Source organism: Sphaeramia orbicularis, chromosome 5, assembly GCF_902148855.1.
Source record: "Sphaeramia orbicularis chromosome 5, fSphaOr1.1, whole genome shotgun sequence".
In the NCBI taxonomy this organism is placed as follows: domain Eukaryota; kingdom Metazoa; phylum Chordata; class Actinopteri; order Kurtiformes; family Apogonidae; genus Sphaeramia; species Sphaeramia orbicularis.
In genome coordinates this window covers 36855604-36982941 of record NC_043961.1, presented here as the reverse complement: position 1 = coordinate 36982941, position 127338 = coordinate 36855604, and the positions used below count along the sequence as shown (strand labels likewise).

General features: G+C 38.4%; 6 protein-coding genes across 14 annotated transcripts; 4 read left to right on the top strand and 2 right to left on the bottom strand.

Moving 5' to 3' along the window:
• Nucleotides 1-3904: 3904 nt before the first annotated feature.
• LOC115419666 (proline-rich protein 13-like) lies at nucleotides 3905-7040 on the top strand. Of its 2 annotated transcripts, none has more exons than XM_030134585.1 (4): nucleotides 3905-4076; nucleotides 5062-5132; nucleotides 5238-5689; nucleotides 6924-7040. In XM_030134585.1, exons 2-4 carry the CDS (start codon nucleotides 5117-5119, stop codon nucleotides 6969-6971), a joined length of 516 nt encoding a protein of 171 aa, XP_029990445.1. In that variant the 5' UTR covers nucleotides 3905-4076; nucleotides 5062-5116; the 3' UTR covers nucleotides 6972-7040. The 2 variants fall into 2 exon arrangements, with proteins under 2 accessions (XP_029990445.1, XP_029990444.1); XM_030134584.1 differs by having other exon boundaries at nucleotides 3907-4076; nucleotides 5095-5132.
• Nucleotides 7041-7851: 811 nt separating this feature from the next.
• On the top strand, nucleotides 7852-19938 carry LOC115419663 (poly(rC)-binding protein 2). 4 transcript variants are annotated; one of them, XM_030134578.1, is made up of 13 exons: nucleotides 7852-8019; nucleotides 9854-9981; nucleotides 10871-10894; nucleotides 10995-11027; nucleotides 11174-11290; nucleotides 11404-11535; nucleotides 11678-11806; nucleotides 12229-12303; nucleotides 13015-13056; nucleotides 14188-14260; nucleotides 14939-14991; nucleotides 15087-15256; nucleotides 18063-19938. In XM_030134578.1, the coding sequence occupies exons 2-13, from the start codon at nucleotides 9913-9915 to the stop codon at nucleotides 18097-18099; spliced, it is 954 nt and encodes a 317-aa protein (XP_029990438.1). In that variant the 5' UTR covers nucleotides 7852-8019; nucleotides 9854-9912; the 3' UTR covers nucleotides 18100-19938. The 4 variants fall into 4 exon arrangements, with proteins under 4 accessions (XP_029990438.1, XP_029990436.1, XP_029990437.1 ...); XM_030134576.1 differs by having other exon boundaries at nucleotides 14161-14260; XM_030134577.1 differs by having other exon boundaries at nucleotides 9848-9981; nucleotides 14161-14260.
• Nucleotides 19939-20002: 64 nt separating this feature from the next.
• Nucleotides 20003-47086, bottom strand: LOC115419661 (mitogen-activated protein kinase kinase kinase 12-like). Of its 2 annotated transcripts, none has more exons than XM_030134572.1 (14): nucleotides 46964-47086; nucleotides 37227-37759; nucleotides 34956-35139; nucleotides 34338-34529; nucleotides 33288-33446; nucleotides 31197-31355; nucleotides 30872-30980; nucleotides 28473-28582; nucleotides 28020-28136; nucleotides 27544-27681; nucleotides 25522-26230; nucleotides 25245-25312; nucleotides 22918-23218; nucleotides 20003-21999 (listed from the first exon to the last, which is right to left on the bottom strand). In XM_030134572.1, the coding sequence occupies exons 2-14, from the start codon at nucleotides 37717-37719 to the stop codon at nucleotides 21913-21915; spliced, it is 2826 nt and encodes a 941-aa protein (XP_029990432.1). In that variant the 5' UTR covers nucleotides 37720-37759; nucleotides 46964-47086; the 3' UTR covers nucleotides 20003-21912. The 2 variants fall into 2 exon arrangements, with proteins under 2 accessions (XP_029990432.1, XP_029990431.1); XM_030134571.1 differs by lacking the exon at nucleotides 46964-47086 and adding an exon at nucleotides 40003-40117.
• myg1 (myg1 exonuclease) lies at nucleotides 40338-67164 on the top strand. 3 transcript variants are annotated; one of them, XM_030134573.1, is made up of 8 exons: nucleotides 40338-40511; nucleotides 49102-49259; nucleotides 50076-50188; nucleotides 55889-56048; nucleotides 56794-56943; nucleotides 60265-60387; nucleotides 60783-60964; nucleotides 66594-67164. In XM_030134573.1, the coding sequence occupies exons 1-8, from the start codon at nucleotides 40370-40372 to the stop codon at nucleotides 66781-66783; spliced, it is 1218 nt and encodes a 405-aa protein (XP_029990433.1). In that variant the 5' UTR covers nucleotides 40338-40369; the 3' UTR covers nucleotides 66784-67164. The 3 variants fall into 3 exon arrangements, with proteins under 3 accessions (XP_029990433.1, XP_029990434.1, XP_029990435.1); XM_030134574.1 differs by lacking the exon at nucleotides 40338-40511 and adding an exon at nucleotides 46710-46825; XM_030134575.1 differs by lacking the exon at nucleotides 40338-40511 and adding an exon at nucleotides 48884-48966.
• A 4414-nt stretch (nucleotides 67165-71578) lies between these two features.
• On the top strand, nucleotides 71579-74955 carry LOC115419230 (leucine-rich repeat-containing protein 3-like). Its single transcript, XM_030133882.1, has 2 exons — nucleotides 71579-71807; nucleotides 73676-74955. Exon 2 carries the CDS (start codon nucleotides 73741-73743, stop codon nucleotides 74602-74604), a length of 864 nt encoding a protein of 287 aa, XP_029989742.1. The 5' UTR covers nucleotides 71579-71807; nucleotides 73676-73740; the 3' UTR covers nucleotides 74605-74955.
• A 2267-nt stretch (nucleotides 74956-77222) lies between these two features.
• On the bottom strand, nucleotides 77223-126787 carry col2a1b (collagen, type II, alpha 1b). 2 transcript variants are annotated; one of them, XM_030133879.1, is made up of 54 exons: nucleotides 126459-126787; nucleotides 123129-123338; nucleotides 121521-121537; nucleotides 121143-121175; nucleotides 120341-120373; nucleotides 120004-120057; nucleotides 118761-118862; nucleotides 116711-116788; nucleotides 114664-114708; nucleotides 113745-113798; nucleotides 111948-112001; nucleotides 110180-110233; nucleotides 109927-109980; nucleotides 109752-109805; nucleotides 109515-109559; nucleotides 109344-109397; nucleotides 109032-109076; nucleotides 106976-107029; nucleotides 104145-104243; nucleotides 103902-103946; nucleotides 103419-103517; nucleotides 103149-103202; nucleotides 102793-102900; nucleotides 102383-102436; nucleotides 100427-100525; nucleotides 100004-100057; nucleotides 98754-98852; nucleotides 98433-98486; nucleotides 97990-98043; nucleotides 97532-97585; nucleotides 97202-97255; nucleotides 96747-96791; nucleotides 96566-96664; nucleotides 94050-94157; nucleotides 93876-93929; nucleotides 93713-93766; nucleotides 93497-93550; nucleotides 93213-93266; nucleotides 91514-91621; nucleotides 91270-91323; nucleotides 91085-91138; nucleotides 89014-89175; nucleotides 86012-86119; nucleotides 83831-83938; nucleotides 83526-83579; nucleotides 83207-83314; nucleotides 82616-82669; nucleotides 82224-82331; nucleotides 82031-82084; nucleotides 81775-81882; nucleotides 80715-81003; nucleotides 80235-80422; nucleotides 79868-80110; nucleotides 77223-79221 (listed from the first exon to the last, which is right to left on the bottom strand). In XM_030133879.1, exons 1-54 carry the CDS (start codon nucleotides 126544-126546, stop codon nucleotides 79075-79077), a joined length of 4470 nt encoding a protein of 1489 aa, XP_029989739.1. In that variant the 5' UTR covers nucleotides 126547-126787; the 3' UTR covers nucleotides 77223-79074. The 2 variants fall into 2 exon arrangements, with proteins under 2 accessions (XP_029989739.1, XP_029989740.1); XM_030133880.1 differs by lacking the exon at nucleotides 123129-123338 and having other exon boundaries at nucleotides 126459-126786.
• Nucleotides 126788-127338: the final 551 nt, after the last annotated feature.

The following is a 127338-nucleotide window of genomic DNA, read 5'->3' as shown; positions in this document are numbered from 1 at the left end:
AAAAAAAAAGATTTTACACTACTAATAGATGTTATTATGAGACACCACCTGACCACAGCATGAGTTAAAATACTCCAGACAGTGTAATGGACTGAAATGACTTACTTAAAGAGGATTTGATCACAACCCCATTAGAAACCACCAAATATACCAGGACTCAGTAACATGCAATGCACATAAAGGTAAATCTGACAAATATTGAGAGTGACCATCACCTTCAGACTTACTTCATATGCTGTATGTGTGTAGCAAGTAGGCTACTCTTGCAACTCATCCGAAAAGAAAAAAAAAAGACAAATGCAAATAATTATATAGTGCTGATAGTGTTCAGACTCACAGAGGCTGTGCAAAACCTAAGAATGAGTGACTGCATGAATAAAGGTTAAAAGTTAAGATAACGGATAACGTTTGCATGCAGTCTGAGAGCAAAGTTTGGCTTGTGTGTGAGATTAAAGGGATTCAAGTGGAGAGTTTAGATTTGACATGCGAGGTTGAGGTTTGAAGAGATAAGTTTGCTGTCACGCATGTGTGTTCAGAGTTTTGGAAATGCTGCATATCTTCAAGAATTGTATCCTAGCAATCATGAAAAAACTGTAAGCCCTATGCTCTGCCTCTGCAATATGGTACTAATTTAAGTCGTATTAATGTCTCCATCTATGGGTGGAGCACCTTTCACTGAATCTGAGCTTGTCAGAGTATTTCCATTGTATTAAAATGCACAGAGAACTAGAGGCAGATATGGGGTGGGGGTGAGAAAGGGCAGCTGCCTGCCTTGCCACCACTTTGTACCCCCTAGCTTTTATGTTCTTAAAACTGTACTTGTAAGAACAAACTATGAACACCTAAAGAGTTTTATTCATCTACTCCATCTCTACATATTTGAGGAAATTATTGAAATTTCTTTTACAGTTACTAATTGAAGTATTTTCATTTTGTTACCTCCACCAAGGAGGTTATGTTTTTGCCAGTGTTGGTTTGTCTGTCTGTTTGTCTGTCTGTCCGTGTGCAAGATAACTCAAAAAGTTATGGATGGATTTGGATGAAAATTTCAGGAAATGTTGATACTGGCACAAGGAACAAATGATTAAATTTTGGTGGTAATTTTTTTTGTAATTTTACTTTTTTTCACTCTAAAACAATTACAAAATTTTGGAGTTGTCACTATTTATAGCTTGTTATGTAAATATTTTACTGGCCTGGTCCACCTGACATCAAATTGGGCTGTGTGAACTAAAATGAGTTTGACACCCCTGACTATTATCTTAGCCTCTTTCCTTTAATGTATTTTTGTAATATAACAACGCTGTGCATTAAAATGTATCAGTGTAGAAGTATGCAATTGATTTAGGAAATATAGTGAAGTAAAAATGAAAGTAAACCGAATAAAAAATACTCAGTAAAGTGCAAATTCTCCCAAAACATACTTGAGTACAGTAATTATTTAGTATTATTACTTCATTACTATACAATACTAAAACAGCCTGGACCTCAAATGTATACTGAATACACTCAAAAGAAATTCAGGCAGATTTTGCAGTCAGCAACTCGAAACAATGGAGCCTCTTTTGAATTAATTTTCAGGAACTTTGAGGTGTGGTGGTACAAAAGCTGAGAACGGCCGCGGATTTATTATATGGTCGTTATCTCGTAATAACATTAATTAATTAATTATCTCAAGATAACAAAGTTTGTTTTCTCAAGATAACGAATTAATTAATTTGTTTTCTTGAGATAACAATGATACTTTTCTCGTAGTAACTGTAACCTACTGATAAGTTAGGTAGATAGATGTACTTTATTTATCCCAAACTGAGAAATTACAGGAGTTGTTGAATGTGTGTTCGGCTCTGTACAGCACATGTCAGCGGTGTTGTGCCAAATTCTGCTCCCTGCCGAAAACTGCATCCCCAGCCCAGGGTGATGTAGTTTTCGTCAGTATCTGTTTTTATTGTTATATATGTTGTGTGTTTTCTATTTAAGATTTAACGTTTTAAAGTTTTATATACCTTACAGTTTGCACATTCTTTAATATTGAACAGATTAAAAAAAAAAACATAACTGTAGTATCTTACAATATTATTAATTAATTGCTACACAGCTACGATGGTGTTCAGAGAATGAATAATTCACAATTAATTTCATACCCTACAGTCAAAAAAAAAAAGAGAAAACATTTACTGTGAAAATTAACTGAAGTGAATTCAGTGCACATTGTCCTCTTCATGACTGACTTAGGAAGAGGGAGCAGTTTTCGGCAGGGAGTAGAATGGGCTCTATGCGCAACTTCATTACTTCCTGAACTTCAAGTGGCTCCTTTATTTCCTGTCTTTCATTATTGGACACACTGATTAATCCAGGTGTGTCTGACCACAGTAGTCATAACAAGAAGTAGCAGACACACCTGGATTAATCAGTGTGTCCAATAATGAAAGACAGGAAATAAAGGGACTGCCTTAAGTTCAGGAGGTAGTGGGGCTGTGCATAGAGCCCATTCGGCACAAGAGGCAGCTGTCGAAAGCTGCGATGTTGAGGATGTGGTATCTGCTTGCATCCGAGTTCTGTATATGGTTCTCTATTACGAAATAATGAAATAAATATGTTCTTTATCACAAGAAAATGATCTTTATTCTCATGATAACAAATTAGTGAATTCGTTATCATGAGATACGGGCCATAAAATATTATGTAAATCCACGGCTGTTCTTGGCTTCAGTACTGTGGAAATGCAAACCATGCAGATTACAATACCAGGATTTTTTTGTTCTTGAGTAAAACAATTCCTGTTAATAAAAGTTCCTGGGAATCTGGTGGAAAAGCGGCTCTTCTTCACATGCAGCAAATTCACCCCATATCCCTTGGCGTTCCGGTTTTGGCCCGCAGGCCGCATGTTTGACACTACACATGGAAGTTTTTTTATTTTATTTTATTTTTTATTTGAACAATGAACATTGAACAGTATATATACATAATGGTATACAACAAACAAAGATAGAAAATTACATACATCACAGAATATTTTACATTTCAAATATATAGAAACATATGTAATTAAAAAATAAATAAATTGCTCGAGGCAATAAATAGAAATTATTCAAATTAAGTAAGATTATACACTCGACATATTTTTTTTTTGTTTTATTTGCTTTAGAATTTATGATGTTCCTCAAATTGTCTCCATAATTGGAAAAAAGGGCTTTAAAAACAGTAAAGTTTGGACGTTGGTGTGCAAATTTGGAACAATGAATGTGAAATTTGGTGAAAATAATCAAAAGGTTGATAATATATCATTTTTCTGGAGTTATTTTATCACTTTGTGATAGGCCAAATAAAATGTGTTGAAAGTTCAATTTACATGAAGGATCAATTTTCGTGTTTATAAAATTATTTAAATCAATCCAAAATATATGTGTGTAGGCACAATCCCAAAATAAATGACATATTGTTTCCTCTGTGTTGGTGCAAAAAGAACAAAGAGTATCAATATTTTTCTTATAGTTTACCAGATAGGTCTTCACCGCATAACATCTGTGGACAATTTAAAAGTAACTTCTCGTACCTTATAAGTAATAATACATTTCTTTGACAGGATCCAAGTGTTTTTCCAGTCTGTGACATTATAAAAATTATTCCAATAAAAAACAGCTGCAGGTTTGGAAACAATATCTCTTTGAATAATTTCTCTAATACATTGATTAGTGGCTTTATCACTTAATAAAGGACAGATGTTACCACTATGGAAGTAAATCAGTCTCATCCAACTTACCCTGTGATGTAACATGAGTTTCAGTGGGACATGAGTCAGTTCAGTCATGTGTCATATGTGTCACAGGTAACCTCCACTGGCTCCTCCCTCCACATTTATTAATAGTTGTGAACATACATCATAGAAACTATTGCCTCTCTTACACAAAGGGTTAAAGTTTCTCCACATCTGCTGGACTTTTGCCATTCCATAAACAATGTGCGTGTCCTTTAACAACGGGCGTGGCTTTGTGGTGCAGCTTAATGCGGAAGACAAACATCCAGAAACACTGAAGTCCTGAGGAACTCACCCAGAACTGAAGCAAGTGTTTGAGGTGAGTCCATGAAATAGAAACATAGTTAAAGAGCATTATTAACCAGTGCGATCGGCACGAAGTGTGTGGAAAATACAACTGTCTGCTGGTTTATATTGTATCTGCGTGGGTTTACGTCCTATCACACCCATAATGTCGCGTTAGATGATCCAGAGAAAGTTCCGAAATAAAAACAGCTGAAACTGTTCAGGCATTAAACCACTGAAATCCCATAATACCACATCATGGCGTCCGTGTCAGTCTGTACTCTGACGAAGCAGAATGTATGTTGGTGGATTAAATACTGAAAATTAAAGAGTGTCTCTGAGTTATTCAGTCTAATTTAGTTGAACAGCCCCTCACTTCTACTTTAAGTGTTTTCAGTGAACTGTGGGTTAACCATAACCAAAATCTATGAACATTTGGTTAATGCAAAGATCTACAAGAAGTAAACACATTTCACTATTATCTTATCTTATCTTATCTGCTGCTGTTTTGTTCCATTATGTACGTTTGATTTCTCTCCATTTATATTTTATTATAGATAATAGTTTATACCACTTTCTTTATTCATATTCTATTGTATTATTATTATTATTATTTTTTTTTTTTTTTACCTTTTTAATTACATGGTTTTTAATAATAAGGTACAACTTAATTCTCTGTCCTCTGCATCTAGTAAATTGGCAATTAAAAAAAAATAAAAAAATCTTTAAATCTAAAATGGGGGTGTATGGAAATTTATCAACCAAATGGTTGGTTGTAGGTCTATATTATCAGCTGTTGAGTTTCTCAAAACCAAAATCACAGTTGACTGTAACAAAAGGAAGATTAATTTATTAGGTCAAAATGCTGTCAGAAGAATGTGTTTTTAGGTTATAGCCTAAAAAGTAATCTATACAATAAAGTGTGATATTTTTTGTTTCAGTATAGTAAAGGTAGGCTATAGTGCCTTAGATAATAAACAATACACACACAACCTATTTTTTATATGTATATTTATCAGGTGTCTTTTTTTATTTTCCTTTGGCTAATCCAGGATTTTGAGAGGGACTAAAGCCATGTGGCCAAATCAAGGTAGGAGGTCAAACATAATAAAACTATAATTTTTTTCATTTTCTGTCTTGTCTTACTTGTTTTATAGAGTGCCATATTTATGTTTTGTCCTTTTTTGTATATCAGGTCCACCTCCTCCAGCAGGACCACCAAATCCTGCCTACCCTCCTGGCTACAACCCTGCTTTCCCTCCCGCTGCTCCTGCTGGAGCCTTCCCCCAGCCTCCACACCCAGCATACCCAGCTGGTCAATACCCAGCTGGTCAATACCCAGCCGGCCAATTTCCAGCCATGGTTCCTAATCCACCTCCAGGTACTCATCCTTATCCCATGGCTCCAGGTGGATATCCCGCTGTCCCTCCTGGAGGTGTTCACCCAGGTCCATATCCACACTCTCCAAAAGGAGGTCACCATAAAGGGCACAAAGGTCACCATGGTGGGGTGAATCCCATGTTAGCTGGAGGAGTGGCAGGAATGGGAATGGGGATGATGGGACATAAAGCCCATAAAAAGATGAAGAAGATGAAGAAGAAGGGACACAAAGCACACAAGCATGGACATCACAAACACGGTGGCAAGGTGAGTGTCTGTAAAGGTTTTATTTAAATACTGAACACTGTAGGTGTCATATTTATGACAAGCTGCATCAAAAGATAAAACTCACAGGATCTGCTAATGCTCCTCAGCTTCAGTAACTCCAACATTCTCCAGTCAACTTGATTGAGGCGCTCTGCACATGCAATTACAAACAATAGATCTACTAGAACTGTGACTCAGCAGGTGCATAGTTCAGGATAGTTAATGAGATATAGTAGTAGTTCAGATGATAACGAGAGGAAACTCCTCACGTTATCAGTAAAATATTGCACTGCTACAAATTAAGCTGCTACTTAAATAAACACCACTGAAACGTGATGGGAATGTCACCACTGAAACGTGATGGGAATGTCGCTTTCTCAGTCTGTATATATGAAAGTCTTACTTAAATCTCAGATGTAGTTTTAGTTCAATTCAATTAAGGCTGGTACTTCAAGAGACTAACACGTTTTCTGTAAAGTTGTCTAGTTTCCAGTGGCAGGAGACAGGGTGTTTAATGAAGATCTGCTTGTTTAACATAGCTGAAATTATTAAATTAAAAATAATGTGAACTGAAACGAAGGCCTGATTAAAAATGAGCAACACAACTTCAACAAATTCTTCAACAAATTCAAATTCAACAAATTCTTGATGTACACAGACAATACAGTATTATTGTCTACTCTGTTAATTTTATGACATCGCTGTAGCATAAGTTTAATACTAATGTAATTATGTATATATATTTTTTTATTTCTGTTTGTCATTTGTGTATAAGAAGTGAACATGGCAGACAGGACATTGCTAAAATATAGGACAAATCCCGTTACTTAAGGATTCAACCAAGGTAGAAGTGAACCATGTATGATTTAAAAAATAATAATATTAAAAAAAAATAAATAAAAAAAAAAAATCACAAATTTTCAGTACAAAACCAAGTAAACTGCATTGAGATTATAGCAGAAAGAAAAATTAGGCACAAAATGATGTCATTAAAACAGTGCCAGTCAAACACTGGAAGATTCTGTGAAAATGAAGTCAAATGTCAAATAATCCATTCATTGCAAAATACTGATTGTGTAATGATTATGACAGACCCTACTTGTGTACTTTATAAGAACTGGGCAGTTATTCCCAGCTGCTAATCTACTCATCTATTACAACAATTAGAGTGTTAAACAGAACAGTTTATATTTAACACTGTAGTTTGTCCACTTTTTGTTTTGTGTCTTCACAGTCTTCCAGCAGCAGTAGCAGCAGTAGCAGCAGCAGTGATTCGGACTAAGGCCACCATTCCAAATGACAGCTTTGAAGGAACTCATCAAAAGAGCAACCTGATTATTAACAATTAACACAAAAAGTCATTATATCCGTGTTATGACGGTTTCTTCAAATACAAAGTATTTTATCATGCCCCAGATGGGCTATGTGTAACACTATTAGTGCAGGGCTTTAAAGGCAAAATGTTATCTTTTGAGAACATCTAACACTGTGATTAAAGGAAATATGTAAAAAAAAAAGTATATCATGTTATCAGTATCAGTTTTCCTCTGGGTAATGGCCAACTTTATGATGATGATCTGGTCTTTATTCTCACCTGTTTTTCTGTCCACCACTACATATAGCCATATTCATGAAAAATTATACATAAAAAATCATATTCATATTCATGAAAAATTTTATAGCATTTAATGAATTCTGTCTATATTCATTGTAAGTGTATGTAAAAGGATTGCAGATTCTGATCAATAAATGTTTTGGAAGAAAAATCATAACTGAGGTGCAATACATTCACGCCCACTAGAGGTCCCACATATGAGTGTTGAGTTGAACTTTGTAAATACAGACTTATATCAACACATTGCAAAAACATCCTTAAAATCTGTAGTGGTTCATCTTTACTGAAAATAAAACACGTTACGGTTAAACATCCGCTTTTACGTGACGATATATCTGACGCAATAATGTTTCTATTGTGTACCGCTACAACAACAATAACGTAATTTTTTTTAATTAATATGCTTTATTTCTTCAGTCTACATTGTAGTGTAATGGCCCTAAACGTGTTTCAGGAAGTTTTAATAAAAACAGGATTTCGGGGGATCTTCCAGTGCGGCTCAGGATTGGGGCTCGCGCTGGGTGAGAGGGCAGAGTTCAGAGGTTATAATTTTGTTGTCTTTGTGTAAAGGAGTGGAGCTCGATCTCACATCACTCTTCCCTCTTCCCCGAGTCCTTTCTAAACTCTCCCCCGGGTCTCTACCCTCCCGAACCTCTCCCCTTCTACCCTTACAACCCCAACCCTCCCCCCGATCACTTACCAGCGCACGACTCAGGTGAGTTTTATGTGGGTGTTTGGTGTTTTTGTAAATGTTGTTATGATCTAAAGTAGCGGAAAGAAAACGCGCCCAGCAGCTAGCGGCTGAGTGTCCAGCGTGCTAACAGGCCGCATGATGATGAGCACGCAGTCTCCGTACACAACTGTTTAGCTTAGCTAGCCATAGAGAAGTTTGATTTTTAACCTCATTTTAAACTATTACTACCAACTGGTTACGCATGTGCTTGGGAAAATGGGACCCAACTATCTTGGTGTGTAGGTTTACCACCATTTGCGCAGCAATTACTAACGTTAACAAATTAGGCTAATAGCTAGCTAAGCTAAGTAGCTCACGCATGCTCCATTCATTTTCCCAACACGGGAACTACTATGCTAAATGGCTAACGCACTTAAAACAAGCGTTAACAGTTCATTTGATGTGCATTAAACTGAAAAAGTTGACCAAATTATCCAAATTTTAGTTGTTTCATTTCACATACTTCTACACTTATCACCCATAATCCAGTCTACTAGTAGGAATAAGGGAGAAATCACATTTGCACATTTGTTGACAAACTTGATTCATAGCTAATGACGAAGGCACCGTTAGCCAACCAGCTAAACAAGCTGTGTATGTGATGTATAATATCAATGTGATGGAGCGAACACTTGGTAAACGCTAACTACTTGTTTGGAATTGGGTAACTTGGGGCTTAGAAGTGTTAAATTAACTATAAATACGGCCAACTGGCAGCATGAAGTAGCTTAAAGTAAGCTCAATCAGTTTTTTGTTCACATTCATCGTAGTACGCATCAGTTTTCAACATTAGCCTTTTGCTAGATGATTCGCAGCCGTTCAGTGTAGACTAATACATTTGTGTGTAGATGAAGATTTTGCACCACTGAGGTGGGCAAAATTTACTTGTAATATCATTTTTAATGTCGGATAATCCAGGTTCGATTTAACTCCACTTTAGGCTCTCGTGTAATTATTACATTGAAGTCAAAGAACCACGTCGAAAATGACCGGAAAACAGTGAATGACCTAGAAAGCTTCCAGCAGTACGACTGACAGTCATGAAGGTATTTCAGGAACCCCTATAAACTCTAACGATCTGAATAAAAAATATTCCAATGTCAAGCTTGGGTCGAAAAAAAGCTCATTAATTTTTAATTAGAAATTTGTGTTGAATAAAACTAGCAAGATGATATAATATTCCGTGGCCATCGCAGAGAAAACTAAGAAAATGGTGTAGAATCTTGCTTGTCGTGCACCACATGGGGTTATTTTTTAATCCCGCCTGTTTTAAAACCTTTGTAAGGTGTCTGAAATGCCTTCTGCGCCCAAGTGTTCTTACTCGTCCTCTTGGACTTACAGTAGGTCGTCTTTGACTTGGCTGTGTGACTTAATGTGAAGTAGTAAATGGGCCTAAAACTGAGAATAAGGATAGACTGAGATGTGTATTTTTGTTTATTGCTGGATTAGTCATTATTGCTGTGAACTTGGTAAGTGGGATTGATATTGTGCAGCATCATCAAATTTATAAAATCCCCCAGAGGTCAAAAATATACCCTTGCTGAATGTTAAAGTGTGGAAAATTAAGTGTTGTAAAGTCATCGGTATTGCTGTAATGTTTACACTTACAGAGGGATTTTCAAAGATGACTAATATAGGCCCACTTCATACAAATCAGTGTTTACAGTTCAGGTTTAGTACAGACACAGCACAGTATTTACTTTGATAAGCATCTCTGTTATGTAACCGTTTGCATTTTACAGAGTCACTATTCAGGCTTGACACATAATATCATTAACTATACAGTTTTGTTTGTTTGTTCTGTGTATACCTTTAGATCCATCTTGGTGACCAAAGACCCAACTGAGTACGGACAGCTACATTACAGTTGCAGTTATGGACTCCGGTGTGATTGAAGGAGGGCTCAATGTCACCCTTACCATTAGGCTTCTCATGCACGGAAAGGTAAAGTCACTCATCAGCAGCTTGCGTCATCTGTATTATATTGTATGACATAATATTTCTGGTACCATAGTCTGATGAATTTATTAAAAACAGGGTCTTTGATGTAAGGCTAATAGGCTCACTGATCTGTTTCTGTATCTCAAAGTGAGTGATGTTTGGACATCTGAGTTTTAACTATAGACCATGTTTACTTTGTTTTCTTTCCAAACCAGTAACCATTTCTACACCACATAGTTTGTAAAATATACAAGATACATGAGACTGCATTTGTCCCCATAGCTAAACAGTCTGGCATTCACAGTATCAATATGGTCACACACTTGTTGCAGTTCGGGTCCCGCTGTTGTGGTATAGAAAGGTGAGATTTCATGAGGAAAGAAGAAGCGTCTGTCAGTCTGATTCTGACAAGTCATAATACACACTATAAAATGAGTCTTCAACAGCCTAAGCTAGCATGTATGCCACATGCTTATCCTTTTCAAGACCTTATCGTTAACCATACATTTGCAACATTCTCATATTCAGTGCTGAAATGTGTTACTGTTGTCAACAGTGCTACCTTTTTAAAACTGTCAAGAGTACTAATTTAATAATTTTAATGAACATTGCTCTATTTTATCAGAACCTGCTCAAATTGAGCATTCTTAATTATTATAATGGATTAAATCAACGAACCATGACCACTGAAGAATTTCCAAATGAGCTGTGCTGTGCACTTGTACTGACAGCTTGTCATCCTGTCCAAGTAATGGGAAAGCATATAACCTGATTTACTGAATGTCTGATAAGCAAGGTGAACTGTAGGTGTTGGTTTGATTGTTAATTCTGAGGTGTTAAATCATGGAGTGTAATTTAATCAAGAGAATCTAACTCTCTCGTCTTATTTCAGGAAGTCGGAAGTATAATCGGAAAGGTAAGTTGCCATTCACCAAAAATGAATGCAATCGTTACCATTGTAAGATCTGTGCTCAAATTATGAAAAGTATAACTTTGCTGTGTTTCTCTACTACTAGAAAGGTGAATCTGTGAAGAAGATGAGGGAAGAGGTGAGGTCTATTTTCCTGTGTTTTTTTCCCCCCTTATAGTTGTAAGAAAAGTGCAAATGTCATTACAGTTCCTAAGATTTTGATTTTGCGCTTGGATTTTTTTCCAAGTAGTGTCTTCAGTTTCTTTGCTTTCTTATTGTCTCTAGAGTGGAGCTCGCATCAACATCTCTGAGGGCAACTGTCCTGAGAGGATCATTACTTTGGCAGGTCCAACCACCGCCATCTTTAAAGCATTCTCCATGATCATTGAAAAGCTGGAAGAGGTGAGTGAGAGGTTATAATAATGATATCAAATCAATGCAATGAATTGCTTTCAAAAATTAATAAGCAGAATTTAGGTGTGAAGGTAATGTTTGTATTTTCTTATTCTTTTCAGGATATAAGCAGCTCAATGACAAATAGTACAGCCACCAGTAAGCCCCCAGTGACCCTACGCATTGTGGTGCCTGCCAGCCAATGTGGTTCCCTCATTGGGAAAGGTGGCTGCAAAATTAAGGAAATTCGAGAGGTATGCAAATAGAAAAAACTGTTATAAAAAAAAAAAAACAAAAACGCACAGCTTTCACCTTTTTACCTGTGAAATGATCAAACTGATGATTCACAGTAGGTTTTGCACTCATATGACACTGCACCTCATTTTTGTGTTTCAGTCAACCGGTGCTCAGGTACAAGTGGCGGGAGACATGCTCCCCAACTCCACAGAGCGTGCCATCACCATTGCTGGCACTCCTCAGTCTATAATCGAGTGTGTAAAGCAGATCTGTGTGGTCATGCTTGAGGTAAGTGGACTCATGAAAGCAGTGAAGCAAACTGAAGTGGCAGATGTTGACTTGTAAGTTAATGGTGTGAAAAACGGTGACATCTGTGCTGTGAACGTTTTTGTGTAAGCATGTCTTAAGTCTGGAGCCACCTCTGTTCGGTCTCAAAGATACTGTTGAAACACAGTGTGGCACAATACGTTATATGACAATGTAAGATTATTAACCAGTAAATATCAGTTTTCTATTTCTTTCTAATCATTCTATGCTGAAAATAATGGAGCTGTAACACACTGCAAAATATAAATATAATTTACACTGGACTGACTGATTCAAAAACTCTGTGGAAAATAACCAGTGTCTCACATGAGTAATATTTTTCAACAATTGCCCTTTGTCCTCCATGTGGATAGTAATATAATCACACTTTGTTTTCTGTACAGTCTCCCCCTAAGGGGGTCACAATCCCCTACCGACCCAAGCCTTCAGGATCCCCGGTCATCTTTGCAGGTGGACAGGTACATACAACTGCTCAGGGGGAATGAGGTTCTGCTTGATTGTTGATGTTATTTGTTGCTTTTGTTGTGTACCATTTGACCTCTAATATTGTTAGGATGCATATTTTTGGGGAAATATTTCTGCTCATGTGATGGAAGGTCCCACATATATCTTAGACTCAGTCAAACATAGTTGTATATGGATTGGAGGTAATGGTTAAGGAACAGATGGAAAATATATTCTAGCTTAGATAGCTGGATAGAAATGGCTATTTCTAAAGGTCAATGGCTTCAACTAGTCTGAAAATAAAGACATTTTCCCAAGAGGCACTTACAGGGCCTTCTCTTTGTGTTATTGCCCAGATTTTGAGTTGGTGTTTTGAGCATTAAGTTCCTGAAGTGACGTGGCCTAATTCCCACTATTGTTACTCTGAACAAAACACTGTCTGATGCTTGTTGGCCTAACAAGGACCTTTTATGCTTACTAAATATCCTTTATTCTTTAAAATAAATCTATCCTTCTGTTTTTTCCTAATTCCACTGCAGTGTCTCTGAAGGTTTGTCTTTTCTTAGATATGTGGAGACTTTGGACAGATCATGCATGTTTCTATACATAATATGCACCATTAAATTCAGTAACAGCTTTAGCTGTTGAGTCTTCAGAGATAGATACATCCAGAGGGATGAAGCTTAATGAGGGGCGTATGAAAGCTTTGTTTTCATTTGTTTCAGGCATATGCCGTACAAGGACAGCACGCGATTCCACAACCAGATGTAAGTGCAGTAGCCATTTTTACATGACCCCCCCCACCCCCCCCATAATTACAATGTCCCCTTCCAAAATGTGCGGCTGCCCATCCTCCCTCCCACCCACACCACGCTGAACCGTTCTAATTTTATTTTATTTTGCCTACCTTCAGCCTAATATTATCAGAGTTTGTAACCAGTTGAGAGTGCAACACTGCATGAATGTATAGTTGCTCATTTGACTGGCAGTCAGTTTTTAATCAGACTGACACTGTTGTTTGTGTTTGTCCAGAATCTCCACTGTTCCATGAATAATAATAATAATCTGTTCCTGCTGCTCATTCTTTCTGTTTTTTCTTTTTTGTTTCATCTCGTTTCAAATCGTGTGTCCTAGATAAGCAAGGATTTCCATCTTCATTAACTCTTTGTTGGTACTCTGTGCTTTGCCACTTGTCTTTTGACTTGAATAATCTTTCCTTCTCTTTTTTAATGAGTTATAGATGTTCTGTCAGGAGCATCGGATAGATTTTATTAATAGTTTTCTCAATCACATTAACTGCACAATGACACCAGAAGGGGGAAGGACCACAAAAATGTAATATATGAAACTGTGCTAGTTTAGATTTAAGTTTTAAGTAAATTTGGTTGTTTGAATGAATTGAATTTTCAGCTATTAAAGCCAAAATCTGTTCAAAAGAATGCCACAGAAATATGTCATCTCTTTATTCAATGTTATCCATCTACTAGCATAGTAAGATTTGGCGTATTAGGCAGTCGTGTAATGCCACGCCATTTCAGTTTTATTGGTGTTGGTCAGGCTATACCCTGCATATTAAGAGTTTTCCCTGATCCTGAAGAGTGTGAGAAAACTTTACCAAGGGATGCAGCCTGCACTTGGGAGGAATACCTGCTGGGTACCTGTATAAAGACAAGTCCAACACTAATGATCCATAAAAAGCTTTCTAAAAGGATAAAAGATTTGCTCATAATAGAATTGATGATTCAACAGTCTGTCTGTTGATTTGGAGGCTCTGTGTAGTTGTCTGTACTGACCGTGTTATCTGTTTTTTCCCTCTTCCTGTGTTTCCATTTCCTCCATTTCTCTCCCTGCCTCCTCTCTCACTCTCACAGTCTTCCTCTGCTGCTATCTCTCCACAGCTCACCAAGCTTCACCAGCTGGCTATGCAGCAGAGTCCCTTCCCCATTGCACCAAGCAACCAGGGATTTACTGGTATGCATGGCTTTGAAGTGCACTAATTTGTTAAATTCACAGACATTTAGACCCTGCCCATGTTTTGATTCCTTATTTATTTGAATGAAACAGATTTTACCTCAAACATAAAGGGTTGGGGTCGGTCAACAATTTACCAAAATATTATTGATAATGGCAATATGGTCCAGGGTGATACCCAAATCTTAGGAGGTGTAAATTTTTTTGAGAGACATAAAATGTGGTTTAACATTTTTAGATTCCCTAAAAATCATATTCTCTACACGCATAAGGGATTAGTTTTGTGTAATATATTCTCTTTTTTTTTTTTTGAGTAGATTTATGCATTAATAATTTTTTTTATATACTGAGTGATAGGATTGGTTGATTGATCCCTGATATCTTCCTGTATATACAAAATAGAAGGGATGGAGCCCCCTGTTGTTTATTAAAACTGTGTTTCGACATGAATGCCATCTATCATGCATCATGGAAAGATGCACTACATTTTGCATATATTTCCTTTTTTTGTGAATTTTCAGAAGTTTGCTTCAGTTCGCTTGACATTTTATGGAAAGATTGCTAGTTTGTGGATACAGGCAAACAAAAGCATTTTTCAGCGCGAAATGTTTTATGAATGTCTAATGACCCATTGTTGGTTATGATTTCTTGTTATTATTATTATTTCTTGTCTGTCAGGAATAGATGCTTCTGCTCAAACCAGTTCCCATGAGATGACCATTCCAAATGACGTAAGCTGGTTTCTGTTACAAATGTGAAAGCATGAATCCAAGTTACAGCAAGAGCAGCATTAGAAGCATTTCTTTCATGTTCATCTTTTCTTTAGCTCATTGGATGCATCATCGGCCGCCAGGGGGCCAAGATCAATGAGATCAGGCAAATGTCAGGTGCCCAGATCAAGATTGCGAATCCAGTCGATGGATCAACTGACCGTCAGGTCACCATCACAGGCTCTCCTGCAAGCATCAGTCTGGCAGAGTACCTCATCAATGCCAGGTGAGATAATTTCTTCAACTACATTACCCCCACAGCTGAATCATTCCGCTTCAGCTTTAGAAAATGACAAAGCCAGTATTCCACTGGTATCAGCTGTAGTCTCATTTCATTTATAGTGCAGTTGTTTGTGTGATAAAATAACCCTAACCCTAACCACTTTTGTAGTGGTTTCTTGTAAAATATTCTCCCACTACAAATGACTCCCGCTACAGCTAATCGTCAGTTTTGTGTTTGCTGTCTGTCTGCACTTGTGTCTTTAACTTTACCTCACTCTGCTGCACTTTGATCCATCACTGGAAGACTAATTTTGTTTTAATTTTCATTTTTTAAATTGGCACATTAATTTCTAATGAAGCTTTGTGTCCTGTGTTTTGATCACATCCCTGAGTGACCTCCGTCCCCTTGACCCCACCCTGACCCCCGTACCCGTTCCCTCTCATTGCTCACCAGCCTGCCCTGTGACCCATCCCGACTGTGTTGTCCCTCTCTCCTTGTCTCTCTTTCTACAGTGTAGAGTCCTCTAAACCTCCTCCCTCCTCCTCCTCCTTGAACCCTGAACAGACCAGCCTGTGCCCTCCCTCCACCTCTACTACTACTACTACCACTACTACTACTACTAGTACCACCACCTCCTCTGCTGCTACCTCCTCCTTCTCTTCCTCCTCCTCCTCCTCTTCCTCCTGTGTGGTGCCCCCCTCAGCCTCCATCCCTCTATCCTTGTTGGCTCCAGTTCCGCCTCCTCCCTCCTCTTCCTCCTCCTCCTCTTCCTCCACTGACTCCCTGCTTCCCAGCTCTCCTGCCTGTGTGTCAAGTCTCCTCAGTCTCAAGCCCCTCCCTCTCCTGGCCCTCCATGTTGTCAGCGGGGCCAGTAACCCCACACACCCAATCCCCTCTGAGCCCAAAATCGCCTCTGAGCTGGGCTCCAAGTCTAAAAGGCGAAGGCTCTCCCCTTACTAATGATGGAAACATAAGTCATCTACTACTAAAGCACTGACGATGCTCTTTGTTGTCTGTACCTGCACTTGCTTTTGTATCTGGCTGTGCCATGCCACGCTTACTACAGAAAACAAATGCACACAAACAAGTGTTATACAGCCACAAAGATGGTTGCTGCCATATTTATAAAATAGATATATGTAGCTTGATTCGGCCTGTCTGACATGTTGAGTGCATTATATTTTTAAAAGACTTTGAACTTAGCATGGACAGAGAATTATTTCACTGATATACTGAAGCATTTCTTTGTGTAAGCTCTGCTCAGGTAGCGGCTCTCTTTAAGATGTCACATTGTATTTATGGGAATAGTTTTCTTGTAGTGAATTTTAAGTGACTGTTGTTAGGTGTTATTGATTAGAATATGTATCTTTTTTTCCTTTTATTTGGGTTTGTTATTGGCCTATTTAAAGGAGCAACATGGAGCATTTATTCATGGTTGTGTGCTTATGTGGAGTTAGTTTGTGGGAGCTGGTCATTTGTTGATGTTGGCTAGCTCCATTTCAAAGTTACCAACCTACTGGTTAGGCTTTTGCTGGTGTTAAAGTTTTAAAATCAGTTTGATATGAAGCCAAACCTGTTAACTAGTATATAAGATTATACCATGAGATGTTTCACTCGGCAGAAGAGAAATTAAACTACCAAGGTCCATTACTGAGAGTGTAGTTACTCCAGTCCACCTGGTGGCAGTAATGCACCTCTAAGCTGGTTTAACAATCTCCAATAAAAACTAAATAACAGAAAGAAGTGAACAGCACAGTTTTCAAAATGAGGCTGGCTGGCAGAGTCTAAAGTTGTACCATAATCAGGTTTGCCACGACACCTGCAGTGTTTACATGTTGCATTGTCGTAATTTTTTCCAACTTGTGTCTTTTGTCAGCTTCAAATTGGTCAAGTTGCCATATTAGTGCAATTGTTGTCTCTTGTCACCCCAAAAGCTCATGAACTTTGTAGGAGACAGTGTTCAGTGTACATCTCCACCCTTGGGAGGAAATGACGTATTGTGTGTCAAATGCCAGCAGCCTATTAATTTGTTTATAACAATATGATATGTAACAGTATAATAATTTTCATCACATTGTCATGTAGCTTATCATGTTGCTGATGCACAATAGGTTGGATTTAGCAACATGATGCCATTGACACTGGTTGGTGATATTTGACGCGACCTGTTTTATTGACAAATATCAGTTCAGCTTGATTTATTCGTACCAGTTTTTTAGCTTCTACCTCGGATCAGACCAACAAAGCAGGAAATCAACTCGGCTCTAGTCTCAGTTGCTTACGTGATGTTAAAAACCTATGCATTTCTTTTTTTTTCCTTTTCTTACTTCTAAGCTTCTGTTAGCTTAGAAATGTAGTGGGGTAATATCATCGAACGATCAGCTCCCAGCATTAAGCAGAGCCCAACTGTGTAAGCACATGGGCACGAATAATGTGTACATATTAAACCTTTAAGAAACAATTGTAATTGAAGTCCCCTCAGGTACCAGGGATACTGAATACTGAAAAATGGAAAGGCATCGAACGAGTTTAGTTTCGATTGAATGCATTTCCATTGTCAGATACTCTTAAGAGTTTAAGACCTGACTCTATTGGTTAACTGAAGTTGACATGGTTAACAATAGGCCATCTGGTAACCCTTTTTCTGTATTGGAGAACATATTCACAGGCCACATGACTTTTAAAAACAGTATTTTGTTATTATAATGTACAGTTTATGAGTTTGACATTGATCTCGTATGTCTGATTGCATGCCTTATTCTCTCTCCCACCCTGGTGTTCTGGTGTGTCTCTATCTCTGTGTCTCCAGGCTTTCCTCCGAGGCCACAGGACTGGCAGCCAACTGATAAGACACTGCATCTGCACTAAATCTCACTTTTATACTATTGGTTATTGTAAAGCAGTCAATGCAACTATCCAACTTAAGAGTTTATATATTATAACGCCTCTTCTCATTTGAAATCATGTCAACCACCACTGATTTAATCCGCTGAGTTTTATATTTATTTTGTTTTTGGTTTTTAGGGTTAAAGACTCATAAAATTAGATTTTTAATTCCCCTTTTAAGTCAAGTTGGAGGTTTTAATGTTCTATTGTTAGATTTTTTTTTTTTTCTTTTGGATCCCTCACTCTCTTACCTTTTTCTTTCTTCACCATCACAGAGGAGTAGAGTTGGAAAACTCTGAATAGGTATATAGATTTAGTTCTGTACAGTCAGTTTTTTTTTTCTTTAAAAAGAAAGACAAAAAAGGAAACAAAAACCGAATAGAGTGACTGTTTTACTCTGTGTTTATATACCCCATTATCCTCACACAGTTCCAGTCAGTCTTTCCATTTCATGTGTCCATGCTCAGATGATTTAGATATACACAGCATTTTTCTCCCTTGTCATGTTTTCAATATAAGTGCTTGTATCATGGATTACACTCGTGTCACTAAGGAGAATACGTAGCTGTACATGCACTGTCACTGGTTATATTTAGTTTCAATGACAAAATGTTCTAACTCACAATTGAATTTATCCAGATGATTTAAAATGTTTATTACGACGCATGTCACTTTTTCTCCCTCTACACGTCATTCCTGTCCCCCCCCCTCCTGGTCCTGAGATCATGTGTTGATATTTTGCTGGGATGGGAGGTTTTTGGGGTTGGGCTTGGCTCTAGGGATCAGAAGCAGAGGGTTCCCCTCGCTTTTTTTTGTAAAGACTGATATATACTAAAAATGTTGGAATATTTGTTTTAAACGGAGGAAATATTTTTTTTTAACTACCAAAGGGGATAACTCCTGGACACTGACTGATCTGTCTGTTAAATGTGATGAGGCTGAGGACTGAATCATTTAAGCTCTGGAAATAGACAAAGAAAGGGTTGTGAGTTAACACTAGTTCCTGTTTTTTTTTTTTTTTTTCTTTGCTCAAGTCAGGATTTATTTTATTTTTTATTTGCAGGAAAGAAAACTTTTGTGCACATTTTTGAGACTGTAGACCACCACAACAAGAGTGCCACAACATTGTTTAAAAAGGGCATAGCCACCAAATCTCCATTTAGTTGCTGAAAAAATGGAAATGCATTGAACAAGTTCAGTTTCAATTTAATGCATCTCCATTATTAGATAGTCTTGTGAATTTGACACCTGACTGTTGGTTAACTGAAGTTGACATGTTTGACAATAGGCCGTTTGTTAACCCTTTTTCTACATCGGAGAACATATTCACAGCCCAAATGATTTTTAAAAACAGCATTTTGTTCTGATGATGCACAGTAAATGAGTTTGACATTGATCTTGTATGTCTGATTGCATGCCTCATTCTCTCTCCCACCATGGTCTACTGGTGCGTCTCTATCTCCATGTCTCCAGGCTTTCCTCCGAGGCCACAGGACTGGCAGCCAACGGCCAGTTTAAATATTTTATTTTAATTACCAAAGGGGATAAACCCTGTACACTGACTGATCTGTCTGTTAAAAGTGAGGAGGCTGAGGACTGTATCATTTAAGTTCTGGAACTAGACAAAGGGTTATGAGTTGACATGAGTTTCCTGGTCTTTGCTTTGCTCAAGTCAGAATTTATTTTATTTTTTATTTTGCGGGAAAGAAAACTTTTGTGCACGTTTTTGAGACTGTAGACTTGGGTGCCACAACATTGTTTAAAGAATACAGAAATAAAGATGTGAAATGCTCAAACCACAAATTGTCTTGATGTGTTTTTGTTTTTTTTTAAAGGTAGTGAACACACAAATTCGACTCTTGAAGGTTTGATTATTTTTTATTTTAAACTGTTTCTTAAATATATTTATTGTACAATTACAGTAATGCAGTATAAAAAGCAAATATTTCAGTTCATACGGAGTTGTTTCAATCAGCATCATGGGAAATGAGTACCTCTGTGATCGAGACACTAGAGGGCAGTAGTTTTGCTTTTTGGCAACATCTCATCCTTCAGGAGGATTTCTAGCATTAAATCCTGGGGTGACATTCAGTTTAAAACATTTGAAAGCTTTTAACAAACATCAAATAACAGAAAACAAAGAAAAGTTAAACTGAAGCTGCCATTTGTAGCTTATAAAGTGGGACCTGATCAGTAAATGAAAGAACAGATGTGATGTGCTGTTGTAGTCACACTGAACCACATGCACAGATGAAGGCTAGTCAAGGGACAAAAACATCAACACCGGGGTTGTATTTATCGTACTGCCTACCACAAATGAGCCCTTACAGACTTGTCAAACTGTCCAGCTGAGAAAGCTTATAACAATAATGCTGTAGTATAGTATAATAGTGTCCTGTCTTGTTTTGTTCCGTCTTTGAATGTTTCTGCCACAGTTAAAGCTTATGACTTGTTAGTGGTTTATTCATAAAACCATCATAAATGAGTCTACTGTAATTATTCTACACAGTAAATACACTGTCAGTTTCAACAAAAAAGTGAGGGCACATAACACATACTATAATTTGCATTTTTTCTGACATCCTTTGAATGTTTTATGTCCCTGTCATCCATAGGCCTTCAGTCATTTAATTGTTAATAGGTTTTCCATACTTTCATGCTTTTTGATGCTATATAGACCCCTCAATGCTCAAAAGGATTTGTTCTACTGGTATTGCATTTTAAAACAGTAAACACTGCAATACTTTAAACATCTGCCCAGCATGAATCAGCGCCCTTTCCTTTGACCTGTGATGGGGCCAGAGCAGACATATTGCTTCTTCTTTGTTCACATGTTTTTCCTTTTTTTTCTGTGTTCTGATGCTCAGCAGGTACAAAGGTACATTCTATGACCATGAGCTTCTAGAGGTTAAAAAAAAAGGAGCGCCACTTAATTAAAAACATCAGCACCTTTAAATTATACAATCTCACATTTTAAAAATTTGTTCATTTTACAACATCACATACAGTATTTATATTGATATTAAAACATACAAGTAGAAAATGGCAACATACCAGTGATGCATGACAGTAATAAATAAAAAATGTAAACAACTCAAACTGATAATGTAAACATTGTTTTACAATGATCAACAAATTCCCTGTAAAGTAACAATAAATTAGTCAGTGCATGTTGTTTTGAGGGGAAATGACACACTGATTACATGGAAATCAGAACTTAACATGAATTAAGTGCAACAGCAATATCAGTGGTTCCTGCACTTAATATGGACACTTAAAGACGCCCTGAAAGGATTTTATGTTTTGTTCACAACAGAAAGATTTTGCAGAAATATGACACAATGTAAAATGACATGACACACATTTTCCTGACAGAATAAAAATACTAACTGACATGAAACATTAGTTGGTGGTTGGTGATGGTCTCATCTGAATGAGGTGTCTGTTACTGAGGTGTTTTTTTGATGTTTTGCTGCAAAGCTGATCTCAAGCCTGTTACTTTGTCGTTGAGGGTAGTACCCTTATTCAGTTTCACATCCCTATGATCCATTTATGTCAACAGAAATGGGATTTTCCTGTTCTGTCTGGGATATCAGGTACATGAAATCAGCACACACTGGTTCTCTAGTTTCTTTTTTCCTCCTGTGTCATGAGGAGACGGGTGAGTATTTTCTGCCCCTTTGTGAGGCCCCTGATTAGAATGCTGTCTTTTCTGTTTCCAGGCGGGATAGTTTTGGTTTGTGGATGTCTGAATGGAGTAAGGTGATGAGTTTTCACCAGTTGTTTGAAGGTTGGCTTGCCTCCGCACTGCAAGAGTGGTCCAGCTCAGCACTGTCACAGTCCGAGTCATCATACAGACCCTGGTTTAGGGAAAACATTTTCAACATTAAACTCTAGTTTTTTTTTCAGTTAATGACAATGAGTCCTTTCTCTACGTATCCAGTTATAACGTGTAGTGTGCAGGAGTTCTGCAGGTATCAGCAAATCTAATTTAATGCTTTTTAATGCGCTTTTTAATACCACTTTAAACAAATTCAATGTCCAAGTCCAACTGCAGATATACAGGGTGTCCCATAAGTCTCCATACATAGGAAAAATAAACGTTTCTTGACATAAACCATTTTTATTTATATAATATGCTCTATATGACTGCCATTTTGTCGGGAACACATTTCAATGCGTGTCCTCCACTGCTGAAGAACTATAAAGAAGAAATATAAAGAAATACATGTTAGAACCATATGCATTATGTCTCCTATGTATGGAGACTTATGGGACACCCTGTAGTTTTATATATAGTTTTATGACAGTTTACCATCGACAAGCTTTAACCAGGTTCTGAATAGTTCCTCCTCCAATCACTACCGCTGAAACTTGCATTTTCCCATTTTTCCAACATTTGCTAATATTCTCTCCACTCTTTCACCACAGCATGAGCACGCTCACAGCACATTGCATTCCAAGCATCCACTGTTGATGACTTTGTGCATTGGCAATAGCCAATTAAAGAGTTCTGCCTGTCAATTATCACACTATACTTCCGATCAAAATTCTTAAATGTTTATATAATAAAATAAATCGTGAATAACAATGCTTTTTTTTCCATCAAGTGTATTTAATTTTTTAATGCCTCTGGATATCGAATTTAATGCTTTTTAATGCCATTTAAGGCCTTAATTTTCACAAAATCTATTTAATGACTTTTAAATCTTTTTAATGACCTGCAGAAACCCTGGTGTGGTGTGTCCCCATTCACTCACACACTGACTGTATCTTACCTCATAATTGTGGTCATTTGTAGCCAGCTGGGTCTTAACTTGTCTAAGAGCAGCTTCTTTCTCAGATAACCCATCAGAGCCCAGCTGGGTCGGGTCAGACGGGTCAGCGGGGATCTCAGAGCCTTGAGACAACAGGTCATCGCTCTTGTCGTCCAGACGTTCATCAGTGTTGGTGCTGACCACATCAGGTGTGCCACTGTGAGAGTGGTCCGTGGTGTTTCCCTCCTCACCATCTGAGACCGACAGATTCTCAGAACTGAAGGTGGACAGGGACTGACACTTGGTCATACTCACAGGACGCCTGGAGTTGGACACGACAGGACAAAATGGATACATACATTCAGTAAGAGGTTACGTATATAATTAGATATTCACTTTACTTCATTAAATGTAATTAAAAAACACAAACCACCAGGCATCACCAAGCTCATGATGATACATTTTAATCAACCATGTAAGTAGATATTTACACAATGTGATAATAGTATGACAATATTATGATAGTGATTGAGGGTGGGACAAAATATTGATACAGGGATATACTGTATATTGCTTCCTCTTGATATGTATTGATACACTGGTGTCAAATATCAATAACTGTATTAAAACAAACAGTACAGGTACAAACTAGCAGTAAAATCAACAGAGACACTTCTATTGAATATCGTCAGCCTCATAGCATAATGGCCTAAGTAACATTTTTGGCCATATTGTGATCTCTATGTAACTTTACTCTCCTAACACTGCTGATTCATTTTTCACCACTGGCTATGACTTGAAAAAACATGACTGGCAATTATGTTGTGAGGCTAATGATATGGGAGTTGTAGTCTGTGTGTGAGTTAAAGCTGAGCTGAAACTGAGACTCATTTCATCTCAGTTGTCTAATTCTAATTGAAACTAACCAGAGGTGTCAAGTAAGTTACCTTCTTAAATAGAAATTTTGGTTATCTATACTTTACTGGAGTAATTATTTTTCAGCCGACTTTTTACTTCTACACCATACATTTTCACGCAATTACCTGTACTTTCTACTCCTTACATTATAAAAATGGCCTCATTACTCCTGTTTCATTCCTGCTTGTCGTCGTTCAAATAAAAAAAAAAAAACTATCCAGATAAATCGCACCATCCAGATAGAGTGAATTTGATTATGGTTGGATGAGAAGTATAAACATATACCATTCCAACACCCTACTGGTTTGTACGCGACCCTTCGCACCTGACTTTTTGCACCATTCCAATACTTATATTCAACTAGTCATCATATCTTCAGCTCCATGAAACACGATAATGCTCAGTAGTACACATATATGGTTCTTTAATACGTTTGCATTGTACTAAAATGCATTCATTTTCAGTGGGTTTATACGAGGGCCGTTCAATAAGTTCATGGCCTCACCCAGAACGTAACAACACAGACTGGTAGTTTATATTTTATTTTTCAACATAATCTCCATTTACAGCAATGCACTTGGTCCATCGATGTTCAAGCATCACTATCCCATCACGAAAGAATGTAACATCCTGTATTATAACAACCAGTATTTCTGGGTGAGGCCATGAACTTAATTAACAGCCCTCGTATGCGGCTGAAACAGGTAGACTAGTGCATCCCAAATGCTTCAACATTAACATTTTAATATAACATTATAGTCATTATGGCCTTTAGAAAAATGTTTTTTGGGGAGGTGGCACCACCTAAGCTTTTGTCCTAATGGCATTTTTTTCCCCTTACATTTACTTAAATACTTTACGTAGTTTTGAAACCAGTACTTTTACACTTTTACTTGAGTAAAAAGCTTGAGTTGATACTTCAACTTCTACAGAAGTCTTTTTAAACCCTTGTCTCTATACTTCAACCTGAGTATGTGAACACTTTTGGCACCTAAGAAACAAACACCACAGTGCAGTGCACAAACTACTTTTTGAGTATTGCATGACATTTTTTCTTCTTCAGTTACACTGTAATCTTGTCTTGCAATTTACAGTCAGTCAGTCTTTCATGATTCGGATTCGCATCAGAATTTTGATCAGAGTGCTAAGGTTTGCGATTTCTACTCTTCATAATGATGCTATGATGAATTAAAGGCCCTCTAAGTTTATGTAGAAAGATAAGGATAGAACTTTAACATAACAAACCACAACAGATGCCAAAAAGGAGATGCAGTGAAATGAGACCTATTCACAAAAGCAGGTAAAACAGCTGCATGAGTGTACTAAGGGAGTGGGGGTTCACAATATGAACATGTTGTTGTCTTGTACGGATTCACAGATGTAAATGTCAAAAGGGAGATGATATAATGGATGGGTTTAACATTGCTTACCGTCTTCGTGGTAACTCCACTTCACTGTCCACTTCTCCTTCTTCTTCCTCAGATGACACTCCACGTCTCTGTTGAGAAAATAAACATGTTGGACTTCAGTGGATGCTGTAGGATAACTGATGAGATATGACCATGATTAGGCACTGGGCGCATACATTTTTTTCACCTAAAACTCCTGGGTCTGGGTCTTTGGGTTTTATTGGGTGAATACTTCCTCTTTGAACTGAATGTCCTATCCTACATATATGTATTTATCAGTCATATTTATCAGTCTCACCTGACTCCGTGTGACTGCTGCCCTGTAGAGCAGTGCTGAAGGTGTAAGACGTTGACTCCTGGGTGAGCGCGTGATCACCGTCCCGTCATCCTTCTCCTCGCCATCATGAGGAACACGGGTGCTCCCGATCACAGAGGCCCTCCCTGCAGCCGCTCCCCGGCCACAGGGTGAGTCTGGACTGCTGGAGAACGGAATAGACGCTGCATCTTCACTGGGCGTGTCACTGCGTGGAGGAGTTTCTGCTAGGTCATCAGTCCCAACACCCACATCTGCCCCCTCCTCCACCCCTCCAGTCCTGCTCTCCTCCAACCCAGCTGAGGCGCTCTGACTACCTGCTCTGTCAAGCCCCGGCTTCATCTGTCCCTTCCTCCGGCCTTCAGCCTCCAAGGTGGTTGAAATGAGATCAGGGCTGGAGGAGGACATTTTCTTCAGCAGCAGGTCGTGCTGCAGACCCCTGAGGGCTGCACTGGGGTCTAAATGCTGCTTGCTGCTGGGAACAGAAGACGTGGTGCTGACCATTGCTAAAGAGGACGACAGTGTTGCCTTCAGCTGAGCCAAGTCCCCGCTGCTGCCTTTGCCGGCCTTCCTGTAGCGTGGTTTCCCTCTGCGTGATCGGCCAGGGGATGTAGAGCCCTTGTTCGGGATTGTGACCTGGGTCATGGATGAATCCAGTTTGGGGAGGATGACTTCTGACTTAAGGAGGTCTGGCCTGATTGGAAATTATAAGACATTTATTACCTTATAATGCAAAATAGCTTGCCAACTCATTTCCTGCATGATTTACACAGAAAGAAAGACTAAACTCTATATTTTTGTTATTTTACAGGTATCTGATCAGGTTTGTGGCTCTTGGTCCAACTACTGCTAATGATGCAAATTCTTACAAATGTCAGAAATACAGGGTGGGGAAGCAAACTTTACAATATTTTGAGGCAGGGATTGAAAGACAGTGTATGACCAATTAGTTTATTGAAAGTCATGAGAATTTATTTGCCACAAGAAAATTTACATAATAGAAAATGTTTTTATTCTATGTGTCCTCCTTCTTTCTCAATAACTGCCTTCACACGCTTCCTGAAACTTGCGCAAGTGTTCCTCAAATATTCGGGTGACAACTTCTCCCATTCTTCTTTAATAGTATCTTCCAGACTTTCTCGTAATAGTTTTGCTCATAGTCATTCTCTTCTTTACATTATAAACAGTCTTTATGGACACTCCAACTATTTTTGAAATCTCCTTTGGTGTGACGAGTGCATTCAGCAAATCACACACTCTTTGACGTTTGCTTTCTTGATTACTCATATGGGCAAAAGTTTCTGAAAAGGTATGGATAATAGCGTTAGGCATGATTATGACATCAATATATGTTTGGTTTCAAAACAATTAACGTAGTGCCTGCTGAGAAAAAACAACTAAATGTTCATTGTAAATTTTGCTTCCCCACCCTGTACACAAACCCAAACTTTTAGAGATGACAAAATTGGTAAAACAGCAGGGTGGTGGACTATTTAGCATACAGCACATTACTCAAACAAGTGACAATACTGTATGAGACAGATTCTCTGATGTGGATTAGGCCTAATCTGGGACTAGGACAAACATTCACAATGAAGACCTCCATCTAGTTGGTTTTAAGCATTGAACAAGATTTAATCCATGTCTGCCAAATTGAACCTATTGTTAGAAACTGTTTAAAGCCATAGTTTTGGTACATTAATGAGTATTTTGGGCATCAGGATGATGCTTGTTGGCTTTCTGAAAAATAACATATAGTGTCTGTTTCAGGTTGTGGCTCAATACAGGTTGTTAAAAATTAGTTGTGAAAAACATCTCAGGACTAATATATTTGTACAATAAATATATTACTCTGGTCTATTCATTAAATTTTCTGATTTTTGAGTACAAGTGCATTACTAATACATTACTAAACCCATGCTCTGACATACACAATTTCTAGTCCAAATGCAACATGACCAAAATGCCTTCATACCCAGCAGGTTGTGAATGTTGATACTGTCTCACCTCTTGCTGTGTGAGGGCAGTTTCTGAGGTACATTGCGTTTTTTCATGAGTTTCTCCATTGAGTTGGAGGAGGCCGACTGTCTGGAACTGTGATGCTTGAAGCAACCCGGGTACTTCCTGTCCAGCGACTGCTCCCTCCTGACAGTTAAACACAAAGTCAATACTTGTTTGATGGATGTTGGTGGATACTTAACGTGGCATAAAAGAGTACAGTTACATGCAATGGCTTTATGTGACTGGATCTAATGACCAAGTGCTTCACTTAGAAGAGGGAACACTTGTGCTTTACACATACTGTACACTGTTCAGCTACTGTGGTTGGATAATAAGCAATAAGTGAAGCAACTGTTTTCCTGAGGTTACAGTGGGACTAATTTCTCTTTAATTCCCACTCTCTGCCTCTGGTTTTATTGATTTGTAATCATTTTTTAATAAATCAGTATGAATAGAAGGTAAGCATTTATCTGTTATCATACCTTAGCAGCTCTTTCTCTTTGATTTCCAGCTGTAGCATGATAGCGTTGAGCTCCATGTAGAGGTTGTTGGCCCGCTCCAGTTTCCTCTCATAATGCTCTCGGATGTCTAGTGCATGTCTGAGTGAGTAGAGGGGGGGGATCAATTAGTAGAGACACTTTTATCCTTCTCTTCATTGTTTCTACACTTATTAGGGCTGAAATGGCCACTTATTTTCATTATCAAAGAATCTGCAAATACTTTTCTCAGGGAATTAATGAATAAAATGTCAAAAATAGTGAAAAAGCCTCTTGTAATTTTTAAACCTTAAGTGGTGTCTTCAGAATGTTTATTTTGATAATTAATCACTGAAAAACCAAAGATTATTCCCCTTCTCTTTGTATTAATAGTGACAAAGAAAAGGGAATTATTTGGCATTTTTTAAAACCACCTAAATACTTAATGGGTTTTCTAACCTCAGTTCTTCCCTGCGTCGTTTGATCAGCTCCTCATCTAGTCTGTGAAGGCACGTCCCCTCAGATTTGATCTTCTCAAAGTGGTGCCTGACCTCGTCTCTCCACTCCGCCTACCAGGAAGCAAACAACACATCCATCACAGCAGGTATTAATGACTTCATCAATCACAGGAGCATTTTACTATTACACAATCTTTCAGCCAACAACCTCATGGGTGTCCATGATAAAATTGTCCATGATAAAACTTGCACTTTTTCTTCATTATTCATTTTTTTAATAGATGCTGCAATTACATCTGTCCTTGCAGTATTGTATTAGTACACTGGTCTGCATGCAAAATGTTTCCAGAGTAAAAGTAGTGTGACTTTGCTAAATTTGGGTCACTAATGAAGAAAAATGGAGTCAAGAGTGCTTGTAGGCTGTAGTTATCAAGACACAGTACTGGGTCAAAATGTGAAAATTTTTTTTATTCAAATTTTTATTCAAAACAGTCTCACAACATATTACACAGGACATCATTTTTTTTAAAAGAAAAAAGGGGTATCAGTATTGGAAATGTGAAATTCTGTTCATTAATGAGAGAACCGACATTAATCAAATAATTTGTGTTCTGCTTCAAAACACTGTCTACACGTTAAAATGCATTCACTTTTCACGTTCTGCCTAGTGTTAGATTTATAAATCTATTATATAAATATGAATAAACTTATATGTATACTGTATATAATGACACTTTGCCATATTTCTTGTATATATTAACCAAACACTTGTCAGTTGTTTTATTTCAAAAAAATAGACCAGTATTCTTGATGTACTGCCACCATTCCTCAATGTGAAATGTTAGACAACAAAACTAGACCTCATTTTGAGTTATTATACAAATGGATAAATATATTGCAGAGAATCAAGTTAATTGTACCTCAGTGTGGCATAAAAAAGCCCTTAATTTGCAGAGAGACTGTGTATCAGTGAAATGAAACCCATTAAGCTGTCAGATAATAATCAATACACAGAGAGCAAAACCGAACATGAACTGACATGACATGAACACACATACACAAAAAATGCAGTGTGGGCATTTTGGTGCACACAGTGGAGCGTGGCCGCTGTTATCTGATACCTGTCATATCAAAAGACAAAGGAAGTCCAATATGCACACAATTTGTGTGTGTGTGTGTATTTGTGCAGTCTGTGCACGAGTGATGCTCTTATTAAACTAATGGACTCTGTGCGCACTCTTCCATGTCTCCAGTCCCTTCTTTTTCCCTCTCTTTGCTCTCTGCCTACCATTAGGGCAATCAATACACTCTACTAGCAAATACCTCTTTCAAACGTCACAAGAAAAATCCATTATGAGACAGAGAGGGAAGAAACTGGGGAGGGCTGCAACAGGCAGAAATACGGGATCAAGAATAAGTGGAGAGTGCAATGGAGGTTTTGTGTTTTGCATCATATGATATAATCAGATGAAGAGGTGATGGGTTACTGCACAGAGGAAGTTAAATCATATTCAGTTTGTGTGTTTTTGTGTACAAGTGTGTCGTATTAATTTACGGGCTTGAGTTCTAAACAGATCTGTGGTTTTGCATGGCTGAGTAAAGACATATTTTCTACACATCAATATTTCTCAAGCCCTGTCCTTGGGTTTGTGGTGGCCTTGTGCTCTTTCTTTGTTCCCAACCCCCATCCCATTAAAGAGAGACACACACCCTCCTTCTCCATCACACAGACCTTCCCAATCATCCGCTGATATAATGGAGGTCGAAATGGTTCTCCGTTTGACCAGAAATCACCACTCACACCACTATGACAGGCTGGTAAGGCCGAGGAACCAGTAATAATATGTTGTGATTGAAGGGACAGGTATTATTAGTGAGATCCCAGGAGGTCTGGGGTCCCAGTGCAGCTGCATGCTCTGCGCTGCCCTTAGTTACTGCAGCAGACTGGAAACAAATGGCTCGACAGCAAAATGACTATTAGAGATACTGGATGTTGCTGACAAGAGTTGTCTTTAGTGGAGAGACATATAGAGCCAATTTGCTGGCTTTGTCAGATGTCTATCTGAGTTATAGTCAGACAGTTACAACCAGGGGTTAATCCAACTTGTTGTCAGTTGTATTTTCTCATAATTATTTATCTATTTATTTAACATTTTTTAACCATGAAAGCTGATAGCATCCTGCATTTGCTGTTTTATTCTCTAAATGTTAAAATAAAGACAACACAACATGACTGTGACATGAATGTGAGTTATAACACAAATTCAAAATAAATAAATAAATAACTTAAATTGAATTTAAGAATGTGAATTGCATCACACATAGTTCTTGCTGAACTGACACTGACTGTGACTAAAACCAGTAGAAACCAGTCATGTAAAAAGTAAAGAAGGAGTTTACCTGTGACTGAAAATACGTTTCTTGTGGTGTGGATAAGATGTCTGCAGATGCAATGTCGAGATGCAAGAGAATCTGACGGAATGAAGGTCTGTTCCTTGGCTTGCAGTTCCTGTGAACGATTAAAGTACATATTCATTAATAGTGAATCTTATTAATATTATAACATTTGAAATCAACACTTTAGTCTCCAGGTTTGTGTTTTTCTCGGTGCATAACTTGACAATATTTTTATTCTAAATAACATAAACTCAAAATCCTCCTAACACCCTAACTTCTTTTTGTGTATCATTCTCCTTCTCCTTGCCCTCCTCTTTCCCTTACTCACCAGCATTGCCTCAAAAGCAGTTTGAAGCTGTCAGGACAGCTATCGGGTACAGGCAGCTGTAGGCTGTTGTTGCCCACTCCCCAGATGATAGCGGAGGAGTCCACATCCTTATAGGGCACCTCTCCTGTCAACATCTCCCACAGAACGACACCAAATGACCTGTGGGGACATAAGGCACATTTACTTTTGGGCAGTTGGATAAAGATGTGAAGTGAGCAGACGACAGGTGGAATGAATGAAATGTTACACTTTTAACTTTTGGGGACACAAACAGTTGTTATATCAGATGGGTACTTTAGGATTTTTCATGTAAAAGTATTTGTCAAACTAGTATTATCAAGCTTTCAAAAGTTTGGAAGGATGTGGTAGTATATTTGACTCTGTATTTTACATTACGTATACCTCCAAATAAACCACAGTATCTGAACATAAATGGTGAAATTGTCTTTTTGTCAAAATTTTAACTTTTCTTTTATAAATATAGGAATTTCATTGATGAGTCCATGCTCTATCTATGTTTTTGCACAGAGTCCAGAGTCAGTCATGAACCTGCCCATGGGAAGTTAACTAAGGAAAATGCTGCTGATGAGTCTGTGGTTGCCATAGCTACCATGTACAGTATCCAAGGTGCTAGCAGCATCACAAAGAGCGCTGTGGGGGTGTGCCAAGTTATGTTTACATGTTTTTTTTTAGAATTGCTCCATCCCCATGTTTAAGTGTATATGTTATATTCATCTTTTAGCAGTCTTCAATGCATTATAAGCAATGCAGAGGAGTACAACTGAACTGAATCATTTACTTGTCAGATAAGATGTTCATACCCTTCACAAAATTCATCACTTATTATATAAAGGAATTTTGCTATATAATGCGTTTCAGGAACTGCAAATATTTTGGAGTTTGAGAATCTGTATTTCTTCATTAATGTGCAGAATATAGTGCTTAAACATGTAGCCTTTAGGGTAATTATTAATTCACAGTTTTATTCTATTTTCTTTCATTTATGTCATCTGCTAATGTCTATGACCAACTGCTAATGGCAGTTGTGTTGGCAGAGATAAAATAGTAAATACAATTGTTAATATAATTGTTACGAACAATTATATTTTGCTTAGTATTTTGAGACAGTATGGTTATGTCCGCCTAAGTTACTGCATTCCTTATGAAAATGTGTCATATAGTCATTTAACCTGTATATGTGTATTATATGATATTGAAAAACAAACCAGACCACGGTCTTTCTTTCTGACTGTCTTTATATGGAAAGGACTACTATAAAATGGTTTACATAAATGTATTCAAAACTGTATGGTATACATCTAGGTTTTGGTTTCTTTTTACATCAAAGCTTTTTAATTCTATTTTCACTTCTCTGCTAATGCACTGTTGGCTCTCGGCCAAACCGTCTACAGGCTTGGAAGGTTATTCCAGCCTCTCCTGAGCACTGCAGCATCTGGCAAATCAATTATTAAATTAGCCAGCGTTCCTTTCAGGACGGAGTGGAAGAGTGATGATGAGGGACATAGGGTAAGAAAGAGAAGGAGAGAGAATGTAGTGGGAGAGATTGGGGTGTAACACAGGGCATCCCATCAGATATGGCAGAGGACCTATAGAATTTCATGTAATGAGATATTGTACATAATACTGTATAGATTTTCTGGAAATAGGATCCTGCACTCTATACTGTAGTAGGAGGCTGTGACTAATGAGATTTTATGTTGATTCAATGACAGATGATAAATGTTTAGGGAAAATTACATAAGTGTACAAACGCAGATATATTTAATGACATTACATTATATAAGATGTGAATGGAATTAATGAATTCCATGCTTGTGTTAATGTCTGAACTGAATTAATAACATTAAATATGCAGATTACTAAATTACAAGCAAACATGAAAATTAAACATACATTTTATACTTAATAAATATATGAGAGAAATGTTAGTTTGCTGAAAATGTATGTCTTTCGGGAATGGTTTCACAGAATTGCAGTTTACACTAATTGTTTTGACATGTAATGATAATGATAATCAAAACAGAGGTTCACAAAATCAAAAAGACAGTGTTAAAGCATCATGACACCTACCAAATGTCAACCTTTTCAGAGACAGGCTCATTGCGAATAACCTCCGGCGCCATCCAGGCGACTGTCCCTGCAAAGGACATCTTGGTGCTCTTGTCACTGAGCTCTTTGGATGTGCCAAAATCTGAAATCTTCACTGCATCATCATAGGTGATTAGCATGCTGGAATGAAATGTTGTCAAAATGTTAAAAGTGTTTTAGTTCACCTGTTCCCAAAGTTCAAGAAATGCTGAATTCACTGAACACGCTGCCATCATTTATCATAATAAACCTATTCATTGAGCCAGTCAGCAGTAAGACACCGTCATTCTACCTCCTGAGCAATGGTTTTACAGTTAGGGTGATAGGTAATTAGCCTTGTAGGTAATTTATCTAAAAATGAAAGCATGCCAGAAAGATTGATCTGTACAATGTAATGCAGACTAAAAAACTTGTACAACAAAGATTTAGATTGTCCTCTACATCTCATTTTGACAAATCAGACAAGCAGCTGCAGTGGGCGTCTAACCTCATTAAGATGCAGGACTGAGTGGTAAAGAATATCAGTCATAAACACTGACATCAGAGTCTACTACACTTTAGTATAATGATTCATTCTTTCTTTCTTTTCTTTTATTGACCTGATTAAGAAACTGCATTTCCCCCTGGAGATCAATAAAGCTCATCTGTATCTGAAACATTTATTGTTCCAGTTTTCATACCAGTCATACTGAAAATATCTCATATATTTGTCTTTGTCATATAAAACACAAGTAAACTCTCACCTTATATTAACATTTAGTAGGACAACAGGCAACATCAGAATATACTGTGCACTGATGTCAAACTACAGAGTCGCAGCTGCTATAAGTATTAATTTTCATGTTCATTGAGATTGTCATTGGCATATAATCAACAGCATTCTATATATATATATATATATATATATATATATATATATATATATATGAGACATATGCACTGGTTTTGTAGTGGTAAACCAGCCACTAAGTCAGTCATGTACTCTGACTTGCTGTATTGGATCTAAACTTAGTTGCTATAAAGAAAACTCACTTGGGTGACTTAAGGTCTCTGTGGATGATCTTGTGAAGATGAAGATAGTTCATGCCCCCAGCGATGCCCATGGCCCAGTCCATGAGCAGCGATGGGGTGATCTTCCTGCCTGCTCTCAGCACCTCATACAGCTGTCCTTGGGCACAGTATTCCATAATGATGCAGTAACATGGAGCCTGAGTACAGATACCCCTGAGGATGTGGAGAAGTATGCACAGTATGTTACAACATACATGAGTGATGACAAGACTAGTTATGCAACTTGGAAAAACTAATCACAACAGTAATCACATTGTCCTCCTTGGGTTGAAAATATGTAATAACTAATAAGCAGGAAGTTTAACAACCCATTTGTTTATCCCAAGGCTATATATTTTCTAGACACATGGACCAAGTGAACAGAAAAATCATTGTTAACTGTATTAAGTTCAAGTGTTACTATGATAAATGCTTCACTTCCTTATGATGGGAAAAGTAAACTAAGACTGACATTTTAAGGACAAAGTTAATAACTTTCAAAGGAGGGCACAGTTCCTGTCTAGATAGTTAATAACATCAACCGTATATCCATCTACAATAGTAGTACCAAACATACAATATAAGACAACTGGTACTAACTTGAATGTGATGATGTTGGGGTGTTTGAGCTTGCGCAGGTGCTTGATATCTGTTTCTTTGATATTTCTCACTTTCTTCACAGCTACTTCTTGTCCGTGCAGTTTGCCAAGAAATACAGCACCTTGAGCTCCACTACCCACCCACTGCAGGTCCGATATCTCCTCGAAAGGGACCTCCCAGCATTCTGCAAAAAGGAGAAGGTAAGGCCAATGTAGATGTTGAGTTTACCAATAGTAACATGTGAGCTATTCATGCAGAGCAAAGTGGGGTTTGGACCAAAGCGCAGCTGATTTTTAATGGCATAACATCTGTTTGGACTACAATTAAATACCCAAATTGCTCATTAGACGCATTTATATGCACTTTTCATTCTTTGTAGCTGCATCAAGATTTTTTGGTGAAGACCATTGTGTGATTCGTTTAAAAGAGCAGTATACATTTTAAAGCTTATAAAATTAAAATGTATATTTCTTTATTTTGTAAAGAATTATAACAAGAAAGCATAAAACCATCTGGTATACTGGAAAAGAAAAGGGTGAAACTGGGACCAGATATAAAAGCTTAAACTTCTAACAATAAATAAATCTGTTTTAAACACTGGTTTTCTAAGTATCGGGCTGATATCTTGTTATGTATTTGAACCTCACCTTAACCTACGACTGAGGATGTACAGGCAAACAGACAGGGAGCTCTAATCTCCTACGGGTAATACTCCCTCAGCCTCCTAAATCCTTCTTAGTGCCTTTGTGGGGCTGACGCGAAACAGGGGTCCAACGCTCAAGAGGGGGTTGGAGGAGAGAGGGGATTTGAGAGCCTAATGTGGTTGCATGGTGAATAGGAAGGTGGAGGGGTAGTGACGGTAGTGGCGGGGGAAGATCTGTGGGTGTGTGTAAAGAAAAAAGAGGGTAGGGGGATTCCCAAAGGGGCAGTAGGGGGTCCATGTGGCTGAAGACAGACTGTTAATACAGAGAAAATATACAACCGGCTTTGCTGCTGTCCTTAACCAGAGGAAAGAAGATTCAGACACATTTATCATATTAATAAGGGGGATATGAATGATTAATGATATCCACTGATTGATTATGGACCTGGTTTCTAATAAGCCCTTCAAATATCCCATGATATAGACACAAGACCACATCTGACACCAGACACCAGAATCCCCTGTCTGCTTTGTGTGTGATCTGAAAAATTATTTGAGACCCTCGCCAGGCAGCACACAGTCCTCCACAATCAATACAAAGCTGACAGTTTCCTAGGCAGCCCCTGTGGTTCATTGTTCTTTTCTATCACAGCTTTAAAAAAGCCACTGTGATATGGTAGGCAGACATTCAGGTGTGATAGCCCCATTTATTTGACTTTTATAATATCCGTTTTTCTCATCAGTCTGTATGTCTCCTTGTCATGCTGCACTGAGGAGGCGAGTAGAGAGGTACAGATGGGCTGGGAGTGATAACAGCACAGGATGAAAAGGAGACAATGAGATGGAAGAAGGAGGGGAGTGGATGGAGATGTGGAAGTCAAACGGGTGCTTAAATATCAGAAGGCTATAAAGACAAGGAGAGGTGTAAAACTGCCACCTTTATGGCCGACACTTTATTTGTTTTTAGCAAGTTTGTAAGTGGCATCTTATCCAAATTTATGCATTCAAGTCAACACTAAATTGTAGTGTTTCTATTTGTAGAAGTGTGTGTGTATTAATTTATTTCATCCTTATAGGGTATGTGTGTGTTCGTGTGTCAGGTTTGCGTTAATAGAGATGAGAGGCACAGGGTCAGAACATGGCCATGCATAATTCATGAAGCAGATTTGGCAGAGGAGTCCCGGGGGAGCTCTGCGCTATTGTAGTGGCTGCAGCCATAAACAACACAGCGTCACAGGGAGCTAGTTTCATTGGGGGGTAGCAGAGCGAAGGAGGTGGGGTGGGCACAAGCAGGAAAAAAAGATAGGGGGGGGGAATATCAGGGGAGAATAAGCCCTTTGCAGCTTTGATAGAGTCTCTCTCTGGCTGCATCTCTTTCACGTCAAGGAAGTGTTTGTTTACAACATGGCCTTTGTGGGAGTCACTTCTCTATCAGCTGTTTAATGTAATTAAATTGGTGGATACGATCATTTCATTAGCATATCAAAGCATAGACTAAAATTTAAATTGAGCCAGTGGTTGCTTTTATTAGCATACTAAAAGCAGCCATTGATTCCTGTTTGTGTATGTGTTTTATGTGTATTGTACTTTACAGAATGAAATGAAATGAATGTTATTATTAGACTTACCATCCAGGTCATGTTTATGCTCTGTGGAGTAAGCTTTGCCAATCATAGTCCAGACAGGCCGTAGACACCCAAACAACCCCTCCAGAAACCCTCCACCCCCTCCGTTAGACTGGCACTGTAGCCTGGCATCATCTGCCTGGTTTCGGATTGCGCTGCTGTCCAGCTCCTGTCCCTCTCCCTCTGTCCTTCCAGGACTCCCATCATGCTCATGGAGTTTCAAAACACTGTTGGCAAAGTGCTCTTGTTGCTCCTCACTTGGAGACTGGTTGTGCCCGGCAGTATGTCCTTCTCCTCCTCCGCCTCCGGGCTCCACTGCACTCCCTGTATCTATGGAGAGGACGTTTCGAAGGACACACTGGGTCGGGGTCAGGTCCATTTCCGGAGTGCAGGGTGTTTCCGCATCAAGCCGTCGAAAGGACGGAGGGTCCGAGAGTGGTGTGTTAAAACCGGACAGAGAGGGCGAGGGGGCACGAGGTTCATGGATGAGCGCCATGACAGACTGCAGTCATCAAAACAACTAGAAATCTGGGAGCCTTGAAGAGACAGAACAAAGAGAGAAGGAAACAGAATGGAAATTGTTACAAACCAAATTACTCTGGGAGCTGAAAATGCAAGAAAAGTTGACAACTTTCAGTGAAAGCAATGAACAGCTTTGACTGCAGTGGCAGCTATAGTTAAATCCAGCTGTAGCTAGATTTAACTATAGGTAATCTATAACACTTAGTCTGAATATTGACTGTCACCTCCTTCAGAAGTGGATGATTTAAACCCACTAAGAGAAGAAAATGTAGACAGAGTTACTAAATTAATATATATTGGATAGAAATACAACTGCCCAAATTTGATCCAAGCAGCTCTGACATATCTGCAAGTACTAGGATGTTTAACTAAGGTATTATATGATGTCCACTTCTGTCACTCACTGTGCTCAAGTTAAAGTCAGCAGTATAGTACCACCATTCTTACCACACACTGCTGGACTACAAATTCTGTACAATGGAGAGTAACTGACAGCACACAATTACATCTTAGTATTAAAAAAAATCTAAGCAGTTATTATACTGGAAAGTGAAATGAATCAGTACAGAAGCAATTATTTCCACAGAAAACAGGAAGGCTGCCATGACAGTAGGTTTATGCACCTCATTTAGTGTGTTTGTATGAAATGCATAATGTCCTCTGGCTTGTTTTTCACCATGTTAAATCTGATAAGCTGATATCACCTATTGACAATTCTGTATCAATACACATAGAAAAGATGATTTGGTGAAAAAACTGTTAAAATCAAGAACAAATCTGCTACATTTAAGCATTTCTCATGATTCATCACCTCTAACACCACTGGTACCGTTGTGTTAACTGACCAGAATGGGTAAAAGAGTCATGTACCCTGCAACAAGGGCATTAATATTTACGCATACACCATGAAGTATGCTTTCAGATATCAAATCAGTCCTTGAATATGTAGCATTTTCGCTCATGTGGTGATAAATCCAAGTAAGCCTCCTTTCAGCGGTACCTTTATAAAGTGCACAATCAATAACGTGCTTCACCACTTCTTATGCTGAAGTGACAACCTTATAATTTACACTGCATTACACCTCAGATAGCTTCTATTGCTGCAGCTTTACTGTGCATGAAAATACCAAGGCTGAAAACCGAATAATGCCATATATTATGTCTCCTGATTGGTGCAAGATCATTCATACATTACAACTGATCAAATAATGATTAATTATGAGAGTTCAAGCTTTAAAAAAAAAAAAAAAAAAGTCATTTCTTCAAGATCATTACTGTGTAAATGCTCAGCCGAGAGTGAAAATGCATGATTCCTTGTCAGAGCATTGGGTAGTGATTATTTCTACTCTACTGTAAGTGGCAAGGATCTATGACTTTGATAAAACAACACAATATTTAAAAAAAAATCTATGAAATACTAGCATCAATGTATTTTTTTTTAGTAAGAAATAAAGTAAACGAAGTGTGTTCATTTCAAAAACACTCCAACCTGGAGATAATAAGCTTGTGAAGTGTGAGGTGCACTCATCTGTTCCACATCCTCCTGTTTAAAGGTCAGTGTTACTCATCATACTGCATGTCAGATCATTATTCTCACCAGCCTAATGTGATAATTACTCTGATTAAGACTGAAATGCATCCTATCTGATGAAAGTGGTTTTACTATACCACCTACACACACACATACATAGCATTGTCAACAACATACATTTCCAAAAATATGCATAAAAGAGAATGACAGACAGCCTGGATGATTCATTAAGGAACCCACAACCATCAAGCTGAAAGTCTGGAAGAATCATCCTCATTATAATTTTCTGTGCACACCAAACCACTGAGACACATCTGCTGTCTGGAATAATCACACATCATTCACATCCGACTGATCCTGTCTGTTCATAGTGTTGCTTAGGCTCACTTTATTTCTAGGTATCAGCTGTGGAAGCTGCAGGAGCAAGCTATGGTCTGTTACAGGCCAGTGCATTGTGGATGCATGGGGTTGGAGGGGTAAATGGAGGGGGGGGGGGGGGGGGGGGGGGGGGTTGCATTGCTTCTCCTCGTACCTCCTGCGGTTCAGATCCGGCGCATCACTAGAGCATCCCTGAGAGCCGTGAAGTTACAGTCAAAAACAGTCGGTAGTTTTTTGTTTTTTTTCCCCAGCAGAGTAAATAAAGCAGGGTGTGTTTTTTTTTTTTTTTTTTTTGCCTTCACTGTGTCTATCTCACAACAGGAGCGACAGAAAAACCAATATTCTTACCTCACTGTCTTAAGTCCATCGCTGGTGACTGCAAAAGCTTATTCCACTTTTATTCTACTAAAAGCAATCGGTGAGGAATATTCTTATTTTCTGTTATTTTCATGCGTAATCGGTATCCACGCCAGCCTCCCCCCTTCCTTCCTTCCTCCCGTCCTTCCCGGATCTAGTCGCAGCCGTGGATCAGTGGAGGTCTGCGTCTCTGTGCTGCGTGGATTTTCAGCCGTAAACACAACCACAGCCACCCTCCGTGGGTTCGCTTGTTTTCCTGTCACTACACCTCCTCCTTTGCCATTCTCCTCTGAGGATGCGATCTGCGCACACTCAGGAATTTATAGGGCTATCTCACCTATAGTAAACAGGACGGGAGATGAGAGAGAGGAGAGGAGAGGAGGAGGAGGAGGAGGAAGGATGCAGAGGGAGAGAGGGAGGGATGGAGGGATGCTGCTGTCCTATCAGAACACGAATAAACTGTGACGAGTCCAGTCCGGTGAGACACGGGACAACCGCAGGTAAACGGGTGTTATGTTTGAGTGAGGTTACTTTTAGGCAGAGGCAGGAGGGGGTCAGCCGGTGTGTGAGGTGATCAGAATGATGTCATCTCCAAAGCATCCAGCATTTGACAGGACAGCGCCGTGTAAATCCCTTCAAACCCTATTAACGCCCTCTGTATCAGTGTAATTGCTGCATAATCTGTGAGCATCCCGTCTGTCACAGAATGGGACATGAGGGAAGGACGGCAGGTCGTTTTTTTTCTTTTTTTTTTTTTTTATAATAATAATAATCATCTGCAATCTCTACTGACCCATTTCTGTGAGAAATATGAAGAGTGGGACAGCACAGGACCTAAATGTGACTTTCCCCAGGCGTGATTTGTTTCCCTCAGCGACTTTAATTAACCTGAATGAAGTAAAATATCAAACCAGTTTAAGAAAGCTGTCATATTCAACACAAATCTCAACTACTTTTATTATTTCTTCACGTTCTAATAACCATCAGAGCCTGTTCCTCAAGGCGTCAGTTTAAATATATCTCATCATAAAGTGTTATCTCTAAATTCTCGCCATTAGAAAAGTCAGACAAACCCTGCATGAGGACTGGATGTCAGTTTAATTCTCAAGCCCACTGGGAGAGAATGACATAAGTGTAAACACAGAGGATCCTTCCAAGAGTCAAACTATTTGGCTGATGTGTGTTTGTCAGACAGCTGAGGACCCCATGTCTGAGCATTATATTAACAGTGAGTGTAAATGATTGTAGCTTGTACATGACCCTTTTTGAGTGCCAAATCCAAATCCTGCCTTTATCTCCCAGATTAAGCTCATGTTGGATTTAAACCCTTACGATGACCTCATCGTGTTTGTAGACAACGGGGAAACCCTAACTAGTGCACAAACCACGTGAGACAAAACTGCACATAAGCCTACCAAGCTTCTTCCAATTTTTTCTTTTATTAAATCTGGTTGAATAAAAATGAATAATACCTGACTAAATGAAAAACAGTAATAAAAGAATTATTTCCTCTGGGCAATTTCCACTTTCGTGAACCTGCAGCAGGCTGAAGTTTAGACTCACCAAAGGAGACTACGCAACATTTAAATGTTTGTGTTGAGCAACACATTTAACAATTGTTACACCGTCAGAGATTAACCTTGTCTATCATTTTCTACATTTATAACTGCATTTGTAACCTTCTTTTTCATTCCAATACTTTCCATTTTCCTCTCCAAGTTTAATATGAAAAGAACTCCAGCCATTGTGGTTTATAAATGTTTAATGTAGGTTTTTATATTACATGAAACAGAAAAACTTGGCAAAGATTATCTGCTTTAATCATTCTTGCTATCGCATGCCGTCTCTTCCACTCCTCGCTTCTTCTCTGTCTTAAGGCAGTCTAAATGGGGAACAGCCTCTGTTCTATTTCTATCTTTTTCTTAAAACTTTCTTCATGATTTATTTATTAGTGCATATAGTAAAGCTCCTCGTCATGGATGTTCATGCCTCTAAGGATCAGTACTGCAGCTTCTTCTGCTTTTCACATAGGAGAAATCGAAAAGAAGGGTATAAAAAATAAGGCAAAATCTAAAGTGACAGCTTTGTTAACAGTGTGTCCAGAGAGACTGCTGTTTTTATAGATCATGCACCATGGAAACACAGTTTTTCAGACTTTCAGAAGTTAAATCCTTGTTGACAGAATCACACCTACCAAGTGTTAATGTGAATACTAAAGGGATGGATGTATCACAGACACTCTGCAGTATCCAGTTCAATGGCTGATGTAAAATGCTGCATTGTTTGGCAACATGCCTTATAATCTGTAGGAGGGATTTAACAGAGGCCTGCAGCAAAGGATGCTGAGAAGAATGCTGTGCATTAACATAACTGTGCATATGTGTAAACATGCCAGTGAATATGAACATGTTGTGAAAGGCCCGGTGCCAGTGGTCACAGATTGTCTTAGTCAAAGGGGGAAGGGGAAGGTGTCTGTGTGTGGTTGGACGCATGCATGGGGGGTGTATTGGTGGTGGTGGTGGTGGGTGGGGGGCAGCTTCTGGCACTTTGGAAAGCCTATTTATGGATCCTCATCAAGAGCCCCTCATGTTACTCATTGTCACTTTCACTCATGCACTGCTGAATAGGTGACCAATCATCAAATCCACTCAACTCTGTTTCTAAAAGGACTGTGAACAAAAGAAGCAAATCTAATTGGCACTTTGCTTCACCATCATACTGACTAAAACCTAGAGGCTGAATAGCACAGAAATTCTTTCAGATTTCCAGTTAAAGTACAAAGATAAGTGTGTGTTTGTGTATCTATGTTCGTTGTCTGTGTTTGTCTATATATCCATGTCCATTGGAAAGAGGAAGTATTGTCATCAGCCATCCTGCTACTACTGCATGCTTCATCCATATTGACCCCTGATGGACTCATTAAGCCAGGCGCCAACCAGTATTTATGGATGGATGGTGGGGGAAGGAGGATTCTCCATTTCAATATACAAGATGATCTCACCTCCTGTCTGCAGCTCAGGAAGAGGAATTTTCATTCATAAAGTTCATTCATTCAAATTTGTGCATCTCCAATCACATGCACACACACACACACACACACACACACACACACACACCCTCACACACACACACACACACACACACACACACACACACACAAACAACATGTCTCCCACTGGGATGTGGGGGAAACAACTGAGCCAGCGAGGCAATATTCAGGTGAGATCACTACCGGACCTGAGGTTCCTTTCTCTATTTCTGAAATCTGTAAATAATGATTGGTTGTTGCCTCTCACCAGTTGACCTTGAGAAATGAGATGTCATCATAGACAACTGACATCAAAGTTTGAGGATGACAGTATACAAACTGCAAGACACACACACACACACACACACACACACACATATATATATGTGTGTGTGTGTGTGTTTAAAACTTGTCAAGATTTACTTCAACTTTCTTTCCGACAGTTACACATAGAATCCCAGACAGATGAAGAAACACAGTGACTCATTCTGGCACATTCAAAAAATATGCTAATATAACATTCAGATCAAGCCCTGCTTTGATCTTCCAGGGAGATTAGAGATGCTTCTGATTTCCCTTTGAGAGGCAAGAAGCCGGCCAGGCAGCCTGCGGAGAGCCTCTGGCAGCAGGCCGGTCAGGAGAGGGTTAATAACAATAAAGGGAGGTTGGAGAAGCCTTCCTGAAAGTCACATGGTCTGTGCCGGGAAGGGGGGCAGAGAAGTGGAGCGAAGGAGGGGTGGTAGGGATGTGAGGGGGTGGAGCCTGTAGCAGGTTGCCGTAGAAACAGAATCCTCAGTTGGCCGGTGTGAAGTCAGAGGCGTAATATTAGGCGGTGACTGCAGTTAGATGCTGCTGGTAGTGTGAGGTGGGTGGATGGGTGGGGAGGGAGAGAGGGGGAGAGGAGAGGGGGTGACTCACACTGGAGGATGCACTATGCATTCTAATGGATGCACACGTGTGTGTGCGCACACACACACATGCATACAGTACGCCATGCTCACATATACACACTACATCATCTTGAATGTTCAATTCACTGTGCCGTCTTGTTTTAGAGGCTGTTGTTTCTAATTATTAGTGTATATCTACTATTAAACAGCATGGCTCAGCATTATCCTTCACCACTCTACCTCACAGGGTATAATTAATTCATTATGTCAATGAAAAGTCCATTAGTGTACATTTTGGTGGCTTCACTTGCTGATAAAGGGCATTTATTAGAGGGAACCAGAAGCTTAGACAACCCAGTAAACTACAACCATGTAATTGGTGACGGTATAATTGCCTAGCGCACATACCAATTAAAGCGATAATATGTGTAAACCACGATCAAGATTATCATTGGATTAACTACACTTCCCAAATGCCCTTGAGTGTAGCAGCTCACCAGCTGTTACAGGGGAAGTGTTCGTAATTATGCTGATGATTTTTAGGCTGTTGTTTTGAAGGTCTTTCCTTTGGCTGTAGGGAAGACAGTTTGGATCTCATTAGGTCTGGTTTAGGGAAACAGTTCATGTTAATGAACTTTCTCTGAGGGCGCAGGACAACAAAGCAGAAGTAGCAGTAAACAGATATTATCCAAAAATATCAGACCCATAATGCACCACTGATAAAATAAACATACTCTCATTGCCAGCCAACACACTAAACACTGACTATGAGACCACCAAAATCTGTATATTAATGTAAATGTGCATCATTAATCACTATATTCACAGATTTCAAGATTCTTTTAATATTTGGGTGTTGAATGTAGCCTATATACACAAATATGAAGAGGATTGAAATAACCTGTGTTCCACATGTTTCATGATAATATAAAGGTTATTTGTCAAATATAGGTTTACATCAACGAATGCATTGTTTTTTGTTGTTTTTTTTTTATTTTGGAGAAAACTTGTCAACTGATTTAACGGTTATGGCAATAAAGGAATTCCTCTTGTTAGTAAAATAATAATATTACCATTATCCAGAGAAGAGATTTGAATACATCATTAATGAACAAACAATGAGATGTTTTAGATCTCACTCGAATACATCACATTGATCCTAGCTCTTCATTTAACTGTACCCGTATAATAAAATCCTGTTTTTGTTTTTAATTTACTACTTGACAGCCACAGGCAAGAAACCCCACCTTCTGCTCTTTGCTGTTGCCACTGCAGTAGAACACTGGAGAATGTGACGTAGACTCACCCTATAGCTAAGAATCGACTATTTGATTGAATGCTGCTCTGCTCTTCCTTTTAAGGCATACTAGGGCAGGCTCATTTCCCAGCATTGCCACATGAAAAACTGGAAGCGGCAGGGGAAATCACAGGCATTTTGACGTTTTCTCTGCACCACCCATAACACTATCTCATGGTTTGTGGAAAGCCAATGGGAGCAATGCTCGATGAGTGATACAGCGTGGCTGGTCAGCAGTGTAGGAGGCTGGCAAATTATCTTGGAGCTTGTTTATTTCAGTTGGCCTGTGACCATGACTCATTTGGTTTTTGGGAAAAAAATAATAATACTGTACCCCTAATGCTCCTTTTGTCCCTGCTAGCATGAGTCAATCTAAATGAACTTCAAAACTATTTACAATGAAGCCATGCTAACAACTGCTAATAAACACTATAGAAACAGATAGAGTGGATTTATATTTGTGAAGAAAATATATTTCACAAGGAAAATAAGAAACTATTACATAAACGATGTCAAAATGATTATTCCATGAGTGTCACTTTGATCTGTTTTCTTTAGATGGTGTATGTATCCACAGCAAAGTCCTGTTAACACATAAGTTGCCAAAAAAATCTGATTTATTTATTATGAATTTATTCAGAATGCTAATAGGTAGTGGCATTGCTTCCCAAATTTGTATTCTGGTTGAACAGTCACCAATTATACGGAGTTATGCTAATTACCCACTTGGCTGGATGGCATATTAGATGTAAAGCATCATTAATTCAGCTGAAGTACAAAGACAAGTATCAAACAGAACGGTTGTGGGGGTATATTTATAATGCCAAGGGAAAACAGCTTGTTTCCCCCAATACAAGCAGACAACATAAAGGAAACATCCATGAGTCATGAGGCATGTTTAGACCCAGAGGTGTTCCGAGCAGTGCGCTATCCATGGTGCTGATCAAGAACTGTTTGGATGAGTGGGAAAAAAGTATCAGACTCTGAGCATGCATGCTAACATGAAACTGACTGAATTAAATAAATGGGCTCCTGGTTTTTAAATCTATAAGAAAAGATCAAATAAATCTTTTAAAAAAATCTAAAATGACCAAAAATGTTATTTTACACTCTTAACACATCTGACCAAACTCCCAACCTTCCATGCTTTATTTCCCCCTCATATTCATTTGGTAACTTATTTTAGGCAAATTAAAAAAAAAAAAAAACACACAAAAAACAAAACAAAGTTACTATAAGCGGTAGAAGGACGCTTGGGGGTCAATCTTAAAGGGTCTTTTTCGGCGCAAATCACCATACCCTCTCAGGAAAATGGAGTCTCTAATCAATGTTTATCGATTTCATTAAGTTGAGATAAGGTTATGTCTGCATCAAAGATAAAGGAGGGCTAATAAGGCTAGCAGCCCCGCTAAAATGATTGACCTGTGACGCCACCTTGTGGTAGCAAATTTGATCTGCATCCGACCAAAACACCTACAGTCTACTCCCAGACTGACTGATTCAAATGCTGTATGCTTGGAGAGGCTTTGTCCCAAAATGAGAAGGAAGGTCCTGACAGAATCCTAACAGCACACAAACTCATACCTGTTTGGTGCTCATGTGGTTAGAGTGGACATCAGTCAGTGTTCAATATTCAGTGTCAGACTTCTGCATCTACACTAAACAGGATTCCCAGTAATCGGGTGAATGAATCATTTCCTAAAGAATGTACTTTCAAAGAGAAAATCCAAAGCCTACCCTTTGCCGTCAGATGTTTTAGATTGGTGTGACACACTATTTGGTCTCCACGGGGGTGTCGATTTGTAAATAAGTGAGGGTGGTTGTCTTCTCACGCCAGAAAACCCTGTAGTCCAGCGGTAATTAGCCTCTCAATATACCTGCAGCAGTACCGCGAGAACGAGAGTTGGCTGCGAGACTTCATCCTCCCCTGGTTGATAGAAGGCTGTACTATTAATATTAGGGGAAAAAAACTGCAATGAAAATAAGACAGAACATTGCTCCTTATTTATTATTTTAATTTAAACAGTCTTCTCTGCTGCATCTCTGCTCCTATACGTGAATTTAAAATGCCTAATTATTCACACTGTTTTGTATTTGAATGTAAATTTTGCCCTTCATTTATATATCCCCACTTCTACACTTCTTTATTTTTTAATCTTATTTTTCATTTGTATTACTGTATGATCATCCTTATTAAGAGTTTGTATTTTTCATTGGTTCAATTAAAAAAGAAGGCTCTACTATTTATGAGAAAACAGAAAAATATAAAAATATCAATATTTAAAAATGTAATTCCTGTAATTAGCTCTTAGTTTATCTCTGAAGGACAGTAAGCCGGTCAATAGCCCTGGTTTACTGGCATATGACAAGATACCCTATCAAATCTGCCAAAAAGAAGATCTGCTATATCTTACTGCAACTTTAAATTAATGTAAACTGCTTAATCTTATTCTAATACACAAAACTGTTTTCTTACTCTCCAACTCTAGACAAACTTTTGCAGATGTAACATTGTCAAAGACCCTTTTTTTTTTTTGCCCTTGTCATTTAACCTCTTTAACGATTGACAACCTCTTCCTTTTATTTGTACGTTGTGACTATACATTGTGCATTAAGTTTCTGTCAGTTATATCTGGTACAGAGAAACAAAAACATTTTAGCTGTTGCCAGTAAATTAATATAACCCCTTAGGGTAATAATATAAGTCACACTCATACCACTAAGTATTATTGCACTTAAAACCAAGCTCCAAGGTATATTATAGGCTACATTAATATTATAGTCTACTTTCGTTACATGATTTTTTTTTTTAACTTAAAGGTAACCTAATTATTGATATCTAATACTAATATTACTAATCAAATACTAATATCACAAATATTTCGACTCTTTAATTTACTATTTTGGTCATGATGCAACCATGTTTTTAGATAAAAAAACAAATATTTTCAATATACTGTGTGCAAAGTAATTTTTTCCTGTATAATTAGCAGCAACATTGATTTTTATGCATTATGAAATTTCATGCAGTGTCAAATACTCACTCTCAAACTGCTAAGCTCAAAAATGTGGGATTTATAAATTGATTTGAAAGGGTTATAATGTCACATTTTTTCTTTTTAGTATGAGTGTAACTTTTGTTTGTAGACAGTGTATTTTAGACCTACCATAGAACCTGAGCTGGAAACAACATGAAGTAATAAAAATATACAATCTTGCCAAATGTATGTCATAAGCATGAACACAGCCAAAATGGTGTAAATAAATAAATAATGACATAAATAATGACAGCAGTCCCAAAGGGTTACATGTAAAACAACCTTTCACTCCACACACAAAGTTTATATAAACATAATAAACAGCTCAGATACTGCATTTTGACAACACACGGTAGATCTAATTCAACATTACACAAATTATTATTTGTGTACTGTACAATAAATATGAAACAAAAATTAGAAATAATGCCGACAGTACATGCGATATATACATATAGCTTTTTATTTTATTCATTTAATAATAATAATAATAATAATGATAATAATAATAATAATAATAATAATAATAATAATAATAATAATAATAATAATAATAATAATAATAATAATAATAATTTTTATGTTTTCTCACGGTTATCTCATCAGTCATCAACGTATCCGTGTATTATCCGGTTCCTAAACACTGACGCACCACATCCGGTCCGGCTGCCAAATCCGTCCGCCACCGGTGCACCGTCGCATGTAACTAAATCCATGCTCGTTTTTTAATTGTTTGTATGAAACCCGTCAGTTTAGTCAAGACATCTTTTTCATTATCCAGAAACCACGTCGTTTTGCGATTGCTACAAGCTAACGTTAATTTGTGTTTGTTCTCAGTTGACCACACTCGTTCTGCACAAAGATACATGTCGAGTGAACCTAAGAGACTCTGCACCGACAACATGACGGTTAAAAAGATCGGGACCCATAACGGGACCTTTCACTGTGACGAGGTTCTGGCCTGTTTCTTCCTCCGACAGTTACCTGAGTATAAGGTGAGACAGTTCGCCGACATAGTGAGGATGAAGGCGGGATGTTCTCGTCCCGCAGAAAATGTCATTCAGTTTTGTGGATAAGCCTACATTTTCACCAAAATTATCAGTTGGTCTTCTGTTGTTCGGCCCGAATTAACACAATGCACGCTTTAAAGAAGTATTTACTCTAAATGTTTCGGACACACGTGTACTCTACTTTTATTTGTAATTGGTTCCATGTAATATCTTAGCACACTAGATGGGGGTGCTGTTGTACAGATAAAAAAAATCTCCAAAGGGCCACATGGATCTGACAATCACAGATCTTAGGACATTTTAATCAAGGACTGAAACAGAGTCAAACTATTACTTTGGAAGTTTTGACCAAAACATTCACTTGTTTTGACACGGTAAGAGAATAATCTATTTTTAATGAAAAGTTACAACAAAAACCTCTACTCCATCAAAATCAGTTAGTGGCTGTTAGAGACTGCATCATGTTGTAAAATGTTCAATTATAAACGTTATTGGATCTTTTTTTAAACTTATTCTATGGTCTGAATGACTTATCAGTGCCATTAACGAAAGCACTAAGCCCAGAACTGGCTGCATTCCTGCTTCAGGTGGGTCCAATTGGCACCGTACTGGTTTAATTGGACTTAGTGGAAATTATTTTAATTCATTTGGATCATAGATGTAAAAGATTTGGATAACATAAATGAGGCCTATACATGAAGACCAGATGTAATTTCTTCAATGAAAATGCTCTCTCCCACTCTACCAGATGCTTGATGATAAATGATTGCAGATCAGCAAATTTGTCTATTCATTCCACAGGATGCTGAGATCATTCGGACCAGAGATCCAGCCCAGCTGGCAGTGTGTGATATTGTTGTGGATGTAGGAGGAGAGTTTGATCCGACAAGGCATCGTTACGACCATCATCAGAGGTACAGCATGGACAGTAAACTGATGCTCAACACAAAGACCAAGATTATATTTACAGCTGACTAAAGGCAGCTTCTGATTTGTTAGTATAACTAGAGATGGAAACACACTGATAATGTTTTCAGTCCATTCATCAGTTTTAATTGTTGTCATAATGAGTTTATTATACTATGATGAATCAGGATTTTCCCAAACAGTTTTGACTTGTTATAAAGAAATCAATCATTTAGATATTCCATGGAGAGGCAAATAAAAAGTGAGCAAAGTCTGCCACAATTTAACAACCCCCATTCATGTCACACTTTCAAGAGAATCATTTTATCATTCTCAGTAATGATTAGTTGTTTTATTGAGATGCTACATCAGGCTTGGAATTGAATCAGTGGCTATTCTTAAAGTTTTAAATAGTAACATGAAAAAATAGTGTTTAAGGTACAGCTGAAATGATAGGATGATTAATCAGTTTCAAGAATACTGGAGCATTATTAGTAGCTGTTTTGATTTTTTTAAAAAGTAAAAATACCAATTATGTCTTCCCTTGTTGTAATTGCAGTTTGTAAAATAAAAATTTGGGGTTTTTGTCTAGTTAATTGGAATGAAGACAGGTATACCCATAACATGATCTGTTTCAAATATTAAACCAGTTGTAGCTGATCTACCCATGATAAATATGTATGTGGTAAGAGGTCTGACATTTAAGTCATTTCATCACAAGGCTTTTGTACCAACAGTTTTATAAACTCTACACCAGAAATGCAAGTCAATCTCTGTAATGTTTCTCTTTTAGTTGGCCAGAGGCAAATAGGAAAATGTTTTTTTAGGCTGTGTCCGAGAATAACAAAGTAGACTTTCTCTGAAGTATTCCAGGCAACATGCTGTATAATATCTGTTAAATTTTGTGACAACGTTCCCTTCAAATGATTGCCTTCACTCCAAGTGTCATCACGTGGAGTAATCAGCCCATTCCAGGTGTCTTGTCAGCTTAATGTCCTGATGATAATCAGAGATAGCTTTTATGACCATGGTGATAAAGATATGCCAGGGCTCTCTTCCTGGCAGGTGGTTAGTGATAATTAGCGCTCCTTCAATTGAATGCCCCCCTGCTGTTGATACACGAGGCATAGAGGCTGCCACGACACTGTCAGGGGCCGCGGGAGAATGTGGCTGTCACTCAGACTCACGAATGGGGGCAAGGTGGTTGTGATAGCGGTGATAGATTCAAGTGGGCTGAAGCGCTCAAGGAAGTTGGAGGAAGAGCTGAAAGAACTGATTAAAGGCCTAATTTCAACAGCACTTTAAAACAGTTGAGTACAGATGAAACAGACAGCGAAACCAACCAAACAGACATTTAAAAAAAAAAAAAAACGAAAAAAAAAACTAGAGCATAAAATTAATCCACAACAGACAGATCAAGGACAGCTATTAAAGGATCATTGTTTGTTGTAAACTTTCCAGATGCTATAGGTATATTTTAAAATCAAGTCAAGTTGGTGTCTAAAAATAAAAACACTATTCTAAACAACTTTGAATGAGGAAAAAATAGTTGCAGATCTGAACCCTTTTTTTTCTTAAACATAGTAGGGAATGATTTCAAGATAAATGTTAGTTAAAAATACGTCAGTTACAGAGCCTTAGAGATTAGATTTGACAGGGATTAAGTTTGTCATCACACACATTAGAAGGGCCAACCCTGCTTTCATCTAGCAAAGGCTAAAATGTGACCAAACATATTTTTAAAGCACAGACTTGTTTTGGTAGGCATTCAGCAGTGGAAAAAACTTAACTGTTAAGCCTTTTAAGGCAGATTTGTATTGAGATGTAGTAGAGGTTTGTTTCTGGATACATTTGGCATCTTCTTCCAATTCACATGTACTGAAAATATGCAGTGTAAGGTTAGAAAATACGACTAGGGTCTGAGTTGATGGAGGTTGTTGGAATTTGCTTTGGCATAACTCATTTCAACAGAAACTTCCATCATAAAAATACTATATATATCACATCACATTATTATTATTAGCTAACCTTTATTTAACCAGAAAAAAATTAATTGAGATTAATAATCTTTTTTGCACAAATGTCCGGGCCAAGACAGCAGCAGCAGTTGCAAACAATAGAGATTTCATCCATACATTTACAATAAAAATTTACATAAAACGCATAATAAAACTCAATTCTAAAACCATACATAAAACACTAAACTGGAAACTTACATATAAAACACCATCAATAATTTAAAAGCTACCAAACGTATACAACAATGTTCCTTAAAAGCATCTCAAAGCAGAACCCAATTCAATCAGTTAGAAAAACATCTACATCCAGTTATCTTTTTCCCATTGATTTTAAATAACTTTGAATATATGTAACCATTTCCTTTCACATTTGATAACAGGTGTTATTCAGACACCAGCAGATGCATGTTTACAAAAACTGTATAATTTTGTGTAAAATAATTAAACATCTGCTTGAATTGCACAATTAATTGACATTCCAGAGGCTACAATTTATTCCAATAGAAAGTACACATGTAAATATATCAGCCTCTTCTATATGTGTAATCTGCTTTATTAACTACACCTCGAAGAAGAGACTGGTTGGTTTCTGTTTAGGCAATACAGCTTGTGTTGTGTATGGTTACATGTCCATACCTGGTCTATACATGTCTGATATGGATGCCAATGAGCAGGCCAAAAAACTAATTAAGAACCAGACTGTATGTCTGGGGATATTTTGGATTCAGTGACTGTGACCTTGATAACCAGGTAACTAGACCTGGTACCATTTATGTATCTCAAAGCAAAAAGTTTCCTTAAACTAATGTACATAACAAAATGTAAAGGCATTGTGACTTTTCCAAAAAAATATGAAAGGACATCTCCTTCCCCCTCTCAGAGAAGGGCTAAGTAATCAAACTGGGATTTCTTAAGCCAGTTAAGAATTTCTAGTGATGAAAAGAGCTGAACCATTTCTTAATAACCCAGAATATACAAACAAAGATTTCAGATCTGTTTTTAACCAACAGGATTAAAAGGGTCAAGAACTGTTGATTGCTTCAACTCTAAAACTCCAGCACTCGCAGAGGCATCGCTGATGATTAAAACGTCTCACTGAATAAAATCTGAAGAATAAATACCAAACTCGGAGAACTACAGTGATATAGTCTCCGATACACATTCTATAGAAAATACTATCTTTTAAAGCTCTTGGGAGTTAGCTTGTGTAGTGTTTTTTGTATTCTGCTTTGCAAGCTAATCCTGTATTAATCTGATATTAAGCGCCAGTCTTTCCACATGATGTAACTGTCTTTGATTTCACACAAACACTTTGATGATTTCTCCATGGTAAGCATGTCTCTTTCAGTGATTCTCCAATTCAGTTATTTTCCTCTTGCTCATTCATTCTCATCTCCTGATAATCAGCCTAGAAATGCCTCAGCTTTGCCAATTAGCCTTTTAATGGCTGTGATTACCCCCCACTTCCCTTGCATGTCACTCATTCATTTGACGGTCTGTTTTCCGCTGTGCTGCAGCCCAAGCATCCTAATTAAGCTTGAATTAAATGACCAGCAGAGGCTCATTGCTTGAGCATCCCCTTCGCAGCACACGGATGAGGAAAGACTCTCCAGTAGTTTTTATTTATGTGCGCTCACACTTGCATACATGCCTGAGCTGGCTGTCTCTCTTGGGTCAATGCAAACTCATTCTTGAAGCTGACGAATATTGATTTCCTCTTAAGATATGTACAGAAACAGACCATGCAGTGTTCAATTTTAGCAAGGATATGATCTGTTAGGCATTTGCTTTGTACATCAGGGACATAACTTTCACTGCATTGTAAGCATATGGCTGTGGGTTGAATACCTGAGCTCATAGATTGATTTTAAAAATCTAAATTAGATAATCTATTAAGCTGCTGGTAATTTATCGTCAGCTAATTATTTGTTAATGAAGGAACTGACTGAATATAGATGTCGTTATCTTCAGTTCAGGGGAATGGTCAGCACCACTGTCTGAGCACTGTTTCAGCTGAGGATGTGACTAGTTGTTATTAGTTAGATGGGGCTTTTGGTGATTAGTTTTTAATAGATAATACAACATGTAGAGTAACATAGAGTAAAGCAGAATTTCAACTGTTTTGACCAATTAATTGGTTTGAGTAATTTTTTGCAAAAAAAACCCCCCAAACCTTTTGATTCTATATTGTTAAAGTATCTTCTATACCCTGTCCTGTTTCAATAAACTGAGTCTGCTTTGGTTATGGGCCAAACAAAACTTTTTAGAATGCCATCTTGGGTTTTAGGAGTCATTGATTGTTGCTCTCACCATTTTCTGATGTTTTACAAACCAAACAACACAGAGAAATCTTGTGAAAATATAAAACAATTGAGATGAAATACCTGACAGAAGAAGTAATTGAGCAACCTCACTCAAGTTTGTTTTTTTAATAATATGAAAACACCCTGAAATTTACATTTGTGAACTTATAAAAAATGCATTTGTACTTGAGGAATGCCCAACAGTTTCCAGTCAGGTTCATAAGTACCGGGACACTGACACAATTTTTGTAATTTGGCCTCTGAACACAACCAGAATGGATCTGAAAGGAAGCAATCAAGGTATTATTGAAGTGTTGACTTTCAGCTTTAATTCAAAAGGTTTAACAAAAATAGTGCAGCAGCCAAGAATTACAACCATTTTACAAAAAATCCCACCATTTTCAGAGGCTCAGAAGTACATGGGCAAACCAAGATCATGATAAATGTAAGGCTCATTTGTAATACTTGGATGGAAATCCTGCAGTCAATGATTGCCTGGCGTCTGGAGCCCATTGATTGCTATCAGCAGTCACAACATCAATAAACACCAGTGACCCAGTTCCACTGGCAGCCATACATGACCATCTTATAACACTGCCTCCACCATGGTGGATACATGATGTGGTCTGCTTTGGATAATGAGCCGGATGTTTTAAAAGGGGTTTTCTTCATTAAATGTATTCTGCGATCATCCTCTTCAGTTGTCCTGCCTGTTCTTCCAGGGCTTTTGTTATTGCTGAGCTCACCAGCTGATTCTATGTTGTTTGAGAATGTACTAACTTGCTAATTTGGCCACTCCTAAAGATTTCACCGTCCCTTCCTTCTGATTTGTTTAGATTTGTTTAGTTTTTTCAGCTGAATGACTAACTCCTTCACCTCCATTGACACTTCTTTGGACGTAGAAGACATCTTTGGATGTAGAGAATATAAGCAAACAGCTACCAAATGCAAATCCAACATCTGGAATCAACTCCAGACCTTTTATCAGATTCATTTGTCATAGAATGAACAGGGAACAGGACACATCTGGATATGAAGCTGCTTCACAGTCAGCTGTCCAATTACTGCTGAGCCTCTGAAAATGGACTATATCTGAAGTGGTTGTAATTCCTAAATGGTTATTGCAATATATTTTTTTAAACTCCTTGAATTAAAGCTACAACTCCACACTTCCATCACATCTTGATTGCTTCATTTCAGATCCACTGTGGTGGTGGACAGAGGCAAAATTACAAAGTTTGTGTCACTGTCCAAATACTATTGAACTGACTTTATTTATCTTTATCTGCTAAAAATTGAGAGGGATGATTGGTTCTTTTGTCGGTGTTAATAAGTCATTTTGTTGTTCCGTGGCAGTCAGCAAACAGTTTGTCTTCTTTCTTTTCAGGACCTTTACAGAGAGTTTTCACAGCCTTTGTCCAGAAAAGCGCTGGGTGACCAAACTCAGCTCAGCCGGCCTGATTTACCTCCACTTTGGTCGTCGGCTGCTGGCCCAGCTGACACAGCTGAAGGAGGACGACAAACACCTGGAGGTGCTTTATGACAAGGTGACCGATTTATAGAAGCCATTGAGTTACTAACACTAACACTTTATTGAAAACAGTTGTTTTTTTATCACCCATTGCATCACAAAATGTTTCCACTACTGGTGAATTGAAGAAACACTTCAGTATTATAATGAAGTGTGAAGAGCAGAAGTGTCTCTGAAAGGATTAAGAAGATGGCCAACCTGATGATGAACAAAATTTGTTGCCAGAAATCTGGCATTAGGACTAAAAATAAGAGTAAGACAAAGTTTCCTTGGTAGACTCAAAGTTATTTTTAATGAATTTTAGATGGCTAAACCAGACAGAACCCCAAAATCTTAGTTCAACTCATATTATCACTGTTTTTCTGTTGTGTCAGTTATTTAAAGCCAGTGATAATCCTTTTACTCATGGATGAGGCATTATTTATTTTAGGATATTGCATGACTGGTCTTCAGACAGTTCAGAAAAAAACAACCTCTATTTTTTCCCTGAAGATTAGTTTCACTTGTAAGCCACTTGTAAAATGGGGTTTTGCCACTGAGATGGAAAATGTTGAGAATTGGTTGATCACTTCATTTAATGGCCTATCAGTGCTCTGTAGCCTTTAGTAAATGCACCGTGACAAAATGACTCCAACTCTCATTGGTCTTTACTTATTTGGCCCCAGAAAAAGAGGAGGATGTATACATTCAGTTCATCTTTTTCAAAACATAAACTGCTATTTTCTGGTACCATTAAAAACATGTAACCTTTCTTGCCACAGCTGTATGAAAACTTTGTAGAGGAGGTTGACGCCATAGACAACGGAATTTCACAGTGTGATGGGGAGGCCCGTTATGCCGTCTCCACCACGCTGAGCTCACGTGTCGGCCACCTGAACCCACGCTGGAACAGCAAGAGTCAGGACACTGAGGTGAGTATGATGTACCTACACTGCTCTTCTCTGACTCAGAACTGTTGTGATAAATGTGACTGAAGGGATGATAATTTGTTCAGACTTTTACATTTTAATGTGTGCTGGCCTGTTCCTTTTGATCTGTATGAGTTAAAATGAAACAATCTTTTATAAATACTATGAAGGCATTTGGTTTTTACTAGGAATCCCTTGACTTTACACTTGATAGGCCTTCTCAGCGATCCTATATCAAATGAAAGTTAAAAAAAAAAAAAAGAAATTCCACAGGCCATACAGACTGGTTTCAAGTTGTAGCTATCAGTTATTTCCTTAGTGCCTCAGTGTAACCAAACAAGATTAAGATCACAGTGGGAAATTCAGAATCTGTTTACAGCATGGACACAAACATGCACAGGAGTGATAAAAAATTCCTCTGTGCTGCATGAACTATAGTTCTGCTGTTGGTATCACAAGTCTCATGTAGAATGCACTTCCTTGTACAGCATACGTTTAATTGCTTTTTAAAATGCATACATTGCAGATATAAGAGGTAATACTTTTTAACATTAAGTCATTTTCTGAACCACTTAATCCTCCAGAGAGTTACGGGGGTGCTGGAGCCTATCCCAGCTCCCGTCAGGCAAAGGCGGTGTACACCCTGGACATGTCGCCAGTTCATAGCAGGGCTGACATATGCAGACAAACAACCTCTCACATTCACACCTACAGGTGATTTAGATTAACGAATTAACCTATTAAGGTGCATGTGTTTGAATGGTGAGAGGAGGATGGAGTACCAGGAGAGAACCCACGCAGACGTGGGGTGAATATGCAAACTTCACACAGAAAGGCCGCCCCCTGAATTAAAGTTTTATCATTTACAAAATTGCATTTTCATTGTTTTTAGCACTGTTAGCATCAGATTAACAACTATTACTCCTCTACCTTAAGGTCTCTAGTTATTAATTTGAGATAAAATAAAAGTTGAATGACTGATAAATGAACATATAATCTGACATGTATATGCAATAACATTTATTTCAAAATATAAGAAGTAACATATATTAAATTCAATACCAAGCATCTTAAGATGAGACAAAATTGGTATAGATTAATGTTGAATACTAAAATTAGATAATTAGTACATTAATTATTATTAATGTCATGGCCATTCAGTCCCTGTACTGAAGGAGTGTGAGCCTGGTCTGCGTGGAGTTTAAGTATCGTGGGATCTTGTTCATGAGTGAAGGTAGGATGGGGCGGGAGATTGACAGGTGGATCGGGGTGGTGTCTGCAGTGATGCAGGTGGTAAACCGATCCAGTGTGGTGAAGAGGGAGCTAAGCCGAAAGGCAAAGATCTCGATTTACTGGTTGATGTACGTTCCGACCCTCACCTATGGTCATAAGCTCTGGGTACTGACCAAAAGAATGAGGTCGCGAGTACAAGCGGCTGAATTGAGTTTCCTCTGCAGGGTGGCCGGGCTCAGCCTTAGAGACATCCGGGAGGAACTCAGAGTAGAGCCGCTGCTCCTCCACATTGAGAGGAGCCAGTTGAGGTGGTTCGGGTATCTAGTGAGGATGCCTCCTGGGCTTGTCCAACTTGGAAAAGACTTTGGGGCCGACCCAGGACACATTGGTGGGATTATATCTCTCAGGTAGCCTGGGAACTCCTCGGGATTCCCCAGAAAAGCTAGTGGAAGTGGCTGGGAAAGGGGCCGTCTGGGCTCCTCTGCTGAGGCTGCTGCCCTAGAGGTTGACGGATATGGGTTTTTCTAAGCCTGATGCCGATTTCTAAAAATTTGGCCAGCCAATGGCAGATGTCTACAACTGATTTTTGAGGCCAATATTTAAGGCTGATTTTTTTTTTTAAAGCACATTGACCATAAAATACAATTGAAACACTCAGATAATTAAGATTTTTATGTAGCAATACAAATGAAATTATTATTACACATACACATAGTACTCTTTTAACATTTTTTTGAACTTCAAATGCTGCCCACACTGGTGCCTGATGAAATATCATAGAACATTTTTACTAATGATCAAATATTGGCTTAAAAAAAAAAAATTAAAGCCGATGGCTGATATTGAAAAAAATCTATATATCAGCTGGCCGATATATCGGTCTATGTCGGTGCATCCCCCATGACCCAGACCCGAATAAGTGGAAGACAATGAGTACGAGTTATTAATGTTTCAAAGAAAATCATTATTTCTAATTGAGACATAATCACTAGTTTTCCCTCAACAGCGTGACATTTGATAGTATGTCAGCATTTTGCCCCAGTTATAGAGTTTCCAGGTGCATAATTTAATAGTCATTAGATTATCGTGTTTAAAAGACATTGTTAGTGAAACAAAAATGCCTAATAGGTATAAATATGTTTAGGTAAACATGCTACAACTCAGTGCAGTCTAATGGCTTCATGAATGAAGTTTAATGGCTAAGAGGCCATTTTTAAGCATACCCAGAAGTGAGTATTACTGTCTCTCATTAGTGCAGGAGGAGAGTGTCTGCAGGGGAACAACACCTGCTTTCTGCAGGCTCTCATGAGATAGCTTCAACCTAGCTTTGCATACTGTATGTTGACTAAGCCAACAGTTTCTTTCCCTATCATTGGGGTTGTCTCACTGGAGTAGCTGGCCTATTTGTTTAAATCACATTTCAGCTCACGATTAAAATTCTTTCCTCGCTTTCCTCCAATTTCTCTACACTTTTACTCACACTTGCGCCATGTGGCAAAGAGCCCTGAGAGATTGGAAAGTGAGAAAGATTTGTACTGAAAAATGTTTGGCAGACAGCTTGATGATGGACTGACCTGTTGAACTCTCAAAAGTGGCTGTGATAATTGAAAAACCTAATGGATTTTTATCATTTCCATCGATGACTGTTGGAAAGCAGACTCACCACAGCTCCCTCATTCAGATTCACACAGATTAGACTTCAGTCTGGACAACAGTGTGTCTGCAAGCAGAGGTGGTGTTAAAAGCTCTCATTTGTGTCTCTCTTGTTTCTGCTCCTAAAACCTGGGGTTTATGCAGGACATGACAGGAAGTGGGTGAAGCAAGAGTGTAATGATTAATCGTGACATGGTTGTACTATACTTCATCATCTCCGACGATTTAAGTTTCTGCAGTTATATGGTCAGTGATGATGGAAAAGACAATATATGTGGAACTACACTGATTCAGAACCATTAGATTTAAAGGTTTGGAATATTACTTTTCAAACCAAAATGACTGCCGTAGTCAAATGACGAACTATAGTTCTGCATTAATGATCTTCATCTTAATGTTGTACACTTTTGTGACACATTAACATCTACTTGTTTCTAGGAAGGTTTCAAGAAAGCGATGGTGATGGTTGGGGAAGAGTTCCTGGACCGTTTGGATTTTTACAGGTCCTCCTGGTTGCCAGCTCGTGAGGTTGTGGAGGAAGCTGTTAAGGAGAGGAATAAGGTACAAGACTGTTCAAAGCCTGCATGTTTAGTTTTTAGTTTTATTCCTGTACACATTGTGAGGGAAGGACATTATTGACGGTTTAGCTGTAGCTGTTTATTTTCGACATAATGTACAGTGGTGTGGAATAACATCATTATGGAGCTAAAAAGACAAAGCCGTTAGCTGTGTTCCCATATAAACTATATGAATACCATTCTTATCAACTGGCATGAAGTAAGAAAAGTACACTGTTCATGGATTCACAATTGTCTGTTAGTTGTTGTTACTTTGACTTTGTCATTATTTCCCAAACATATCCGATTTCACACTACTGCTTTCCCCACCTCACCTGCCTGTCTTTTTTTGTTGCACATAATAACCCATCGTTTCCTTGTTTTTCTTCTTGTTTCCAGGTAGATACCAGTGGGGAGGTGGTGCTATTCTCTCAGGGTGGATGTCCCTGGAAGGAGCATTTGTTTGCCCTTGAAAAGGAGCTCCAGGTAGAGACACCAATCAAGTTTGTCCTTTACCCTGACCAGAATGGACAGTGGAGGGTCCAATGTGTCCCTGATGGCCTCAACACCTTCCAGAACAGGTTAAAAAACCTATTAATTTAACTTTTTAATGGGGTGTTTAAAATCCATTTCCATGTCATGGTATACAAGTGTAGTTAGCAATTGATTGTCATACAAATCAGTGTGATTTCATTGTCATTCTGTTTATTTTATACCCCTAGTATAGTATAAACCATAGGGTAAACGTTTTTGTTTGCCTCTTTCACAGCTTTAGAATTTTTCTACTTATTATGATTATGCAAAATTGTTGAGGTTAGTGCCCATAATTACAATAGACAGTTATGTAATATTTGTGACAGGCCTGGTGAGGATGAGCCTCCTTCCGTGAGTTGATTTGAAGCACCTGTCTGGTGTGATGCGATTCTAACTGAAGATAATCATTCGAAGAGGATTTTTTTTAAAGTTGTGGAAACACTGTGACAGGCTCAGCTCCAGAGTCTCCCTGAAGTGTTAAGTTCTAGTGACTGAGATGTTCCACAGAGTATGAATTAACTTTCATGCTTATCGGACCGTTTGACAACCACTCACACATGTCATCCAGGAGGAGATCTCCTATTGGGACAGTAATAGCTGTTTGAAGGATGTAGGTAATCCTATGGTTAAAAAAGAGGTTTTTCTCTTGTTGCTCTCAAAGGGGGTTGAAAGGATGTAAACACACCCTGTAACAACAACAGAGCCACCTGAGCCACGTTGCCATAGTGTTTCCCCTCTGTTTCTAATATTGATTGCTTCCTTTGCTCTAAAAACAGGAAGCTTGAGGTTTCTATATATATGGTGTTCTGGCAATTTGACAAATGTGATCATTTATATTCAGTTACCTGTCTTTGACGTGGGATGAATATGAAACTCCCTTGGTGCTTCTGCAGCATCATGCTCTATTGAACACCAGTATCTGTTGAATGTCACTCCGATTAAATTGAAACCCCAACCATAATGTCTTATTAAAGACACTGAACTGATTAGTAGTTTGATGTTGTAATACTTTGCTTTAATAATAGTAAATGGCTGCTAATAATAGATAATAATTACTGATCACAATTAAGAAGACAATCAATTAAGATGTCAGATAAAACAGTCAAAAATGGAAACAAATATTTAGGAAAAATAAAGGGAAACAAATAATTTGTGTCTTAGACATAGAATAAAAACACATGTATGTTTGGCTTCACTGTGGTGTGTAGCTGCAGCTCATTCAGTAGTCATTATTCATTTATAAAGCACTAAATGGATCATAAACTGTAAAAAATACATGTTGGATCTACTTCTGTATTCTGAACTAGACATCTCGTTGTTTTACCTACATTACTATACTAATTTTAACTTAGGTCATAGACATTTTGTTTTGTAACAGAATTTTAAAGCTGTCTTTGTAAATAGCGTAATACGAAGACAGAGTTTAGAGACATCTTCCTTGTCATTTTCTCTTGAGGATAAACATACGTTACACCTTATAATGTATGTTATACCTTATATTGCTGCTCTGAATTGCATTTGAGTCATACCTCTTCTATTTTGTACTGCTGTTTATTTATTTCTTTTTTTTAACAACCAAGCCTGGTCCTTTTTTTTTTTTTTTTGAAAAGTGCCTCATTAAATCCTAGTGTTATTGTGTTGACGTTTTCTAAATAATGACAATGATGAAAAGATGGAAACCTACCGTGTGAGTCTTTTTAGATGATTAACATCTATCAGGTCTTTGTTTGTTACCGCTAGAGATGTATTGTTTACCTGAGGAGCCTCGTGTGCTCCGACCGACAATGTTGCTTCAATGTCCCCTGTGGATTCCTGACGTTTGTGTGTTGTTTGACACCTGCCTCTAAATCCCAGCATAGGAAAATTATGGCCATGGAAATGAGCTCCAAGCTATTCCTGCGCCTTCTGTAGAGATACTTGAATATATCTTGTTTGTTTGTCTTGTTTATATGTTGTGCAGTCAAAGTATGAAGCCAGCATTTTAGATGGTGTTGATCAGTTTTGCTGTCATCTAAGCTGTTTGATATAGTCTTTGTGTTTTACAAGCCGTGGCACAGTGTTTTTACCATGAAGCATCCATGACTGAGCTGGAACTACAGGGTGTCTCAAAAAAACAGAACAGGCTTTCTCAAATAATAAGAAAACTACAAAGCATGAAATTAAGTAACATGCATGATTTAGAAGCTAGTTACCAGGTGTCTCTATAAAAATTCAGACCTGTCACTTCTGTGGGTGGGGGGTTCAAAATGGGAATCTCTCTTCATTTTGCAACTGCACGAGTAGTGCTACACCAATTTCCAGTTTAATTCAAATATTGACTTTTGTATTTTTTACATAGATAGATAGATAGATAGATAGATAGATAGATAGATAGATAATGTTCTGTATGTAAGGAGTGCCTCTCATTTCACTCAGAACAGTGAGTGAGTGATGGACTTAACTTTTTAAGTACATCTTTATTTTTTTTTCCCTGACAAAAGGCAATAGTTTTGGATATTTTTTCTTACCCGGACTTCCGGACCATATAAAGGGCCAACTAACTGTGATCATACTGCTATATAAGTCATACTGACGTGATTTGCTCTTGGTTTGAGATGTCACACTCACAGCAGATGGTTTCTGAGACTCTTGATTCCCATGTTCTTTAACTGTTACCTTTGACAGTATATGCCCTTATTCTTTTACCCTGGGTTTGATATTTCTTATTACTGATACACCGTAGGTTGCCTAGGAGCAGTAGGGGGGCCCCAGAGTACATTATGATTCAATCCTGATCAAACTAGTGGCTACTCTGTTACTTTCTATTTTTACCACTTCACCATTAGTGTTTCTTTCCATCTGTCTTGTTGTCTCTCTGTCTTTTACAGTATTTCTGTCTCTGCCGTCTAATCACCCTCTTCCATATCCTCACCTTTTTTCCAATCCGTCTTGCTCTTTTCCCATTAATCCTATTTCTCCCTCCCCCTGCCCCCCTCCCTTGTCCACTCTCGCCTATCTCGTCGTCTCACCTTTCACACCTTCAGCCCCTCCCTCGCCTCATCCCCCTGTTAGACATTTTCCACTCCGCTGCAGAATCTCGTCAGGCGGTAGCGCTTTCAACTAAAAAGACAGGCACCTGTTTTGGTCATGGAGCACTTCAAAGATTTAATTTAATGCAAACATGGCAGTTGGTTTGGAGCTACAGGGGAACAATGGCTTGTGAGGATATGGATGAAAAACATAGCTCCAGATGGCTTTTTTCTCCTGGTGGCCTGTTTCTTCCCAGTAGGCATGTGCCGACTTTGCGAAAGGGGTGTTGTTATCACCTGTGTCCCCGCAACTGCACCTGGGGGGGGAAGGGGGTCTATTTTTATCAGCATCACATTGCTAAGGAAATGTGAGCAGGGAGAAGGAAGAGAGGAGCTAGAGATGTGCTATATAGGATAAGACTGTAAGTTGACAGCAATATGAGGCGAACCACAAAATATACATGTATTCCTGGTTTGCTGTCAGTTATTTTCTGATAAAAAGCTGTTGTATTTCTGGCTCTAATACGCGGAAAATGAGAATTGTAGAAAAGAGTGGTGGGATAGAAATAATGTGTTGTGATTTTCTTCCAAGAGCAGAAAATTCATGCATCCCCCCTTGGCTGTCAATCCCGAACAGCTGAATCACTGGTACGGATCATATTGAAAATCTAAAATATGTGAAGTGTGTAAAATGTTTTAATTTGTAGACACCTCATGACAGCTTGGAATAATTTGACTGAACACATGCAGTGGATCTTCCGTGATTTAATGAACTCTAGTCCCCAGCATTCCTGTTCCTGAGAGGAATTTCCCGCCAATTAAACACTAATACCTCTATCTGTCTCATTATGGTATAGTAAGGGTCTGGGGGACTGTTCTCCCAAGAGAAAATAATTTGCTAATTGTAAGCGTATTTTTAGACTGGTCATCTTGAGATTCAGTGCTTCCTGTCCTGTCATAACAACAATCATCTCCTCCTACTCCTTCACTCATTATCAGCCCTGTTGACCTTTCTTTGGAGCTTGTTTTCCAGCCATACTGTGGAGCTATCGATTGGTTGATTCATTTAACAGGGATTAAGGGTTGTCATGCGTTCCTCCCCATGTTGTCCTATGACGGTCTAATAGCAGTAAGATTGTGCACAGTCGAGATAATGGCATAGAGAGCAGAGTGAGAGAAAAATGACATGTTCCAGTGCATTGGTGAATGTGAGTTGTCTGAAATTATAGTTTTGCACGACTGCTGAAGGCTTTTTATCTTGCAAGTCACACTGGATCATATACTTTTCGAAGCAGTCATATTTAAAGGAAGGCAGAAATGTTGAACAAGAGAAAACACTTTTATCACTTCAAACTGCACTCGGATTTGTCAAATCACTTTATTACTGACAGTTTCGACTGTACTGTTCCATAATTCATTTAGTTTGACAATGAGGAAGAGGAGCCTGATGTTGTCATGAAGTTGTTTTAGAAATCTGAAGCTTTTAGGTTTTTTTCAGTCGATTCAAAAAGCAATTTAAAACCTATTTGAGATTTGCCGGAAAAAGTTAGAGGTGAGTGATGAATCACAAAAAAACTCTTGAATCGGAATGAAAGGTGGCTAAATATATCAATACTTCAAAAAACTGTGGGCTGAGATAATGGAGATAATGACTCCATCAGGGTAAAAAATGACACACGGACTCATGCAAGAAAGAGTATGGTAATGTGTTCTTGCGTGTCTTCAGGGCTGTAGACAGGTCCACAGTACATGCTGTGTGTGGCAAATGAGCCGCTCTACATTTTTATGAATTTGTCGCCTCCATACTCCACACCCCAAGACACTTGGTTGAGGTCAGCTCATAAAGCCTCACAGAGCCAATCTTATCCTCACATTGTAAGATTGCCTGTTGACTCAGGTGCCACCATATGTTTCCCAGACGATTGTGCTGTGTGATTTTCCACGTTACTGGAGAGGAATAAAGCTGATTTTTTATTGGTCTATTACTGTGGCTGAAGTGTGTGATGTTTGAGCGTTACTGCTATGAAATCTGAAAAAGAACTAAGTAATTCAACTGTGTGCACACAAATAACAGCTGAAATACAGTATTGTCCTTAAAGCCACAATTTCAATGTAATGTCACTTGTATTTTAATTTTTTCTTTTATTATCTATCCAAAAAAGAAAAAAATGCAGTGAAAATACTTACAATTATTAAAATAATTTCAAAGTCGAGTTATCAGATGCTTCACAAATGAGCAAATTAAATAAAAAGAATCTGGCTTTAAAAAAGAAAATTAATTTTATGAAAAAGCAATTTAATAGATCAAACCCAAAAAAATGGCAAGGCACTTCAAGGAAATTAAAAAGATCAGGAAAGTTGCAGTTTTTCCCCCTTGTCTTTCACTGATATTGTTATTGTGTTATTGCTTCCTTTTAATCCTCATTTATAGAGCAATTCTTAAAATGCACTTTTACGAAGATAAAACCCAGTAAAAGATAAAACAAAACAGTTGAAGGAAATTGAAACTAATAAACTAACTAATGTAACATTTGGAAAATTGCTATTTTTTCCAATGCTGCAGAGACATGGAGCACAGTTTGTTTTGGTCAGATGATGGGCCAATAAGCAGCTTGACCGCACAGTGTCCATCTGTACACCAACTTGCCCTTCTGTTTTCCGGTCTCAGGCTGTCCCTGCTGGAGGAGTGGCGCGGCGTTCGTGACGAGGCGCTGTCGGAGCTCAGCGGGATTAAGGGCTGCATCTTCGTCCATGCTGGTGGCTTTATTGGCGGGAACAAGACCCAGGAAGGAGCCTTGGAGATGGCTCGGAGGACACTGCAGGCCGCAGCCCACTCGTCTGCAAATGGAAGTAGCTGAGCAGTCGGAAAGGATGGCCAACGGCGCATTTTGTTCGGTGGGGTCAATCTATAGAAAGGATAGGAAGGATTAAAATGTTAATTTGCTAGCTTGCAGCTTGTACATCCCAGCCAGGGCTAATGTTGTTTTGATCTTCTATGCCAGAGCCACACCAGTATGGAAATGGCAGCCAGATAACCTTGGACAAATTCTCTAAATACCTATTCTGCAAAATACAGGCTCACATTGAATCATAGCTTTAACTCATGTTATTCTTCATCTCCTTTCCGGCATTTATTGGTGTGTATCTGTTGTCATTTACAAAATGAATGTTTGGATTTGGACGCTTGTAAACATTTCAACATTATGTTCGATTCGACAATTAAAACCAATTGTTTCTCAGCTGCTGTCTCATGGTTTTTCAGTCGAGATAATGTGGTTTAGTCTGGCTGATTGCCTATGACACTTCAAAGCCTGTGAATACTAGGGCCTTACAATTCAAGGGTCCATTCATATAGACACCTGGACAATGATTCAACCTTTCATATCCTGCACGATGACATTAAATGTAGCACTATAAAGAGATTCAGAGACTACTTTGCTGGCTCTAAGATCAAAGTGTCAGTAATGAAGGCCCGGTTAATTCTGAGAAATGAAATTTAACGGCACAAAAGAAGCGCTTCTTATGGCAGCCGGTGTCGTGACAAGGTTACTGACAGTGGGACGAGCTGTACAGTCAATTTACTAGTAATAAAGTAGGTGGATGTGCCTTGAATTTTCTCATTAATTTTCCACTTTTTCTTCCCCACTATCCCAACCTGTTACTTGTTCCTTATTGCATTCTCCAGAAGACTGCCCTTCTGCTGCTCTTGCCCTATGTAACATATTGCGCTGTAATTTCATTGCTGTGCACCGGTTCATTTTTATTTCCATCAATGTCATTGTGCAAATGCCACAACATTGGAAATATTCATTTGTTATTACAGCTATTAATGTAGCTCTGCATATTTCATCTCATCTGTTGTACTTTGTTGCATTCACTGATACGGTCTGTTAATCTGCATCTTAAATCTGGCAAGAACTTATTCCTTTTTTAGAACAGACAAGCTTTGTATGACTTAGTACATATTATGAGGCACAAAAATCTCCCATCATCTAATCTATACTTAGTTTCATATTTCAACTGGAGCTGAAATTTTCCTTTTAGTGGAGAGTGACAGGTTTTAATAGCTTTGGAAAAGTATTCTTCCACTCTTGAATCTTTTTTTCCACACTACTGGAGTCTCACAAGTGCACACAAAAACACACAAATTTTAGTGCTATTACTCTGCTCCCTTGTGTTGGACTTACGCCAAGGTCTCAATCCAATCTATATGCATTTGTCAGCCTTTTGCAGTCACATGGCTCATATTGCAATCACTGCCAACCAATGCTGGGTTGTTTTGGGAGATGCAGACGATAGCCCGGCTTACCTCTCTGAAAGGAGCTGAAGACAGCAAAGGTGTATTACGCACCACAGCAGTGTAATTGCACTCCCTGCGAAACGCATTAAATTGAAAGGAGGAAAAAAAAGTGCCTTGTTTCCTAATATCTATTGATTTGAATTTCCAGCCACTGGTTTACCCTTGAATACACAATTTCAGGCTTATTCATGATCAAGTGCACTTGCCTGATTGCTGGACTGAGGAAAACACAAGATGTTCCGACTGTTTTCAAAAATTCTGTATGTGCTTATAAGCTTTCTCTGCAGTTTTTGTTAGCTTTGAACATGTCATATTTAACCTGTGCTATATTTTTTGACATACACAGTCAGCCGAGAGTGGCCATGGATAAGCTCTTTCCGGTCTCCCAAATGACCTGCAAAGCAACATTTTTTAATACTTTGTTTTGTCAGCATGGATGATTTTCCGTTTGCGTAGTAGTTTCTAACGATAGCAACAAACCAAACCTTTGTGCTGGCCCTGTGTCGTAAGCATTTTTAGACAACTACAGCCTAAGCAAGTCCCAGCTGGCCATGCTGTGGAAAAAGGGCTACGTAGAGCCTCAGCAGAACACCTGCCCCCAGCCTGACCTGTTGTTAGTGGATGCAATCCCCAGAGAATGACAGGCTAGTTACAAGAAATGCTCCACTGCTTTTTTATCTCTCTTTCTCCCAGTCCATCAGGTGTAGCCGACACTCAGCCACACTGATGTGCCTGCACTTTCTTGTTTTAGCCCCGTCTCTGTGATTTTTTTTTCAGGTCTCATGGTTATGACATGTGTGGATAATGCATAAGTCACAATAATGCACACCCTTTGTTGTCTTTGAAGAGTAGATATGTCTGTTGCTGGCGGTGAGATCTTTTCCGCTGCTTCTATTCGTTTACAGATTTGTGTAAGGTTCATTCATTTTTCCCCTTGGATGACTATAGCCAGAAAGAAGACATCCTAAACAACCCTTTTTAGTGGTACAACTCATGTTTTACAATCCTCTTCTCCTTCCTGCATATTAAACTTGTCTCCTGTCAGCTTTCCATTTACTGTGAGGGACTTTAAAAAACAGACAATATGTGTAACCATTTTGGAAACTGCTGTCTGCTATCACTTGCTTTCTCATTATGCACTCCTTTGTCCTGTGTTTTGTATTGGAAAAACCACAAAACTCAGATTGTCTGCAGACCTGTCGCTGGAAACCAAGGAGCCAATCAACTGCCAAGGACAAAATTTCATAAAATCCAACTGTAAGAAAAAAAAATGGTTAAATGCATTATACTAGCAGGATTTGTCAGGCCTGGAAATGTCATCATTTTTAGCAGGTTGACAGGAGCAGGAGAGGAGGGATACGAGGTGCCATCACGGCTGTCAGACCTGTATTTTTCCCCCAAGGGGGTCCTCTGTAGATCGGCAGCTACTCGCTGTTTGTGGTGGTGGAGAGAACACTCATCCTATGACTAACCCTCTATGAACAACATTTGTACATATGCTCATTGTGTGTGTTGTACTTTCTCTGATCTCTGTATTTGTACATGTACATGTTCATTTTATTTACATGGGCATTTCTGACCTTGGAAAGTGTGAGTAGTTGTTTATCTTGTCTGCAGACGTATGCATTTATTTTTCTGCAGAGACGTCTTTGCTGAATTTGTTTTCAAGTATGGGTAAGCTGCAGGAACACTCTCAGATCAACTTATATGTCAGTGTATTTAGCATTAACTTTATTTTAAGGTATTTGCAAAGTGGTTTGTGAGGTCTTAGTGTCTTAACTGACGACCAAACCTATAAAAATATTAATCATTAAAGGAGGCTCATCTTTTTTTCATATTGTTTTCCTGCCTTTGTATTGTCAGCACTCTTGTCTGTCTTGCTCTGACAGCTGAATGGGAAAATACTATTTTTCTAAACATTGTTTTGCAGACATTGTAGGTTTAGGCTAATTCATATATTTTCTGGGTATTAAAAGTAGAGATAGGCCGATCATCCATGACCAATTAGAGCTGATATTTTCTTGATGATTGTTATCAGTACTTTTCTTTTTAATATATTTGGTAAAAAATAAATACAGGTGTACTAGTGCAGCTGCCTCTGTCTGCATTTAGTCATCAGTCTGAGGAATGTCCCGCCTACAGCAATATCTGATTGGTGACAAGTCACAAGTAATAATTATCAGTCAAAGGAGAGAGGAACTTTAGTACTTACTTATGATCTAACCAATGTGAGAACTGACAATAAATATTCTACATTTCTACAAACTACAATTGTATTTCTTCAAGATGTGACATCCTTGATAGTACTGGTCTACAGTTTTTGGGTGTAAATGATCAGTATCAGCTTTATTGGCTAAGTTCGTGCATACAAATAAGGAATTTTTGACTCTGGCTTTACCATAGCTCTCACGAGTTTTAGAATATGTATATGTTTTAAAAATATGAATAAAGAATAGAATTTTTACAAAACTGTACAAATACTGTGACACTAAACAGTAGACAGAACAATAGTGCAAATATATATATATATATATATATATATATATATATATATATATAAACAATAGTGCATTATACAAGGACAATAGTGCAAATTTACATGAGATATCTGCTTCAGTGTTAAATGTACTATATCTTACAATACTATATCAACTACTATACAGAACTATACAGTATCAACTACTACTACAGTACTATATCAACCTCACTAGTGGGTTGGAAATGTATACATCTTACACTAGAAGGAGTGCACAATGTCAATGTAATGACAGTGTTTTGAAGCAGAAGTCCTGGCTCAGACAAACACTGCTTTTGAATAAAACTACCGGTAATTTTGTCATGAATTCATAGAATTTCACATTTTGACCCAATACTGTCTTGAAAACCACAAGCACTTTACAGTAAATTTTCACTTCTTTCATTGTGGAAACATTTTGCTTGCAAACTAAAGTCATATATTTATTTATTTATTTATTTATTTATTTATAAAAATTGTAGACTTTTCTACCTGTCCGTCTGGCTTTTGTTGTTCAACCATGTTTTGTAGGAAGTGGTGATCATAATAATTTAATTACACCTGTAGTTAATGGAGTTTCTACCTCAGAGCAGGTAGACCGTGTCTTCTTAGAAAAATGAGATTAATGCATGAGTAGAAGACAGGACTGATGATGGTGTCATTGATTTTCTTAAACACACACACACACACACACACACACACACACACACACACACACACACACACACACACACACACACACACACACAGAGAGAGAGAGAGAGAGAGAGAGAGAGAGAGAGAGAGAGAGAGAGGTAGTAGGGGGCGGGGGGCTAATGCCTCCGGTACAACAGTCAGTGATGAAGCCATCCGCAGGCAATAAAGCACAGATCCACAACTGATCCTCCTCAGGTCCACATAAACATGCGTCTATTTGTCTCGCAGAGAAGATGATGGCAAGTTTTCCACCGGGAAAAACCTGAGGACCTGCGAAACGGAGTCTAAAACATCTTTTTACGCACTTATTTGGATCTGAAACTTCGCAAGAACCCGTTTCATCCAACTTCATAACAACACCGGTTTCACGGGTGAGTTCTAAACCCTATGCATATATATTTAACACAGAAAAATCTCTTACCATAACTTATTACTGTCATGCATTTTGTGGAAATGTCGATGTATCACTCATCAAAATCGGAAATAATGTTTTTTTGTTTGTTTGTTTTGTTTTTAATGCATAAGTTGCAACCACGATGCATTAAACAACCGCATGCTTTATTATTATTTTTTTTGCATGCAGCTTTGTGTTCCTTCGGATGGTCCCGATGACCCTTCTCGCCCAGACTAATGTTATTTGTCGGCAGAATAAATTGGTTACATAAATGCTACGACCTTAGCATGGGTTAGTTTGTTACAAATAAATATAAGTCAGAGTACAGCAGAGAAGGGAGGGTCATTGTTATTCTCTGTCAGCTTTACTTTAAGAAAAAAAAAAAAAGAAAATGCAAAATAAAACTGTGTGACTATTGTCTATCTCCATTCTCATTGCTTTTGTAATTCATGAAGTAAATGACTGTTTAATTAATTGGGATTTGCATGAATCTCCATCCAGTATGGTGATAACTCAGCTGTTCTCATGTGGTTCCACTGGACCACTTGATGGACATCACAGATCTGTCATTCAGTCAGACACCTTTAGGCTACAGCCAAATCTAGGCCACTGTAGTCTGGGATTGTAGCCTTTGGAGTATACTGTTTTAGCAGCAGAATACACATGATCTGATTGTGTTAAGAATAAGGGACCAAACCTGAAAGTGCTTGACATTTACAGGGATGGTCTGTTAATCAAATTCAAGGCGTGTGATTTCTACTGCGAAACAAGAACATTATTTGGCTGCTGTTAAAAAAAAAAAATAAAAAAAAATATTGGATTACCTGGAAAACTAGCACCATTTACAAAGAGACATATTTGAGCAAAAGACCTGCAGGCAGATGAAATAGAGTGATTCACTTTTGAGAGTATCTAAAATAGCTTAACACATAAAACATGTCATGTATTCACCAGTGGTTTGACCATGTGATGCATGACTCTAGTCTTCTTCTTCTTTTTTTTTTTTTTCACTTTTGTCTCCTAACTGCAGGCGAACAGATGCTAACACTCAGACCACTGCTGGGTTAATTTTTTCCAGCTCTGTCACATATTGACACTGTTGGATACAGGCAGGATTGATGTTCTCACTGTTAATAGTCTAGCAGACGATACTTGGGCTATCGATCCTACCTCTTTCTGAGCTCCATCTCTACAATGCACACTCCCCTTCACCCAGGGAGTATGATTGAGGGGCTGTGGCAACATTAGAAAATAAATAGATAGATAAATGAGATGAACATGTATTGATGATTATAAGATGATGCTTTCCTACTGCTTTTCAATTACATTTGCAGGAAGAACACAGCAGGAAAGAGGAGGGAGAGATCCTGTAATAATGCCCCAGGATTTATGCCTTTTAGATGCAGAAACACAAGAGGTGTTTTTAAACATTATTAGATTACTTCAGTTATTGTTACTGCTGCTGAGACTGTAATCATTTGACAATTTTATAATAAGATGCAGTGTTACCTCTTTTAAGCTATTATTAACAAGCACCTCTGCCAGATGTGATTGTGTCATTGTGCAACATCAACTGGATAATTCCTTGCACATAAAACATTCATTCACATATTTTCTGTTGTACAGTGTCTCTCCACACAGATGCGCAAATCGGATAAACCAACCTAAGCTCATTTCATTGTCTCTCTTTACCCACTGACCTTTTTTCTCCTGTCTCTCCTCCTAAATATCATAATCTTCTCTGTCAGCATTGATTTTGATTGCATGTGCTGTTTGAAGTAAAAAGAGAGGGAGGTGGAGACACTAATCTGTTCCACACTGACCCTTTTTTTCTTAACCTATCAGATTTTCCTGGTGCGTCTGAGTGTCGGTTTGGGACCTGGTGTGTGTCAGGGGGCTATGGTGAGGCGATGTGCGCAGGCTGGTGTGAGGAGAGACGTACCAGCATCAGTGCAGGAAGACGGAGGGATAAAGGAAAAGGGCTGGATCTTCCTTCATGGGTGTGCATGTTGTTCTTGTTCCCGGCTCTGTGGGGCCAGGTGTCCCCTCAGTGCCCCGACAGCTGCCACTGTGCCTCGGACACTGCCACCGTGCTGTGCTCGGACGCAGGGCTACGGGAGATCCCAGAGGGAATCCCACCAGAAACTGTTTCTCTCCACCTGGAACGCAACTTCATCCGGAACATCCCAGAGAGTGCCTTCAGTGACCTGCTCCACCTGCGGGACCTGTACCTTTCTCACAACCGCATCGACTCGCTCTCCTCAGGGGCCCTGCGGCACTTGGGGCCGGAGCTGCGCCTGTTGGACCTGTCACATAACCAGCTGAGGCAGGCCAGCAGAGAGGACTTTGGCACCACTCGAGCAAAGACACGCCTCTATCACAACCCCTGGCACTGTGACTGCACACTTCAGGAGCTGATGGAGACTCTCAACCTGGAGCCTGAGACAGTGAACGGGATCATTTGTGAGAGCTCTGTTCGGGGGGTCGGTGAGGGCAGCAGGTGGGAGGACCCCGGGTCTCTGGGTGAGCATGCAGGCCAACCACTGGTCAAACTGTTGGATTCTGGGGTTAACTTCTGCAGCCTGCAGAGGAAAACCACCGACGTGGCTATGCTGGTGACAATGTTTGTGTGGTTCTTCATGGTTATTGTGTATGTGGTGTACTATGTAAGGCAGAACCAAGCTGAGGCCCGCCGGCATTTGGAGTACCTGAAGAGTTTACCCAGCCCACGCAAGACCCCCACAGAGACTGATACTCTCAGCACTGGTTTTTAGCTCTGTAGGTTGTAATTAAAACGAAATAATCAAATGCCATTTTTATGGAAAATGACTAACTCCAAAACGCTGCGAGAAGCTACTGTAAACCACTGTGGAGAATACGGATATGAAGGAAATTAACCTTTTACATCTGTGCTTTGTGACTGCACTATTTCTTTATGTTTGTTAAGATAAAGCCATCAATGTTTGGTTTATATTTTTTCTAAAACATTTTTGTGAATTCAATGAAACTCAAAGGATGGGTTTGCGTTTACTTATTCTGCCATCTGCCCTATAAAACAAAAAAGCGTGCAGGCTGAAAAAAGATGAAAGGATAAAATATTAATGTTGAGAAAGTACAAAAAAAAACTTTGATCCTCATGTAACCCTCTGTTTCTCTCTGTGGTCCTTTTTCTTTTCTTGTCCCATCATGCTCTGCACCGGCTTCTTTTATCTTTCATTAAGCTCTAATTAGAAGTCTTTGACCAGCTGACCCATAATGAACACTTGAAAGGCTCTAAACAGGCTGAGTGTGTTTATCAGGTCAAACAGGAGTGTTCAAACTCTAATGCGTGTCCTCATCTAATTGGTTTTATGAGTGTGTTTTCAGCTGGGTGGAACACGTGGTGTTTTTGTGTGGCTGTAGTTACTACGATAGCTTTGATTTTGCACAGATTCTATTTAATGGCATTTTCCCGTCCACGGTCACTAAGCCAGTTGTTTCAGTACCAGCAGAGAACAGCTGAGCTAAATTTACTCTCAGGAAGCCATTAGAGCTGAAAGTGAACTATTTTGTCTCCAAGCTACAGCAATCAGCTCTGAAGTATCTGGACCAATGTACATACAGCTGTAGTTGACAAATTATAGTCAGTTTCAAACTGGATCAATTGTTAAGCTGTTCTTTAGAAATTAGATTAGTGTAGCCATTTACCCTGAGACAAACACTCTTATTTTGGATTTAATTAATCTCTTGAGTCCTCATTTTTCAATCTCTGCACTGATTGTTGTGTACAAATTGTTCCATCTTCTATTTACAACGCAGTCTGTGTCATTATACATTTTTCTCTTAAAAATAAGAAAAATACTTTAATAATAAATAGAAATGTCGTCTCAGCTGGTGCATCTAATGCCTGTAATGTAATAATTTGTGCCATTTCTGACAGGCAGTGTGTGGACACTGTGCGTTTTCTGTAGGTACACTAAAGCTCAGTGTTCAGCCTTAACAGAAAACAACCCGATTGGATTAAAAGGTGCTTCTATTAATTTCACTTCAGTTCACTGTAATCATATTTACTATGGCACTACCTGTGGAGCACAGGGAGGAAGCACCGTGTGATTAATGTAATAAATATTTTCATTCTTTTCAGTTATAAATAGAAACAGTTAAAAGTCTCCCTATGTTTGAAAACTCTACATCCAGTCTGTTTTACACAATGGTTTTCAATGTGGGAATCAGACATTTAATCTGCAGGGATGGAAATGATTAACAGGATAGGAAAGGAGAAAAAAATGTTTGTGCTACATAAAATTGGCCTCAAGTTTTTATTAAAATTGCCACTAATACCAAAAGAAATGGCTCGTTTTAAACATTTTATTCAACAAGGGTCACAGGCTTATACTCTTTTTTTTTTCTCCACGGGACTCACAAGCCAGAAATGTTGCAGACAGTTTATTTAAAAAGATGTTCGATGTCTTTCATGTGTCTTCAATCTGTTCAGCGACAGGTTAAAGTGCATAAATGTAATTCTCTACATACTGTATATATGATCAAACATTTCTGTATCTCATATCCCTCATCTGAGGACTGGATTAGTAAAGAATAACCTGAGGCAAACCCTAGAATAGATTCACTTTCTCTATACTGTAATGTGCTATATGTGGTGTGTGTTTGTTATGGTATACAGAGAAAAGCTGGTTGACGTTGGTGTTAGTTCAGGATAGAGACAAACTGTGAAGTAAATGTACGAGTCAAATGGTGCTGACATTACCATGGTAACTGGGTTGTGTTTAACACATACAGTAAATATTGCTTGGCTGACCACAGGCTGAAAGTTCAGACCCAAAAGGTAGATGGTGTCTAATGTCTTAAAACTCTGTGTGTATAAATTTGTGAATATTTCAATATTTCCTGAATGTTACATCATCTTTTGTGGATCTTGGCAGAATCCAGTTTCCCAAAATGCATCTCAGCCACTAACATCATCGTTGCCACCTATAATGATTTATGAAGGTATAATGATACTGAAATCCCAAAACACAATAACCAAGCATGTCATCTGTGTGTATTTTTTTACTGTATGTATTTTTTATTGGTGATGTTCTTCTGTCTCGTTGATTTGCTTTCTTTGTTTGTATAGAATAAAGTCATGGGTTGGAAACAATTACATTAAATAATAAAAGTGATTTCAGAAAAAAACAACACATAAACAAAAATAAAAGAAACATTGCTGTACTTTGTTCTTAGAAATGCTTCTAACTTTTATTGCTAATGAAGATTGAAAAAAGCAAGAAATTAAAGACTGGTAAGAAAAGTAATAGAAGCACAGGAAGGCATTATCAATTCACAGAATGTGCAGATCATGGCTGGCAGTGTTTCCTATTTCTACTCTACCATGCACAAGACTAAAGGAAATGACTGAGAAGCTATTTTTTTTATATATATATAAAAAGTACATGATATGAAGTTTCACCACCTCCTTCTTCAACATTTTCTTGTTTTTTTTTTCATCACCATCCAACAAAACAATCAAAATGGCCCTGCATTCATCCATTTCACCACTGCCTTTTCTTGAGACGTGAGCTGTTTCTCCCCCAGGAAATGTATCTGGCCATCACCACAAAAACACACAGTGAAAGCAGGGCACAGCAAAATGTTTTGCAGGTTCCATTTTTAGGGGTAATTTTTGTACATTAATAGTGAAATCCTTGGGGAAGAGTCAAAAGCATTGCCCCAGATATTTCAACATGGGGGAGAACTAACAAAAGAGAATATAAATAAACAGCAACTTCAGTCTGTTACTTGGTTTTGTCTTTTATTTCCAATTTACATTAATTAAAACGTAACAAAAACAAGTCAAGATCATATAATAATATAATAAGGCTATTATTATTAATAATAATACTATTATTAATAATAAAAAAAAAATATACACAACCTCACACTAATGAACCCTCTGTGCTGGCTGAAGAACTGGAGCAACAAATCTAACCACACCCAAAATCTTCAAATGCATGTGTGTGATTGTGTACGCCAAGGCAGAGGGCACGTCATGTGTGAGGGGACTGATGGGAGGACGTAGAGAGGAATGGGGGTCAAAGGTCACAGCAAATGGGGACGGGGCAGCAGAGACTGGGCTTTAATGACCAAGCTTCTCACAAAATTGGTCATATTAAAATTTTGGGCTTGTAAACAAAGAGTCTGGGGAAAAGGCTTTACTTTGCTTTATGAAGTTGTTTTTTAGTGTGAGGTAGCTTTAAAATATAAAAACAAATGTTAAGAAAACTAAAACAAATGTATATGTTCCAATTTGGACATGCCTTGATTTTAAAAATTAATTCTGGGCATGTTTGTTTCTGTATGCATGTGGGGTTGAAGCAGGAGGGTGGGGCAAAGCAGGGACATTTATCACCCTGAAATCCAAAATCCCAGGAAGAAATGCACTTTCTGAGAAACTGTATATATATGTATACACATATACATATATATACATATATACAAAGTCACTACATATGAGTATCTGTTTGTTAAAAAATACAGACTGTTTTACAACAATAGCACCATTGACTTTTATTATAATACACAGTAACTTTTTGATACACACTGTGGTGGTAGAAATAGGAACATCTGCAGTTTCTATTAAGCTAGATTTTTGGTTTCAAAGAGATATTTATGCTTTAATGGATATGGTACAGGAGTGAAGAAGTCCTAGGTCTGAAAAGAGGAGGATGTACGAGTAGGAGTTGGTGCATAAGGTTTTTTCTTTAAATATGTGTAAGTGGGCTTTTTAGGATTTAGCAAAAAACTCCAACAAGTCCAACAACCACACCTGGGACCCAACACTTAACAATAAATAAATAACACCATCACATTTTTCTCTTTCTAGTTCCTTGGTGTGTTCCAATACTCTCCTCATACTTCCTCCTTCTTATTCATTAGGGCGGGGTGAAGATGGCTGCTCACCCTGAGTGAAGTGGGGGTTTCGGGGAATACCGAGTGTCCATAGTTGGGGCTGGGGGGGGGGGGTAGTTTACTGGAAGCAATGCTGGATGAATCACAGATGACAGTTGCTGGTGCCATTCAGTGCAGATATCCTACGGAGTTCGACTTGGAAAAAGCACTTTTTACTTAGAAAAAAAGTCCCATTTAAAAAAAGTGTCTTGATTTTTCTTTTTCTCTTTCTTTCCTCCTTTAACTGAAGTGTGCTCCTCTTTCATTTTATTTTATTTTTTAAATTCCCACTTCTTTTTTCTCTTTCTATCCCTCGTTCTTTACAAGAAGCAGACTGGCCCAACATCAACTCCAAACTCTTGGTCTGCTCCTCCAATATCCATGGGGGCAATGTCCACAATGGGCAGACGAGAGGTCTTCTGTGATCTATATTCAATCACTGTCTTGCCCCACTGTCCCGTGTGTCTCTGTGCAGAGGGAAAAAGCACAACGGCTGTTAGATGACCCATGACTTCTACAAAATGGCAGAAAATTAGATTAGATTGGTGAGTCTGACTGAACAGCACAGAGAAAGAGAGACAGCATTAACTATGTGGGCTGAGCAGGAGAATTAAACAATATGCATACCATTTTCAACATCATTCTTTTGTGTTTTTTTACCTCCTTAAAGGAGGACAATCCCAATTCCCTCTCTGTCTCTCATTCAGCTGGATTTTGCAAAAACTAGAGCAAGGATTTTCATTCAATTGGTGGATGAGCCAAGGACAAAACCCTTAAATTTTGGAGCAAATCTATAAATAGGGTAGAGGCTGAAGGTTCTTTTCAACATTTCAATATATTTCTTTAACATGAGAGAGCTCTAGGTTGGAATTAACTAACCAGTGTTGCTAAGTAACTCAACTGTCTCTGATGATTTGTGGTTTGTTTTTGGTCTAATATTGTAAAAAGGAATACGACTGGAATGTTGGCCATGGCAGACGTCTGTGCTGTCTAGCTATATTGATTTTTAAAAACTTTACTTTGCTCGGGGTTTAGTCTGAATTTGATGAAATATACATGTATTTTTAAGCGAATACCTAACGTGAAGGCACATGGTGCTCAGCCCAGTCTTACCGTGCAGCCATCTTCCATCACGCTGTAGGTGAAGCGGCTGTTGCCCTCAGCTCTGATCTCCACATCGTTGGAGCCCTGCAGCAGCACAGCCTTCTTCAGGTTGCCTGTTGAGGCGTCCATGTAGGCCACGCTGTTCTTACAGTGGTAGGTGAGGTTCTGAGCAGCCTCGGTGGACAGCAGTCTGAGGAAAGTCATCTGAATGGCAGCTGTGTTGGGTGCCAGGCTGTCATCACCATAGCTGAACTGCACAATAAGGAGCAAAAATGGTTACAGAACTCAATTATAATGGATATTAAAATATTTTCACTGAAACACTAATTTGTCACCAAAAAAGACAAAATGGCTAATGTGTTATGAAGTTACTTACGTGGAATCCTCCATTCATTGTCTCTGCAAACCAGACATGTTTGCGATCTTTGCTTTTGCTAGACCACCAGTTCTTGCGAGGGATGCTAGAAGGTCTGGGGTAGACACAAGACTCCCCTGTCTCCATGTTGCAGAAGACTTTGATTGCATCAACAGTGCAGCCCTGGTTGGGGTCAATCCAGTATTCTCCTAGAGACAGAGAGACAAGGACAACCAGAAATCAGGACTTTTTTTCCACATCTTATACCTCATCTTTTCAAAAATGAAAATAAGCTGATGAGGAAAAGTGTAGATATATATTGAATAAAATGATGAGCTTTTGTGTAATTTCAATATCCTCAAACAATCCTGACATTCCCAGACTATACAAACTAGGCTTAACGGCAGTCTGGACTTTATCAAACCTGAGCTGCTAGATGGCAGCTCAGGTTTGCTTCATGATCTCACCCCAATTTGACCAATTCCTCTCTGTGTCACTCACCGCTCTTCCAGTCGGGATGGCAGAGCTTCAGGTCTCTGCAGGTGCGAGCAGGGTTCTTCTTGGATCCCTCAGGGCTGCGGATGTTCTCAATCTGGTTGTTGAGGGATTTGAGAGTGGCGTCGACCTCAGCGTCGTGCTGGCGAAGGTTTCCGGAGGCCTGGTCGGCCCTCATATACCTGAGAGGATCAGGGGACTTCTCAGTCTGACCCAGGCCAGCGAAGGCAGACATGTCAATGCCAGGGCCAGGGGGACCCGGAGGACCAGGTGGTCCGGGGTTTCCTGGAGGTCCCTGAGAAAAGGAGAATTAAGATGATAATATGTTAAATATAGCACTACAAAGTTTGAAAGTTACTTTAGTCATCGTTCTGTTTGTGCAGTCTGGTTTCTTGCTCACAAATGGTGGATTATTTCTTCTCCTATCTGAATTGACAAGTCCCCTTCATGACCATAAAATGTTTGTGGGAAATGTTGCCATCTGCTTTGCAATCTGCTGTCTCTCATCATTTCAGTTTTCCTGTCTGGGGCATTCCTTCGACAATAGACAAATGCAAACAATGGCTAATGATGCCAACCAGACACCTGCAATTTGTTTTTTTACATTAGTTTTTCTTCACTTCCTGCTGTTCATGATTCTTTGGATAACTTTTAATTCCTAATATTTTACTGAATAGATTTGCATAATGGTTACATTTGTTTATTGACTGTGTCAATCTTGGTTAATCTTGTTTTGGTGTTCTTTTTAACACTCATTTTACTACACATGACTGAATGACAGTAGAATTGCACATTAGCCTTGACACTAAATTAGCATTTGACATGATACTAGATGTAAAATGCATTAGTAGTGTACATTGTGCTGTATTGGAACTTGGGTTGTCCACTGTATTCAGTTTGCAATATCAACAGCATCATTTACCATCGATGCTCATATTACTATTACTATTTTAATGTATCACCATATCACTATACAGTATATGTAATGGGCACAGTGCTGACTAAGCTATTACTTTACATTTTAAAGTTAGGAACAAAATTTAACACGCTTCTTGTGGGTACTCACAGCAGGACCGGATTCTCCTGTGCGACCACGAGGTCCAGGGGGTCCGATGGGTCCTGGGAGGCCATTGGATCCATCCTTTCCAGCAGGGCCAACAGGTCCAGGTGGTCCCTAAATGCACAGATGAAAGGGGTTTCTTGATGTTAATACATAAATGCACTACTTAACTATGTTATTAGTGTCTGAGTTCAAAGTGATTCTTCGAATTCAGAGGCTCATTAATGTGAGTTCTAAGTGATTTGGTGAAAATGGAACTCACTCTTTGTCCAGAAGGTCCAGCAGGTCCAGTAGCACCCTGGTCTCCAGCTTGACCCTAGAATAAATAATGAGTACATTTATACAGAGACAAAGGTGGGATATGAATATACTGAAGTCAAACAGATGATCTTTTTTAGATTGAACTAGAATAACACAGTGGTGTGGCTGCAGAGTCATGCTGTCTTGATGCTTACTGGAGGTCCGGGCAGACCCTGCAGACCAGTGAAGCCTCTATGTCCCTTCTGTCCTCTTTCACCAGCCTCTCCAGCCTCACCCTTGTCACCACGGGGTCCTTGAGGTCCCTGAGAACAAGTAGGCAACATCATTATTAGAAACACTTTCACTGATTTCATTAATCTTTGTTTATTCTGCTGTATTTTAGGCATTATGAAATAAATTCCTAAATTTAGCAATGAGTTTTTTTATCACAGTCTTAGCAGGTTTTGTGCTGTGGTATAAAAGACAGACGACGCTTCGAGGTCTATTTTTTTTTTATATTTTTGCAATGTATAACCTAAATCTGTCGTCACTTTTGTGCACACTATAAATATTTTACAACTGTGCTTGTGTGCTGAAAGATACATACTGGCATTCCTCTTGCACCAGCAGGTCCTGGGGGTCCAGCGGGTCCTTGAGCACCCTAGAAACATGAAAAGGTCATGATGCTACAATAGAAACATATTGTCTGATGAGTAACTAGGACATTATTCCCAATATTGCATTTACAGCATAGCAAAATATTAATGAAATGTGCCATATAACTGTTGGTTTTATCAACAACTAATGGACAATAACTTCATTCTGTTATTTATCTTCCTCTACAACTTTCTGTGTCTCTGTAATTTCTGAGCATCACAGATAAGTGTATGACTTAAAAGTAACAGTTCACATAACACTAGTGGGAAACATTGATGAAGCATTTCTCAGTTAAGATCATGTAAATGAGACAAATAAGCTCTTTCGGCGCAGGTCAGTCAGTCATGGATGAAACACTTGAGACATACTCCTCTGCACTTGTGTGGAATCAGCCAATATACTGATTGTATGTGAGTCAAACATCCACCTGCTACAATCAAGGCTGCTCTTTATCTCAGTTTGGCTGTTTTTAGAGGAGCATCCTAGTGCTTTAACAAAGTGACATCATGGTTTTCAGATATATGCTGTAGTTACTACTCACAGATTCTCCTCTGTCTCCCTGTTTGCCAGTGGGACCAACTGGGCCGGGGGCACCAGGAGCTCCTGGAGCACCAGGAGCACCAGCAGGACCAGTGCTACCACGGTCACCCTACAACACAGAGAACAGCATTCTAGTGTCACATTTCACACACATGTAAACACTGCTGCTATTATGCAACAAAAACGGCTGATTCTATGCATAATCAGTTTGTTCTATGTAGATAATTTAACATGAATGGCAATAAGATAGAACAAAAATGGTTATTAATATTAAATGGACCAATTTTTTGCAAATAAAAATCCAACTCCATTTTTCTTACCTTAATTCCAGTAGCACCATCTCTACCAGGAGGTCCATCAGATCCAGGGTTGCCCTGTCAGAGTTACACAATAATATTAACTGTTAACAGCTTCCCCCTCTCCAAAGCCAGGTGTCCTGCTGAATAATGATCAGCTGCATAATGATCATTACTCCAACAAAACACATTATGAATAATGTGTTAACACGATGCAAATATATACATGACAAAAATAGCAGTGCATTTAATTTCCATTAAAATTTCCATTTTAATCACGGAAGATGAACATATGTCAATCAAAATAAACATGTTGTATGTTTCCTCACCTCTCTGCCAGGCTCTCCTGCAGGCCCAGTGAGTCCAGGTGGTCCAACAGGTCCAGGAGGTCCACGGTCTCCAGGGCCACCAGAAGATCCCTGCTTTCCAGGCTCACCCTGAGATAAAAGACAAAAAAATCCATTACTGCATTGAAAGAGTTACAAAAATGTACACAATTATAAAAAGTCACAAATTACTGAGGATTCAGTTCATGAAGTGATTCAGCCATTGATGATATTCTGTTTAAGTATTTACTCTAATATCCTGAATCACAAGAAACACAAGAGTAAAACCTGATTGATCACCTGCTTATAACGGGCTACTAGTTAAGAAACAGATACCATAACCCATGGATAATAGACAGAATACAACTTGAACTTCTATTTATTCTTAGAATAGGTATTGAGATTCAGGCTACATTTTCATCCTAAAATAACAATAATACCATAAGAAATACAATAATAAAAGCAATACAGTAAAATAATACAACTTTAAGAATAATTTCAGTCATTGAAATACAAAACAGTAACAGCCAAGATGTAGAAATTTGAATACCCTAAAGATAAAAATGAAGTGAGTTTAAGATCTTGCAATTTGTTCCAAGTACTAATTTAGCTAAAAATAACCTCGATCTGCAACATAATGGGAGTGCGCAAAAGGCGATCTCATTTACGGGACCAGCTTCATAAATGAGATGTTATAAAATCAGCAGACCTGCATTATTACAGTCTAACAGGACATGTTGTAAATCTGATGGTCTGAGCTTGTTTCAGGTTTTCACTCCGAGGCTAGAATCACATAAGCACTTCATCTTTATTTTTGTTCATCCAGACAATTTCTGAGACCAAACACTAGGGTATTGAATGACATGAGTCAGACAGGTACCAGATCAATAAGAAAAAGTTTCAATCGTAAAGTGATTAGAGTACACTCTCAAACCTCATTTAATCCCATTAAAACATGATTCTGCAACTGCAGGAACAATTACTCTCCTCAAATGTATTTAGAAAAGGATTTTAGCCAATAGTTTCCAAAGAAGCTGTCATATTTGTTCAGTCTGAAAATTGAAAGCAAAGACGTATCACAGCTGTGTTTAGACAAACATGCTGCGAATGGTGTGTTTGCCCAGTCAGGTGTGGGAAGGTTTCATGTTGATGTCCTAGTGGAGGCGAGAACTGTCAATCATGCATTAAAAAAACAAAGTTGAAACGCTATTCATCCAAAACAAAGCCCACAGAAATTGAGCTGGAAACTACCACACAGCTGCACTTTATCAAATACTATCCCAGTTTTAATGTCTTCTCTTTGTGTTTTGTATCTGAATGAAAGTGTAAAGTTAAAGGTTATTACTGAGAATTCAATATTAGGAAGGATCTGCTTCAATGTGAATATTCATATGAACCGAAGAAGCAGAAAATAACAAACTTTAGACTTTTAGAAGTATACTCCCAGACTGAAACAACATTAGGGTGAGTCTGGCATCACACTACTTTGTTGGCATCCCTTTCATGTGTCCTGATGAATAATAAATGGTAAGGACATGCCCACTGAGATGCTGTAAGTAGGGGACATGACTTGTGTCACATATCAAGTAGTGAAAGATGTGAGCTGTGATGCCTTCCTGTCACATGTCATGCTGTACATCAGACAAAATCTGTTCACCAGGAGAAAAATCGTGGGTCATATGGGATTTTGATTTCACTGTGATCCAATTAGGTCACAGTAGAATGACAGTCTGGATACTGCTTACGGGTTGTCTACGTTTGTGTTGTTAAGGCGGATTCATTAATGGAGATTTAGGTGCAACAGCCTCTTCTATTATTTTAGGTCAGCGCACAGCAGTGAATGAGCAACGACTTTTGATGGACTGTCAAAGTTGTAGGAAGCAGCTCTACCGTGACCATTCAATATTTACTAATCCTGCCTTTCACAAAAGATCTTCATGATATGTGGAGCTCAGTCTCTCAACTATGAGAATGCTTACTTTTTCTATTTTATATGAGTATTAAATACCAAAAAATATTCATCTATTTTAGTATTCAACAATTTAAATTCCAACCACTTCTAATTACAGACTAAATAATTTAGTAACAGAAAATGAGTGATTATATTAATATTTAATGAGAATGATTGTTAGTCACAGTTCTAATTTGCACAATGATTACTTGATAAAGTGAAACCATACTTACAGAGGGTCCAGGCAGACCAGGGAAACCTCTCTCACCACGTTGTCCAGGTAGACCAACAATACCACGCTGTCCAGCCAAACCCTGAGGACCTGAAGGACCAAGAGGACCCTGACAGAGGAGAAGAAACACAAAACATAATTAGTATGTGGCTAAGGGTGAGTTTTCCATCTTGTAACTCTGCTCTCTAATCTCATTAAAAAAATAGTACTTTAATTAAACACAGTAGATAGAGCTCTGCCACAACTGAATGGAGTTGAATGCAACCTGATGGTGTTTTATAATCCAATATAATTTATTATTTTTATTAATTTAAAAAAACATTATTTTCATGCCCTTAAAATTATTTAATTATTTAACCTCTGTTAACCTTAGTTTTCTATTGCCCCCTCCCCCTTTTATTTATTTATTCTTATTTTATTTTTTATTTCAATTTGAAAACATCAATAAAAAGAAAGTTCTAAAAAAAGTTATTTAAGATGCTACATGACGTTACCTTATCTTTATAGTAAGTAACAAGTACCTACTAATAAAAATGTTGTCTGGGTTGGTTTATAAACTGAGATGTGTATTCAGTATAAATTTACACAGCCCCAGCCAAAACAACACAAACACAAAGATAGATAACATCTTGCATTCACAATCTAGCTTCCTGATTAAAAGTGACAACAAATTAAAAGTAATTAGAAAATGTAAATTTCCATTTAAATTTATCACATTCTTTAATACAACAGCTAAGAAAACTACATTACTTTGTCCTAACAGTAGAAATAAAAGGCATGGCCAGTTAGCTTAGCACTGCCCTTCAACTGAAAACATAGAGAGGAAGCTAGTTTAACTAAAGTAATAAAATGTGTGTGGCTACAGTTAACTAACTATATTGGAATAACCTCATACCTTTGTTTAATCAAGTCAGAAGTTTGTGATTGATTTTTTTTAGACAGAAGAAGTGAATAAAAAAGCAAAGAGGTGAAAGTGGTGGTTTTTGACAGGTCTAACATGGTGGAGGTGTAACTCTGCCGCTACACACTGAAGTTGGTGGCGATATAAAATTACCTTCACTTCTTATCAACAAATGTTCTTTGGCAGCATCAAAGAGGGACACAAAGATTTGATGAAACAGACAAAACTGCAGAGCCTTTTGAAGAATGGTGATGTTTCTCAGCAATTATATTTCAACTGAGACGAACATATGCTTTCAGGTTCTTTTATTTAAGTTTGTTCCCAAGTTTTATGTTCACTCTTTGCCAGACAGCTAGAAGAACATCAAGTTTAGTCTGTGCTACATTTTGTTCCTCTGAGTTGTTTGTTTCATCCTGTACTTTTACTTTTGGAAAGATCTTCGATTTATATATTGTCAGTTGTTTCACCTGGGATTTTACCACTCTTAACTGCAGATACACATATCATAAATGATTTTCCTTCACCTTTTGCTTGTCTATTTCATCCATGCCCCCGCAGATTAATCTACCATATGTCCTGCAGTGTAACAGTGAAGGCTTTCTTAAACCACACTCACAGTGAATACATGACTCTGTTACACCAGACAAGAAGCTGACAAAGGCTTGGTGATAACACTTCCAGATTTCATACCTGTAATGTAATGTAATGTAAGTGGCATTGACATAGTTGCTATCTTTGTATGTAGTCATCTGCGATGTGTCATTATGTTGAATTATGTTTCTGATGGGTTTGTGTGTACAGTAAAGCTAAAAAGGCTGAGGTGCTGTCATCCATCTGTCAGTGAACTGGTGCTGCCCTGTGCTGTCATATGTCCTGGTCTGCCATTACAGCCTGTGATGGACCCTGACAGCTCTGTGGTATTAATGGAGAGTACGCTCAGCTGCTGTCTATTATCGGTGCAATTGGCTCTTTGGGCTGACAAACCTACTCTCCACAAAGTCCACAGACATGTAGAAAACAAAACATTTAATAATTCCTCCCCTCTGTAATGCACATTTGGGTTAGGATTTACTAAGATCCCAATTTGCATGTACCAATTTGCGTGTGCAATCTAGAATTTTGCATGGGGGTTGAACCGTGGTTTGGGGGTGATTTACTAAGATTGCTTGCGCAAATGACAACAGGTGCAAAGTCTTGGAGACAGTCCTATTTAAATGAGGATTTTGTGTGGTGCTGGAGACAATACGCTGGAAATACTGCTCTGGGATACGCCAGCACTAATGGTAACAGTGCGCTGGAATGATCCAGATGCACTGAAATGTAATGGTGGAGGAGTTTTGTCATAGAAGGTATTGATGACTCATTCATTCATTTATTTTTAATTTTCATTTTAGAGGTGGGGGGGGGGGCTGTGGGGGTTGTTGGATTGAATAACTGTCAGGTGCACATAATTTTGTCACACTGTAGCCTAATGTCGGTGCGTAATTTTAATCACAATCATCAGATCAAGTGGAAAAGTGTCCTGTAAAGTGTGTGTGTGTGTGTGTGTGTGTGGGGGGGGGGGGGGGCATTCGTCTCAATAATGTTTTCTTCCGTCATTCCAAAAATGTTCACACGAGGGTGAAAAATGTGTTCTCTGCGTCTTGTTTCATCATTTCGATGTTTGTTTGCACCGTCCTTTGAGACATGTTAAATATAGACGCAGTTTCTGTGAGCAAAATTGCTTTCAGGTTTGATAAATCACTTTGCGTGTGCTAAATTAATATATTTACATTTTCTCCTCCCAGCACACGCACAATTGCATGTAAATGCCCCATATTGCATATTCATTGTGGCAAATGTACTGACTGGATGTAGATGTGGTATTTTGCACCTTTGAAAGACACAACCCTTAGTGCACACTGTTAGTAAATCAGTTAGTGTGCCATGAGTTTGCACATGTTTTTTATACACGCAAACCTTTAGTAGATCCAGCCCTTACTGTATGCTGATCTCTGTGTTGTTCAAGATGTAAAATGAAAAAAGACTCTTGCTAAATAAATGTGAATACAGGTGTTAGACTAGAAACATCTGTTGTAACTCAGTAGTGACTCTGCACTCACAGGAGGACCGTCTTCTCCTGCGTCACCCTTCTCTCCGGGAGCACCAGCAGCACCGCGGAGTCCAGCATCACCCTGTCTGCCTGGGGGTCCACCATCTCCTCTCACACCCTTGGGTCCATCTTTACCAGGAGGGCCGGCAGGACCAGCAGGTCCAGGATTACCCTAGGACAAAACAAGGAAAATTGTCAAACATATATCGAATAAATATAGATATTTTTAAACAGGAATAGTAGATAATAGATTTCTGTTATTAAAAGCACCAGAAAATCACATGACCAATTTTACAGGATCAGACCAGTTCATCACAGTATGTTGCATATAACAGCAAAACTGTCTACGCTTTACATAAAAAAAAATGCAACTCTAAATCTCATTTTCCATGTAAACGGATATGGTGAAGTTTGATTTTATGCTTCTTAATCTTGAGAATAGTGTAGCTACAGTGTATCTGCATTTACATTAGGGCCAGAACATCAGAGTCAAAAATTAAAGTTTCATCTATCATTTCTCAAATAGGGTCATTTTTTAGCTTAAGAACTCTCTGGAACTGTTTACAAAATTTCAGTATCTCTTGTAGAAAAAAGATATAAAGATCTAATAAGCATAATATTTTTTCTTGCTTGTATAAGTGATATTTTAAGTCTGTGAATCTGCAGAAACTAATTATTCAAAAGTACAAGAATATAGAACAGTTATGTACAATCCAAATATTTGTAAAATATGCTCTGCTATGATCTGTCTACATCACTTCAGTTGTAATATGTATGTTAAATAAAAGTTTATTAGCATATTTGTTGTGTTTTAGTTTCAGCAAAGTCTTTTATTATGATATTGAAAAAAAGGTACAAACTGCTGTCTCCATGTCAAGAAAACAGAATATATTCACACCTGTCTGCGTGTTACAACATATTTGTGTTCATCATTCACTGGATAAAACTTTTTTATCCAGTTTTGATCACAATTCTAGTTTAACATCATAGCTAAAGCCTTATGTTTCATTTAGTATCAATTTCTTATGAGAACAGCATGTTTTGTACAATTGGGTAAAGTAAAAAAAAAAAAGATGTTCATTTTGAGTCCTTGTGTCACGCAGCAGTAATGTAAATATTTTTATCCTAAAATTGTATTTCTGTAAATTGTAACATGTCTCAAGTGAAAGTACTTACTGACACATATTCATACATGTATTAAACATGGAGATAAGTTATTTAGTTTTCAACACAGAGACTACTGAACATGAAATATGTCCCTGTGTCACTGCTTGATCTGCCCAGTAGTTCATTTTATTTTCACAAAACAAACTATTGGGAGACTTGCTAACTGCTGTGATTATTTTTATTAACTTACTAGTTTTTGTTGTTTCCTCTGTGAACACTTCAGTGACCCACTTGTGTTTATTATGTGTATATGATTTACACTGTAGGTACTGGGAGTCATAACAGCATTTTCTTAAACCTAAGCTGAACAAAATATGTATTCTTTGTAATTTCTATCTGGTATCACATGCAAACACCCACTGGTTAAAACAGCATGTTTACAGACAGTGGGTAATCAGAAACAACAGCGAAGACAAAGACATTGCATCTTTCTATTATTTTGATAAGCACTCAGGAGTCCCATTAGCAGTTTTACAGCATCCAACTAGTTCCTCACAATACACTGGTTTTGTTTTTAGGAAGTCTGTAAAAATATGTCACTTCCATCAGCTCCTACTGTGGCAGGCACACTGCCTGTGTAGTGTGTAGGTGCTGAAACAGCAAGACTGAGAGCTTTGCAGGTGCTAATTAAAGAACCCTTTTCATGTGTCAATAAATCAGGTGGCTTCTAGAAAACATTCCTCTATCTGTTCTGCTGCACCTGGTCTCTGCTGGTAAAACACAGATCGATGATTGTGAGTCAGTGATTATTGTTGCTCCACCAAATCATGATTTAACACTACAATTAACTAGCAGTGCTGTGTACAGTAATAATTTCAGTGTGAAATATTGTTTACATAGTTTTATGCTTTCCTTGTATTAATGGTTCATATTTATGTTTGGGAATGGCACTATATGTATATTTAGAGACTTACATTGGGACCTGGAGGTCCAACTCGACCAGCAGCTCCAGGGAAACCTGTGGCACCCTGAAAAAGAAAGACAACACAGATTAATTTAAGACACATCTAAGCATAATCTGACAATAAATGGACAAATAAATCATAAATTAATGTTAATGTAATAAAAAGGCTTTAGAGAGATTAGAAAGATCACTTACAGGAGGTCCCTGAGCACCACGAGCACCCTTAGGTCCAGAAACACCAGTGGGACCCTAGAAGAGAAAACATGTTGTACTTCATGGTCTGTCATATCATAAAATAGAAGTAAAACACCTTGGAATGACCTTCATGTCTGTTTTGGTTTGGAAATTGGATGTTTGCAATGCAGTGTAAGTGTCAACCTTGTGCAAAGCTACATAAAAAAAAAAAAAGACTGCCAGCAGCATAAAGAGTGACACCCACGGCAGGTCCAGGGGCACCAGATGGTCCTTGGGGTCCAGGGGCACCAGCGTCACCCTTCTGTCCAGATTCTCCCTGCTCTCCCTTGAGTCCAGGCTGACCATCAGCTCCCTTAAATGGAAACAGGAATATTTATGAACAGCATCAACCACTGAGACAAATCCAAGAAAGTATTTGTTCAACGCAGAGAAACAACCTCCTTGATTTCTAAAAATAAATGTTATTCTTCTTCCTTTTATTATTGCTCAGTCACAGACAAAAACTACCCCGATTATAATTGCTTCGACAAATAATTAAAAGTCAAGAAAACAAAAAGAATGCTTAGGTGCAGCTTCTGATTTTCGTACTGTTGTGTTATTCATTGTGACATAAATTCAATAATTAATGTTCTGGTGCAACCTGCAAGAAAACTAATTGTATTACCACACAAAGCATGATGAAAATCCATTTGGTGGGATGTACAGTGTTAGAAAATACTTATTTGATGTCTGTTCTGAGTCTCTGGGGGAAACTAAATGGATGAGCGATACACGCACTTGCTCTAGCGTCAACACTAATCTCTCCACAGAATAACAGTGAAGAAACAAGGCATACGACGAGACAAAAAAAAAGAATCAAAGCCTAAAGTAAAGGTCAAGCCAAGCAGATATCCTAATGTTTCTAGCTGTATCCATTAATGAACATTAAAAATCCCACTTTCAGAACATGACGTGAGGGTTGATATCCTTTTTAATCTTGAGAACAAAGTATTCAGGTTACATTACAGTGCATTCGCATTTAGCAAGTGATGTTGTTATAATGATTTAGAGGTTAAATGTGGTGTACTGAGTGTACTTTCTTCTTTTAAATGAAAATATTAGAGCATTTTGTGACACCTGTGAGGATTTTTGGTAAATAACTTTGCTTGTCTAGTTTTTGTTTTGTTCATTATTTTCGAGTTCCATTTGTGTTTATTTACTCCGTATGCATTAGAACTTCTAAAAGCATACATTTTGAACTACTAATCCGTACTCTAATCAGTACAATGAAAAAAAAAAATCATGTAAAATGCAGTTTGCCAGCTTTTGAGGACGCTCATGATGCGGTGAGGGGGCGTTTGTTCACAAAAGGTTGAGAACCACTGATTTAGACATTTGGAGGCTTTGTGGTGAATGTGGAAAAACTATAATTTTCTTCAACATTAAGTCACCAGTAAAACCCATTTAGTTTGACAGATAACAGTGGCTGAAGATGCTTGTTTTTATGTTCGGTTAATGCTATATTTTACTGAAAAAGTCAATTTAGCTTGAGTTTTCTGTGTTTTGATAAAACCTTTGAATTTACTCTAAACTTTTATGAACAAAAAGAAAGCAAAATGCAGGGGAAAAATATAATAAATGGTGGTATGTCACTTAGGAATAGATGGTTAGAGAAAAAGCCCATGTGAGGCACAAACAGCCCTGGGGTAAGCCTGGTCTCCACAATAATATCTGAAGGGTTAAGTGCAACTACACCTTACAAAATACTCAAACAATCATCTATCTTTTGGTATTTTTTTTAATAGAAATGTTTTATAATTTTGGGTGTTAACTTTCTCAACTTGACTAACCTAACCACATGTTGAAAACCAAAACCTAGAATGACAGACTAAAGGTTGTGACATTTAGTCTGTGGTGTTTCATGTGCAGAGCTAAGAGCTACTCATTGTTGTTTTGTTACTTACAGGGGGTCCAGCAAATCCAGCGGGCCCAGGAGGTCCAGTCTCACCCCTGTCACCCTGGAAGAAGGAAAAGAGGCAACAACAAAACCAGATTTTTGTTAAGCTGTGGAGCTGAAGACAGTGTTGGCTGATCTTTTACAAAATGAGGACCTTCCAAATGATAACCCTACTCTACTGTTATGGCTAACAGGAAAGTAGCTTCAGCTCTTGTATTTTTTATTCATAATCAAGAAAGTTGTATAGTATCAATATTAATGTGATGTTATATTGATCACAGCGATACTTACAGGAGCGCCACGAGTACCAGGAGCTCCAGAAGGACCAGCAGGACCAGATTCACCCTAAAAGAAAACAGAATATATTCATCAACAACACACAACCCTATCAACACTGTATTCACTCATAAAATAAGCACTTTTATTTCACCTTTGGTTCAGATACGTCATATAGAGCAATAGTTCAATGTAAATACTTATGTAGTTTTTAAACATAAAATGACTCACCTTCTCACCGTTGGGACCACCAGGACCAGGAGGACCAATGGGACCAGTGAGACCCTATTAGAGGACATGAGAGTAAAGATTTGTACAAATTTGAACCAGAGGGAATGGAATATGTGAAATAAGCTCTTAGAGTAGCTTGAAAGTTTAGGCGACAGTCACTCACTCTAGCACCGTCTTTGCCAGGAGCACCTTCAGGTCCTTTCTCTCCAACATCACCCTTAGGGATTAAAACAAAAACAAGTCAGTTACCTTTTAGACACATCGGAACTAAAACTGAAATCAAGCAGAGATGTTTTGACACATTCCACAAAAAGACTTCGCACCAGTCACAACTTACTCTGTCTCCTTTGGGTCCAGAAATACCAGCAGCTCCTCTCTCTCCAGGCATACCCTGCAGGCCGGGGGGTCCCTGAGCTCCAGCAGTACCGGCAGGTCCAATAGCTCCCTACATAGAGCAGAAATAAATGAAGTGGGGTCTACTATGACTAGTATCTGTTGTTATCTATTTTAGCGTATTAGCTGATGAAGGAAATTTATTTGGTTAAGAATCTGACACTGAAAGTAAGGAAGGGGCAGGACTAGAAAAGCCTTTGCTTCATTATGTCCCTTTTCAAACTGTGTTTTATGAGTTGATACATATGTACATTTATGTTACATTTATTCTATTTTGTTACTTTTTCTGTAATTAATGACCGTTGATGGGTGCATATGTAATTGATTTCTTGCTTTTATTTTTTATTTTTTTGTTTTATTGTATTTTTTACTTCAAAGTTTGAGACAAATAAACGAAACGAAACAAAGCAGACACAGCCAGAGAAGACAGTTTATCACTCTGATGTATCTGTGGAATGAGTGTGAAAGCACCTGCTACAGATGTGATATGATGCACTACATATATATATATATATATATATATAAAGAAAATGCTGTTCATATGCACAACCTTCAGCTCTGTAAGTGTGTCCTGTTGTTATATTTCATATGGCTTTTACACAGACTGGTCAGAATCATTCAAGGCTGCTGTTATGAAGAAAGAAAATGTGCTTTTCAAGAGACATCATCCATACGCATCCTGTCTAGTTACATCCTGTTCAGTTTTCTTAGTTGAAAGAATGAAGAACAGCAATTTCAAACCATTAAACATATCAATTTTATTTTGCGGCCCAGTTGACATACTCTATATCAACTATTTTTACTAATCTTTTTAATATAAATCTAATTCTACTTAATACATTTACCTAATCATTGTTTCTCTCAGGTAACTTTTTGATGTGGGACTAATTCTAAATCTGTGTTTTCAAAAGAAAGTGAAACTTTAAAACATGAAAATCCCCCTCCTACATATCAAAGCAAAGAAAAGTCTTATTATTTTTAAGTGGCTCCATCAGGCCCACTCCTGGTCAAAACTTGGCAGCCTTATCAACCGTGCTTTCTGCTGCAGCCTCCGACCAGAGATCAGACAAACAAACACCAACTATGCTGCTTATCTCCAGTCATTAAACAGTAACCACAGGCTTTGCGGCCTTGCAGCTGAATATATTCCAGTTGCATTCCAACGGAGGGGTGCAAAATTTATCTCTTGCAGCAGATCATCTCCCAATCCTGATTCACCCTTCACAAACTGTCGACTTATCCCTCCTCCATCGCCATCTCCCTCATACTCATGTCGTGTCTATAATCCTCACCCTCTCTATCCGCTCCTGTCTGACCTTAAGGGAAAAAAACCTATGAACTGGGATTAAAATCTCACCAGATAACAAACCAAAAGTCTGAATTGCTACTTTGAGCTTTTTCTCTGCCTGGAGCACGTTTGTGGCAAAGTACTCCAATGGCTGAAATTTGTTTATAGCGGATAAGCAACTGTTTAGCTTTATTGAAAACACACTGAGGTACCAGTTTTTAGGTTTTGAAGAGGAAATTTGTTTTTTCTCATACATATACACCTATCTTATGAACTAGATGGATGTACGCAACCTGGCCAAAACAATAATCCAGAGCAGGATTTAATTTAGCTCATATAATTCAAAGCTTTCCATTGAATAATTACTGAAGTGATTAATATGAGAAGCTACTCCCTACAACTGATACAATGAGTAGCTTCTCATTTCTTTAACAGCCACCAGTTTGATAGAGAGCATAAAGATTGAACTGTGTTTCAGTGGAAAAAGGTCATGTGGTCTGATGAGTCCAGACTGGCCCTGTTCCAGAGTGATGGAGGCATCAGGGTGAGAAGAGAGGCTAATGAAGAGGTTACCCATCATGCCTAGTGTCTACAGTACAAACCTGTGGGGGCAGTGTTATGATCTGGGGTTGATTCAGTTAGCCAGGTCTAGACTCAGCAACGTTATGTGAAATACATGTTGTGACATTGCATACACTTCACAAAAAAATGCCTCAGCAAATGTGTGTCATAATCAAAGTCAAGGTGACCCAAAAAACATGAGCTTTTAGACTGTGGGACTTTTTTCATCAGGCTGTGTTGTATTCTATTCTAATGCACAATAGTGTAAGAAAGAAATAAAAGAAATAAGCTATTTATTAGTTTGTTCCAAAACCTACAAACTCAATTACTACCTCAATTTTTTATTTTTTTGGGTCAGAATATGGTCATCACTGTGCCAACCACACCACAAAATACTTCTAAACAAATAATCCAACACTCACATTGGATTTTTTATGTTACATTGCTGTAAATAATGGTACCTGCAGACACATGTCTGCCAATGTCATAAGTAACCTCGTCGGCAAACCAATGTCTTCCAACAAAAAGCGAAGATGTGAAAACTCTTACCCTAAATGAACCATAACCTGAACAGGCCCTGTTCCTGAGTTTGGACCACATATTGGACTCACCTTGGGTCCGTCAGTTCCAGGAGTTCCAGGCAGACCTCTGGGCCCCTGCAGACCCTGAGAGCCAGCAGCTCCTCTCTCTCCAGGGAAACCACGCTCTCCCTGCACAGAGACACAATGTCAGTCACTGCATGTCTGACAGCTTCACACTAGTGAATGTTAAAAAAAAGGCATGTCTACTTACTCTGGGTCCAGTAGCACCAGCAGCTCCAGCCTCTCCAGGAACACCCTTCAAAAAGAAAAAAGAGTTCAGGTCAAAGATATCTGCAAATGCAGACCAAGGTGTCGACAATTGTAAAACAGGAACTAAGACGCTGAAGCGATAAGAAAAATAATCAGAACAGAGACATAGCTGTGTAAAAAAGCAGCTGCAATTTAACAGTAAGATGCCTTTGAAATAGCGCTGTAGAATTCAGTGTTAAATTCATTCAAAGTTTGAATTAAATGTCCTGCATCAGTAAATTGGTGGAGCAGTGAATGAATGCTTCCAGCAGATAACTGCAGGTTAGGTACTGTCAGGTAATTTGGATAATAGCATGTGGCACACTGTAAAAGCTATTTCCTTCTGTACTGAAATACCAACAAAATGACAGCATACTGTTGGTATATACAGTGTATTCTGGCCAAAAGTGCACTTGCCTGGTCTCCAGGTTTGCCTCCCTCACCAGGGGGGCCAGGGGGTCCAGGCAGACCCTATGTCCAAGAGGAAACAAAGAAACAAAGAAGATGCAATCAAAACATACAGCAAAGAAAATAAAGTATATTTAAATTTGGCTAAAAATAACAGTCATGATGCATGAACACTTATTTTTTCATACTCTGCTATCAAGGATAAACTGAGAGAGTTACTACTTTTCTAAATATGACTCTGAAAAAATAGTAGCGACACCACTTTTAAAAACCACAAAAAATACAGCTATCCTTACACAAACTGCAGTAAAAAGTCAGAGTTTTAATAGACATTCTCACCTGGAAGCCTGAGGGACCAGGCTGTCCTTGCTCTCCTCTCTCTCCAGCGGGACCCTGTGTAAATAATTAATAATTACTATCAACTCCAATCATGAACACACTGCCAGGATTTTCATACAGAATTTTCATAATGTAGAAGAAATATGCCAGTTACGATTCTGCACACATAGTGGTATGGCTCAATTTTCACACATCTTGTTTTATGAGGTTAAGGCTTCCTTTTCAAACTAAAACACAAACTTAAAATAAGCTCAAAGTCTATGAGTCAAAGATGCCATCTTTCTATGTCCAGACAATTGTGTCAATGATTTTTTTCCCAGACAGATCTACAGTACTGTGAAGGCAGTCTGGGAAACGAAGATACTGAAGGTTGCATTTAAGTGCAGACAGAGAAAAGAGGAAAGATAATATCAGTGTTGAAGCTATATGGAGTGGGATGAAGAGATAAAGATACATACAGCTGGGCCGGGGGGTCCAGCAGCACCGGTTTCTCCGTCTTTTCCAGGCAGACCCTGAGGAGTGGGGGGGGGCACAAACAGATAGATATCAATAGCAAAGCCAAGGGTGATGCTATTTACTAGATAGACATCTAATAGCTGTAATTGAGGTTTTTCACATGCTTCTCATGTGGAAACTGAACTGCAGAAAATAAGAGTAGCTCATCATTAGGCACAGAGATCAAAGATTATTACAACAATGATTATGAAACCTTCAGCATGAATGAAATTGACTTGCTATAAAGCAGGGGTTCCTTCAGTTGCATAATCCAAAACTACCATTTCTGATATGCCTAATACTAATACAGTATATATTATATGAAATAATATAAGAAGTGTACAAACGTGTGCACATCTACACACTATTTTAATAACTAACTAAAAACAAAAACAGTGTCACTTACTCTCAGACCAGGAGCTCCTGCCAGTCCTTTCTCACCAGACTTGCCACCCTCCCCCTAATCAAAAGACAAACCAAATGGATATTAGATCCAGGGTGTACCGCTGATTCAAGTGGACGTTCACCTATTTTTAAAAGCTAAGGTGCAGCAGTCCAACGACAAGAAAATGTTCTTCAGTGCTTCAGATTATGTTGAACAGACAAAGGAAAAACAAAGCCTATTTACTGACCCATTATTGTTCCATTAATTTTGATACACATTTCTTAACAAATTCCATAAGTATTGTACTCATTCACTTTTCACATTTCGTTTGTCAATGCTTACAGTTGCTCCTTTGGGTCCAGGGAATCCCATGACACCAGGCTGTCCACGGGCCCCCTGAGGGCCAGGGGGTCCTGGGCGACCATCTTCACCAGCAGCGCCCTAGTTAAGAGAAGTTACAAATATATTATAAATCACATTTAAACAAAAATTTCATTGCAAAATAGCTTGAGGAGAAATAGATGACAAAGCTACAAAGACTAAAAATCTATTCTCATTAAACTGATTGAAAAATTGGATTATAAGAAGATCTTCTGTATCTGAGAGCAAAAAATGGTTAATAATTACACTTTTGACTGGGAATAAAGAGTGTTTGTTCTGAGGAATAATACTTTGGCCATCTTGAAAAAGATCAGTCACTGACATGTCCAGCTTCCTAAAGTAGCCTATATAAAGATACTACTCACATTGTTGAAATGTTAGCTTCCTCTTTTCTTTCAATATGTAAATAAGGAAATAAACAAACAGAACTCACAGGGGTAATCCAGAAAAGCCAGAAGGAAAACAATTTCCAGATCAAAAAATCCCTCAATTAAAATTTGCCTGTCCACATGGTGGTCCCTCAGTCATCCACTAAAGATATTTTCATCTGTCAGTAAACCATGGCGTTTAAATGGTACTAGGTCCCTGAACGGTAAACTTTCTGCATTAAATATAATACTTCTGAAATTCCCATTCTCATGTGAAAGTGTTTGAAGTTTGCAAGAACAGCAACAATTGAGTAAAATGTAATTATGTGTCTTTGTAGTCATCTAAAAGAAGTGTGAATTTATCAACATTTAGATGGTGTTTGTAGTTGTTTCCACTTCTTTAAAATACAGACTAGACTTAAAACAATGTGCACCCTTTGAGGTTAATGGTTACCATTAAAATCTGATGTCTTTCAAACAACATCAGTCCCAAAAGAAGCTGAGAAAGCAGCTGTGGTCTGAACTAAATATGATTATTAACCGTGTGATATGCTCTCACTTTGAAAACCAGTAGACAAAAGCCCATGTGAAGCACAAACAGCCCTTGGGTAAGCCTGGTCGATAATGGGTGGATAATAATCGAGCTATTAAATTTGATGAGCCACTTTTGAGTGATTATATGACGCGAGAACATGTGGTAAAATGACAAGCTTCTCCCTGGTAGTCCCACGTGTCATTTTTAAAAACATACAGCCCTTTTTGTTGGATGCACTTTGCATGACTACTTAGATTGATCGATTAACAACAATCAACATAAAGGTTGCGGTATGAAAAACTACTTACAGAAGGTCCAACTTTGCCTTGAGGGCCAGCGTCACCAGGGCGTCCGGTCAGACCCTGTCAGAGGAGGATAAGACGTGATGAAACATGACGCAGAAAAGAGCTACAGGAAGGTGAAACATATGGCACATGTGTGAACCTGGATTCACACATCAACAGTTCAACGCCTGCTCACGGAAGTGACTAAGACAGAGATAAGAATGGCAGAGCACTACAACTGGTGTGTCATTCCGCTGTAGTGATTGTACACAAATACTCAAATCCACTTCTGTTGACTGCAGAAAGTGACATTACTTCAGGAGGGAACATACACAGCAGGCACAAAACAGTGTGTTATTTGAAGAAAGCAGTGTGTGATTAGCAGAGAGGTAATCAATAAAGAGGGCCAGCGTCATGTGCTGTCAAACAGATAAAGAATGATCTTACTCTGGCACCAGGCAGACCAGGCTCTCCAGGACGACCAGGGTCACCGTTGGCACCCTTGGGACCGCTGGCACCCGAGGGTCCACGCTCACCAGGGGCTCCCTGTGTCACAGGAAAGGGAACAATACAAGAGATGGTCATTCAGTCAGTCACTGAGGAAGAGACATTTCAATTCTCAAAGCACAGAGGAAATGAGACTTTCTTTAAATAGTGTGAAGACGTTTCATTGACCCGATGGAAATGAGAAGATTAAATTCTGACAGTTTCATTTTGGTATAAATGAAATTGAGCACAGGAGGATAATGTTAAATGGGATGCTGGCATTGCCCATGGGGGATATGTGGGTCAGTAGTGCACTGTAAAGATCATAGCTATGCTGCCACCCTATGGCCACATCATGGAGTTACATGCAACCTTTAAATGAAGGAGCACTGGTGAATTCTACTCTCATACTTTGTAGGAGTTCATTAACTTGGCAGTAATTCTGTGATGAGGGTGATCCTTGAAAGGACACTTTACTTATTACACACTTCACCAACACACGATTTCAAGTGATGTGCCTCTGTACAATTTAACTTCATTTGAGAATTATGAGTTAATTAGGTGAAGAATTATCTTCCCGACATGACAGTGGGGAACAGTGAATCAATAAAATGCTAAGCAAAATAAATTCATTGAAATGAGTTTTTTGCATTTGCCCTCACAACAGTGAACAAGTGTGACTAATGTAAATTGTAATTCCTAATGCTAATGCTTTATTACAATTCCGCAATTTGCATTTCTAAATTATTTATCTACAAGTGTGAGGCAGGACTTTCAATCAGGTTTGTGGTGAATGTTATATTTGCAAAAAAGGCAACTTTTTATCTTTTGTCTTTCTATATAAATAGAAATAAACATTTCTGAAAACCTCTTTTGTATTAGTCAAAATCAAAAGTCAGTCAGCTTTATTGTCAGTTTTTGCCATATGTGCATCACATACAGAAAACTGAAATTACAAGACTAAAATCCCACAGTGCAAAGTGAACACAGTAGAAAAAAAGGAAAAAAAAAAAGAAAAAAGAAAAAAAAAACCCAAAATAAAACTATAACCTATAAACACTAAACAATATAACTATAAACACAGAATAAAACAATAAACAATAAAGAGCAGGGGGTTGAGGAGACAATAAATAGACAATACAGGTGCAACAGTGAAGTTAAACTAGTTCTAGACAACACATTTAGTACATGGTGCCACAAGAAAATGCCTCTAATCCATGTTATCAATGCACCACTGATATGTGCTGCTGTTATTTGTTGTAATGAAGCTGTACCCTATCTCATCCCTAAATTACAGCCAAAAAGGGGGAAAACTTAACAATTTATTTCCGATTTTTTTTTAACTTAAAAAGACATTTAAAGAATCTCAACATTTAGCGCAAGTCATAAAATGACAAATCTGAAAGTTAGAGTTCACAAACCAAGCGGTTTTGTTCAATGTATGAGTTTTATGAATGCTACTTCATATATGCACTGAAATAAAAGCTCTCTTGTTTTCAGGGTTGGATTTTAATATTACATGAAACTGAATACAATTTGTAGATGCTGGTGTGGAATGGCAGAGTATAACACTCTGATGGGATCAAGAGATTTAAGAATATCATGTTGTCACTGCAGTGCAAAAAAAAACAACAAAAAAACAAATCAAGACAGAATCAGGACTTAGTTATTATTATGGGTAGTTATAATATACAAAGGGGCATCAGATACAGCAGGTTACATTAACTGTCTGTGTTACAGATTTATGCCACAAACTATGTGTCAGCAGCATACATTCAATATTCAATATTTTTGCGTTTTTATTCGGATGGCCTGAAAAGATCCCTGATCAGTTTGTATTCTAAAGCATATTTTCTTTTCCTACTGCAACAAAACCACTTCTCAGGAACTATGTACTGAATCTGTGATAATACTCACCTTGGGACCAGCTAGACCATCCTGTCCAGGGAAACCACGGTTACCGGGGGCTCCCTGCATAGAAAATAAAAAAAGCAGAATCGAATTATGATCACATCAAAACTGTTTATTACGTAGATCTTATATTACATGGATGAAGTTCTTTGTTAACATTCATAAAGAAACAGAATAGTTAAATTTTATTCTAAGTGTCATATCATGGTCATAATTATGAAAACAACTGCACTAATATGAAAATTCAAATACGTCACACTGACACACGCTGTATGCAAAACTTCATTTTCTGAATTAAACAAAAAAGCATCATATCCATGAAGTAAGTACACAGGAGGAAACTAACTACTCTGTCACTGACGTGCAACAATAAGACAAATATTTCCTGAAATCAGAACATACTGGATGGTACTCACTCTCTCTCCTGGAGGTCCAAGTGGTCCTGCAGCACCAGGCTCACCACGGGGGCCTCTCTTGCCCTCTTCTCCTTGTGGGCCATGTGGTCCCTGAAGACCAGCTGGTCCCTGCAAAAAACACCCGTAAAAACACATTAGTGCAGAAAAAAAGACTTTTTCTACCTGTGTGAAAAGGTGTTTTCTTTGTATTTATTTGTTCTGTAGTAGAGACTACATCAAATTTTTATGACATCATCTAAAGTGTATATTTTCTCATGATTTTAAAACTCATAGATACTGAGTGTACAGTATATATAAAGTCTGGTTTACTGGAATGGGTGAAAATACTGAAATACACAAAGGAAAACAAAACTCACAATTTCTCCTTTAGGTCCAGCCTCACCCTTGAACCCGGGAATACCTGGATCTCCCTACAAAATAAAAGATAAACAGATGGACAAAAGAGACAGTGAGAGAGAAGCAGAAAATTCAGTTGAATTAAATGACTTAAGATGCAACATGCAATCTGGTAATAAACCCATAAATAAACCTGACTGTTTCTTATGGAGCACAGTTCTTGTCTGCAGGACTATGTAGATAACGCTCACATCTGTCTCTGTTACATGAACTACTCAGTAACTACGTACAGATGTTCCTTTGGGTCCGAGAGGTCCAGTTGCTCCCTGAGGGCCAGGAGGTCCACGAGGTCCGGGGAAACCAGGAGCACCAGCAATGCCAGGAGCACCCTACAGAGGGAGAATAAAAATATTACAGTCATTTATTTATTAAACAGTCACTTTACAATATGTAATCTATCAATGATTTTACTCTAAATGAACATCAGTGTAACTTGTTTAGTTCTCCTGGAGCAACTTTAGCCACAACTGTAAACACATCCAAGGTAACAGTGGCTATTTTATTTCATAATTAATTTTATGATTTACAAACCAAAGTAGAGTATGTCAACTACTGAAAAGTGTCATTTATATGCACAACACATGAGACATGAGAACAGTGATCAATATAAACTACAGCACTACTGATGTGAGGAAAATACATATTTCTGTATTTTAATGACAGATTAGTTTGATACTTTTTCATTTGGACATAAACTAACAGTTTATACTTACAGCTGATCCTTTAGCTCCAGGGATACCATCAGTACCAGGGTTGCCCTAAAGAAAAAAGCAAAGCAAACAAGTCATTGGCAACAATCATAACTGGGCCTGATTTATTTTATTTTAACAAATTTATTTCTTTTCATTTGTGACTTTCACCTGAAAACTACTGATAATGTGTTTCAAAAGCTGCTGTAAATGCACAGATATGACCTTTTGGTTAATGTTGTATTCCTTGTTTATGGTGTTACTCACAGATGCGCCAGAAGGTCCAGGTGATCCAGGAGTGCCAGACTCTCCACGAGGTCCCTGAGCACCCTCAGGTCCACGAGCACCTGTAGGACCAGCCTCTCCCTGTCAGCAACACAGAAAAAGCACTGGAGTTAAAAGTGATAAAACAAAACCAAACTAAAAAAAAAAATGTTTCAACTGTAAGAAAAATAAATACAACTTAACACAATAATGGACAACTTGATCTATATCACGTTCAGCAATAATTTCCCAATACTACTGTAATAAACTGTACATCACAACAGCATGTAAATCAACAGACAAAACTCAGATAAATTAGAGAATTTTTAAAAATTTGTTCACTAAACCCAACATTAGACAACTAAATTTTGTAAAAGAAAAAAATAAAATAAAATGCTACAATCATAATTTCATATATGTCATGTCCACTTGTATTCGTCCTATATTCTGATGACAACACTGTCAGTTAATCCTGCTCAGAGCAGATCAAATTAAAAACTGAATTAAAGCTGAAGATTTTTTCCCCACATAACTCATATTCACTTCAACAGATGTACTGACAATTCAGTTGAATCTATTTATATCATATCATCAGTCATGTCATAGTATGACTTTAGCTTTTATTTATAACACAAATTTCTGATTTATCAGCTACTCTGACTGCCAGCACCAGATATTTATTATTTAAAGACTTGTTAAGATCTTTGTACAACACATATAAGAAAAACAACAAACTACTATTGTCTGGAACATTAAAATTATCCTTTACTATGATGCATTTATTGTTATTATCATGATTTACTTTGATTTTAGTGTACGTCCTCCATCTTATCTTATCTTATCTTATCTTATCTTATCTTATCTTATCTTATCTTATCTTACCTTATCTTACCTTATCTTATCTTTTTATTTTCTGTTTTTCTAATGTCACCCTAAATTATGCAGTCCAAACTCAGGTGTATAAAGGTCAAACTGGGTCAATACTCCAAGCCCCTCCCCTTATGGCAGTGTTTTTCAACCTTGGGGTCTGAACCCCACATGGGGCCACCTGGAATCCAAATGGGGTCACCTGAAATTTCTAGTAATCGATAAAAATAAAATAAAAACTTACTAATAAAAATATATGGTGAGTTGAGAGAGACAATCACAATACAAAAAAGACATGACAAACTCTGAAGCTGAAACTGAAGCACTGTGGTACTGTTTATCTTTCAAATGTTCATTGTGGTCAGTTCCAGATGCTGCAGCTCTTTCATAATTCATAGTCTGAGTTATTGTGTGTTCAGTATTAATTTGCAGCTTTTGAACTGACCGTACAAAATTCTCCCTTTGTGCAGTAATCTCAGCCTGGCTTTTCTGCCTCTGTCCACAATAATATACATTATACAGGCTTAACGTTGTGTAAAATTAATTTTTATTTGCAACATAGTATAGCAAACTATTACATGATCAAAAACAAATACATTTTAGCAAAAAAAAAAAACAAACAAAAAAAAAAAAAAGAAGTCTCTGTTTTGAACATCTGGGGTCGACAGAAATTTGTGATGTTAAAATGGGGTTATGCCTTATGGCCACAAGACACAGACTGTACCATGGTGATTTTTGGTACTTAAGGGAATTCTTTTGCTATTTCTACAACATTGTGCAGAAATATGACATAACAGAGTTTGTAAATATTTGCAAAAAAAAACTGTTTTTTCTTCTTCTCAAGCCCATTGTCCCAAGGTCAGTGCTTACTCTGGAACTAGTCTGAATACTACATCAAATGAGGAAACATCTGCCAGTAACGTACTCGAGCCGAGTAAAAGCTCTTTTTACTAGATTGTTCATGTAGTTCATTCAGTTGAAGCTCAGATGTTGTTTCTGTCTTGCTAACTTTTTACTATGTTAGTTTTGGGTCTTTTAACTGTTCAAAAGCTTACTATAATCTTCAGAGAGGTAGAACCTTGAAAAATCCTTGCATTTCATGACTCTCTCAGAGAGTTATGAGGCAGTTTTAACCCAGACAGACAGTGCATCGCAACCGGAACACACTGTGAGATTTTTACTGTTTCTCACCATGGGAAACTTCCTGGAAATGTATCTTTACATCTTAGAGACTGCAGAAACACACCCAGGAGTACAGACACTGTAAACAAATATAAAACTCTAAATGACGGTGAAACCTGACTGTGAAACGCATATACTGACACACATTTTTCAGACTAGTTTGCCTTGGATAGTTCATGGGAATCTGTTTTGTGGAGAAGTGCACATTTTGTTGCTCTTAAAAGAATTCCCTAACTATCAAGAGACTCTCAGAAGAAAGCAAACCACCAGCACTAGACCCTTGAGCACATTGCAGAGTATGTCTGCCATGCAGGAGGAATAAATCAGATACAAAGCACAGAGAAAAGAAAAGAGAGAGCAAGAGAGCGAGAGAAGAGAATAACACTTTTATACCCCCTCCTCTCTAATTTTCCACACAGATGGAGCCTTAAACCACTTTTCAGAGCGGTGCAGCCTTCTCTGGTTTCACTAAAGCATTTCAACTTGTCCCCACAAAATCCTCCCTGAGCTACACGCTGCCACTTTTATTTAACATTCTTATCTGATTCAAGAAAGTTTACTCTAACAACATATCCATAACAAAACCCAGGTTTTTGCACCTGTTATACACACAGAACAACTGAGTCTTACAAAGGAAAAACATCCATAGTAAGAATCCAGTTGAATTACGTTGAGTACTTTTTTAGGAAGACACACACAGATGCATTTTTACTCTTTCATTTGCAGATTAAAGAATAAAGGTAGAGAAGGGACAGAGGAGAATGTTCTTATAAAGTGTAACTCACCTTTGAACCAGGAGAGCCAGGGAAGCCAGGAGCTCCAGCAGGACCAACGGGGCCCTACAAAGAGAAAATAGAGGCTGTGAGTTCAATTGTTAATCACAGACACGTATGAACTATCACAGATTCACCTCAGTATTTCACTGTTTTTCTAATGAGGTGCTGTTCAACACTCTGAATGTACATGTTACCAGGTTACCTCTGATCCCTGACATTCATTGTTTTCAACGCCTGGTCTCTGTAACAGTGTGATTAATTTCCACTGATTTTTGGACCATTTAGTTTGGATTATTGACTGGAATACCTGATCAATAGCAGCATCAATAAAATAATCTACACACTTGAGATTGGAAAAGTTGTTTGATTAATATTATGACAATTATGCCTAATGTCACTAATTTGCATCATAGTTGTTGTAGGTGTTGTATTCAATGAACAATCTCCACTTAATTTGGGATCAGCGTCACAGCAGCAACACAAATATATATATTTTTTTCTATAATTGTAAATAAATTTCAGCAATAAGGGGGTAGTGACTACCATCATACTGCTGTGTGGAGAAATAAGCCTTAAAATAGTAGGAACTAGTGTTCATAAGTGTCTGACTCAAATCAGATCAATGTTGCTTCCCTGCTGTAATGCTTTTAATGTTTTATGTAAAGCATTTTGAATTGTCTTGTACATGAAATGTGCTATATAAATAAACCTGCCTTGCCTTGTGTTGGAATTGTTGTGTGGAGAAGGGGTGGGATTAAATAAATTATACTTCCTCCCACTCTTTTTCGAATGTGCAAATGAAGTCATGTATATTTGTATGTATAAGTTTTTTTGTTTTTTTCCATGACTTCTCACTACCTGTTTTATTTTTAAGGACAAAGTAAGATTACTTTGTCTTGTTGCATATTTGAAATACACTAAACTAAAAAAGTTACGTCATGACTTATCTCCACATTTTACTGACGATTGTGACTGATGTGTTGCGTATTAAGAGCATAGACAAATAATTATATAATAATAAAACAATAACTAAAGAAAGTCATTTGTCTGTCAATTTATATATTAGCTGTCAAATCCCTAAACAGCTGCATGTATTGATCTGAAGTGTGTAATAAATTCTGAACTGCTGATCGCCAGTAAAAAAAACAGTGACTAGGAAATGAAAAGCCATCCCTGTCAGCATGGATGGACATAACAACAGACATTTATAAAATGGAGAAAAAAACCGCATTGGTGCCTCATAGACTAGAATTTTTTGCTTCATGTTGGGAAAAATGGATTAAATACATGTAAATAAGAGGCCTGATTTTATTTTATATAAATGAACAATCACAGCTATATGGTCACTCCTAAATGTTTATTGTTCAAAACTTGTGTTTTTTTTGTTTTTGTTTTTTTTATGTTCTTTCTGTTACTTTATTTCAACTGTTCCTTCCACTGATGGTTGAGAAAAGAATGAACCTACAGTACACATGTAAATGTAAAAGAATGTACAATGAGTATGTGAATATCTGTACGTGCCTAAGATGTACCTGTCAATGAAAAATTATAAAAAGCAATAAATAAATGATTATTAAAAAAAAAAAAAAAAAAAAAAAAAAGAAAAACTTTTGAACCTCTAATCCTATCAGTACATCAAAATAATTGAGGTAAAAGGCAGTTTCATTTCAGCGTCATCAGATATGAACCCTTCGGACATTTAGAGGCTCCCTAGCGAACATGGAAACACTTTCATCTTCTGCAACATCTATTCACTGATAAAACACATGTAGTTTGACAAATGACAGTGGTTTCATAATTTTATGTTCAATTAATGACATATTTTTGCTGAAACAGTAATTTTTCTTCACTGTTCCAATATAATAACCTTTAAATTTACAGTGAGCTTTTTGCAATATAGGAAAATATCTGAAAAATTAAAATGCAGAGAATAATATTATAATAAATGGAGATAGATCACTTAAGAAAGGTTAAATGTACAGGAAAAACTCATTTGTAAGTTGCCACAAAAATATCATCAGATCTTTAAGTGTTAAAGGGGATGAAAAACTAAAATTATACTCACTGGGGGACCAGCTGGGCCGGGCAGTCCATCATTTCCACGTGCTCCCTGGATATTGCCAGCACATGTAAAAAAAATTTACATATTTTCCCTCAACAATATGACATAAAAAGTTTTATTCAAAATAAAATGACTGAACGTGACATTATATTCCTCTCATCTCTGTAATTCTGATGGGTTTTTTTGCATTTGCACTATGAGGATATGCTCCTAAACTGTGCACAAACAGTAAGACAGTCAATTCTCCGATCCATCTGTGAATCAGATGTCAAGTTTTGTGTCCAAGTATTTTATAGATGGAAAGAGGACACTCACAGCAGCTCCACTAGGTCCAGGACGTCCTCTCTCACCGGGCAAACCACGAGGTCCCTATAAAGGTGAAGGAGTGGAAAACAAACCTTTACAACGACTTAATGATTTTAACTGAAATTTGACTTGTCTTCACTCTTTTTTGTTGTGTTTAGTATTTATGACAGAGATATTCACCATTGGTCCAGGGGCACCATTTTCTCCAGGAGCGCCAGATTCTCCCTAAACAGAAGAAAGATTTAGCAGGAAGCAAAAAGCAAATCAACTTAAATAAGTGACAGTAGCTCATTTTGATTCTGACCAGTTGTTGATTCAAAAAACGATCTATGTCAACCATCTACTTGTGGTTACATAAGAAAGTAGCCTTGCTGATAGTACCACACAGGAGCTAGCAAAAAAAAAAACAAAACCTACTTTAGCACCAACAGCTCCAGTCTCTCCCTTTGCACCATCAAGACCTGGATAACCCTAAAAACCAGAGGCCAAAGGTGCACAGTTAGAAAATCAGCAATATAATAAAAAATGGAGGAAAGAAACAAGACAACAAACTGCCAACAATTAATGCAGACAACATGGACAACGAACTCACTCTGTGTCCCTTGATGCCAGGCAGGCCAGGAGTTCCTGGGAATCCACGAGCTCCCTAAGATTTAACAGAAGAAATGGTGGAAGACGCTAACATGCAGATACAGGATGAACTTGAAACATGAAGATTTGAGCCAAATACTCCCCTTTAAGTTCAGAGGAATGCATATCTCATTTAATGCATATACTTTAAACAAACACCTATTAAATTAATCCTTCGATCCTTCAGATCACATGATCCTTAGTCTGAAACTCACCTGAGGTCCAGAAGGTCCACGCTCACCTGATTTACCAGGTTTGCCAGCTTCACCCTAAAACCACAAAGAAGAAAAATATCACAAATATATTATCATCAAATATTTAACCTTACATTTGGTTTTATATAACTTATGTAAAACCGACAGTTCCTTTTAAATAAACATGAATCGGCTGCTGTACATTTAATGTTAGCACCCCTAGTGGTGACATGTTAACATGGCATGTCTACTGCCATCATGTGGCTAGATGTAGGAGTTGCATTTTTGGGCTCTGATTTCTTTCTCACTTAAATACGCTGCAAAAAGGTCATTTCATATAGTCAAGATTGAAGGAAAAAAAAAAAAAATTTTGAATGCATCAGCTCTGGAGTGACCTACCCCTGGAGATAAGATGCACATGATAACTTCTGAAAAATGTATTTAAATCAACATGTTTTTATGTGACTTTAATATTTCCCCTCCATTTATCATTTTACTCAGCTGTTTGTGTTCTTATTTTACTTTTACTTAGAGTCAACTATTACTTTACCTCAGTCCTTTCAGTATTTTTATGTTTTTTCTCCTGTAATTGTTTTTATTCTTGTGATGTGATGTTGTCTCCCTCCCTCCTTTTTCAGTCTTTTAATTCTTATTGCTTTGACAATTTTATTATTGTTTATTGCCCTTCTCTTTTCTAGTTAATGATTGCTGCTGTTCTTTACGTTTTGTATTGTATCTTTTCTGGGGTCCACTTTACTTCATCTTTATCTAAGCTTTGATTTGTCTGTAATGGTGGCGCTGTTGCACATCTGACGATTGACTTTTCTCTCAGCTTTATGTTTTTGCTTTGTATGTCAAAACACATTGTAAACAGCTGTTTTTCATAGTGCTGTATAAATAAAATGATCATTATTATTATTATTATTATTATTATTATCATATTGCATATTGCCTGACAACATGGTGTAACAAATAGTATCAGCTCTTTCATTAAAAAAAAAAAAATAGGACCAATGGCCCTGTTGCTTCCCGGCACTTCCTGTCTTATAATGGGGAAATTTTTCAAAGTGGCACCAAATCCAGAATCAGAGCCGGATCCAAATAATTTCACTAACTTTTGTTGACATCATCATAAAGAAGCTGTATACCAAGTTTGAAGTCAATCAGAATTGTAGTTTCAGAGAAGAAGACAACTGAAAGTTTTGTAACGGACGACAGACGATAACAGATGATGGCGCCGGATGCTGCATGACGACAATAGCTTACAGCCTCTCAGCCGGTAAGCTAAAAACTGGTATGTGAAGGTATTAGACAGAAGTAAAAACTGACACATCTGTTAATAAATAAATAAATACTGGTGTCTGACATTAGGAGTAAAACTTCAGTAATTTGGTGAGAGGTTTATATATCTAATTAATACAGCATAACAAATGGTCTATTGTATTACCACTGACTATAGATAACTGATAAAACAAACACACCGTTTCAGTGCACCTTCCTGTTATAAAACATAGAAATAAAAACACTCCCTAACGGTGTTATGTTGTGATAGACAGACAGACAGACAGACAGACAGACAGACAGACAGATAGATAGATAGATAGATAGATAGATAGATAGATAGATAGATAGATAGATAGATAGAGAGGCCTCATGAGGCTTCTTTGTGTTTTAATGCTGAGTCAACTCTAAGGGGACAGTGCTGAGTCCTCTTGTCCTCGTCAGAGTTCCTACTTGTTATGTAATGTTTATTTTTTCACACATTCATAAATTTTTCACAGAGACTTACATCATCTCCGGGCTTTCCAGAAGGTCCAGGAGGTCCACGGGGACCCATGGGGCCCTATTAGCAAAAGAAAAAACAAGCACAGGTGAGACACAGTTACAACATATGTCCAACAGAGGGCAACATTGCACAGTAAAACCTCTGTGTAATAATTCAAAACGTATGGAGACGACTTTCCCTTCACTCACTCTGATAGAAAACATTCTTACAAGGAGATGCCAAATGAGATAAAGTATACACTAATGCACATGATTTTAATTATCATTCAAAACGTGTAAAGTGTGAATGTTACACAGGCAGATATTAATAATGCATTTGTAACCACATCAATCTAAAACATCTGACAGCTTTGGCACATATTAGTTGCATTAACTTGATTATCTGAAAGTACTTTGCTCTCTGATTACCATGCATATAAAAAGGGAATGACCACCTGCAAACAACACTAACAATTCTATTATACTTAAAGACAGTATTTGTTTTTTTAATCATAAAAAGCAGGATTTACAGCCTAGATTAGTCTAATAGCTGCATCAAATACTTTATTATCCTTTCCTAGAATCCATCGCACGCTAAGTTACTTGGTTCAGTTTCTCTTTCTGCCTGTCTGTGTCTTTTTCAGCTTGCCTTCTCTCTTACTGTGCATTCATATGTCACTTTTTGTTAAACTTAAATGACATTCTTTCTCTAATCAGTCTGGGTTTAACAGAATGAGTAGGAAAGAGAAAAAAACACTACTCAGAAAAATGAAATTCAGACCAACAACAATATTAGGCATTGTCCAATAGTTCAATTAAGGACATATCTCCGGTGATTTTGTTGAATTTATTTAACTAATTACTAAGGCTAAAAGTATTCCTGGACTTCACTAACACTTTGTCTAAGGTGTGACCCTTCTACAACTGTCAGGTTAATTTCTGGTGGGAGGCCTGATTTTAATCACTCATAATGAAGTACTGGAACAATTTTAAAGAAGACGGCACCTCCGAGTCTGCTTTTCTAAACTCCACATGAGCAGATTAGCACAGCAGTGGGGAGACCCCACAATGTCTACCTGCTGAGGGAAAGAGAAAGACACAGGGGAACTGTCTAATTTCTAGAAGCTTTCAAAGACAAAAATACAAGGGGTGAAAGGTAGACAGAGAGGGAAGTGAGGAAGAATAGTAAAAACAAGCCTAAAACTATAAAGAGTAATTATAAAACAGAGTGTCGAGGGGTGTAAACTCAAGACTTCCAGGATTTGTTTGTTTTTTTGTTTTTTTTTTCACATCCTCACAAGTGTGCAAAAAAGCCTGTACAAAAATACTCGTGACAAACAGTCTGGTGTCAATGAGGAGATGGGTAAAACAGGCAGGAAAAATTATTAGGAAACCAAAAAAATCTGCTTTACACAGAGCAAAAATGCAGTGATATTAGCTGGTTCTGACAGCAGCACAGATTTGGTGTAAGATCTGCACCCTTTTACTGACAGATAAAAACATGAAAGTGATTAAGTGTGAGCTTTCATGGTTAGTTTTCATCACATTTGTGCTCTGAGTACACAAGATAGGTGCGTCTTCCTTTAACATGTGTTTCACTAACTTCAGAGTGCCCATTTACAGGAGCGGCCAAGAAAGCAAAACAGACAGAGATCAGATCAGAGGGTAAAGATGAGGGGGAAAAGAAGAGGGGCTGATAAAGGAAGCCTGGAGGGGATGAGAGACACCTGAGGAGTGTCTGACAACAGAGAAAGACTAAGGATAAAACCCTGAAGAGTAGGCTATGAAAGAAAAAAAAAGATATGCACTGTGGGATACTCACAGCTTGTCCGGGCTCTCCAGCCTCTCCGGGGTTGCCTTGGAAACCTTGTGGGCCCTGGGATGCAAAAAAGAAACAGATGATGAGAGATGACAAGAGTGAAAAACAGATAATTATATCCAGTGGCTAAAGGGGGTGAAGTAAAAAAAAGGGTTTTAGTGTTGATCTATGACAGTGAACCATACTAAAGACAGTTTATATAGTGAATGCCCATGGTATTTGTAGCAAACATTACATTACAGATAATGCAATTACATTTCTTTGCATTATAAAACTAATTTACTGTTAGTTTATGTTTCATAATGCATCTTCTCAAAATGATTACATGTTCAGTCTCTTTTGTCTGTGTCAGTGTTAAATAGTCTAAATAAGACAAACTTGTCCAAGGAAACATCTCAAATGTTGGCTCAGGGTGACTAAACCATCAAGTTCAGGCAAGTCAGCTGGCACTGACTACAACATAATAGCTTTCCTCTGGAGAATGAAGGTGCAGGTAGAGCTTAGTTGCAGGCAACAGGGGGGTGGGGGTGTAAGCCCAGCAGGCTCTGTTAGAGGTAAATTGTCAGGTGTTCTACAGTGTGTCTGGGCTGTGGCATTGGAAAAAGCCCTGGAGCCGGCAGCTGGGAGACAAAAGTACTCTCCATGTGCCATCTTCCTCCGGAAAACAGCAGATGCTTGCAGTTAAAGCAGAGATATTGTAAATATTTGACACTTTGAGTTTACGGTGTGCTGTTCTGCAAAGTGGCTGAGTGGTCATTATGTGGTCACTGTTAAATCTGACCAGAAGATGCAGACGAATCAGCAATTCAGTTGGAATAGTTGGAGGTTTAGCCTAAAGTTTGACGTGTCTGACAACAGCCCGGGTTTTGTCTACAGGTGCATCTGATTTGTGTGTTGTCTGTGGTCTACAGGAGGTACTTACAGGTGATCCAGTGGGGCCAGGTGGTCCTCTGGGACCCATAGGGCCCTGAGGGAAAGAACAGAGACAAGAGACACAACATCAGGATAACCACCCACAATCACATCCTTCAGCTACACACACATTTGTAACTGGACAAATACATCAAAAAGAGAATTGCACAAATGTTTTACAAATTTTCAATTCCGACTGTGAATGTTGAAAGGAAAATCTAGCTCTCGTCCACTTGGATTCTGTCAGAAACTATAAAAAATATCGCCTGCTTTCTCCCCAAAGCTAAAACTCAACAGCTCTACTTGTCAAGTCCATAAATCGTTTAAAATTCCACAGTGGCATTCAGATTTCTTTTTCTCTCTATCTCTCTCTTTTCACTTACTTCTCTCATTTTTTTCCCCACCCGCTGTGTGTTTCTGTAGTTCAAAGGTCACCAGTGGCAGTGCTATAGTTTTAAATAGCATGACTGAACTCCACATGACTTCTTACATGTTGACATAGAGTGAAAAACAACACAACATGCCACTGTTCGGTTTCAAATGTCTTGTTACACTTTCAAAAGGTCGCCATCGAAAACAAAAGGTGACATTTCTTGAACTAAATTCTCTGAGTGTGAACTAATCTGCTTTGCGGGGGCTTCTGGCTGAAATCACACGTCAAAGTAATTTTTACTTGAACTTTATGCATCACTGGTCAACGAGGGAAAATCACATTCTCTGGAGGTGATGAGCCAAATCAGTTCATCTTTTCCTCTTTCTAACTGCTGTAGTTTCTCACCCACATTCAAAGAGAAAATTAGCTGTAAAAGAACTGATGCCACTATAAGATTTGCTGCCCAGTTCTTCAATAAAAAAACACATCTTAACTCAGATTACTTGTGACATCTTTCCTCTAAGAGAAAAAAAAAAAAACACCTTTTAGTTTTACTGCTAGAAACCCTAATTTCAGAGTCATGATTATGCTGAAAAAAATCAGGTATGGCGGCCCAAAAAAAGAAAAAAACAGCATAGCACAGCACAGTGGTCCTCAGATGCGAATGAAAGTCACCTTTCAGTGGGTGTGGGAAGGCTTCACCACAGTGGGTAGACTTATCAATGAGCCTCTATATATGACTGACTTAAATGTGTGTTTGAGGGGACATGCATATGTGTGTGTTTATTCAGTAAGAGTGTTGTTTGACTGTTTTAGGTGGAGTTTCATGGTAGCTTTTAGTGTTTAGTGTGACTTCACTGCTTCTTGCCCCAGGAGGCTGGCAAACAGCACAGTAAGTTTAGGCCGACTGTAAAAACGGGCCCAGCGTTGCGGTGAGACAGGACAGTCAGTGTGAGCAAAGCCTCCTAGACTGCTGCTAACTGTGGGGATCTGATCAAATCCAGTCCCCGTCCTGGTGGCTAAAAACCTCTGTTGGGTTGAGGTACTGCCAAACTCCTCTGTGGCTCTCTAAAACAACCATAGCTCCCAGTCTGCTTCTCGCTCCATTTCAGGCAACCTGCCATGCCAGTTAACTGACGGCAGCAGCGGTTTTCCATGGGCTTGAAATATGATGCGGATCAATGCCTGTTTCCTCCGTTTATAAAAGTACTCCTCTGTACTCCATGTGAGGTGTTCATTTTCCATTGGGAGAGCAGAGTGTTCTTTTCTCCAACACTGCAAGACAGTTTCATCCCTTTCATCTCTCAAAACTCTCAAAAAGGATGCTTCATATCACCGCAACTAGTCTTGAAACAGTAGTCGTTTCTTCTCGTCCTGGATGATTGTAAATCCTGTTTGTGTATCTCCTCTCCCAATGAAGAACAGTGATGTCCATTTTGTAGTCTTCTTGTAAAATAACCAAGCAGTTGTTCCAAGCTGTGTCTGTTCCGCTCCATAAATGTTCAAAACACACCTCTGCAGCCACCGGTAGCTGTTCAGTTTTTGTTCACAGACGCTTAATCAGAATCAGAGATGCTTCATCTTGATGTTGAACCCTCCAAAGCTGTAGCATCCCAGATTCACAAGCAGCCGACCCTATAAAAGAATATGGCAGAAGCAGAAGGTCTCATCATCGCTCGCTCACCATTGGTCCTTGCATCACACCCATCTGTGCGCCGCCAGCCTTCTCGTCGAAGCCACCAGCCATCTGAGCAGCGAAGTTCTGTAAAAGGTAAGGTAGAAGACATGAATACACAAATATATGAGCAGAAACTGAGCATCCATTTTAGTTTATACAGGGTTCCTACAGGTTTCAACAAGTTACATTTAAGACTTTTTAAGACCTTTTTCAGACTACAGGGAGGGTGAAAAGTAACTAGGCATTAGAAATTGCTTATAGAATTTTTAGTATCACTGAAGTCATGACAAAAACATTTTTAAACAGACAGCACTAATGGGGATTTCTTATTTTCTTGTTGTCTTATCCCAGATGACATCCTTCAGAAGGTTGTTCATTCCATCCCTGACCATTTGAGGAAACTGGTTGACACCCCCGGTGCTTATGTTGAAATATGAAAATTTACTTTCATTTTCCCATGTCATAAAGAACATGTATCCTTTATTTCATTAAATTTGTAATAGGAATATGGATTTTATAACCAATTTTCTAATGCCTAGATACTTTTCACCCATCCTGTACTTTGAACAGATTTTAATGTCCATTTCACAGCCTATTTTACCAGCAAAAATTCATGACTCCTAGAATTTAAGAAAATGTATTTATTTACTCAAAAGTCTTGATTCCCACCGTTCTGAGTCATTTCTCAACGTGGGCTGCAAAGTTAGTGATAATTGGCTCCTAATTTCAATATAAATTATTGGGTTGGAACAGGAGTAACTGAGTAGACTAACGTTACTTTTTTTGCGGCATGGACATTTCCCAGACACATTTAAACACAACACAGCAAATAAGTTCACAGCAATATAACTTAAGACCTACCATATCTAATGTAATACCTTTTAAAGACTTTTTAAAAGTATTAAATGCAGATTTGTAAATTCAAGACTTTTAAGACTTATTAAGACCCTGCAGGAACCTGTATACAGTCTCGGAAAAAATTATAATACCATCAAAAGTCATCAAAACTATGGTTATGCAATCAAGTGCAAACTCCTGTGTGTATCACGTGACTAAAACAGACAGAAAAGATAAACATTGAATGCCTAAAAGCACTGTTTTTGTGAGTACAATGCCATAGCTACAGATGTAAGAACTGAAGTGATTTTGGTTATTATCAAGAAAACCATGGAAAATGGATAGATATTAGCACTGAAATTAAACTGTTATGAGCTATTTTTGTTGTTATCATTATATTTGTCCAAACAAATGTACCTTTAGTTGTACCACGTATTAAAATGAAAAAGAAATTGAAGAAAACAAGGGTGGTCTAATAATTTTTTCCACAACTGTATATATGTCACTTTGCTCTAATGGGGCTTTAGGCCAAATTGGCACAAAACCACCTTCAAAAAATAAGACTCCAGGATGATAATACTTCACATTTCACAGACTTCAAAAGTGAACTTGAACTATGTCCATGATGTATCACAAGACAGTACTAATATGAAACATGACTGGCGAGTTTCAGCAATACTGATGTGTTTATCTTAGAAGCCAAAATGGGCTGTTTTTGATTTGCAGACTTTGGAGGATGCTGTGTCATTTTGGCAAAAAAAAAGTACCATCAGTTTTAAGTGACTGTCAACAGCCGAGTTTATTATGTAAAAACCTGGGCAGACAGAGGAGGCGGAGGGCATGTGAACAGTTTTCATCTCTCTCCTTCACAAAGACTTTCCTTGTTTTCGTCTTAAAAAAGCTCCTTCTCCTCCCCTCCCCATGTCTATCTTACTACCTCCTGCCCTTCCACCTCCTTTTCCCTCAGTCACCTCCTCCTTTTCTCCTGCAAAGAATGACAGGCATTCTATCTATTCTCTCTCTCTCTCTGCATCACTGTTGTCTCCCCATTGCCGGTAATTTCCCACATCTTTTGTGTTCTTGTATTCTTTCAAAGCCTCTTCCCTGCTCCCTTTTACCATTCTCTCTGCTAATTCTACTCATTCTTGGCCTTGCAATAGTGATCGACCTCTCGACTCCTATGCTAAAAATCCACTCCTACTTGTCATGGGATACTTACTCCACCAAGGCCAGGAGGCCCATTAGGTCCTGGAGGTCCAGGGGGTCCGGGGTTTCCGGGGGTGCCAGGCTCACCATCTCGGCCACGGGGGCCAGGACTTCCCTAGGATCAAGAGAAAATATAAAAACTATTTACAAAAAAGTATATGAAAACCAAAAAAGTGTCTGTAAGTTACATTTCTTATTCTGTTTGAAAGATAAAATAACAAAAATCTATAAAAAAAATGACACAAAAAAGTAACAGGTAATAAGTAATTAACATAAAACATACAATACGATTTTGAAGGTGTGCTGAAAAAGTGTTGAAAAATAAATCATTAAAAGCCAAAATGACTTGACATTCTTGCTGTGTGCCAATATTTGGGTCCAAAAGTCCTTCACATAAATCATTACACAGTTTCTGGCAGACAATACACTTGGATTACATCTGTCAGATACTGTTGACAGAAGCCTAATGCTCAGTTGACTCTTCTCCAAACTGCAATTCTCCCTATAAATAAACTTAACTACACCCCACCTGCTGGTGAGAATGATGAGAAATTAAGGTTATCTTTTAGAAGTCAACCAAATTGGATATCAAAGGGGTAGATAAACACTTAAATGAACTGAAGCAAACATATTTTTAACCTTAAGGTTACTTGCTGATGATTTATTGGGCCGAATCAGGCTACCTGAAATACCTCTGTGCATGTAGTGACATATTACCCTGTAAGGGAATCTGGAACAAAGAATGCGCTGAGCATCTGAAAGGCTGCTGAACAGATATGCAGAAAAATCTACCTGCTTTGTGCTTAAATATTCATAAACAAAACGACTACACAACATAAACTGTCTACCCGCAGCCATTATCACACAGAAGTCTTGTCACATTAAAGCAACGATCAAAGCAAATGTAGTGATTTCCCACACTGAGTGACAGAGGCCTGGACTGAGAAGTGAAGGTTTACATTATGAGTCTCCAACAGTCCCACATCTGTTAAACAACCCAGACCTAAGCAGACCACACGGTCTAATGGAAATGACACATGACCACTTAGAGCGAGACACTCAATGAAAGCCTACCATTCTGTAGACCTGCAAGCTACGGCAGATCCTCCATCCCCATAACCGCCCCCAAAGACCCACAGCTATCAGATTCAATAGGACATACTGTGCCTCTGAACGGAGCAGAGAGGAGGACCCGTTTTTTTTTAAAGGGTCAAAGTGAAAAAATGAATTTCTGTTTTTTGACATGACCAACTGACCTTCTCTCCCTTTTCTCCTCTTGATCCACGTGGTCCTTGCTCTCCTGGTGGGCCCTGGTTGAAAAGGACACAATAAGGTAGTCAGTATCCTCAGGTGATATTCCTACTATGAGTGAGCTAAAGAAACAGCTGTAGCTTGTCAACTTTTACGCCTTATGTCAGTCATTTCCATTTCCTGTCAGTGTACCCACCACTTAAATTTAATACCTTTGCTCATAAGGTTACACTTTGGGAAATCTACTTCTATCTTCAGATGAAGCCTGACAGAAACCTAACTGCATAAACAAAAGTGTAAATATGAATTCATCAAAATGTAAATGCTGGAATTGGAGCATACCATTGGGCCGGCTGGTCCTCTTGGTCCTACAACCTGAGCAATCCAGCAGAAGACAACAGAGAAGACAGCATCAGTATTATTATATCATTAAAGTGAATGGTGTAAAAAAAAAAGACACATTACAAAAGTATAAGAATGTAGGTTGCATCTAACTTATAAAACTTACTTTTAAAGTTCACATATGTAATTCAAATGGATCTTTTAAAGATGTGTTAGCATTCTATAGAAATGAAAGCTTGTTTGTGATTTTGAGAACATTTAAAGCTTACTTATACCAGATGTATTTGCAAAAGTAAGGTTTTGATCTCCTTGCACTACGGGGGAAACATTATCTTTCTGCCATCAGAGCTGAGTTGTTAATTGTTAATCTCTTCAGGCAAAGCATTGCAAGAAACATACAATAAACAATGCCTTATTTCCTGCCATGAACTCTGATTCCCTCAGAGGGGTAAAGCATTTCCAGGTGCAGCGCTGCAGCAGCAGGGAGCTCTTCTCTCTCTCTCTCTCTCCAGTGGCTGCATGAGAATCTTTTGGAGGGATTGTATGCAGATCTTATTGTGCTTGGCTGTCTTCCTGACGAGTGGGCTAAACGTGCCGCCTGTCTCTCTCTCTTTCTCTAACTTCCTCTTGCTTTCGTCTACTAGCAGTATGCAATCTCTGAATTCATCACTCCTAAATACCAAATGATTCATTTTTTCTCTTAAGAATAATTTAACACACCTCTAGAACAAGATTTATTCTGTACCAGGTTTTTATTTTGTGAGAGGTTCTCCCACTTATGACACTGAAAGCATCAACTTACATCGGTAATGTCTCCAGGTTCTCCTTTCTGACCCTGATATTTAAAAGGAAAGACAATAATAATGAGACAGAAGGAAAGATAAGACACTTTTCAGAAAAGTAGCCACCGTAAATAACATGACAATCAGTAACTCCGACACTATTATTAGACACATAAATATGGCACACAGTGTGAGAGAGGAAATAACTATTATCCGTCTGGCAAAGCTACCAAAGCTCTTTCACATCAAAGTCTCATCTAAATCCATAAACTACAGGGCCCTCGTGCAGCACCTGATAAGAGTCTGGGACAGATACACATGTAATTGCTGGTGCCAGGGAGCTTCATTTCACAGACACATTCACAGTAACACAGTCACTAATGCACACAGCGTCTCACCTTAGCTCCAGGTGCTCCTGTTATGTGGGTGAGAGCAGCATGGGGGGGGAAACAGACCACAGTTAGCCAACAGATTACACAATAAGAGCACATAATGGTCCCACGGTACTGCAATTCTCAAAAACCCCCACCTAAAATATGCTAATTTAACTGTTCTTTCTTAAAACTACTCTGCAGAACACCACCACTTCATAACTATGGTACCCAGAAAGCCCATCAGGTTTGAAAAAGTGTTGGCTAAGTCACCATCTTAACAGTGGGTAAAAGCAGAAGCAAAGCTGCTGAAGATAAAAGGGTCAGAAAGAGAAGAAAGGACAGTCAATAGTCTGTGTAAAGCGTACAGCTCCACTACATTAAGTCTAATATTAGGTGTTTTATCTTTCATTTTATGTCTTTTGCATTATGGAGAAGTTAGTTAAAGCATCCTAAAACCTCGGCATTGTTAGGTAGAACAATGTCTATAGATAATTATATGTAGGTAGGCTATCATTTTAAAAGATTTTGCATAAGTTTAACACAGTAAGTGAAATTTGGCACCAATATCATTAATGCTATACCTTTTCAGTACCAATTTTTTGTGATAAAATATCTTCTCAAGTTCTGAAGTGTGAAAACTACTAGAAATTGAGTTCTTTGTAATCTAATCCAATCTAATCTAATCTAACGTAATCAAGTATAATATAATATAATATAATATAATATAATATAATATAATATAATATAATATAATATAATATAATATAATGCCTATACCATTAATGTATTGCATTAGACAGATTCAATTCTCAGAAAGCAAGAATAAAAATCTGACATAAGCTTCACTGACTACATTTGTACTTTTTCATACTTAAGGCTATGGACAGATCCAATGAAGTACTGAGACTGGATAGCCAGACAGTCTTTCAGTACAGTAGTCAGTTACTCAAGATAGTAAAGCAGTTTATTTTGCCTTAAATTAATGAGTATTCTGTAAAGCAATTTATCAACAGGCATGCACCGTAAACAGTGACACATCTGATTTCACTCATGCTCCTCAATCAACTTTGTTTATATTTCCAGAGCTGTTCAACACTGTGTGGATACTGGGCTCCTTGTGCATCAGGAGGCTACGACAGTTTTAAATGTGGCAAAAAGCTCCTTCAAAAATCCTCAATAGAGTGTTTTTTGACATCAGAGCTGCAGAAATCCACAGAGAGGATATAGTGGAGAAATGTGAGGCTGTGTCTGCTTGACTGAGGTATTTCCTTAATGACTCCCACATGTTTTCATGATACTAAGAGTAGCAGAGAGTATTCAAACAAGATGGGGCCAAGGTGAGCCAGCTATGGAAAAATGACGTTGAGGTAGCATTTCAGTGAAATCTGCTCAGATGTGTCAGTGTTGCGTATTTGTTATCATATGTTTGCTTTGGGGATAGAAAACTCAGACTTGTGAGTCAAATCAAAGGATGACATATAAGCCTGGTTATCTACAAAAGAAAATTGTAGTAGCCATTGAAGGCCAACCTTTGATTCGTATCAATGTGACCGGAGTCCTTTTCCCCCCAAAGTAAACATGACTTCATACAGTAATTTATTTATGAAAGGTGTGAGATAAATAAATTACGACCAATGGGTGGAGATGTATCAGCTGCGCAGATGGGGCAACACTCTCCAAATGGGATTTCAGGTTTGGGACAGTCTTTTAGCTCCTCGCAGACAATTTCATCACACAGGACGGTTCCAGTGTCACACACACAGATGCGACAAGGCTCTGGTTTCCATACGTCCTTGTCGCTATAGCGTTGTCCGTCCTGTATACAGCTAAAAGCATCCTCCTCTGTGTAAGATCACAGTAAGGTACACAGGTAGGTAAGTGTGGAGGGGGGAAAAGATTATACATCAGGTATGAATAACAGTGCAGTATGTTACTAAATAATAATAAATCATTCAAATTAAAACATGAGTGAAACATGAAGCAAACCAGACATTGTTTTGTTCAGGTGAGAATCACCTATGTACTGATTTAACAGGTGCATCAGTGGAGTAAGAAATATGAGCAAATGAGAATGTACACAAACAAATATGAGCATACTTGAAAGGCTCGAAAATAAAAAAGAAAAATCCCAAATCTTTCCAGATGGTAAGAGCGCTTATCTTTTTTAAGCTATACATACAGTTAACCACAAAATGAAATGACTGGAACTGGTGGCTCAATCCTTTTTCTACACAAGATACTTGGCAAAACAAAGATTAGTCATCTTCTGCTTTACAATCCAAGACAAATCTTATAATAACTGGTGAAATCACATTATTATTTTTTTTCCAACAACAACCTCCACAAACAAAACAAATCCTCTGCTATTATTCCAGATATACAGTAGCTGCCAAAACTGAGCTCATTAAGTGAACTACTGGAGCATGCAACCTCCAACACTACCACTAAGAGGCAGTACAACATCAAGGATTGGAGCATCAAAGTCAAGCTGAGTAAGACCTGCAGGAAACTTCCAATAATTTCACAGGAGCCTGAGACCATGTGCCTGAATTCCTCCACATGTTAAATATAGGGCTAGTTTACATTGAGGGAGACACCCTAATTTACCCTAAAGGAGACAGACGATGCATTCAGCAAAAGTTTGGACCACAGCTCAGCAAAGAGAGCTCAGCGCAAAGTGATGGAGGAGGGGTAGGCCTATGCTTCAATACATGTACTGTACTTAGTCTAAATTGCCCCACTCACGAAAACTCAACAATGACTTGCAGGTAATTAAACATATTCCAGGTCATTTTCCAGTTGGGCAGTTCACTCATAAGTCAACAGAAGGCCAAACACTTGTTCAAAGAAATGCACTGACTGGAGCCACTGAACCTGTGCCGGAAAGTCAAAGAGTTTGACGCACCAAAATAAAGGCCTCAGGGTACAGACTGCTCTGAGGGTGAGAGGACAAGGGGCATGTACAGTAGGTATATTTACCTTTGAGCCCTGCTTAAGTCTAGGTAACCGAACGGACCCCAGCACCAATGAATGAGGTCTTTCTGGAAAGGGACAGAGTGGGCAATTCACAAACTATGGCCTTGGATAAACATTGGGGGGCACATTTTAAACCCCATCTGGAAGCCATAGCTGTGTCCTATACCAGTACAAACACGTCAGAGGAAAGCTTTCATGCACATACCTTGCAGTTTTGACATTTCGTTTTACAGGCTTGGATGTACTGTCAAAAGCCTGCACCTGTCCTTTCCGTGGCCCAAAACTGACAGATTCCTCTGATTTTGTAGGACAGGAGCTGCTCTATAAACTCTATAAACTGAAGAGCTCATAGAGGAGGCTTTTCATCACAGTTTCCTCTTCCATGTGTTGGCAGCCATACTGTTTCTCAGGGGATTCAAGTTGATAAAGTGAAGCAAGGTGGTCTTAGATATTAGAGTGAAGTCAGGAATATCTCTCTGTTTAGTAAGACTTCGTTGCCAGTTTAATTAACTTTGTGGCCTATATGAAAGGTCTATTAGTGGCATCCAAATTTGATAAGCTCCAGAGCTCAGGGCCGCTCAAAGGTTCTGAGCAAGGGTCACAATCAGACTTTTTCACGAGTTCAGATTCTACCAGAAAAATATGCCTCTACTTGACTGAGAGGGAAATAAAGGCTCGCATTATATCTGGGGGCCTACGTCTTTGAAAGGGTAACCTGAGACTGGCAGTTACTTTAGTACTTTTGCTTTGGCATGAGTATTTCTCTCTAATTCTCAGAACTCAAACACTTAACTGAATTACTGCATACAGAAAATACTGCTCTTCTTAGAATCCAAATAATAGAGCCCCATCTTATGATTTTCCGATCACCTCTCTCTTGCACCCTGGCTCTGTCTCACTCTGGGCTGACTGTCACAGCTTATGGGTAATCTTTTAAGCAGATGGAAACCCTGAAATCATATGGAACATTATTTCTGGCTCCAATCTGCTGGAATACCTTGATTCTCAAATGTCTCTTGCGGATACTAAAATCAATAATGATGACAAATAATCCCAACCCAATTTCAAGCAAAAAAAAATCCCAGACACAGTAGACACACTGCAGGTACAAAGAACATAAAGTCCAATTGCTAAGGGAATGGCTGTTAAAATAAACACTGCAAAAATATCTTTTATGGATATTTTGGTTATTAGTCCACATCTTTGCTCCAACAAGCCAGGATTCGCCTGGATGCCCTCTGACAGTAATGGAATGTGAACGTTTTTCACCAAAGGCCCTTGAGCCTGACCACCTTTCACTTTTTGCCCATCCCCTCCCCCTCTCACCCTCTGCATTAAGTGGATATGCAGTTAAAAGGAGAGCCCCTGAAGGCCCATAAAGCACCCACAGGTGTCTGACAGCGCAACTTTGGAAAGAAGAGCGAGTTAGAGTAAGGCTACAGTTAAAGGGTCTGGATAAAAATAAAATAATTTTCACGTTCAGGTTCAACAAAAATGAAAAACTCTCCAGACAGAAAAGTTACTTGATTAAAAACAGCTCCACATAAGTTTAAAAAAAAAAAAAAAAAAAAAGCACAAAGGGCTCCAGCTTTGTGCGCGCAATTTTGCGTAAAGGTTCCAGATCCCTCCATCACTTTTACGCACGTCCATAGTCGGAATATATCTTGGTTTCTCACATAAACGTCAGTGCAAATTCATTGTCACCGCTGTTGTTAAAGCGAGTGTCCACAAATATTGGCAGTCACACTCCTCATAATGCAACAAAGTAGAAAAACAGTCTATGCGCAAAAGGTGCCAAACGATCACCAAATAAGTTCAAATAATAAAACAAAAACACAAATGATTCACAGAGCAGGTGCTGTGCCTACAAGATGCCAAGATCAAACTTCTTGGTTTCTATTATGGAGGAAAATGCTGCATTCAATGTAAAACTTCTGACAACTTTTCCTTACTCTAGCTTTTGGAGATAAATAAAACTTCACTTACGGTCGTCCTGACATCTCACAACGGCTAATAGACAGACTTGGGTTGCTACAAGTAGCAGTAAAGTCCTGGAATCCATAAAGCTGAACATGTCTAAATATTAGACATGCAGGGCCCTTGAGGGAGAAAGAAGGGTGCGAAGGGAGCAGAGGCTTCTCTCAGTATTTAGTGTTTGTGTCCCCAGTAACTAGAGCCGAACCATTCGACATTCACCCTTCCCAAAACCGATGGAGGAATCCAGCGGCAGGAGCCTGACCTGCAGCACTAACTCAGCACCGACCGCTTCAGGCCAGACGCTGTAGTTTTATGTCCCCGTTGCCTTCAATGAATCTTCGTATATTCCCAAATATCAGTCCGGCCCCTTACCCCCTGTCAAGCTGAAATCTGAGCCCCGTTTCCCTCCCATTCTGTCTCCCAGGTTCCATTATTCCTGTCTCTGGCCACTCCCTCCCCCACGTGCTGCTACTGAACCCACAAAACTCCAACTTTTTTCGCCTAAACTCCAGTGCCCCCCCCCCCCCCCCCCCCCCCCCCCGCGAGCGTCCCTCCTCCTCCTCCTCCTCGTTCATCGAAAGCATAATGATGGCAGAACCATCATCCACCGTCTCCTCACGCGTTTTTGTTATGACTGAGACCTGTGTGGGATGAGTCAGACTGGACTAGACTGTAAGAGGGTCTACGAGGGGTCATGATGGGTGGACCACATAAGGAGCAAAGAAGGATCCCCTCACCTGGCAGTACAGTGAATGAAGACACATGTGCTAGTGATGGGACTGTTGGCTCTTTGAAGGGAGCCGTTCACTGAAAAGAGCCGTTTAAAGACTGGCTCTTTTATGTTTTATGCATTATTTTGAAACACCAATGTTTTAATGACTAAATAGGC

Coding starts and splice junctions, on each gene's coding strand:
- myg1 (XM_030134573.1), top strand. CDS start 40,370: ATGAGAGAGAGGAGAGGAGAGGAGGAGGAGGAGGAGGAAGGATGCAGA. Junction 49,260..50,075: donor GACAGTTACCTGAGTATAAG/GTGAGACAGTTC, acceptor TTCATTCCACAG/GATGCTGAGATCATTCGGAC. Junction 50,189..55,888: donor CGTTACGACCATCATCAGAG/GTACAGCATGGA, acceptor CTTTCTTTTCAG/GACCTTTACAGAGAGTTTTC.
- col2a1b (XM_030133879.1), bottom strand. CDS start 126,546: ATGTTCAGCTTTATGGATTCCAGGACTTTACTGCTACTTGTAGCAACC. Junction 109,560..109,751: donor CTGGAGCTGTTGGTGCTAAA/GTAGGTTTTGTT, acceptor TCTTCTGTTTAG/GGAGAATCTGGCGCTCCTGG. Junction 97,256..97,531: donor CTGGTCCCTCAGGCTTCCAG/GTGAGAATGTCT, acceptor TCTTGGACATAG/GGTCTGCCTGGACCCCCTGG.
- LOC115419661 (XM_030134572.1), bottom strand. CDS start 37,719: ATGGCGCTCATCCATGAACCTCGTGCCCCCTCGCCCTCTCTGTCCGGT. Junction 30,981..31,196: donor CTGCTTTTGAGGCAATGCTG/GTGAGTAAGGGA, acceptor AATCGTTCACAG/GAACTGCAAGCCAAGGAACA. Junction 23,219..25,244: donor GTGGAGTTACCACGAAGACG/GTAAGCAATGTT, acceptor GTCCAACTCCAG/GCGTCCTGTGAGTATGACCA.
- LOC115419666 (XM_030134585.1), top strand. Junction 5,690..6,923: donor ATCACAAACACGGTGGCAAG/GTGAGTGTCTGT, acceptor GTGTCTTCACAG/TCTTCCAGCAGCAGTAGCAG.
- LOC115419230 (XM_030133882.1), top strand. CDS start 73,741: ATGTGCGCAGGCTGGTGTGAGGAGAGACGTACCAGCATCAGTGCAGGA.
- LOC115419663 (XM_030134576.1), top strand. CDS start 9,913: ATGGACTCCGGTGTGATTGAAGGAGGGCTCAATGTCACCCTTACCATT. Junction 11,028..11,173: donor TGAAGAAGATGAGGGAAGAG/GTGAGGTCTATT, acceptor TATTGTCTCTAG/AGTGGAGCTCGCATCAACAT. Junction 14,992..15,086: donor AGATGACCATTCCAAATGAC/GTAAGCTGGTTT, acceptor TCTTTTCTTTAG/CTCATTGGATGCATCATCGG.